The following is a 144,179-nucleotide window of genomic DNA, read 5'->3' on the forward strand; positions in this document are numbered from 1 at the left end:
TAAAGCACTCTCCTTTACCGATCACTGCCATCTCAACTCTAACGTCGTGGGTTCGAGTCTTGTGCTTGGCCAAAGTGGAAATCTGAGAGAGGTGATATTTAATATCGCTACCCGCACATGACGGTCGTGCATCGAAGGCGAGACTAAAGATATGAAAGAAAATAAAAAAGGAATGTTTTACTGTGAGTTTCCACGGCTCGACCCGCCCCCCCCCCCCCCCCCCATCATTTACCTTCAGACTGTTACTGATGTAACAGAGAATGCAAGTACGCAAAATGAGTCAGCTTTAAACGAATGAGTATGGTGTTTATATCAGTATATGTGATGGTTAAAATGTCATACGAAGTACTCATATCATTTTGCGTGGTAAATATAAGTAATTGTTACTTAGGAAGAGGGCAATATCATTGTGTTGGACTATCAGCAGGACCGTGCCTGGACATCCTGTTTGGTATTGCCCAAGCTGAAAGACGAGGGCCATATCAATCCGATGTATCCTCACTCGATGACAGTCCATGCTAACTGTGCCCTCTTCGTAAGTAATTATCTCTCGTATTTCACTGACCAAGCTCTTCCTCTATTCACTCTGTATGTACTTCAAATCTATGTGCGCGATGTGACGTAATTTGTTAATATGGACTAGTCCAAATCTTATATGGACCGGTCACAGTAATACAATTAGACTAATACATTACGTTAATACCATATAATCAACTTTCACTCCATAGGACAAAGTTTAGATTCGCGATACGCAATATATTCCATTTTGTGCGATAATGTTTCAATGATACATGGTGGTAAGTTGACTAAATGTATCAGTGCTTTCATTGTGTGTGTGTGTGTGTGTGTGTGTGTGATTTGGACTTTTTTTTTAACGTAGTTTAAACAATTTTAGTCATATTGCTACGATATCTGCAGCGTGGCAGTTTTTAGTGATGTCTAGCACTGGGGCATCATGACGCAGACATGTAGCATCATGTCCCACCCAGTCACATTATCCTGACACCAAGCCGACCAGTCCTAAAACTAACCTCTTAATGCTGAGCGCCTAGCGAGGCAGATGTTATTACCTATTTTATAAGTCTTTGGTATGACTCGGCCGGGGATCGAACCCACGACCTCCCGCATCAGATGCGGACGCTCTAACCACTAGGCCACCGGAGCGGTCATTATGTATGCGTTATTCTCATTATACGTGACACTATTTGTGTTAGCCATTTTATTATATGCCTTGGAATATTTATTATATGCAACAGAATTTTCATTCTTTGTGGTGATGGTTTGATAAAAGGTGGTGGTGCCTTCGTTCTCATAGTTACGGCTAATGTTGTCATCAGGATAATTTACCTGAAATTTGACCGAACAGGACAACACACTTATGATGATTGTGGACCAAATAAAGTTGAAGGTGAATATGACAAATATGAATTTAACATTCGAAACTAACACTCGTGCTGACTATGTTTTCCAAATTTGTTAAATTGCCAAACTCTTGTCATTGTTTGAAAGTGTCATATTCTGCAGAATGCGGCTGTATAGATTGCGTAAAACTTACCTTCCAAACATCGGTGATGTTAACTTCGATCTTCAGTTTAGCTTTTGTACTTAGAGAGCTTCCGTTTCGTGGGGAAAAATCAAACGTCTAAAGAACATTCATGCTGAGAAAAGTATTCAAATTCGGAAACGGCGTGTTAGAGGCAGTATTCAGGTATTCAGGTGCGTTTAGGAGAGAAGAAAAGGGAGGACTTACAGGAGATTGTATGATTTCACTTGCCCAATCATCTTTGGCTCATCGACGCAAATTACAAGTCTGTTAGCTGGGGAGTTGCCTTTGTAGGCGTGGGTGCGAGATGGGTTCATATATTTAGCTGAATGATAATGCTCTATATGTTGTCGAGTCAACAAGAAAGCATTTACACTGAAAGATGATTGGTTGTATGCCACAGCAAAATATGGCCCACTACAGAGGGTGATTTCTGAAATAGGATCAACGAGGGGTATAGGCAGTTTGATAACTGAGAAAAGCATATACAATCAATGCATCTAAAGACGGTGGTGTTACACGAATGGAAGAAACAATTATCTCCACATAATCTTTCATCATATGGACTTCAGAGAAATTTAGATTCATTAAGCCAAAGTCGCCTGTTTATCCATTTCATACTGTTATGAATATTTCCTTTGTATTTGTTAGCTTTTTCTCCATGATTATACGTTATATATAATTGTATTTTGAACTTGACCTTGTTCCGAATCAAGTTTCTGTAAATTTGACCAGTAAATTTTATTTTGATAACAAATAATATATAGCTTATATTTTAATAAAAGAGTGTGGGTTAAATAATAGGATCAATATCAATATCAAGGTCATTATTTTACCATGTTCATTATTATAAATTTAGTAACAGGTTTTATCTCGCAAAGAATTAAGAATGTTTATATAATGAACAAAATTCCATTAAGTAATGGTATTTCTAGAAAATGCTGATTGTGAACTGGATCAAGTAGAGGGCTATATATTCTTGTTTATCAAGAAATTACTCATTCTTGCTGTAACATCTTGAAGCAGAATCATTTGTATTGTTATGTTCAGCATTGATTTGGGTGAATAGTTTACTCAAATTATTATTCCATGGAAATACAGAGTGCTCTTAAACATATTCTCGGACAGAAACATTAACATGGAATTGTAGTGAATTCAGGCAAGGACATCTTGTACTATATTACTGTGATTATTTCAAAAGACTGTTAGCACATCACCACTCTTCAGACCATGGTTACATAAATATATTCAAAATTATAGGCACATCAACACCTTTAGCGCTGTATCTTATTTCGAAAACAACTGGAATTTAATTAGAACTTTATTCACTAGGACTGTTGATTAAACTTTTTGGACTATTGGGGATTTAATTTGCAATACAGTACATTTTTAAACTTTTCACTTTCAGTTCTGGTTGAATAAATGTTTTGCTGAATTTTACAAAATGTGTTTGTTTTTGCTCTTATATATTCCTTGATTTAAGACGATGAAGTCGTATAGAAAACTGGGGGTTCGTATACGGGATACGAATTTCTTTGAACTATTTTAGAAAACTTTGTTTTTGGAAGTTAAATTCACTCTGTTTCGGAAGTCCCAGGTATTGTTTTACATATTTGATAAATCTTTACTGAATCCAGCAAGTTTTCACAATGTCGTATAAAGTGGTGAACTTTATTTTAAATCCTACACAGGAAAGGTTAAAGTCATTGAAAAAGAACGTAGTACTCCAGCTTGCCAGACAATATGATCTTTCTGATGCAAAGTCTTCTTTAACGAAGCAAGATATAAAATTATTTTGGTCGAATATTTGGTAGTAAAGTAATTTCAGTTTGATTAGAAAGTCTTATCGGGTTGTAACATAAAATTAACAGCATTGCAATTAAAACAAAATATGGAAATAGAGTTAAGAAATCTTGGGTTGCAGAAGGAGGAAAGAGAGAAACAAATGCAATCGGGGAAAGAGGAAGGAGAGACAAATGCATACGGAGAAAGAGGAAAGATAGACAAATGTGGTCAGAGAAAGAGGAAAAGGAGTCAAATTCAGTCGGAGAAAGTGGAAAAGGAGAGACAAATGCAGCTATAAAAGAAGAAAAAGAATTGTAGCTACATAAAGAGGAAAGAAAGGGGCAGTTGTAGAAAGACGAAATAGAGTGATAGAGAAGAGATGCTGATGGAAAGAGAAATATAAAAAGAGAATTTCAATTTAGATTGAAAGACTTAGAGCTGGCAAGTGGAAACTTTCCACCGCCACTACCCCCTTTACATACCAGTTCAGTTTTTTGTTGTAACTAGAAACATTAGGTTAGTTCCGCCTTTTAAGGAAAAAGAAGTAAATAAATATTTTCCTCATCTTAAAAAAAATTTGCTGAAAATTTGAAACGCCCAAGAGAGCACAGTACGCTATGGTTATAAAGTGTACTTACTGGCAAAGCTCGTGAAGTCTACATGTCCCTATCCGAACAGCAAAGTGCTGATTACGATGTGGTTAACGAATCTATCGTGAAGGGTAATGAGCTGGTACCTGAGGCATATCAACAAAGATTTAGGAACTACAGATGAGAAACTGGAGAGATTAATGTCAAGTGTGCAAATGAAAAAAAGCAATTATTTGATAGGTTGTACTCAGCCAAGAAGGTTGTCCAAGATTACGATGATCTCAGACAACTCGTATTAGTTGAAGAGCTAAAGAAATGCGTCCACAGTAACATTATGAACTATTTTGACGAGCAAATAAAAGGGTCGAATATTTAGAAAATGCTGATCGTACAGCGTGCGATTATTCCTTGACCCTCAACGGTTTTTTTTTTTTTTTTTGTCAGTAAGTCTTCATCTCAGCAGTTTATAGGTTAAGAAAAAAGGTTTCAGTCTTTAACAAGCACTTCCAGATCTCAAACTGGCACAAGTTATAAGATTCATATTGCTGATAATACTGACAGGAAATACTTATCTCTCCCTAATTGTATTTATTGCAAGAAGAAAGGAAACATTATATCTGATTGCAACATATTGCAAAATAAGCAACAGAATCAAGACAGACCTATCAAAAATGCTCTTTTTTCTAAGAGGTCAAGGTCATGGTCATATATTGAAAGCAACACAAGTATTGTGTCAAACAAACCACAGTTTGACTATATTATGGAGAATTATGAACCATGTATATCGAAAGCTTCTATATTACTTATTAGTGATTCTGCCGCTCCCATCCGTGTTAATAAGTTAAGGGGCACATGAGATTACGAGAGTATTTTATGAGTCTTTGATGAGGCCACGTTTGCTCCTGGTATCGATTAGTTAAAAGGTATTAATCACAATGATCATATTTTTGCTACTAGCTGTCTTTATTACAATCAGGGTGACAAACGACAATCACTCATTGTCGAACAGGAACAAGATCCTGATATCTCCTGTTTGTTTCAGAGGGCTATTAGCCAAACTGAAGCCACATACATACTTGTTTGTTAGCATGTTAACAATGATGTGAGACCACCTGAGGTACCTGATTGCAACGAGTGGTCAGTGATCAATCTAAATGTTGTGCCTAAGTGGCGGGTCATTTATGGGTCAGTACGAGTTATCACCAGAACTGGAATCATTTTTATTGAACAAAAAATAATAATGATGTTAATAGCACTCATCTAGTCACACTTGTCAAATGGCAGGCAAACCCAGTCAGAAGATGCCTAATGCTCATTTGCAACTTATTCCTGCTTTTGACGAACCAGTTTGAAGAATAATGGTAGACTGTGTCGGACCCATTCCTAAGACCAATTCAGGTAACCAATACATATTTACCATAATGTGTGCGTCCAGGCAATTTCTTTGAGCTATATTAAAACTAAAATGACAGTTAAAGCTCTGATAAAGTTTTCTACCAATTTGTACTTCCCAAATCTGACCAGGGCTCACATTCTTTGTCAAGAAGTTTTTAGCAAGTTATTTATGAATTAGGCATCCGGCAATTTAAGTCTTCAGCCTATCATCCAGAAAAACAAGGGTCTTTAGAAAGATTTATTCAATCTTCGTTTGCAAAAATATGATTCGGTCATATTGATTTAATACTGGAAAAGATTGGGAAGAAAGTATTCATTTACTGTTGTGTGCTGTTAGGGAATCAGTTCAAGAATCTTTACGATTTAGCCCCTTCGAAACAGGTTTTGGACATAATGTCGTGGACCACTGAAATTATTAAAAGAGAAACTTTTTCAAATGAAGATACAGAAATTAATCTTCTGCGTTTCTAATTTTAAATATCATTAATGCTCCTGGGAGGCAAAAACAAAAACAAGGTTTCCATATAAATATGTGTCAAAAAGGTATGTTGATAGAGATAGCTGCGTTAATCATGCAGGCAGTTTAGTTGTATATGTCCCACACAGTGAGGATTTAATAGACGGAATGCAATCAGATTTTTGTGATATTGGAATAACCAATCATTGGAATTCAGATATTATGAATAATCTGGACCAGTAACTTTCACATCTGCAAGCACAAGAAAAGGGTGAACTAAAACAACTATTATTTTAATACGAGCACTTATTTTCAGATGTTCCAGCACAAGTAAATAAAATCTACCATGACGCTGAAATTGCAGATTCTACACCACTAAAACAGCATCCGTGCAATAATGAACCCTCTCAAACAGGAATGTTTGAAAAAACAAATTCAGTATTTGCTAGAGAATGATTTCATAGAACCGAGTAAAGGTGACTGGAGTTTGTCATGTGTTATTGTACAAACTAGATAATACCTTCTGCGTGTGCACCGATTATAGAAGACTGAACAGTGTTCCAATGTTTCTATAAGTGCTGAGCTGCTGACAATTTCATTAAGAAAACCAGCTTTCGTTGGACTGAAACCTGCCATGATGCATTTGCTAAGTTAAAGGCCATTTTGTAAGAGTGCACCAGTTGTTTCAGCTCCAAATTTCAGTCAATCATTTAAAATATCTTTTGATGCAGTTGATGTTGGGGTTGATGGAGTATTGATTCAAGAACAACAAAAATGGTGTAGATAATCCAGTGCGCTAATTTTTTTTAAAAATGTATTTTAAAAAAAGCCTAGAGAAATTATCCCAAAATCGAGAAGGAACGTTTGGCTTTGAAACTGGATTTACATGACTTTGAAGTGTATATTAGTTCAGCTTCTCCGATTCAGTGATCACAGCCCCCTTACTTCAGTTGACAAGATGAAAAGCAAACATCAGAGATTATTAAGGTAGAGCTTGATGTTGCAATAATACAATATTGACATCAGGTATATGCAGGGAAAAATACTGCAACAGCAGCTGCACCTTCACGTGCATAGAAGTATGTCATAGTTTCATGTATATTTCGTGTCGTTCTAAAACTTTAACTTATGAAAGTTTTAATTACATGCATATTTGACTGAAAGTTATAGCATAAATGTTTACATTTTTATGATCGGATGTGTTATGTATATTCAGTTTATGCTTGTTATGTTTATTTTCCATGATTATATATTATATATAATTGTGTTTTGGATTTAACCTTGTCCAAAATCAAGTTCATTTTCTACCTGACCAGTAAATTTTAATTTGATAAACAAACATTACATAGCTAATTTTTTTACAAGAGTGTGGGTTAAATATTATGATCATTATCTTGGTCCGAGTCTAGGACATTATGTTTACCACGGTCTTTATTATAATTTTAGTTTAGTAGCAGATCTTATCTTGTAAACAACTTGGAATGTTACACGAACAGCAACAATTACAACATCATAAAATTGATTGGGTGATGGACATACCACATACCACAACATATATTTAATATCAAACAATCACGACCCATTTTATGTCGAAGGTAGCAACATCTTATTCTAAGACTGCAAAGACCACCATGTTGAATAGCACATGTACCATCCATAACGAAAGAACCACCAGATAATCAGATTATTTGTATACGTAATGAAAATACCACTACATATAATGTCAATACCACTAAATATAAACAAATACCACTACACGTAATGCATCAACCTTAACATACAATGAAAATACCACCAAACACAAAGAAAATACTACACATATCACGCCATAAGCAACAAATATATTAAATGAATGTCAAATATAATGCAATCGCCACAACATATAATATCAGTATCACCAAACATAAAGTAAATACAACAACGTAATAATAATATAACCAACACATTTACTGCAAATACTGTCGATGATAGCTTTAAGACAGCGATAGCATTCCATAGAAAGAACAGGAAGATTACATATTATGTGATGAGCATTTGAACTTTCATTGCGACAAAAATATTTCGATAGTCGAAAGAGAAAAGGAATATTGAGGTTAATTTCTCATGTGTTTCTGCATCAATCAACAAAAATTATCTGGACTAACCTGACTCCTTTGAACGTAATATTAAAGACGACTGTTGCATTTTACGAATCTTTGATTCTTGATTGATGATTCCTTTACAATGAATTTGATAAAGAATTGCAATGGAAAGCAGTATCGAATGAAGTCGGACATTTCAGATGAAGTGGAAATAAGCAACAGTAACTTCACTTGGCAACCGTCGCCTGCCACAATAATACAATAACGTGTAAAAGGTGATTTCAGTAATTAAATCAAAAGAAAAAGATTTTTTTTAAAACTTATAATAAGACAAAAATTCACTTTCCCTTAGCAATGCAACAGTAATAACAACTCTATGTATGGCTTAATGTTTCACAAGCCATGATCCAGATTTACTGTTACAATTAATTGTTTTCTCAGTTAATGTGCTTCAAGTGTTAAATACATAAATCGCGTTTTGATCTGAAGTTTGTTGCATACTTTTTAGACAGAATTAACGTTACTGGCGCTTATTTGAAAGCTTTGTTTAACAATAGACCATTTATATTTTACCTTAATTGAATAATGAACCGACAAAAGTAAATCGTTGTTAAATTTGCACAACGTTTCTTTGTTTCAATCTTCATTAAACGTGTAAAACAACATAAACTGGACAATCCCACAATTAAAAATTACAATTATTTAAGACAAATAATTATAATTCTTATTAAAAGCGTGTATTCGACAGACTATAAAATGCGCCTTCTCACACAATAGTGGAAACGCGTGCCACAATTACAATAGTTTTCATACTTACAAGCAAATTAAATATATACCCCATGTAGACATACATATTATGTTTATTTTGGAAAAACAGCTAATGGCAAGTACATTTCATGATAATTAGATGGGTACTAAGAACGAAGGACTGATGATACCCGAGAATACAAACTTTGGCGGATTAATATTAAGAGAACTACATCCTGTGAAAGAAGAGATGAAAAGAAGTCAAATGTAAACAAGGGAAAAAGTTATTTTATAGTTTATATATTAGGAATTTTCCGGAATTCTCAAAGTTATTATTAGTACCGACCACAACTGAACTTTCAATATGGAAAGTTCCATAGCCATCGGATTACATATATTCGTGTAATATGCCTGTCAGTCAAGGGACAGAGCTGACTGGCAGCCCCCATCGCATGGCATCGTGGTGTTTGCCAAGTGCAGCGTAGGCCTACGCAAGGCCCGGTGTGTATGAAAAATATTGTGCTCATTGCATCTTGCTTAGTCTTTATGCACAAGATAAGAACCATTCAACAGGTAAATACTTAAATGTGTTGATCTATTGCGCGTATAATGCATATAAATACATTTTGTCCGTAAAACGAATTGTCCATGAACAATTAAACAACTGAGTCTAAAGTTAATAATGTTTTACATTTCTCTTATTACGTACTATACGTGATATTTGGTAATGCCACACACGCCCACCCAATTAGGCCTATTCGTATTACCAATAGCCCTTAATTACTTTTACCTTTGTCTCCCGATGTCCAACTTTAGGTGTAGTGCCGACTCCTCTTAGCTAGTGAAAACATTTATGATTAAAGAAAAGAGGTTTTAATTCCTTAGCTGTTGGAATATTGTTTATAGTTTCATGGATATTACAGATATGTTTAACATGATCTTTTTCACAGAGAGACAGACAGACAGAGAGAGAGAGAGACAGAGAAAGATCATGGGCCTCATTACAATATTTATTTTTGTTCGACAACAGTTACTGTAATATGCGTTCTGTTTGTTTGGAACCTCTCTTTGTGTGTGTGTGTGTGTGTGTGTGTGTGTGTGTGTTCAACTAATGTAATATGCGTTCTGTTTGTTTGGAACCTCTCTTTGTGTGTGTGTGTGTGTGTGTGTGTGTGTGTGTGTGTGTGTTCAACTAATGTAATATGCGTTCTGTTTGTATGGAACCTCTGTGTGTGTGTGTGTGTGTGTGTGTGTGTGTGTGTGTGTGTGTGTGTCCGTGTGTGTGTGTGTGTGAGAGAGAGAGAGAGAGAGAGAGAGACATAGAGAGAGAGAGAGAGAAAGAGAGAAAGAATGACTTCCTTTTTTCAAATATCTTTTTTAAAACGCATCAGTTCGATTCAACCACTTTATTTTTAAGTTGATTGTTGTGTCAGCGTTTATTCTTATAAGGTTCCTTCGAGAAACACGTTTACAACTTATATAAATTCCATCACTAGCTTTCGTTCAGCTGATCTCAACCCCGTCTACTCCCCCTCCCCAAGGAAATTTTTTTCCGATAGTCAAAGAAAACCCGTTTTCCTCGGTGAATATGCTGAGTCCTAACTATTAAAATCTACATGTTAATTATTTTATTTGGAATCACAGATGAAGTGAATGTTGAACCCATTCAGTTATTCTTCCAGTTTCCAATTTGATTCAAAGCATGAAAATAGGCCACGATCCAATGATTTCCGATTCGCGAGGCGAAATCAAGCATCAAGCTATTCAGTTCCGCCCGAATAATATACTATACTTGACTTACTGTATCCTGTAATGTTACAGATCTCTCTCTCTCTCTCTCTCTCTCTCTCTCTCTCCACGGATTATCTGCGTTTTGATCAATCCATCTGTCAGCTTTATAGTCTCAAGAGTATTATATATTTATGTATAGCCGAATGTTTTTCTCCATTCATATCATTTGTTTTTAATTATACACCATACACATGACATGACCACATGCAACATCAATGTAGCTTGTACATATTTTTTTAAATTATATGTGAATATCGGAGAAAGTAGTGCCAGTTTGCGCGTCTACATTATTATTATTAATTTCCTTCTGTTCATATAAGTATAAACACAAAAAGTTCAAAACGGCCTGGCCAATCATTTTGCTGGAAACCGAAATGAAGAAAGACAAATTTCATTATTCCAACTTTCTAGTAATTACTTTGTTTTAAAAATACAACCTAACTCGCACGGGAGACCATTCTGTGATATGAGGCATCGAAATGTACATGGTCGATATTCTAGTGTTAATAACAGAACGTGACTCCAACTGAGGTTGCGCAGAGGAAATCACCAAAATACGAATTAAAAACTGCATTAATCTGCGAGTTCATGTGAGACCCTATGATAAAAAATTAGAACACCGTCATCTTACTTTTATAACAAATTATATTTCATCTCTCTCTCTCTCTCTCTCTCTCTCTCTCTCTCACACTGATCTTGTGTTATTGGATAAATATCAATACACTCTAAACTGAATTTATAAACATGAAACGGACCAAATAAATACAACAGTTTGCTTTATATAACATGGCATTTTCGTTAGTAACTTAATATTTAGCATCTTTTCATAACAATAACTTGTGTCCACTCTCCCACAAAGATAACTCAGACTACCTGAAATCCAAATGCCAGAATAAATGTGTTTTTATGTATTTTGTTCACATTAACTGTTTATTAGTTTAATTATTTAATTTTTTTATTTTACATCATTTACGCCAATCTGTAGTTTAGATTAATTACGTCACTCTTTAATTTAGGTTAACTACATCATTCTGTATTTCAGATTAATTACTTCAGTTTATATTATTACGAGCCTATGCTCTTAAAATAAGTAACAGAAAAGAGTGAAGACAACAAGCTTTGTAAAATTTTACAAATCATTTTCCTTAAATACAAAGTGAAAAAGGAGAAAAAAGAACTTACGGTTTTACGAATTAAATCCAAAAACAATCCAAGAATGAAAAAATAGAAGTCCTAGTAATAAAAATTCCTGAATGATATCGAGTTTTAGTTCCAATACAACCCGAAATTGAAGGCGATGACGTCTTTAATATCCTACGAAGTGCAGATGTGTCAACAGTCTCTTGTTGAATCACAGAAAATATTATTCCTGTTTTGAATTCTGGATAAATTCCAATGAATGTCTTTATCCAAGAATTTCGTCAGGTCACTTTTGTATTTCCAGAGAAAAGAATCACACGAGTTCAATAATTTTAAAAAATTACAATTCAGCCTAAACTGGTCACAGTATAATACAACTTAACGTGTCAAGTGTTTTATGCCCAACTGACAAACCTTTCATCAAAACATCGGTTATAGGACTAATTAAGACGCAAAGCAGATTCCCGGATGAGGGTCAAATGTTCATTCTTCTGGGGGAAAATAGAAGTTTGTTACCAATTGGCATATGATAAAATATCGCGTAGTTTATGTATGGCCTTGAGTCAACCTAATGATTCTTACACTGAGAAAGATATAACAACATTTTAAAAATTGTTTACCAAATTGAAATAAAAAAATGTCAATCAATTCAAACAGAACTGAACTCAGTTCTGGACAAGGTCAAGTCAAGTTACATTACAATAGCATGTAATGGAATAAAAAAAGAAATTTTAAAACTAACAGACAAACAATTAAATTAAATATACATAACAGTATTATACATCAATTACATCAGTTTGCATTTTACATACATTATGTCAGTCTGTACTATACTTCAATTACGTCAATCTGAATGATACGTGAATTACATTTATCTAGTATACATCAGTTACGTCAGTCTGTAGTATACATCAATTACATTGATTTGCTTTATACATCAATTACGTCGTCTGTATTATATACAAGACTTATGTTAGTCTGTATTTTATATAAATTATGTCAGTCTGTAGACCACTTTTTGCTGTGCAGTGTGCTCGTTATCAGTAGGATAGTTTCTCTTTAACGACGCCAGTAAGAGTCTAAATAATTGGAGTTGTTAATAGCCATCATGTTTGCCATTATTGTACTGACGAGCCGTTAAACTACTTACATACATACGTACGTACGTACATACATACATGCATACATACATACATACATACATACATACAGATAGGTATGTTTAAATTAATTATTTGTTTGCTAGTTTTAAATATTTTCTCCATTACATGCTATTGTAATGTAACTTTATTTACTGGATTTGACATTGTCCAGAAATTCAATTCAGTTCTGTTGGACCTGATTGTTAATTTTGATAAACAACCAGTAATAGAAACACTGCATATATTTGCTGACCTTGATTCAGAACCAGTAAGTATTCTGATAAACAACTTTTTTTTATTATTCATTCCCAGAGTAAAAACCATTGATTACAGTTAAGGCCATACTGGGAGTACGTGATGTCCGTCATGTAAAAGCTTTATTTTGTTCTAGAAGGATGACAATGTGATCTTCATCCGGGAATCTGTTTTGCGTCTTAAATTAGTGTATAACTGTTGTTTTGATAGAAGATAGTTCAATAGGGCTCAGAACCATTGACACTTAAAGGTGTTTTGTTGTGACCAGCCTGAGTTGAAATTTTATTTTATGGAATACACGTGATTCTTTTCCCTGGAAATGTATAAGTGCTCATACATAATTCTTGGACAAAGACGTTCATTGAAACTTATTCGGATTTCAAAACTGGATTAATATGTTATGTAATTCCACAAGGAACTGTTGACACATTTACACTCTGAAGGTTGCGACAGACGTCATCACCTTCCGTTTTGGTTTCATCTGGATTCGAACTCAGATTAATTTAGGACTTTTTAATACTAGAACTTCTATTTTTTTAATTCTTGCATTATTTTTGGATTTGATTCGTAAAACCGTAAGTTTATTCATTTTTCATTTGGTATTCTAGGGAAAAAAACCTATTTGTTAAATGTTACCAAGCTTGTTGTCTTCGCTCTTTTCTGTTACGTTTTGTAACAGCCTAGACAACGTCATAATACATACATACATACATACATACATACATACATACATACATACATACATACATACATACATACATACATTATTTCAAAAGAGTAACACAGTTAGCTGAGTAACTAAGATACATTGAGGCATTCATACAAAGATAAGTAGGAACATATTTATATATATATATAAATAACAACAGAGAGAGAGAGAGAAAGCACATACACACTAAAATATTCACATTTTTTCCTTCGTACAAACTTTGTGTTTGATTCTGGATCGAATGGATAGCCAGTGTAGGGTACAGAGCAACGGGGAGGTGTGCTCTGATCGTGGTACTCTAAGTATGATCCGAGCAGCTGTATTTTGAACCTTTTGAAGTTTCTGGAGTAGATATTGAGATGAACTAGATATAATTGAGTTACAATAGTCCAGTCTCGAAAGTACTAATGAACACACAAGTGTTTTAGTGGCATCAACTGAAAGATATTTGCGAATTGAACTGATGCGTCTCAGCTCAAGATATGCAGCCTTGCATATGTTCATGACATGTTGGTGCAATGTGAAAGTACTGTCCAGAGTAACACCTAGGTTTTGTATTGATTGTATGAATGTAATGTTGGCGTTGCTGATATTTATTGTTTGAGGTAAAGGATGTGAATGAGAAAGTCTTTGTGTTGTGATCAGAATGGCCTCAGTTTTATCATCATTCATCTGCAGCTTGTTCCATGTCATCCATGATTTCACATCAGAAATGCACCTCTCTACACCTTGGATGGTAGCATCAACTTCAGTTGTGTGGCTAGATTTGTATATTTGGGTGTCATCAACGTACAATTGGTGAGACACTGGATGATGATCTATGACACGTGAGAGCGGCTGAGTGTACAGAATGAAGAGAGCAAGTCCAAGAACAGATCAATGTGGAACACCACAACATAGATCAACTGGGCTGGAGTGTATTCCATTTGCAGATACAATTTGTGTTCTAGTGACCAAATAGGACTTGAACCACAGTAAGGCTGTATCATGAATGCCAAATACATGCTGGAGACGGTGAAGTAATATATCATGGTCTATTGTGTCAAATGCTGCAGACAAATCAAGGAGGGTGAGGACTGTAGTATTTCCGCTATCCAACGCAGAGAGAATTTCATTAACTACTTTTATAAGAGTAGTTTCAGTACTGTGGCAAGGGTGATATGCAGATTGTACATTGCTAGAAAGACTGTTTGAATTTAGAGGAGATACAAGCTGGGATAGAACAACCTTTACTAAGATTTGTTATATGAATGGGAGATTAGAATCTGGGCGGTAGTTCTTTAAATCGTTATGGTCTAGTGTTGGTTTCTTCAGCAGACGCTTTACAATGGCAGTTTTGAAAAAATGTTGGGAATTCCCCGGTTGAGAGAGAGGTATTAATAACATCAGTTATTGAAGGCAATACTGGATCTAAGCACTCAAGCAGCAGTGATGTTGGAATTGGATCAAGTTCACATGACTTTGGTGCACTCTTCATCACGATTATACGTACAAAATCCATAGAGACAGGTTCAAATGCTGATAATGCTTGCCGCTCAAATTCTGTATCCCAACTGTATGGTGACGACGAGTCAATTAAAATTGTGTTGTCAAGCTTATCTCTGATGATTTGTACTTTGTCACGGAATAAATTTGCAAACATGTCCGGAAGGATGACTGGAGAGAAGGTAGTTGGAAGTGGTGTTGATTTGTTCCTTGACTTTAGCTTGTTAGTAATCCCGAAAAGCTCTTTGCAGCTGGAACTTTCCATGATCTTAGTAGTGTAGTGGGCTGATTTCGCTGCATGGACTATATTTGTGACATTCTTCTTAGCGAATTCATAGATTTGCTTATGAATAGTGAGTCTGGTGGAAAGCCAGAGCCACTCAGCTTTACAGCGGTCTCTTTTAGCAGTGCGAAGCTGGTCCATAGCACTGCTATACCATGGAGAACACTTATGAATTGATAATCTGCACTTGGTAGCTGGGGCATGTTTGTCAAGCAATGAAGGCCGACAGTTATCGAGTTGTTCTGCGGTAGGAGGTAAGCAAGTTGTTAGGTCAGCTTGAATGTCGTGCATTAGTTTGGTTCTATTTCTCATACGGACGTTTCTCTTTGTAGCAGATAAAGGTGGAGTGTTAGGGACTGATACGTCCAGATGGCATATAATGCAGAGGTGATCTGATGCAAGGTCATGGGATACCAGAGAGGACCGTATAATGTTATCATCAGGTCTATGAAGAATCCAGTCTAAAATGTGACCATGTTTATGGGTGGGTTGCTTAACTGACTGTTTGAGGTTGAAAACATTAATGGAATCTATGAGTTTTTATGTATTTGAGTTTCCGGGACAGTCAAAGTGAAAGTTGAAATTTCCAAGAATAATCAGGTTGCCACCTATCGAATTTCCATAGTCCAGGAGATTCGGAAACTGCTCCAAAAAGAGAGAGAGTCAGCCAGCATGTTTTTTCTACTAGGTGAAGGGCGGTATAGACAGAAAAAATGGACTGACCTTTGATCCAGTGTGAGTGTGGTTTGGACTCGTTCAAACGATGTGTGGTCGAAATTGAATGTTGTGGTGTAGTTAAGACGTTTTATCATGGAGTTGTTTGAGATGACAGCAATTCCACCTCCGAGAGAATTACGGGGGAACGACTTGATGGAGTAACCAGTGGGTGTTAGATCCGCACACTTGTGTTCATCGCCTGATGTTTTTAGCCATGTTTCTGTCAGGAGAAATATGTCAACATTTTGGTCGTTGATAAAATTAACTATTTCTTTGCGCTTTTCCGGTGGTCCTACTGACTGGGCATTGAATAATGCAATGCGTAGAGGTATTTCTTGGATAGTTGACACAACGGTTGACGAATTAATAGGGATTGTAATTAGGTTATTAAATTAACGGTCGAAATTTTCTTTTAAATTATTGAGCCGAAATAAGGAAGGTAACTGTGATTCTTCTTCCTGTTCTACTCCGGCCAGCTTTGAAACAACGTTTCTTTTTTTTTGCTTCTGTTTACATTTAGGTAATGATGAATGTAGTCCCTGTTCGTTTAGTCTAGAGCACAATGTAGAGTGGAGAGCCAAGGAGTGATCATTTAAAGCAATTAATGAGGGTCCATCGTAGCATAAACGGGTTGTCTGGCGAGTATCACGTGATGGCGGTTTGTTCAAAAACAGTGGAGCAAGACAGCTGAGAAAAAGTCTAATTGTTCTCGTTTCCAAAACAAGGAGATGAAGAAACACATACGAATTTAACATCCAATACATAATGAACACAATAACGAAGATGTAAACAGGCAACAAACACAAATATTATGAAAACAGTACTAAAAAACGGAACAGCTGCTTCAAGCCGGTTAAGCGATATTGGCCATCTTACCTATTAAAATGTTCTAAAAATCGATTAACAATAATTAAATATAATTAAAACAAATGTCCAAATCCTCGCCCCGCTCCACCCCACCCCCTCTCTATCCCTCTGTATCTGGACCGTAACTAGCTAGTTACGGTCGAAATTCCATGTAAATACGAGCATTGGGGATTTTCGCTTGAGTCTTACGACTATATCTCTGGACCTATGAATGATGGTGATGTTAAATGTTAGTCAAACTGGCCAAAGGAGAGAGAGAGAGAGAGAGAGAGAGAGAGAGAGAGAGAGAGAGAGATAGAGAGAGAGAGAGAGAATAATGACTTAGATGAACTGTCAATATATTAAAATGTTTTAATTACCTGTTTCTGGTTCGTCGTTTCACTTAGTTTCTATTCCACGCTAATTTCCATACGCCACTACGTGAATGTCTGACAGGTTCAGTGTACAAGAGGCTAACCGTGTTTGCAATGCAATACTTACTTATAAAAACCATTTATCATGTTTAAATCAGGAGTGTTTCTTATACTGATTTAATAAATTGGAAAAAAAATAAAAACTGAAAAAGAAAACAATCAACTTATCAATTTACATATGTGATTGTGAACAAGAAGAAAAGTCGTAGAACTACATTTTGTAAAGGATACACGCAGGGATGTGAGGAGTTCATTCACTCGGTCAATACAGTTACTAGGATCATATCGTAACTCCATTCAAAGTGCAAATATGTGCATTTGTATGTGATATAAATAAAATATATGTATAGTGTGTAATTTGCATCAATGATATACCACTCGTTGTATAATTGTTTCCTTAAAAAGGAATCTAGGGCAAGCCTCGTTTCCTTTTAACGAAAACTTTATACATCAAATATATATATATATATATATATATATATATATATATATATATATATATATATATATATATATATATATATATATATATATATATATATATAACTGGGCATGTGACTTAATGAAGCAGTAATAAAATTTACAACGGAAATATTCCTTGTCGTACAAAGTTGAAACGTCTGTGGTTTGGGATTTATATTCCCTATATTCCTCATTATCTACATATCATAACTGTGTATAAATCCCTTGGATTATACTACCATTTTTTATTTCCTTATACTCACCCCATCAATGTTCACTGTCATATGTCTATTAAATTTTCTCAGTCTTTCAAACGTACCATCGGAACAATCAAGGATTTTGCGTCTGTTTCTGGTTTACATTGAAATGCATATAAAGCTTTCTTGATAGGAGGAACAATTTTCCAGAAGAACAAATGTGTAAAGACACTGAAATAAGTTGGTGTGCTTTGTCCTTTCGACAGTTAGGAATATATTTTTCTATGGATAAGATGATTTGTTAGAGTTAAGTTATACAGTGAAGTTAACGGAAGCAAACTCTTATGGGTTTTGTGTAGGGAGATATATATCCCTTTTTACAGTGTATCCCCTAGGGGTACACTATTTGGGAGTCAGGTTGAGCAGAAAAACAAACATTAGTCTTGAAGCTGGGGTTCACATTAAAAATATGGAAATCTCTGATGCACAAATAAGGGTAAAGGGAAGCACTGCTTATTGGGAACAAAATAACTTTTATCAGATCATTGATTTTGCCACAATTTTATTCACTTATTTTCACTATTGCCTAATCATCCATTATACACAGAAAATAAATTGAACAAAATAGTTTAAACATATATTTGGCGTCTGAAACCTGAAAGGGTAACATGAGATACATTGTATAACCCCATCTACAGATGGCTGCATACGAATGATTGGTGTTAGCCTCATGTATATATTTCATGTGTGTGTGTGTGTGTGTGTGTGTGTGTGTGTGTGTGTGAGAGAGAGAGAGTTTGCACGTTTATATTTATTAATATAGACCGGGCATTCGATGAGTCAACACTGCTCAGTACATATGCATGACTCCATTAAGTGTCGGGTGTTTTGAATGGCATTTGTAGACTAAAGACAGCCAAGTTTGAAAAATTGCAGAAACATGTTACTAAGTATATGAAAATGTCATAAGTTCCGGTGCTTATTTATCAGCGATAGTTCAGAATGAAATATTAGTATCCTGAATCAAGTGCGCTTGTTCAGTATCTAACGGCAACAGCAGACGCATCATATGCGGAAGTTGTTAAGTGCGGTACTGTGAAAATATTGCATTCTGGGATTGAATTCCGTACACACAAAATGTGGCGTTTCGGTCTGACATAGTACGAAGCTGATTTATTTGATGTTTCCTTTGCTGTACAATTTAATTTGGCTTTGAACAAATTATAGACGGAGAAACCTCAAACATGGATCCCAAAATCGCTAAGAAAACCCAAGACACCTTGGGAAAAATAATTAAGAAACCACCGCTAACGGACAAACTACTTGCAAAACCACCGTTTCGGTTTCTTCACGATATTATGACTTCGGTGAGTTCAAGATGTTACAGAATTCTGTTAATGTTTATCTTGACTGTTTAAAATACATTCAGACTAGTTTCATTTATTCTTAGACGCAACAGTTAACTCATCGATGTCCATGTAGCTCATCCAGTTTTAGTTAAACGACATGTTTTGGAGGTCTTGACAAGTTCTGTGTCAGAAATCATGCAGATGATAACATTTAATTATTATAAAAAGTTATTTTTTAATTATTATCGCTCATTCTACAACATCTAGGGAAAATATTTTCAAATTCTTTTTATAAACTTATATTTTTTATATAACTGGCATGATTCTAAAAAGTATGCCAAGGCTCAGCACGGGTATTTTTTTTTGTTGTCTCCCTTAGGAACATAAAGTTATTTGATGCAATGAATGACTCTGTCTTTACCGGTACATGTACTCAGATTTTGACTAATGCTATATTTGCATCATAGCTTGTGACCCGTTAGCTGTGCTAAAAATAAATCCATTAGCCCGATGTCCAGGCCTCTAATTTCAGATTAAGCTTCTAAAGTATTGTAAGTGAAGCGCCTATCAGGCTTGGTGAAGAAAAAAAATTAATTTGCCTGAGAAAACGTTGATCATGCTGACAGAATGTGGAGTTTCCTTTATAAGTTGTTGAAGGACTAGAACATTTTATTAACATTTATCTCCATGTATGCCTCATACCAATATCAAAATCATCTACTTAGGGCTGGGTATGAAAAACTTGTCTGTTTACTCATACAGTGCTAAACAAATCTGATAGCCCGAAGCCCAGGGCCCCTCAAATTTAGATCGGGCCTGTCCTGTATTTTAAGTGATGTTCCCATTGGGCTTGTAAATAAAATGTATAATTTGCCTGATGAAACTTTGAAGATGTTGACATACCTGCCATAACATGGCACACTCTAACACAGTCCTACGTGAAACTGAGATACGATTTTATTCAAGTTAAAGCATGGCATATCATGCTAAAACTATGATTTTGTGCTCCCAAACCCCTGACGTGGTCGTGTTTCAAGAAAACACAATTTTCAGTAATATTTAAAAAAAGAAGAAAAACAGCAAAAAAATCCCCAATTCTTGCAGTATATGCTCGTGACATGTAGAATGTATAAATGGTAACAGTCTTAATTGGAGCTAGCGTAAAACTATCCCTTGGGCAGTTTAAATAGTGGCAATTAAAGCCTACAAGGTCAGGTATAAACCACCATTTCACATATTACTTAACTGGCTCACAACAGCTAGTGAGATATGTTTGATGGCTGCAGTGGGTGAGCCCATTGTGCTAATTTGAATATCTAGGATCAGGAAGTGGAACAACTCATTATAGATAAATCAAAGAGATTCTAAATGTGTTTACAGAAACAGACATTATTACTAAGCATTGCCTTGAGTGAGAATGTTTAACTCATTCACCCCTGGAGATTTTTGTCATTTTCACCTGAAATACTAGTAGGAAACACATCTTGGGGGCTGCTTCGGAATGCATCCAAGAGATTTCCATTTGGCCTGGTGCCCAGTTATGTTATAAACATTATTTTCATTGGCTGTTATGGTCACACATGTGCAGAAGGGTAAAAAATGGAGTTCTTTTTGTGTCCTGGCCACTTTTACTTGAAATCCCCAGCATATTCTACTTTTTGTTCACTTGTCTGTGTGCAGTTCAGATCTGTATGCCTTAGAACTGAGGCCAAAACGTCTAAAATCCAGAAAAAAGTCTGATTCCAATGGCGGGTGACATTTAGTTTTTTTTTTAAAAGTCGGGTCTCAAAAAGCATGTTTTTCTGTCCGTGTTTTTGTAGTGCAAGTAGAAAGTCCAGATTATTTTGTATACTTGTAGAGCTAGGTCTGTCTGCTTTTTTTGTAATACCACCCATTTAGGTATATCTTAAATGACCTTGACTCTTCGGAGCTCAGAGGTAGGGTAATACCTCCTGATGCATGGCACCATGGATTAATGAGTTAAGCCATATGTATTACATTTTTGACAAGTTTGTGAACAGTGGCAACATTTCTTTGAAGTTGGATTTTACTGCATATATAGAATGCAAAGCATGATAATTTCAGTTGTCTGAATAGTTTTCAGGTGTAATTCATTTTTTTGCTGATTTAGGAAGCAAATATAAGCCCAACAGCAAAAGCCCAAGAAAAATAAATTTCAGAAGTCTTGGTTGATGGAGTTTTACTTTGTGAAGCACAGCAGCAAAGAAAAAAGAAGATGATGGCTATTAATTCTTTACACATACTGCAGACAAAACGTTGACATACGTCAACTCGGTTATGAGCAGGATTCACTGAGAGAATCCTGCAGAGAAGTTTGAATACCAGGACCATTCAGTCCTAGTGAGTGTAGTGATGAACATTAATGACACTTGCATAACCTTCAACCTTTGAACCCTATTAAATTTATATCTGAATTGTAGTTATTCCAATGTTGTGTGAGAATATTAAAATAGGGGAAATTTTGGGCATGTGGAAATTGTAGTGCTGGCTTGTGGAATTGTGCTTGTGAGTTTATTTAAGTCAGCAGCCTTGGGCCTGTGTCTAAAAAACAAATTCTTTGAACACTGACATATGAGACAATAAGAATTGGTTTGTTTTTGCATGTATTATTCAGAATCAAAATTAAATGATTAAAATTTTACAAATGATTTATTACTGATATAACTTGGATGCAATCTATGAAACTAACAATACATAAATACTGGTTAGGGACTTATCATTTAATGTTCTGGCTGTTTTCTTTTAACTACCGATATCTTTCTTTCCATCTGATATAATGCATCAGCATTTGTACTTTCTTCATCAAATCTGAGCATGACTATTATATTCCAAGCTATTTCGTGGAAAGACACGCCTCCACCCCCCATAAGATAAATGGTCTTTCCCTAATGCTTCTACATCTTATCCAGAAATGCAATTGAATAACAGCTTATGTACATTAATATTGTTTTTCAAACATTTTCATAGATAAAAAATGAAATCCAGTACTACTGTCTTCTTCTTTGCAAAAAACTAAATGCTTTAGGGATGAAAAATGGAGCACGATGCATACCATTTTTTGTTTCCAATTTCATAAAAATTGCATGGTTGGAGTCATTAAAATAGTCTAGGTCAAACTACAGGAGCTACACACATTTTATTTATTTTGGCCTTGGTATCAAAAGCTATAAATTTTGTTTACAAAGTGAAATGGGGAAGAGATTGCTTGGTAGGACATAAATACAGTTTTTATTGTATTTTAAAAAGCATTGGGGAATGATAGTAATGCTATGCTTGCCTATGTGTCCATCCCTATGACAATCTGTCCACACTTCTATGTATGCCTCCTAAACCACTGAGTTGATATTCACCAAGTTTGGTACATAGAGGGGGCCCCGAGTGGCCGGGTGGTCTAAAGCTCTCTCCGTTACGGATCACTGCCATCTCACCTCTGTCTGCATGGGTTCGAGTCTCAGATTCGGCCAATGGGGGTATGTGAGAAAGCTTGCCAGTAGCTTCTCGAGGGTCGGTGGTTCTTTCCGGGGATTTCCTGGGTTCTTCCTCCACCATTAATACTGGCTGCCATGTATAGCCTATCATGTGCTGAAAAATGGCGTTAAACCCTACAACAACAACAACATTGGTACATAGATAGCCTTTATCATAGTTACCTAGCCACATCTTTATGTATTCCTCCTAAACTATTGTATGGATATTTACCAAGTCTGGTATAGCTTTTATGATAATCATCTTTCCTCATCTGTTTATCACATGCCTCATAAACTGCTGAGTGGAAATCCACTAAACCTGGTATACAGATAGCATTTGTGATAACCATCTGCAGATGGGGTATCATTTTTGGACCATTTGCAGATAAATGGTCAGAGGTAAAATAAAACCAAAACAAATGCTTTCACCTGACTGTAAACATGCATTTGTAGCAGGGGGACACACAAGATATGTAAGGCTACAATGTTAACACATGAAAACTGCTTTCTTTAGTTTACTGCCAGTATGTCCAGGCAGGACACTATCGATTTTTCATCATGTACATATAAGTAGGAGTTGGAAAAAAATATTCACAACAATCCTATGGCCATTTTACTGAAATTCACAGATAGTGTCAATAGCAATCTGAATCCTGTGATAAGGAGAGGCAGTCATAATGAGAGGTAAAAGACGAACAGCAAATGAAACAGTCACAAGTTGAGCGAGGTACAGCATGGACATTATAATAGCTGTCATCTGTTCAGAAAAGTCTAATGGGTACAGAGGGGAAATGAGTGAGTTTCTACTTGTTTGATTATACAGCATTGGTTGTTTATTGTAAACTATGTATGCATTCAGAAATCTTGGTGTATGTTGTAGCCTTAAATTTAAGCTACTGATTTCTGGTTATAATTATTGGGTCATAGTCATCAAATGGGAGTGCATTTAAGGTCCAATGTGAACATTTAAAAAAAAAAGCATAGAGATTTGCCATAGCAGACATGTGGAGCTTTAGTTATTATTATTTTGTCCATCATTTCTGTTTTAGGTCATAAAGACAACAGGGTTTATGAAAGGGCTATATGCAGAGTCAGAAATGAATTCAGAAAATGTCAAGGTAAGGCAGTAAAATATCGGTATATGTTGTTTTTTTTGGTTATTACTGTGCTGAGAAAGTAGTAAGTGTACCATATCTTTGAAAATTTCTGTAGAAAAGGTTTTCCCAATTCATGTTTGCAATGTAATACATACAAATAAATGTATTGTTTCCAGTGAATATGATTTATTATGCATGGCATGGTGTTTCCACAGATTGTGTTGCAAACTGTTTTGTTAAGGCAGGATTGATTGGGCAGACAGTGTATGTGTGTGTGTGATTTGGATTTTTAACGTAGCTTTAACAATTTTTCAGTCATATTGCCATGATGTCTGCAGTGTGACAGTTTATAGTGATGTCTAGCACTGGGGCATCATGCCGCAGACATGTAGCATGATGGCCCACCCAGTCACATTATCCTGACACCAGGCCAACCAGTCCTAACACTAACCTCTTAATGCTGAGCACCAAGCGAAGCAGCTGTGTTAGTACCACTTTTGTAAGTCTTTGGTATGACTCAGCTGAGGATTGAACCCATGACCTTTCGTTTCCAAGGCGGACGCTCTGACCACTAGGCCACCGGAGCAGTGGGCAGACAGTGATGTTATTACAGTAAAACCTGTCATGAGCGACCTGTGCTATGAGCGACCACCTGTCATTTCTGACCACAATCGTAATGCACGGATCGATTTTACTATATAAACGCTCTGTTATGAATGACCACCTGCTGAACGCGACCAGCGACCGCAATTTCTTGGCAAAATATGCATTTTGACACTGCTATGAATGACCGCATCGCCAAAAAAACAAAACAGATTGTGACCACTGACCTTAACTTAATTCTTTGTAAACACTAGAGCTCGGAATAAATGTAGTATGCAAACAAAGTGCACATTAAATAACACTACAGTTGAACAACCATATATTGAGATAAACACCTCTAACCATCATTTAATCCTTTGTAACAAAGACTGCATAAATAGTAAAGATTGCTCTAATAAAGGATTTTAAAAGAATTTGTCTTGCTACAGTACCAGTTTTGTGAAATTTACAACTCCAGCATATGGTGTCATTTGTAAACTGCAGTAAACCAGACTAAAGTACATGTCACTAACCGCCATTGTAGTGCCGAAGTCATGTGAATAGCCAGTAAGAGTAAGAGTAACATCAAAGGGAGTAATGATAGATATACGCAGTCAATTTAGAGGTTTGTATTTTTTCTTTATCTTTATGAAAACTCACAAAACGCAGGTAGTCCTTATGTCCCAGTGAGAAATCGTTTGAAAGGGCTTCAGTGTAGGTTTGAGTACATCATTTGTCTTTCCAGTTAATCAATAATGCCTGGAGGGTGAATGAGCTCATTGTCTTTAATACTAGTAAGTGAGAATCATTTCCAGATTTTTTTAAAATTATTTTTTATTTCTTTTGTTAGTGTTTCACCAAGCCACCATCTGTTTACCTGGGTGCAGATGGTCGCAACCTTTGTTTATCGAGCTATAACACTGTTGATTTAAACTTCGTCTCAGAATAAATGTATTGTTTCTTGATGAGTTAATTATGTCTTTTGGTTTCATTCATTGGTACATAATATATATTTATTCCACATTTCCCTAAAACCTGATCAAAACCGATAGTCTTTATAACGTCAACACTAATAACAATGGTAGAACCTCCGCTGAAAAAAAGAAAATTTTTAACACAGGAAGAAAGGATTAATGTCATTGAAAGAAATGAAAAAGGGGAGACCACTCGCAAATAGCAGTCAGCTTAAGCGTCAGTAAAATGCAAGTTCAAAATGTAATCAAAGACAACAAATTTTGCTTCTTTGCTCAGAAATGGAGATACGTGTTCAGACCAAACAGCTGAGTAAAACATGTCAACAAAGAAGTATAATGGATTTCTTAAAAAAAACAAGTGAATAAGTGTATAGAATAAGATATATACATCATATCTAACTGTTCATTTTTTGTACATGTTAATGTGATGTTGAAATATAAATTTTTTTCTCGCTGTTTGATAGATGTATATCTTTATTATGTAAAGATATTTTGAGAGGAATGCATGCAATATTTAACAAGATTTATGGATAAAGGATATGATACATGTACAGTGAGTATGGATATTATTTATTTTTCAACAATGCTAACTAGTGACCCTGAAAACCAGTCCATTTTCACACACCTTTTATGAGAGACCACCTGTCTTGAGTGACTGCTTTTGGTTGGCAGAATGGGCAGTCTCTCATAACAGGTTTTACTGTACCAGTGATGTTGATGATGATACATGTATGTTCCCTTACTATGCTGTGTGATGTGTTGCACTTACTTGGGTCTGGTAACAAGGAATTTGACTTCCTGGATTGTATTATTTCAGATAATGATATTATCACATCAGTGATACCAAGGTTTGAAGATATTGTTTGTAAACTTAGTAATTACTAGGAAGCAGATGATGTTTCTGCTACTGGAAGTGACAAAGCTGAGTCATTGATTCAGTTCCAGCCATTGTATCTGGAGCCAGCAAAGTTCTAGTTAGCATGTCGGACATTAGACTCAACCTAAAAGCTCTTTGTGACACACCTGATATTCTTTAAGAGCATTTGTTGTCATTAACATATCAACAACAATTCTCTTGTTAATTTCTCCTTTGAATATGTTCCCGAATCATATTATGTAGCCTGCTACCTTGCAAATCCAACCTTACTAGAAGAAGAAAATCTTTAAATGCTTATCTCATATAGACAAAGGGCAATAACCCTTTCCATTACCTTCACTTGCTGCTGCCAGGTGTTGCTAGGATTTAGCTTTGCTGCTGTACTGGTAAAATCATAGTTTATCCTCAAAAAATCTAGGCCAGTTTTGTAATTTAATTAAATCAGCCAATGTTCCTTTTGGATTTATTGTGTGGATTTATCATTCTGTTGCAGGTTGTATGCACTCTTTTTAGTTTCTGCCACTTTTATATACTTTGTCCCTTTAAAACCACATCACACTATGCTATTGTTGACCTCTGCAAGGTCATTACAAGTTAGAGTGACTTTGACTTTTCTTGCTTGCTCTGTTGTAAAGGAGTTGGTTCTAGTAAGTTAATTTGATGCTGCATACATACTTGTCTCTCGTTTTCCCTTCTATGTGTCGTTTTAGTAGAAAGGTCAACTAAATATTTTCAGTGCATAAGTTCAAAGTCTATAGGTTTAGAATGCAACACTGATTTTCTCAAACACTTCATTTGTGACTGGGAATATATTTATATTAGTGAGATAGTACCATGATAAATTACTAATTTATGCTGTGCTTTCTTTTCTTGTGTTGTTTCAGCAGAATGTCATATGAATGCATTAAATGCAGTTTCAAAGGATGGAAGTCTTCCATTGCTTTTGTTTTGTATATATTAAGTGTACATCGTCTATGGCATGCAGCATGTGTAACAAGTGGTCAGAGGAAGTATGGGCTAAAGTATTAGTTAATTAGTCACATACTGCTAAATGCGTGAAATATATGTTCAAAGCATTAAACAGAAGGACAAATGGAATAAGTCAATGAAGACAACCTACAGTTCATTGTTTGCAATGATTGGGTAATGTTCCCAAATTTTAGGTAGCCTAGTGGGCATAAGTCCCCCAGCATGGCCTTCAGGTCAGTAAGACAGGGCCCACGGGGTTCATACTGGATCCATTGGATCCGCCTCCTTATACAGCTGCACTGTTACCAGCCATCCAGCCATCACGACTGTCCATCACAGGAGATCTTTTGAGAAAATGTCCCAGCTACCTAATTCGATGTTTGCATTTCCAACTCATTGGGGAAGTGTTCGCCAATTTTAGGCACCCCAGTGGGCATAAATCTACCCACCCACCCCATCATGTCCACACATGGTATTCGGGTACATAAGTCAGGATGCATGGGGTTTGTACCGGATTCATTGAATTCAATACATATAATAAAAACACTGTTACGGGCCATCCAGATGTGGCTGGCCGGCTGTTCCAACATGGGTACCTTTTCATTGAATAGGTCAAGCCAACTAGGATTTACAGGGACATTAGTGACAGGTTTGTCACTCTAAATGTACCATTGGTGATATACCCCTACTATGGAGATTTCAGTGAGAAATCTGTCTGTCCAGCCAGGCCGTTGGATTGGTCATTATTGTTGATAGCTGGACCATTTTCTGTACTGCCAGCTTCCAGGCTGACCAATTGCAAGGCAAACCAGCAAGCAGTCCCAGCCATGCCAGACTTCCATATATCCACTGCTTGTCCACAAGAGAGAGCTGGTGACGTTTTCATAGGGAATGCTGTTAATGTTTATCTTGACTGTTTAGAATACATCCAGACTAGTTTCAATTATTCTTAGATGCAAAAGTTAACTCATGTTGATTTCCATATAGTTCACCCCCTACCTCTTCTCAGAACTATAATGCTAAAGAATCAGCAGATTGTGAAGAAGAGGGAGAGATGCCATCCTTCTGGGTCCTTCCTCTAACAGCTAGACTTAAGGTGACAGACACCTTAAGTACTGATCTCCCTGCACTTGTCAGGAATATCACAGCTGTTTATATGTCCACTTGTCTGTTATGTAAGGTGGACAAAATATGCTCCATGCCACATCAGAGCTGTTGGATTTGGCCACATTGGCACTTTTCAGTCTTGACAGCCACACAGTAATAGCCATGCTTTGGAGGCAACGGCTAGGATTGCCAGGATCATTGACCATGGCTGCTGACCATACCATGGTCAGTACATTGATGGCTTAAGATGACATGTCTGGGATCCACGTCACTCAAGCCTCATCATACCCTCCCTGTCCGGATGACTCTGGGTCACTGTTGCTTTTGGAGGAATAGTAGAGCTTTGGAATTGCCCCTCTCATTTGCCACTCAACCCACATGAATGCTTGGAACCACTGAGCCCTCGCCAGTGTGAAGGAATGTTAAGCTGCCTCGGGACAGGAGATCTGCAGTCACATGTGCACCAATATCAATCCCTAGGAAGCAATCATACAGTGGTGGTAAGAAACCGAATTTTGAGCGCATTGGATCTCTCGTTCATCACCAACCCCTCCCTTCTCCTGCTCTCCTCTCTTCATGGTTGCACCATCAGATCGGGAGAAGGATGCCTTGCTACCACAGGAGAGACAGTCACTCATCAAAAAATAAAAAAGGTGGTGGAGCTTGTCTGAAAAGCATAATCCCCCAGGTTTTATTCAAGGCTGTTTCTTATTCAGAAAGCCAATGGTAGGTTGAGACCCATCATTGACTCATGTCATCTCAATCAAATTATTGCACCTCCAGTATTCAAGATGGAGTCAGTGAGATGAAACTGCCTCTCCATTCAAATTGGACGATTATGCTCTCAGTCTCAGTCTGACAGAGGCATATTTCATGAACATATCCACCCTCTGTCTCGTGAAAATGTCTCTGTTCTTCTTGCTACAACACAGCTTATCACAAATTTTCTGCTCAGGCATAGACTGCCACCAGACCCAATTAGATCAATAAACACAGCCTGTTAGCTTCACTGGATGCGTCGGTGAGAAAATTTAAATATTCTTAATCGTATGTTAGGATCACAGGTCAGGTGACCCCAGGCTGTGTTGCTTATGTAAGTAGGAGAATGGATTATTATTGATATGGGTAGCCAACCATTATTCCCTAGAAAGATACCCGAAATAGAGGTCAGACGCTCAGCATCCCCTTCTTCTATTATTTATTTTCCTAAGTAATGGGATTCAAAAGAGAAAGCAAATTTTTAAGTAAATTATGTTTCTCTGAGAATACTTAACCCAATCACATTATTTAAAAACCCTCCCAATGACCCCACCGTGCAAGCATCCTTGTTAGTATATCACTCAGCTAAAAACTAGTGACACCTGGCAGTGGCAAGGGGAGGTAATGGGAAAGAGTCAATGCTCTTTGTCAATATGAGCTAGACAAGAAAAAAAAAATTTTTGTCTTCTAGTAGGGCTGACTTCATGAGGTAGCGGGCTAATATTCCTAATGTAATGTGATTGGGTAAGTATTTTCAGAGAAACACAATTTTTTGTTTTCTCCTGTTAATTAAAAAAACATGACAACTGACAATATCTTTCTATCCAAATAATTAAATAATCTATTAGCTGTGTCATGAATAAAGACATTTCACATAAATGGAATTTTTTATGATTCGCTGGCTGGAACATATATATGTATGTTGACATTTTCACTTACTGGTTTTTCATAGTTTTTGTTTTTTTCATGATAATATGTATTTATTCAACTATATGTTTCTTGAAAACTTTATTGCCATTACATTGAAGTTCTAACAGAAATTATACCAGTTTCATTGTTTACTACACGTATGACCAAACCTCATCAGTATGAACAAGGACACACACTTTTTGAAAACAAATAGAACTACTTCACCCCACCCCCATCCCAGATGAATTGGAATGTAATATTTCACTGTTATAATGTTCTAAAAATTCTAGACCCCTGTGAAATGTTTTCAACAAATTTTAGGTGGATATTATTTTGGTATGGAATAAACCTGATAACCATTGAAGCGTTTAAGACAAACAAATAACTTGCTTTGAAAACATGTTCAGTTCATTTACTCTGCAAATATTTGTCATTCATGTGCAGCATAGAAGCTGCTGATGCATTTTGGTGGAAATGACACTGAGTTGGCGCATTGTGATGCGCAGTGGCCATTTTGAAAATTATGTTAAGGCTCCTGCTGAAAGGATGGTCATCTTGAAAATATTGTTAATACTCATCCTAGATGGAGGGTCATATTGACATACATCATTGACATCAAAATCACTGCAGTATGTTTATATTAATTTGAAATAAATTAATATTTCTTAATTATATAGATGATAACAAAATGTTTTTAAAAAATCTATTAAATAGTGTTAAAATAGAAGCATGCAGTTTGTCAAGTGATAGAATAATAAGGGAAATAAGCAGTATTGAATTTTTTTTAACAATACACAAACTAAAATCGAACAATTAAATAATCAGCAAATAAGATGATGTATTGTGGTGTGGGCATAGCCCTGGGTGGAATATGACTGTAGGCCTACTTTATATTACAGTGTGTGTGTGTGTGTGTATATATATACATACATACATATAGATATATATATATATATATATATATATATATATATATATATATATATATATATATATATATATATATATATATATATATATATATATATATACATATATATATATATATATATATATATATATATATATATATATATATATATATATATATATATATATATATTATGCTAAGCAGTGAATTACTTGATTTTCTAATTAAATAATATTGATATTTCACTGTCGTGAAAAAATAATATTTTTTCACTACAGTACAGGAACTACTTTTGGGGTCAGAACATACATACCTCCCTTTGATTTTCTGTCAGTGAACTACTTTTTCCTTATGTACATGTTTTCTTATTAATAATCCCTGTCTGTTATCCTTGAAACTTGTAGTTTGTTACTCTGGAAATATCAGTTAATTTTTATCAATCTGATGTGGAACTAATTTTGTGCGTAGGTACACATAGCACATCAGAACATGTACGGTAAACAGCTGACATTACCGTAAGAAATCTGCTAATTCACAATGTCACAAACTTTAGGTAGCCAACGTATGTGAGCATAAAATAAAAAGAATATTTGCTTGAAACTAGTTTTTCATCCACTCGATGAAATATATCTGTTATTCACTCGTTTCAAGCAAATATCCTATATATATATATATATATATATATACATATATATATATATATATATATATATATATATATATATATATATATATATATATATATTTTTATATATGTAAAAGATTACAAACTGTAAATAAATTAAAGATTCATTTGTAAAGGAATTGAAGGCAGGAGGATGTAATTCCTGTACAAATATATGGCAAAAATATTGCTGACTGAGAGCTTCTGTTAAAACCACAGAATAATTTGCAAACTGCAAATTACAATAATTAAATATGCAGTTGTTAACAGATTTGATAATTACAACAACACCACATATATTGTATCTGATTTAGAGGTGGTCACACGGCCTTTTTATTAACACTGTACTACATGTATATAGAAGTTATTAGCGACAGTAAGATGAAAAAAATGTTACATAGTAAAATCTGACAAACCTTTTCCATATCTCTTATTTTTTTTCTTTTAGGACAAGGATAGCAAGGTTGCATTTCTACAGAAAGCAATAGATCTTGTTTGTAAGTATACGGTATATGGAATTTTGTCCAAGTAGATCTTGTTTGTAAGTATACGTGATACATATTTTTGTACAAGTAAATCTTGTTTGTAAGTATCCAAGATATGGATTTTTGTCCAAGTAGATATTATTGTAAGTACTGTATACAGGATATGGATTTTTGTCCAAGTAGATCTTGTAAGTATACAGGATACAGATTTTTATCCAAGTAGATCTTGTTTGTAAGTATACAGGATATGGATTTTTGCCCAGGTAGATATTATTGTAAGTACTGTATACAGGATATGGATTTTTGTCCAAGTAGATCTTGTAAGTATACAGGATACAGATTTTTATCCAAGTAGATCTTGTTTGTAAATATACAGGATACAGATTTTTGTCCAAGTAGATCTTATTTGTAAGTATACAGGATATGGATTTTTGTCCAAGTAGATCTTGTTTGTAAGTATACAGCTTATGGATTTTGGTCCAGGTAGATATTATTGTAAGTATACAGGATATGGATTTTGGTCCAGGTGGATATGTTTGTAAGTATACAGGATACAGATTTTTGTATAATTAGATCTTATTTGTAAGTATACTGCATCTGGATTTTTGTCAGCTCAGTTGAAGTAACATGGCTTATCGTGGTGCCTAGACTTTGAATGGAATTTGTTTGTACATTAGTTAATATTGTATGTTTTGATTTGCTAGCTGTGTTTTTTTTGGGGGGGGGCTTTGGTAATTGGAACCCATGTTTTGTAATGGGTGTTCTTGTGGTTCATGGATGTCACTTCCCCTTCAGGAGATAAACAGATGCACGATATGTTATCATAATTGTAAATGCAAACAGTTCCGGGACATGTTGTATCTCATGCAGTAAGTCGCAGACAGTTAGTTACCTGGTTACATGTCATATTATATGCTATGCATTAGGTCACAAACAGTTTCAGAACATGAAATATTTCTTCATTTAACTGGTTTGTATCAGAAACCCAAGAATGACAAAATAAAAGAACGTTAGTTCATGCATGTATGCAGAAAGTTTTCTTGATCATTTTTCATCTGTCCTTCATTAACAATTAGCAAGACTTTTCTGTTACCAGTGATGGTGATTTTGTCAGCATTAATAAAAGCACTGAAAGTTTTGTATTTTACAACTTTGTGAGTCAGATACGGGTATTTTATGAGTGGTGGTGCATGTCTGATAAAGCCTACTGACATAAGACTGCTTTATCACTGGTTCATCATTTACCGAAAAATCATGCAATTTAATTTACTATGATAACATTTTTGAACATTCTTTTTAAGGAAAATAAATTTGCAAATATATTAGTAACAGGGAAAATATAAAACAATGATGTATTGATTTAGCCCAGCTAGATAGATGAAATTTTGTCAATTATTTGGGTACTGGATATGCTGAAAAATCTAGATATGCCAAAATTGTATTACCTGCAATCTAAAAAATTAAAATGTGCACTTAATTCAATGGCTTATTATAATTTTCAGCCCTAGTCAATGGCAAGACTCTATCAGTAAAGCCACAGAAGGTTGTTGCAGGACATGAACCAGAGAAAACAAATGAATTTCTTCAAGCACTAGCGACAGCGATCAATAAAAAGGTGACTTATTTGCTATCCTGTTGGATAGTTATGGAGATCTCTATGTTTGACTGCCATTGTGCTTTTATCACTGTTGACAGCAGCAAATTTGTTGATACCAACATATTTTAACCTTTGATTTTCCCCACAGTATAAGAAAAATGTCACTGGGTGAAGACTAGTAAACTGTATTAGATATAATGGTATGTGACAGGGAGGCCACAGTCAGATGTATTGGAGTGTGATAGGGAATCCCTGCCCAAATGTATTGGAGTGTGATAGGGAAGATCTGCCCAAATATATTGGAGCGTGATATGGAATCCCTGTCCAGATGTATTGGAGTGTGATAGGGAAACCCTGCCCAAATGTATTGGAGTGTGATAGGGATATGCCACCTAAATGTGTTGGAGTGTGACAGGGAATTCCTGCCCAAATGTATTGGAGTGTGATAGGGAATCCCTGCCCAAATGTATTGGAGTGTGATAGGGAATCCCTGCCCAAATGTATTGGAGTGTGATAGGGAAACCCTGCCCAAATGTATTGGAGTGTGATAAGGAAGCTCTGCCCAAATATATTGGAGTGTGATATGGAATCCCTGTCCAGATGTATTGGAGTGTGATAAAGGAATACAACCCAAATATTTGGACTGTGATATTGTTTCATTACAGGAAATACTTATTAAAATAGTTATGAGATCTTTTTATTGTATAGCACAGAAATTGAGAGGAGAAACGAGTCCTTAATTTGAAAATATAAAGGAAAGAAAAGGATAATTGTTGGAATTTGGAGAGGAATCCCTTTACAGTCACTATTCAAAAAATAGATTCATTACTAGAATGACACCTGGATTCTTCAAACTCTGAACTTATTATCAACCAATCACTGAATAATATTATTCTGCAAACTATTATAGCAAAAGTAAAATTGATATACCAGTAATGACTTGGTGCATTATGCAGTGATTGTCCAGATGCTGGTGAAAGGTTGGTTTACTGACCTTGGGCTGGTATTATCTGTTTCGAAAGGTATCCATAACCATTTTTTTTATGGTTGCATTGGCAAGAAATGATCTATGTTGTTTTTTTAGTCTATTTGTCAATACATCTGGTGCCTATCCTTCATTCCATTACCAGTTTTGCACAGTCACTTATAATTACCAATCTATGTGGATGGCTTACTCTTGGTGAAAGGATGGACCTTACTGATATCATGGTTCAGAAAAGTTCTCAAAGGTCATTGTCACTGAGACTGAAAGAAGAAAATGACTTTTAACGCAATGACTAGAGTTGTCCACTGTCTGTAGTTACCAAACTTGTAACAAAGCTTGCACTTGGGATAAGGAAGCACCATATCAATTTCGGGGCTCCATAGGTCAAAGGTCATGGCTACTGTAAATTAAAGAAGAAAAAAGGTTTCTGCTCAATAAGTCAAATTCTCCACCATCTACACTTGGGTAAGGAAGAATCTTATCGGTTTCAGGGTCAGAGGTCATCAAAGTGACTGGTAGAATGAAAATGAATTCTGCACAGTAAAACGTGTCAGATCACTTTCTGGGTCTCTTTCACTTTTATAGAAAGGGCTGAGTGATGTTACAGTCAGTTGCAGTATGTCTTGTTTAGATAAACTGATGATTGAGATGAACAGAGTTTAGATATACTGAGTTTTTAACAGGAGATGTAAATACATCTAATGACTGCTATTTTATCAATATTAATAATGACATGCCATGTTTTTCAGTGTTAAACTAGAATTACATCCACAGCTTGCCATGGCAATTTCCTTGCTTTTTATTATATATTCCTAACCACACCACACACACACACACATATACACGCTGACCTTGATCCATGTGTCATATCCTGAGATCCATTATATACATTTGGCTTCCTGTGATGTGACTGTAAAATATAAAAAGTATCACAGTTATTGCAGTTTTGATACATTTAACTTTTGACAACAGCCAGGGAGCTTGAGGGAAAAGACCCATAAACTGTGGCCTTCTTTCAGAGGGATATAGCATGTACAAAGTGTGGTGAATTTCCATTCAACGGTTTTGTAGGAGATATTCACAAATAATCATGTCATAATATCTCATGACATCACAGATAATGTCATGATGCCATGTAAAAGCTAAGATATAATGTTTCAGGCACTGAAATCCATACCTAGAGTCCTTTCACTACACTGTGTATTGCCAGTTAATTGATTGTAATCAATCTTTGTACACTTTTTTCAGATGATATTAAACTTATGGTCTGGATACAACTTTAAACTTTTCCATGTCAAGATAAATACAAGATATAACTTATTTCATTATTTGCGTTTCAAATGAACATTACTGTAAAATCTTGTGTGTGCATAAACAAATGGTCAGCATATTTTTCAGGTGGATAATGATGAATATGTGGCAAAGGTATTAGGCAAGGGGAAAGTTGAACCATCTAAAGCAGAGGAAAAGAAGGACAGAGAGAAAGACAAAGACAAAGAGAAGACTAGAGAAAGAAGTGAAGACAGAAGAAAAAGAGATGATGTATGTCATTCTACTTCACCTATGACAATTTTTTTTTGTTGCATTTTCATGTTCAAGTGTTTCACGTGGACACCAGGAATGAAACTGATACCATTCAGTATGAAAAACTTATGTCCAGAAAGTCCTGATATAATTTTGTAATAAAAAGTCTCAGCATTTCTTGGCTTTGTTTGCACATGAATGTCATAGGAGAGTAATCAAAAAAGGATACTGTATATACTCAATTATAAGTTGGCCCACCACACACAACCTTTTTTTGGGACTGTCAGAGGTTAATTTCTCCTTTACCTTCCTATAAGTCGGGGTGTATCTTGCAACTCGGGTCTATTTGAAGGGCTGAATTTTTGTCGGTGAATCAGAGTTGCACTTTGCAAAAATAAACAAAGGCAAGCTGGATAGATAGATACATAGATGTATAGATAGGAGAAATGAAGTAGTGTATGATAGTTATATTATTGTGTAGAATAAGGCATAAATACCTTTTGTCCACCTTCATGTCATAAAATCCATAGAAATCCATAATGCCTGCCATTTTAAATCCATTTGTAGGGTAAATCCATGAATCATAGGTCACATACCAGGGTACAAATACTAGCCCGAATGGTCCGATTCACGGTATATGGACTCTTCTTAGGCCAAATGGTACAAGTCCAGACTTGGTGGATATAAATGAGTAGTGAAACCGACACTATTGTCATTACAAAAATGTGTAGCTGCTTTGTTGCGTCATTTAGTGCAAATTGTGCCGTGTTTGCTATTAAATAATACAAAAAAGGTACAAGTAAAAACAAAATGAAAACTCCCCCAGATTATTTAATCATCTTTAATGCAGACAAGAACCCCATGCAATGAAGTCATTGACTTTGGTAGGTATCAGTTTTTGTGATTTTGCAAAAGGAAAAGAAAATTATTTTGATATTTAAGTTCTTGGATTTGGGTAAGGGATACCTATGTGCCCATGAATGATTATTTATCATTGGTTCTATAAAACTTGTGTCCACGGATGATCATTAATCATTGGTTTTGTATAATTTGTGATGTGTTGTAACCATGAAATCCTTTAAAATTGGTCTCCAACAACTAAAGTAGTGTCACAGTATTGTTAAGCTAGAAGGAAAATAAATGCCTTGTAGCCTTGCAGATTTTTAGAAATTTCATTACTCTTTCATTTCATATACCGCTAAATTCATTAACGTGGTTAAATTGGAAGATTTTCTTATGTCCAGGTAATTTGAGGTTATTATTTCCTAGTAATCAAGTTGCTAAAAGAGATGGTAAAGATGTAGTCAAACCAGTAGTGGACATTTTATTGATAGTTAAATCATATTTTTGTGACTTCTTCCTCATTCTTATGTATTAAGAGTGCTTTTTTGTTCAGGGGAGATAATCCAGTCTGGGCAAAAACAAGTCATTTTTCCCAAAATTGTCCTCTCATCTATTACAGAGGATGTTTAAAGGTTTCAAATGACGTTGGGGTCAGAAGTTCAAAGGTAGTTAGGGCCATTAGATCAGAGTGCTACTGTGGTATGAGAGCCACAACCTTGTCTTACCAGTATGACATATTTTGAGCTGGAACATTATTTAGCTGTGGTTCATAGTTTAAAGCTTGTGTTATTTATTAATAGTACTAACAGTAAGATTGTACTGCCTGGACTTGTAGAATTTTGTTTAACATGCTTGCACAATATGAAGATCTTGTTATAGAGGACTTCTAGGACCTCCAGTTTCAAGACATTACATTCTGTGGTTGAAACTTACCTTACCCAAGTTAAAATGGCAGTGAAACTTTTAGGAAGTTGAATGGATATACAGAACACTTGCCTGATCAAGTGAGTGTAGTTTCAGGCTGACCAGTTATTATCTTTAATAATGTCCTTTTGTGAATATTTGTTACCTTGTTTATTTGAAAATTTATACTTTGTACTAGACCTTTGTTTTCCATGTTTTGATCAAGCACTTCACTCACACTAATATTAAACACCCTCCAGAGAGGGAGAAAGAGAGAGCAGACTGGTCTCATATTTACAATTACTTAAAGGACAGAATAGTTCTTTTGATAGCCATTTAAATGCTGAGAACACTGGGGTTATTACAAAGAAGAAAACAATGCAGTTTGCATCAAAGTTGTATGAGGTAAAGTTAAAGTAACTTACACATTTGACATGATTGATTTTATATCAGGAATAATGTCACTTATCTGTTTCAGTAGCAACTGGTTAAATAAGAGTCTATTCTGGGTGAGTTAAAGTTGTATTGCTTTCCTGATGATGCTGGGTGAATTTTTAGAGATTTTTTGACCCCTTCGATTGTCAAGGTTCAGGCAACAGATTTATATAAACAGACCTCCAGGACTCAGAGAAATCATATGCCATAGTTTCATTTTCAGCATTGTACAGAGAGCTTTGCAATGTATTTACTCAATATATATGATGTCTAACAAATTTCAGTACACAGCATGCTTTCATATTTTATGTTTTTAGTTCATTTCTTTTGAAACTATGCAGCAAGATTTACAATGCTTGTTTTCAAAATGTATGCATTTCAGGACAAACGAGATAAGGAGAAAGAACGTGGTCGGGATAGAGATTCTGGGTCTCGTGATAGAGAGCGTGATCGAAGTCGAGACAAAGATGACAGACACAGAGATAGAGATGCTGAAAGGAAATCGGGAAGAAAGGTAGGTTATTAGCATTGATCGCTAGCATCCATTATTTAGTGACAGCCACTGAATGTTGGCCAGTCAGACTTTAATGAATATGGTTTTACTTGAACATTTAAATATTCTGTGCAAAAAAATACAGTTACTTTTGTCTGATCTGAATACAGAATATTAAATATTGGATCTATAATTGGTTTTGCAAATGAGGTTCTTGCATGCACTTGAGATCATAACAGGAAATTGAGGACTGTATATATATCACATCATTTGTAACCATTATATAGCATAATTCACTAAATGTTAGCAAGTTAGACTTTAACAGATTTACTAACAAAACTAACATGGAGAAAGTGTGCAAAAGTACATGAAGGAAAAATAGTATATATAAAATACACATGATATCAGTAGAGTACTCTCTACAAAAAAAATGCATATATATCAGATCTGTCAAATTGGCACAAAATTGTATGATCCTAAAACACCATGATTGGCAGTAAAGGTTAGAAGCATTCTTTTGATAGACACTTGAATGCTGAAAACACTGAGGTTATTACAAAGAAGAATACAGTGCAGGTTGCATCAAAGTTTTTTAAGATAAAACTAAAGTCTCTGATATATTTTGCAAATGTTTGATTTGGATCTGGATTCCACATTTGATTTATTTATCTTAAATTATTCTAGTGATTTTCATTTCCTCAAATGTATATATATATATATATATATATATATATATATATATATATATATATATATATATATATATATATATATATCAGGAGTGGAACCATATCTAGTCAGTTCTTAATGTAAAAGGAATGATGCCATAGTGACCATCTTGCTGTCACTTCTTGCCTCCAATGGATGGCTGTAATGACATTGGGTGTTTGCAGTAAAACTTTATATGGTTGTTCCTTCATGAAGTTGATTTTGTGTGATATGTTCAGTGGTTTTCACCCCCACTGTATCGGGTACAAGGTGAAACGCCAAGACAAAGAGATGTGCTCACCACTTATGTGTATCTTGCAAACATGTTAACTTAAACACAAGAACATATTTTAAAAAATCATATTTGTATGTTGGAGTTTCTAAACTACACTTATATCATAGATGGTTTAAAGACTAAGCAGTTAATAAGAATTTAATACAGAATAAACAGACTTATTGTGGATTCCTAGAAATTGATTTCAGTGTAGACAGGTATAATGTCATTCCCTTGAAGGGACTCTTTTATTGCATATGCCATTTGGCCAAGTAAAGTTTAATTTATTTCACTTATTCTTTTTTTAGGATTTTTTAAAATAATAGTTTATTTGATAATGTTTAAGTTTCAAGAATATGAATCATACAAGATTTGCTATGTTCATAAATTCATCAGAACAATTAGGTTGCACTGAGACATAAGATATCACCTTGGGCCTAATTTGCATGCTACAGTCACACTGACAAAGAGTGATGTAGTGTGTAGTTCATTGAAATAAGCTGGTGTAGCATTCCAGTGCTATGTTACTCACAAAGTGGATTGACCATGCCACACTCATGCTGTTGAAGCGTCATGTAGAGTATAGTTCAGTGACATATACTGGTGTAGTTCAAACATTTCTAAGTACAAACTCAGTTTGGTCAATACACCTATTACACTTTGAAGTGATGTGTACTTAGGTGACAACTGCACCAGCACAAGTTAGAGATTGCCAATACACTCTGTGCACACAATAAACATAAATGTCAACATTTTCTGGTAAACAGATGGATCAGGCAGAATTTGGTATCGATGAATCGTTCAGTGATGATATGAATGATCTGAAAACATCTGACATCATCTCCGATGAATTGATGACTTCAGACTCTGAATTGGCATCTCTGCCAAATAATTCACCAGATATTCCTCTTAACATGACCTTTGATAAAAACTCAGAAGTTCAAGGCCTGGATGAGAAAGAAATTCAGGAATTAGAAGAGCAACGACGCCAGCAATGGTCCAGAGCACGAGCCAATAGACCCAAAGGTGCTCGACCAAGACGTGAGCGTAGTTCATTGACAAATCTTGATCAAACAGACTCTCAGGAACATTCAGAGTCCCAAAAGTCATCAGGTGATTCAAGGGAATCAAAAGAAAAAGAGGTGGCAGAAATTGCCATGGAGAACATAGGATTAGAAACTGATGCAGCAATTGTTATTGCTCAGAAAGAATCAAAAGAAGATGTGGCAATAACAAAATCAAAAGAGAAAGTGGGAAACAAAGAATCACAGAATGATTTGAGAAACAAGGATTCAAAAGAAAACATTGGGAAGAAAGCAGCAATCATTGTTGGAAAGAGACAACAAGGTGGCTCAAAAAGTCATGTTAAAACTAGACCAAAAGAAAACAAGTCTACAACACAGGCTGTTACGAAGACTCCCTCAAAGACAAAGCAGAGAAGAGACAGTGTTGGACCAAGAACAAGTACACCCATAGATTCACCTGATTCAGTAACAGTGATAGGTAAACCAAGACCAAAAGAAAGCTCTTCAAAGAAAATAGCTGAAGATAAAACAAAGGCAAATGTGAGGAAGTCAAGGGATCGAAGTATGGGTCAGGTTGAAAGTACAATTGCTCCTGTTGAACAGACATCAGAAATCAAAGTTAGACCGGGAAGTAAACAGACACCGTTATCAAAGGGCAAGTCAAAGGGCAAATTAACTGTTGAAACAATACCAATATCAAAAGGCAGATCTGAAGCTGAGAAAGATGTTATTCAGGTTAAGCCACCAGATGTTGACTTGACCTCAGAAACACAGACAAGTAGTTCAAAGAAAGAAGATGTTACATTTAATGTATACAAAAAGAAGAAAAGAAAGGTTGAAGACAAGAGAAGAAAAAGCAGCTTTTCTATGTTGGCGAACAAGGTTCAATAATATTTGTTTAAAACTTTTAAAAGTTTTTAAATTTCTTTGGTTAATTTTGCAAATTCTTTGTTTTTCATTTGTGTTTGGGCAGTTGGTGCCATTTTTAAGTTTATTTTTACCTTGATGGTTACCATTTCAAGTTCATTCTTTTTTCTCATTGCCTATTTGCTCTTGTTATATTTTTTATTATGTCTAACTTATAGTTTAAAGTTCCTTTCTTTCCAGTCATAGTGCGGACTAAATTAAAATTTCCATGAGAATTTTATTTTATTCTCAAGATTTTAAAGGACTTTTTTCCACTATTTTTTGTTCAACATCTGCCTAAAGATATTGTTTGATATACTTGTTTATTCCAGTATTTTAAAAGAAAAGAAGTAGTACATAAAAAGTGAAAAAATTGAGCCATGAAATTACTGTTTATCTGACAATTCATGTTTTATGCAGTTTATAATATTTTGCTAACCTTCTATTGATTTTCTGTAGAATGATAAATTGTTACTATAATTATTTTCTTAATTGACAGCTATGTAAAAACTCAAAAAATGACTTTATGGTATTCATATCTTTTTGAACATCAATTTACTTTTTGATATTTGTCTCTTTCAGTCTTCATTTTTACCACATAGTGAAGGCATTGGTGTCACTTTTACAGCATCAGTATCTTCAGTGTGATGATCCAAAGATCTAGTGTTAATTGTCTATTTAAGTTTCTTTATAAGATAAATACAATGGGGTGCATTATTGTTCAGCATGCAGGTGAGACACTCCATTCCATGCAACTGTTGCTTTATCCCTTCTCTCATACCAAGATACAATTCTTCTTTATTCTTCATGGAATCAGTAAAAAGTACATTTGTATAAGTGAGGTCGCCTTGTATGGGGTACATTATACAGTGATACCTCACTATAACACTGTCCCTTGGGAGCCATAAATGTGTGCTGTGTTCTATGTGAGGTTGCCTTATATTGTGGCACATACTGCAGAAGATAAGTCTTTATGACACTGTTCTTTGGGAGTTATAAATGTGTACTGTTTGATATGTGCACTATATTGTGGCACATAATACTGTGAAAACTCACTGTGACACTGTTCCTTGGGAGCCATAAATATATTGCCATGGTATATGTGAGGTTACCTTATAATGCCTGGGGTACATGATAAAGTGATGACTCAATATAAAACTGTTCATAGAATCTATAAATGAATACATTTTGTATTTTATTTACTTAAGTGTGAAATATAGAGACAATTGGCAAAATAATTTTCCTACTTTTTTCATTTTTTTTTTTCACATGTAAAAGATATATTCTTATATTTTCACATGTTAAAATATAAGATTTCCCATCATTCCATGTGATGTTTCATTGTGCCTACAAAAGTTGCACTAGCAGCAACAGAAACAAGTACTTTGTGTGCTTCAACAAATAGATAAAAATTGTCTTAACTTTCAGACATGGAAATTAATTTTTGATAATGAAATTTGATGAGATGCCAGTTTTTTCACGTTACTTCCTTGACAACAATGACAAACCTGGTTTGATGCATTGCTGAATCACACTGGAATTGTTTTCAGACAGGGTCAGATAGTTTACAGAATGACAAAAAAATGTAATTTACTTCAACTGATCAGGTCAACTCAATCCTATAGCTTGCTTGAGTCACATATGATTAGCCAATAAAAGTGAGGTAAATTTACAAAACGGTATATAATAAACAAAAAAATTCTTTTCATATGTTCATACTGGAGATATTTTGCTTTGTGGTACCAAACACAGTATATTTTAACTAGGGAAATCACAACTCATTAAATATCATGTTTTTGGTACCACATGATGAAATATATCTGGTATTAACTTAGGAAAAGAAAATATCCTATATATATATATATATATATATATATATATATATATATATATATATATATATATATATATATATATATATAAAGTGATATTTCACTATTACACTGTCCCTTGGGAGACATAAATGTGTGTACTGTTATATGTTAGGATACTTATATTGGGTACATTATACAGTAATAACTTTCCGTAACAGTGTTCATGGGAGCGATATATGTGTATGTGTTATATGTGAGATTGCCTTATATGGGGTACATTATACAGAGATAACTTACTGTAACAGTGTCCATGGGAGTCATAAATGTGTACTGTGTTATATATGAGGTTATATAGGGTACATTATACAGTGATAACTCATTGTAACAGTGTTCATGGGAGCCATAAATGTGTATTGTGTGACGTGAGGTTGGCTTATGTTGGAGTAAACTACACATAATATCGCATAATACCTTTTTGTTTTTAAAGGAATATAATTTTTTAGTTATGAAGATGTAAAATTTCATTATTTCAGAAAACAAGATGTTCAAATGATTTTATTTATCAGTGGAAGTTATAACCTCCATAGCAGGCAAGATTTTAATTAAACAGATTGGATGCTTATTTTTCATCGTAACTGTTACAACTAGTGCATTGTTAATAGTTATCTCCAAAACCAGTAGTGACAGCTTAGAGATTCACAATGCACACTGTAGATTAAACTCTAAGCCCAAAAAAGTCTTTTTTGTGAGTCAGTAAATGTGTTAAGTGTTTGTTTACCAGGTTGTGTAAACATTTTTGATGTTTTGAACCATACAGCTCAAGGTCTGTGGGGTTCATGATGGTCATAACATTCTGCACATCCCAGTAAATGACATGTAACTAATGTAATAGCTTCCTTGACCATTATTGCCTCATACATAGGACCTTGTTATACTGCAGTATATTATCATGAGATACAATTGTGTTGTAGCATAGCTGTCCACTTTAAAGAGTACTACACCATAAATGCTAAAATGTCATTTGATTCCCTTAGTCCAACAGGACAGGAATAAATATCATGATTGTCCAAAGGGGGATCATGCCTTGGTCTGAAGCCTTTCAAAACAAGCTTTCCTCCATAAACAAATACAGCATTCCCTTATTACAAGGTCTTTTAATACAACACAGTTCATGTGGTAATGTAGGTATATACATTATTCAGTAGTAGAACTATATACATAATGTATTTGATTATACAGGCAGTCTCACTATAAGGATATACACTATGACTGTCACAAACAACATTATAATGATGGAGTACTGCTGTATAATGTGCTTCATTATATAGGCAGTTTCACTATAAGTCTATATACCATGGCTGCCACAAACAACAGTATAATCAGTGTGTACTGTATAATATATTTCATTATACAGGCAGTCTCACTATAAGGCTGTTCTATATGGCTACCATGGAAACATAATGAGGGAGTATTGTATCATGTACTTCATTATAAGGCAGTCCCACTACAAGGTTGTATAGTGTATGGCTCTTATGGACAGTGTTATAATGAGGGAGTACTTTATCATGTACTTGATTATAAGGCAGTCTCACCATAATGCCATACAGTCTATGGCTGTCATGGACATCATTATAATGAAAGAGTACTGTATCATGTACTTCATTATAAGGCAGACTCACTATAAGGTTATATACTATGTATGTTGTGTACAGCATTATAATGAGTGATTACTTTTTCATTTTCATGGTAATAAGGCAGTCCCGCTTTAAGGCCATACAGTATTTGGCTGTTTGTAATGAAAGAGTATTGTATCATGTACTTCATTATAAGGCAGACTCACTATAAGGTTATATACTATGTATGTTGTGTACAGCATTATAATGAGTGAATACTTTATCATGTTAGTGATTATAAGGAAGTCCCACTTTAAGGTCATACAGTATGTGGATGTCATGGACAGCATTGTCATGAAAGAGTACTGTATCATGTACTTCATTATAAGGCAGACTCAATATAAGGTTGTCTGCTATGTCTGTTGAGTACAGCATTATAATGAGTGAGTACTTTTATCATGTTCATGATTATAAGGTAGTCCCACTTTAAGGCCATACAGTTTGTGGACGTTATTGACAGCATTGTAATGAAAGGGAATCTCACTATAAGGCTGTATACTCCATGGTTCTCATGGACAACATCATATTGAAGGAGTACTATATCAGAATAATAGAGGAAGAAGCTTCACAAGAAATAAGATATATCTTTCAGCATTAAATCTATCTTTTGTCCTTCGATGATCAATATTTGTAGTGATTGCAGTATGAGAAGGGCAGACAAGATAGTTATTTTTAAATCTTCTTGCTTTTTAATTTGGAACCTTATCATCCATGTTGACAGGATATTACATGTGATCTCTTACCATTTGAACGATGATTCATCACATACCGTTGTGTTTCAGAGGCGAGAAGATGATGAGGGGAAGGAAAATGAAACACCCGACATGGTCAATGGAGAAAAGGTAATAGGATATATTTGCATGCCTTACATTTAATCCAGTCAGTTTTGCAAATTTCAGTTTCAACATAGTGTATGCCTCAAACTGTATTATTCTTTAAATGTTTACAAATTTCACTTTTATATGCCTATCTAAAGTTGGATTTATTAAGTTTTTGTGTTGTCTGTCCATCCTTTAACATTTACTTGTCTGTCCATCCTTTAACATTTACTTGTGTGGACCTTAATTTAGTTACAGTGTTTACAGTGCCCACTGTATTCACAGTTGTACCCACTGCTTCAAAGTGAATGTCACAACACAGGTTATTTCAAGTCATTGGCTTGTTTCCTCATCCAGGCTGTACCTCTTTAACACCTACAGGTACATGTTAAAACTTGACCCTGGTCCATACCTGATTGTTCAATAGTCAAATCCCCAGGTCAGAGGTTAAGGTCATTAGTAAGAAAAAGGTAACAAGATGAGCAGACTCTTGTACACGAATTATAATAATTTTCACAATTTTATTATTTTATTCCATTCAAAATGAAGTCACTCTTACAAATCTGTGGTCATAAACTAAGTAGAAGAAAGAAGCAGAACCAAAATGTTTCATTAAATTCAACTTACAATTTAATTATCAATGTTATAAAATGAAAATTCAAGAGGGACTTAAGTATTATGAATTGAATTCAAAATAGCCCTAAAAAAGTATGTTAAAGTTCAAAAGAATGAAACGTTCATAAAAACACTTCAGATCCGGAAATGTACTGAACCACTAGGAATCATGATGTTTCACATTCCTAAAATGTATAACCTTCAATTCTAGCAAAGTCATTGAGATTGATTCTTCATCAATGTATGCGTTTCCATAGAAACGTTTGGAAATGTTTAAGTTTACTCAGGTTAAATTAGACTCTGCAGCATTGATTCCTATAGGGGATTGGCTGATAGTGGTTAAAGGTAGTAAACCAATATCACAGGCCAGTAACTATAACATCTGCTTTTTGGTTAGTCATTGACATTATTCACGTAACAAAAATGTCATTCCCAGCATTTTAAAAAAAATCAATAACTTCATGCCTGGAGCCCTGCTAAATTAAGATCAGGTCCCACCCATGATCTGAGTTGTCTCTTGGGCTTGTAAAGAAAATTATTATCTAGTTTGCTTAAAAGAAACCTTGGACATGCCAGTGAAATGTGGCATTTTCGTTTTGATGTTCTTGAAAGACATCGGTTAAGTTTTAGTATCCAGCCCCCAGCTGAGGCACCATTTGTAGGTTTCTCTACCTTGTGAAGATCATATACTTAACTGTATCAGAAGCTATATAGTTTGTGCACAAATGGAAGCACATGACAAATGAATGGGGAGGAGTTGTATTTCTGCTCTCCATATTTGATTGGCCATCTGTAATTAGTGTTCACTTGCCCTGCTTGAATAATAATGAGCTGTCCCATGCACTCCCTCACTTGATCATCCTTCACTGGTTAAGTACAGCTTCCAAGACAATGTTTTTCAGCCGAAATAAACTGAAATTAATTGTTTATTAATCCATTTAGTTCAAGAAGCTGGTAGCAGCTGATTCTGTTGATGTACATTGTGAGTGTTTTCTGTAATTGTGACACATCCACCGTACTATGCCACAAACTTATTACAAAACTTAAGCTATTGTTCTTACTGATTGGTATTAAAAAGCCCAGTGTCTCTAAGAATTAATTGATTGTAAAAACAAGCTAACATCTTAATGGCTCAGAAATAATTCATTTTAAACAAATTCAAATCTTAATGGGTCAGAATTAATTGAATTGAAAACAAGTTTAAACACATCTCTCTTGATGACTCAGAAATGTCACTGAAGACTAAGAAGACATTGGTAAACCAAGAGGAAAAAATGAATTTTGAATGAACCACTACTTTATTTTGTACATCTGGGAACTGAGGATCTTGAATGACCCACTACTTTATTTTGTACATCTGGGAACTGAGGATCTTGAATGACCCACTGCTTTATTTTGTACATCTGGGAACTGAGGATTTTGAATGAACCACTACTTTATTTTGTACATCTCAGAACTGATGATCTTGAATGACCCACTACTTTATTTGGTACATCTGGGAACTGAGGATTTTGAATGAACCACTACTTTATTTTGTACATCTCAGAACTGAGGATCTTGAATGACCCACTACTTTATTTTGTACATCTGGGAACGGAGGATCTTGAATGACCCACTACTTTATTTGGTACATCTGGGAACTGAGGATTTTGAATGAACCACTACTTTATTTTGTACATCTGGGAACTGAGGATCTTGAATGAACCACTACTTTATTTTGTACATCTGGGAACTGAGGATCTTGAATGACCCACTACTTTATTTTGTACATCTCAGAACTGAGGATCTTGAATGACCCACTACTTTATTTTGTACATCTCAGAACTGAGGATCTTGAATGACCCACTACTTTATTTTGTACATCTGGGAACAGGATTTTGAATGAACCACTACTTTATTTTGTACATCTGGGAACTGAGGATCTTGAATGAACCACTACTTTATTTTGTACATCTGGGAACTGAGGATCTTGAATGAACCACTACTTTATTTTGTACATCTGGGAACTGAGGATCTTGAATGAACCACTACTTTATTTTGTACATCTCAGAACTGAGGATCAAACCCAGGGTTGCTTAGGTGCATATCGAAAGCAATTTACCATTGTACTATCCAGTGCACTAACTGAATGTTTCCTCTGTATGTAAATTTGTCTGTTTCTTTGCAGGAACCCCCTCCAGCAAGGATGCAAAGACCATCCTCAGCAAAAGGATCTCGTAGACGACAAGAAGGTAAATCATCAGGATTGGACAGCGTTTGAATGTGTCACTCATTTTTCTCTTTAGTTTTAATTATTCAGCAGATAAGCCAGCTCACAGTTTGGAAAATGTAGGGAAAAATGCTTTCTCGGCCAACTCTGTTGTTTATTTTTTCCAACTGTAGCATGATCATGCACTAAAATCATGATATAAATATTTAGTTATTTAGTAATTTATTTATTTTATTCAAAGAGAACTGGACAGGAAATTTTAATTGTTTTATACTTTGTTGAATTGATTGGTACAGTGTTATTGGATATTAAGTGAGAAAGGAAGTACATTCAGATATAGTGCAATTATACCTTGAAATTTGCACATTTCCAAAGGTATAGTATTAATTCTAAGGTAATATGTTCAGTATGTTATCAAAACGTAGCATAATTGTGCATGTTCCATGCATGAATGTGCATATTTAACTTCAATCTATGAGATATTTAACCCAACCAAGTAATCTGGATGAAGTCTGTCCTGTGTTATGCCAAATGCTATATCTAAGAATTTTCACAGTTATAACAAACATTAGCTCAGAATAATGTTTTATACAAAGGAGCTATGCCTTTATGTGAATGTCAACCCTGTCAGTTAAAAAATATCTTGAAATGGCTGAACTTTCATTATTGCTCAAAATGTAGCCATGGAAAAACATTGTAATCGTTTCATTGTGTGTCTGTCTGTGTGAGGAAAATAATTTGTCAACCATTTGATGAGATCCAGACAGTTACTTATTACTGAGGATGATGCAAGTAACAAAAATGCTTGTCCATTAACTACCGCTTGAAGATGACCATAATAAATATTACTTGTACCGTGTCCTTCAAATATTATTAGCTTGGTAACATGACCTTCTTTAGTTTTTATTTGAAACTGGAAACTGCCTCTGGCAAGTTTAGACAAGTGAATGATTGGAAGAATGTTAGATTTACTTCTCCTTAGAAAATAAATAACTTCACTTCGTGGTGTACTTTATATAATATTACGAGTATTTCTGGCAAGTGACATGTAGGAGTGGTTAGAGATCTTGTGTCTACAGATGTGACATCTTGAAATAGATAGACTTGTCTGCTTTCAGTATGGTACAGATGCCCTCTAGTTATCAATGATTTTTGCTATAATTTGGTTGTATCATTTGCTACACAAGTTGCATTCTTTAGCAAGGTAGCACAAATGATTAATTTTCCAAATTGGCAATTACACTGACATGGAATACTTCCAGAGGGTCTTTAGAATTCCTTTATTTTTTCTTTATTACCAGAAGATTTTGCAAAATACGTGCAATAGCTAATGAATTTTGTATTAGTATAAGATGAGTTTTCAGATGATTGTTAATATCAGTTTATTTAGTCTGAGTCACAGAGATGTCTCAATGATCAGGGAGATATCATGTAATGCATCTACATGAAAAAGACTGTCCAGAGTCTAGAGAATAAGTAAAAAAGATGTGTTGTTTTCACTCTTTGAACTCATAATAGATCTCTTTCAGAAATACAAACTGAACAGTGTTACAGTCACAAAATGTTTTGAAGCTTGTTATGTTTAGTTACTTTTTTCTAGTGTTATTTAATTAATGTTGGAATCCAATGTTGGATTCAAATCAGGACAGGCTTTATCCAGACATTAATAAGCAAATCAGACCTTGGTATGTACGACCACAAGCATGATTTTTTGTAATATGATAACAGTGCTTGCATAGTAAAACTAAAGTGCATGTACATGACAAGAAAATATTGTCAGATGCAGTTAAAATTTAAGCATGATACCACAGTTACCTGCATATAACACACACTCTGCTGCAAACAACAGAGACCCAAATCTGCATTTCCATAGTGTACCAACAGATCATGTTTGATGCTGTTAGCTTGCAGTCATATCTTATTTGACTTAATACCCATAGATGCATTAATAAGAATGCACATACAAATTATTTTTATAGCACTGTCTCTATCTGAACAATGAGGTGGAGATATGCAGGAATCTTCATCCCATCCTGTTATCCAGCACACAATCATATTTGTGCAAACTGGTCACCCCAGTTTTTTAATGGATTGGCATAAAACTTGAGGAATATTTTGATCACCATGCAACCTCCTGCATGGTGTAAGAGGTGTCTAATAGAGGTAGGAACCACTGTGGCTTGTTGGTTAGCGTTGGACGCATTGAAAGGATGCAGGTTCAAAGCCTAGCACTGGGTCATCCTGAGTCAGCTACCTTGGTACGTTCCTGGGCAAGATACTTTACTATTATTGCATTGTCACTAAATAATGCATATGTGGCTGTACCATTAATGCCAAGAAGAAACCAGTCATCATTTGTGTCTTGCAACTGAATGCAGTGTTTGACAGAATCTTTTGAATGCAACTAGGCCTGCACTTTCAGATGGATCACTGTCAAACTTGGTACATATCATTGTATGTAATTGAGACCAGTGCTTGTGCTTTTGCAGTTTTTGTTAGTGTCATTGCTCTGTTTGACTTGGAACTGGATTTAGTTTAATAAAGAATCTTGTGAGCAAACTAGTATCACCATTTTTAGTGGATCACCATGAGACTTTGTATGGTCTTCATTTGACTAATGACTATACTCTTACAACTTCATTTAAAGTTTTTGCTGTGTATGTCCTGTGGCTAATGCAGTATAGGTGGCGCTCTATAGTTTCATATTTTGCATAGGGTTATGATTTAAAAGAAAAAGAATTTCCCCGGCTTTCTTCACTGGTTATACTTGCTATTTAAAAAATACCTTGTATATCTTAGGTATAATTCAAAGAACCTTTAATTCCCTTTATTTTGGTGTATGATTGATGGGTGTAATATGGGTTATAGAGTATACAGCTTGACCTTACTCCAGATGTGCACTTTCAAAAAAATGCTACCTCCACTTGGTCATTTTCACTTCCTGAACTTCAGAGGTAAATTGTATAAAAAAGAGCCAATAACTTTTTTACATTTCATATATTTGGTAATTCATTCATTGCACTTTCAGAAGCTGGTATTGTCTAGTCTGGAAATATTCATTTTCCCTGTTTTAATAGCTGCTATGGGTAGTGTACTTTAGACTAATTCAGGCTGATATTTTAGCACAAGGAAGCAGTCATTTTAGTTAGCAGTGTGTTTAAATCATGTACAGTTTCCAAAAGTACAATATCCAAATAAATATCATCCACATTACATTAATGTAGCATAGAGGTATGCTAACATTCTCTCCACTGTGCATGTTTTAAATGCAAATGACGTCACCTTACATATGTCACAATCTCAAAAGTACATAATAACTCGTGAGTGCCCCCATAACCATGTTGGGAAATAGAATATACCTCCTAAGTGGAGAGCTTCTAGAGGGTGATAACTGGTAGATTGAATGTTCTTGTGATAGGGCCATTGCAACAGCATCATTGTAAGCTGATTATCATGAGCTCTGTTCTCACAAAATGTACACAAATAATAGTTACTTTATTGTTAGGTGTGCAGCATGGGTATTATGTTTAATGCAGGAAGGCAAACAGCTTCATCTCAAACCTGCTGTTACATAATGCTACAGCAGGCCTGGGTGTATACTGTTTGTATCTTGGTGTATGTTATACACAGGTGTATGAGGTATACTTACCTTTCTTACAGTGCCTGCTGAATATGCAAAACATGCAGGTAATTAAACATATTAACCAAATTAACATAACTGATTACTGTGTGAACCTTCATCGTTGAAAACCTTGAAATTATGTTAACAAACTGTTACTGTTGTGTACTTGTTCTGTACTCTGATTTGAGTTTCAATAATGTTAAAGTGAAACTTGAAAAAAATATTTTCACATAGAATAAAGACAGAAAAATTGTACATATTTTGGCATTTTTTGATATACTTGAAATAATAAAAAAAGACATGTCTGTTTCATAGACACTCTTGAACATTTTTAAAAGTGTTAAAAACAACTTTTCAAAAAAGAAAAAATTTTGATCCAACTTTTAAGATAGTTTATAGGAAAACATTTTTGTCTGAAACTTCAGTCATCCAGATTTAACACTTTTAAATCACTGTCATGGATGGTGGATTTTATTGGACTGTCCATTTGAGATAAATATTATGAAACTGAATATAAAACCTTTGCTCATGTCATATGAAATCTATGAAACTTGTATATCATGGACAGAAGTTTGATGTCCAGGTTATCAAATGACTGCCAGTACTCAGTACCATACACTAACCCATGATGGAGGAATAATGGTGTTATATCACAGTGTGATATATGACATGATATGACATTTTAGTGCTCATACATGTGAATGTTATACAATGCAAAGTACTCTTGAATACATAGTTATTATAGTTGTATGTACTGTGTTCCAGCACCTGTTACTCTAACTCAAGGTAACCGAATTTCCTTGCTAAAATAAAAGTAACAAAACTGACCACAATTTTTCTTTTGATTGATGTGTTTTCGTTTGCACAGTGGAATAATTGAAACTGAATATCTTCCAGGCAGAGTGTGTTTCCAATTTGAAATCAATTGATTTTTGATTTGCCTATGTGTGTGCTTGAATTTCATACAGTAGCATTGGTATTACTACAAATTTTAGTATTAGCATAATATTATCCTTGCTACAATGTACCTTTCTGTCAGAAGGAGAGTTCTGCAAAACAGGTCAATATTATTTCTCCTTGGGCTAAAAATTTTCATGCTGTAGGTTTCAGAATAATTGGTTTTAAAAGGGGTTGATGTTTCTCCTTAGGAAAAAAAAAAAGAACGATAACATAGAAATACAAACATTGTTGTTTTCCAAACATTACAGAATTCACACTCTAAAGTGGAGTGGATATTCATTATTGTTTCACTTTCATTATCATATAATGAAACATAAGTATCACTTTTTTTATCATGTTGATCCTCCATGTCATCATAAGCAGCGTTTCATATTTTGTATTATTGGCGGGTGAGACACTGAGTTTCGCAAAGTTGTTGTTTTCATGTATTTTCATATGCTATGTTTGTACAGCTCCATGATATAAAGATTGTCATCTGTATCATTCGTAATACTTTATTCACATGTCCTTTGTCACTGAATAGACATGCAACTTAACATGATTAGAATGAAAATGAAGTGGCAGGTAAAAAAAATTACTCCCTACTTTTATATCCAGTAGCCAAGTGGCTTACTAAGTGGCAGAACTTATTATCTAAATCATATTTTATCTAAATCATCTAAATCCTCTGCCACTTTAGACATATTTCGATATAGACAATATTATTCATCATTCACTCATGAGAATGTTGCCTACAGTTTATTACCTTTGAATAAAAATGATACTGATTTTGCGTACACATTCCACTGATCTTTATCTTATGGATGCTTTTGAAACATTACTATATTTATTGATACACTCCAGTCTATATCATTATTATGAAGCTGCTTGCTAGAAGATTCCATGAATTACCAAAACATTGACGGAATTTTATTTGGATGAAGACAGTGGCAATTTTTAGCTTTATCCTCATCAAGAGAAAATATTTTGGAAGGCTCTGTTTTTTTTCCTCATAAATTTCAAACTTTGTATTACTGGAGTTCCCTCTATTCAAAGCTCGTGATAGGAAACATCAAACATTTTTTTCTTTTACCTCTTACTCTTTATTTCAAAACCATGATTACTGTCTTGAAATGGCTCTTTTCTGAAAAATCTGAAAAGAGAGAAAAATGTAAAGAAGATCTGATGCTTAAAGTACAGTGAAATATGCAAATGAAGAGGAGTCGTATAAGGATACTGTTAATCATGGAAAGATCAATACAACCACAGTCTTTGGATATTCACAAATATACAGTACTCCCTCATTATTAAACTATCCATAAGGGCCATAGAGTATACTGCCCTATAATGAGACTACCTTATGATGAAGTACTTGATACTTGTGATTTTACTGAAATGTAATGAATGGTAGCCATGGCCATATGAGTGGAAGTAATGAATTATATATGTAATACTTATGATATTTGAATCTTTCAAGTATCATATTCACCTGGCTACAGATATTGTTTTCACCAGCTATATTTGATGTGCAGCAAGCTATAAGCAGCATGGACTCAGAAAAGCCAGTGCATAATGTACCTGCATATCTCATTCCTCCGTCATATAACTTGACATGACTTTAATTTATGCTCAAAAATATTCAGTTCAATCAATGGGTTGCATTAATTTTGTATATTTAAAGTAATATTTTCCAGTCTAGAGTAGGAGATTATAGCTGAAATGTTGAGCACAGTTTTGTTGAGGGACCTACCCATTCCTAATTCTTTACATAGCTCTAAATCTTACTAAAACATATCTTAGCCAATCAAAAGAATGCATTTGCCAGTTTGGATTAAGTTCTCCAAGATTGGAATGAAGTTTATTACATAAACTGTTGAGAAAAATGTTATGATGGAGGGTTAAGTTTTACACTGTTTTGATGGATTATAAATATGCATCATAAACCTGGATCTCCTAGTACATTATTTGATGTCAGTTATAGGTCATTATGGTTGGCAGTTGGGTTATTGCTAATAAACTGTATTTCACCATGATCAGTGGTTTATGCCTCCCTATTTTCTGAAAAATAATACATACAAATTAGAATGATAACTTCACACCTTGACAGCATGGGAACTAAGTTATTTGAAGCAGTTAAATGAATGCCAGCTTCATTCAGAACTTCCGGTACACATTTGTCTACACAAAAGAAAGTTTTGTATAAATTTACTCCATCTTTATAAGTTATTGTGGTTAATTTTCTGCAAGGTATTTATGTGACTCGTTTTAGGTTTTCATTTACAAATTTTTGTAGAGATATTTAGGGTGAACTAATGAATGTGTATCACTGTATTATTTCCTCTCTCCACAAATTGGCTCAGTTCTAGCATATATTTGCAACCAGTGTGTAAATGGTTTGAACCCTCTCCAGGCCGTCGTACTATGCCTATGATGTTATATCTTTAAGCAGAGCTGATAACTTCCATTTTCTCGGTAATAATTTTCCAATTCAGTCGGAATATTGTTGGCTACTACAAATGTGCTGGTGAGAGGACGAGATTTGTGTACACGAGTAAAGACCTTGGTCATTTTATCAAAGGACTTAAAACTGTACATAAACATTACTTGTAAACTTTTTAGGAACAGGGTATGCCCATATCCATAGAATTGCCTTTGATATTTCTGGTGAAGTGTTTGAGCATCCTGAAAGCTTTATGTTCACGACTGTATGCAAAACCAGTACAAAAATATAAGATTATTAAATCATAAATAGTTTGAACATTCCTTTGACTTGTAGCAAATATGTGGAGGCAAAAGTCTCTACATATATTGCATAGTGCTTTAGCGCACTATACAGTTGGTGGACACATTATTCATTACTTCTCTTGAAAATAAATTATATGTAATTTTGATTGTTCTGTATTGCTAATTAATTATGATTTTTTGAGTTTTGTTTGTGAAATTTTGCCATGAATTTTTTTTGTTGTTGAGTTTTCAATTACGGGTATGTACATATTGTATCAAAATTTATATAGAAGTTTCCAGAGAAATAAGAAAATCAATGACAAGAAATTTTAATGTGTTGCAACAGGAGCTGGTCATTGATACAGTTTACACTGGCTTGGCATTTGTGATTTCTATTGTTTTACTAGTGTAGTTGTACAGATGCTCTCAATAAAAATGCAATTTATGGCCGCTATTTAGTTCAACATTTAATGATCTTGCAATCGCATCAGTCCCCCACCCTTTTTTTCACAGTATCATGCATACATTCAGACTAATCAAGCTTTTTCATGGATTGAATTAACGAAACCACATTTTGATTTTATAGTTTGATTTTGACAAAGGAAATCAAGAAAAATGGGGCTTGTGTCTTTCCCATGAAGAAAGAAGTGCAAGCAAACCTCAGTACATTGGTCCAAAGATTCACACTTAAGGATGCCATCCCTTAGATTAGACACCACAGCACACTATTAAGATGGTGTCTCATAATTATTAAAGGCTTTGCCTCAAAAATAGGAAGACCACTATAGATTACTCCCTCAATATAATACCATGGATGGGATCCATATGGATTCATCACTTATAAGTGAGGTAATGTCATATTGAGGTATTTTGTAAAATAATGAAATGGGATCCATGACCAGGATTGCCTTATAAAATGTACTGCCATAAAATGAGGTATTTTATATTGAGGGAGTACTGTCATAAGTCTCTGCCTGGGTTTTCACATTCTTTGGTCATAAATTATGATCTTGAAAGGTACTATATTTCATAAGAATTGAACTTATATCTTACAGGATTCATTAAGCTTGAAAATTGATCACATTGCATGGACAGCCTTAGTGAAGCAAAGACAGTTCATACATAGTGTGAAATTTTGCAATTTTTTGATCAGGAGGTGCAGTGCTTATAATTGCAAACAGTTAATAAAAACAATCATGAATCACATGAGTAAATAGCAGAAGTGTATTTTTTAATTGTTTACAGATATTGTTAGATCACACAGGAAGGGTGTATGAATACAAAAGTTGTTCCTTTCTGGTGTTATGAACTACTAACCTCTAGTTTTCTGCATCACATGATGCAGTTTTATGCAATCCAAATGCCTGTTACAAAAACTTGGTAATAATATATATTATAATACTTTAAATAACATGGGTTTAACAATCTCAGAATTGTAGTGAATTCAGTGAGGAAACGGGTATATTTGTCCTAAAAATTACGTGATGCAAGTATTGGTTGTCAGTTACTTATGATGATGTCATAAATTGATTCATTCCTAAGTATAACGTTGTTATGGGGAGCGATAAATGCGTTAGGTTCTATAAGTAATACTGCTTTATACTGGGGGTACAGTATATATAGACAAGTATAATTCAACCAGTATAATGGAATCCATGGCTTTACTTGTGTTATAACAGAAACCATGTTAATCTGAGGTACTTTTTAGGAAGGGAACACTGTGCAGCAAACCCCTGATTCATGCATATATTGCATGATACTATGTTAATCTGAGATACTTTATAGGAAGGGAACAAGAGTATGACTTGACTGACTTTATTCAAATGTTATTATGATGAATTGTTATTATTTACTGTAGAAAGTGACAACAAAATGTAACGTGGTTTCAGTAAAGATATTATATCACTTTACCAATATACAGAGTAATGCCCTATAAAAAGCAGTAAGTGAAAATGTTTTTGTTTTATTTCCTTTGTCAAAACTAATCTCCATGGTTTTTGTTCACCTTGCACATTCTAATTGCTTGTTCCCCAATTTTTCCCCCCATTTCTAGGCCAAGATTCGAGTGATGATGAAGGTAACATCAGTGTTGTAAACTAATAATCAGAATATTTTCTTTGTATAATATAAACGTAGATGCCTCATTTCTTTGTACGATCCACTCATTTCTTTGTACGTTCTACACATGTCTCATTTCATTGTGTATTCTGCACATGGATATCTCATTTCATTGTGTAATCCTAGCATAGATAACTCATTTAAATGTGTAGTCTACACATAGATGACTCATTTAATTGTGTAATCTTCATGTAGATTTCTTGTTTCACTGTATAATCCACACTTTGATATCTCTTGTCATTGTGTAATCTTCTGATTTCATGTACTGCTATCATTTCTGCCCTGGAGATTAATTACAAGAAAATCTTTTAGGTTGATTTGTTAAGTAATATTAGAAATAATTGTTTGATGTGTTTTTGCAAAACGTTTTAAGAGTAAACTTTGCTCAGATTAGCCAGCCAAGTTTCCGCTGTTGTGGGCATATGCACATGCATGCTATGTCCTAAATTGTACAAGAGTAAACTCCGCTCAAATTGTGACAGGCCAGCAGGTTTTACCAAGTAAGCAATTTGTTACATAATTTTGCTAACATAGCTCGATAAATTTCCTTTTCGTTGACATATTTATGGATGCAAAATCAAAAGTTTCAAAAGAGTAAACTTACATCAGCCAGACAATTTTGCTAAGTCATTTAATTACACAGTTTTAATAATATAGCCAATAAATTTCCATTGTCATAATTTTACACATGTACTCATGAATGCTGACTTTGCACAATTTTAAATATAGAGGACTCTTTTGAAAAATCTCTTGATGCTCTTTCCAGTGATAACTGAGATCATGAGGCAGTGTATATTGAACATTTGGCCTTAGATTGTATGTTGAAATTCTATTCTGAAACACTTCCCCACAAAGAGATAGTAGAAGCAACTGCTGTGTATATAAATGGACATGCCCATGGCAAAGCAGTTTGTTAGTCTGTAGCAAGATATTTCTCATGGAATCTAAAAGGACATTCTTTACACTGTATTTGATTTTCTTGTAAACACTCCCCTTTCACACCTTCATATCAGGCAAATCTTATTACTGCACTCTGATAAACTAGTCTTCCCAGCAAAATACAGTTAGACCTACATTCTTCATCCTATCAGTCAGATGGGTGAAAGTTCTCCTTGGAAACAGGTAGCACATAAAAGGGCTTGATGGTGACTGAGGCTCAAAAACATTGACTGTCCAAGATTGATTTTGAAAATAATTGAATTTTTTAGCATTAAAAACAATAATAATTTTAACCTAAATCTTAGTTTGCCAAATGTTGTAAGGCAGATGATGAATAACATGGCTGTCGTCATTTGTGCATAAGAAATTTGATAAAATGAACAAATTACATAACATTAATTTTAAGATTATCTTTCCATTGCATTAGACTGACTGACAACATGTAAAATGCCAGTAGCTTGCGGCTCCATAGAATATGAATCTGCTTAAACAAATGTGATATATAGCTGTTACAGTTTCCATCTTAGGCGAATGTGATATAGCTGTCACAGTTAATGACATAGTCCAGTTGGATATAGATGTCACTGTTACTATTTTAGTCCAATGTGATATAGCTATCAGTTACCATCTCAGTAAAATGTGATATAGCTGTCAGTTACCATTTAGTACAATGTGATATAGCTGTCACAGTTACTGTTTTAGTCCATTTTGATATAGCTGTCACATTTATGATCTTTGTCCAGTGTGATATAGCTGTCTCATTTACCATCTTGGTCACATGTGATATAGCTGTCACAGTTATGGTCCTAGTCAAAATGTGAAATAGCTGTCACTGTTACCAAATGTCAGTTTAGCAAATTGTTAATCTGGTGCTATGGGTTCATGGGTCCATAGTACCATGTAATGTTGTACTTATTGGACTTACACTTTGTCTTTATTCAAAAGATGTTTGATCTAGGTTGCCTCTTACAATCGTGTTTTGTTCACCATTCTGTCACTCTGACAATCTATTCTAAATAATAATTTTCCTTTCTAAATATACTTGTACTGCACTGAGCCTTTTTAACTTTCTTTAATAGCAAAAAACGATAATATTTTTTCATTATTGTCCAGTATTTATAGAAGAAAAAATATACATCCAATTTGTTATATTTAATCAGTTTTCAGTTTAATTTCAGATTAAAGTAGCCTTAATTTATGTTCTTCTAATTGTAATATTTGACGCTTGTAGTTACGTATGGACTACATAGATTACTTCATGAAATTTGGTCCAGCTGGTAAATAACAGAGCCCTCTCACTTTCCCAATGACTGAAGACAGTAAATATTTGCCACTGTATTATACATTTTGAATTCTTTAACATTGTTTTAATATCGTCATATTTTCTTATGGTTCTATGAAATGCTAATCAGAGTGTATGAGAAACACAGCAGTTGTTGGGACTATCCAAGCTCTTTTTTGTTGCAAGACCTGTTGGCTTTAAAATGTGTTATATAGCTGTATTTGTTTCTTAGCAACACTCTGTGCATAGACTATCATGCACCCATAACCATAGTCTCTGCACTTGTCACGCACGCTTCCATTACCAAACTAGTTCCTTAGTATTAGGAGACTTATATTTCCTCCCAATATTAGTTTCTGTACTTTTTCATAATCTATGATGTTTGACTGATAGAAATGGTAAAACATTTAAATATTCAAACAGTTAAAACAATATTCTTTATATACCAGCTTAATATATTCAGAATTTGGTGGGTCTTTAAATGTTTTGAATAAGCAACAAACATGCTATATCCTTTACATTTTGAAAGATAAGAAAGTTTAGTTCATTACATGACACTGTTAGGAGCTACTAATTCCAATTATCAATTTTTTCTCGTGAAATTTTAGAAGTGTTTGAATTTTGCAAGTTTTACCATTTTTCACATCAATATACACAGTAGTAATCTGCTAATAGATCATGGTTCCCATTAGACTGCTTTGATAAAAAACAGCAAGTATACTTAGACTTATCAGTGAATAGCTTGGTAGAATTGTTCTCAAAAATATATAGGGGTTAGGTTTTCTCAGGTAGAATTGGTGGAAATATAGTGAGTTTTGTTCTATATGTATGTACGGTCAGCGCCTAGTTAAATTTTAATTTCTGACAACCATGTTAGACTTTCATCTAAAGCAGGTGTATGCATTAACCAAATTACATGCCTAACCATACTGCTGGACTGGTAGCAGAAATCTTGTTCTAAACATGCAAGGCCATGTTACATGTGAATACATTATAATCAGGTTGACTGTATTAAAATGTACTGTGTGAAATCCCTTAATGACTAGTAGTGGAGGGCTTCCTTTTATCTTCCTGGAACACGCCAAACTAATGTGTTATTTAGAGTTTCAGTACACACAGTATTCTGCCATTAGTTACTGTAATATACTAAATTATATGTTTTTTTAACATCAAGAAATATATATGATATTGTTTTATGCATGACTGAGCTTTTCCTTGTGGGAACTCATTTGCTATAGATTATGCATTTAAGACGTTCATAAATAATCTTGAGTCATCCCGTATAATAAATTTTAAAAAATAAGGACATTACCATTACAACAAAGTTTTACACAGGTACTCATAAGACCTGTAAACTGTGACATAAGCTCGTAGATAGGTAATGAACCATAAACATGTGCACAGATTGTTGTTTGATCTCGGATCAAGTGCATCCACAGTATATGTTTCTATTTCTCCTGTTATGTAAATCATTTCATTACCATCTTAAGGATTTTTTTGTATTTTGTTCAGTTACCCTTCACCATCATGTCAAAGCCACATGTAGCCTAATAAAACTCAAACTTATATAAATACATAGAGGTCCAAGGAATGTAACCCATTTGTATCATGGGGAGTACCTGTACTGGAAAATATCCTTAACCTTTATTAAAAAAAATGTATACCTTTCAAATATCACACCAGCTGATTCTAGTTTAGCTTTAGTAATACATATTAACAAATAAATTAAATCATGTTTAATTGTGAAAGTGTAATACTGTTGACTTAAAAAGCATCAAAATAGAAATAAATATTTATAAAGGCTATTCAATTCTTCAAGCATTCATCAATGTCCAGGTGTTGTTTAGAATCAGTGGCAGCATTTTTTACATGAGCAAGTGTTTATTAGAAACATAATCAGTATTCATATATACCCGAATCTTTATCAGAAACAGTATCAGCATTCTTGCACAGGGGTATGCCCAAATCTTTATTAGAAACAGTATCATCATTCTTGCATAGGGGTATGCCCAAATCTATATTAGAAACATTATCATCATTTGTGTATGCCCACATGTTTAGTATCTATATTTGTTTTTGCCCAAATGTTAGTACATAGAACATGTAGAATTGGTGTCAGTGTTTATGTCTGTATATTGATGAGAAACATTGTCATTTGTGCATGCATGGACTTTTATTAGAATCTGCATAGTTTATGCCTCTCATCCTACTCTTTTATGTACATTTGTTGAAGCTAATATTTAACTGGTAATAAAGATGGTATTGTATTTCTTTAATTTTTGTGCTTGATAGTAACATGATGCTGTTAACATTGCTGATACATAATAATGCTAACATATGTTACATGATTAGGGTATAGTGCGCATGTGTTTTCATAGCAGCTTGAGATAAAATACCATATGTATTTGCTTACACGTCTGTCCAACTGCAATCTACACAGATCCTGATCTGCTATTGCATAATGCACAAGTAGATTTAAATCTACACAGCTTGTTTTGGGTAATTAAAAGAACAAACGTAGACCCTGATCTGCCAGCATGTTACGTGAGAGCACATCAGGGTCTGTGTTGTTTGTAGTTGGAATCAACTTATAAGTGAGTGTATATGGTAATGTTTTTATTTTACAGTAGCTGAATTCACTTTTTATGGGTAACCAATTTTTTTTATATGGTCCTCTCAGCCCTTGAATTTAAAGACCTAGTAACAGTTATCCTTCTGTGGATACAGTTAGGTCTGCATTGACTCATCAGTGTAAAGATGCTTTCATAATTTTGACATTTGATGCTATGGAGAATCAGCTCAGAACTCTGTTTCTCTGACATTGTTTGGTCAGTGTCAGTGACCCGTGTTACGTCAGACACATACATCAGTAGATGTCTGGCACATCTGCAGCTGCATATTATGTTGAAGAAGTTTATTTTGACTATCAATCAGCATTAGGTTTATTGGCTGGTTTAAAGAAACAAAAATTTGGAACTTTTATGCCAACAAAAATAAACTTTTGTGCAAAACCTCATATTTTACAATTCATACCCACAAAAATAAATGAATGAACAGTTATTAATTATGAGCGAAAATTTGTTCCATATTCAGTTCTTATTGATTGCTTCTGTATTCATATCAAGTATGTATTTCGTGATGCATATTTTGAGAGTGTTGCACTGGTTCAATTATATCCTCATAATTTCTCTTTCATCATCATAAACAATCCTTTTCATAACTGACAGTATTTTGGGTGTCAGCATTTGAATAAATATTCTCTGATATCACCTGAATATTATATATATTTTCCTATCATGCATAGCATTTTATTATTCATGAAACATGTTAATTGTATCTCAATCTTTGGGTTGCTCAGTGCTACAGAGTTGTCTGTCTCTTCTGCTTGTTTTTTATTTTTTAACTCTTGAAAACTTTTGATCATTTTCAAACAAATTACATTGGTCTATTTATCTATACATATTTCTAGCTGTCTGTTTATTTCAGATGGAGGTTCGCCAACAAGAAAACCTCAGGCTGCAGAATCAAGTGTTAAGGAAGATGATGTTCCACCACAGGTTACTGAAACGTGAGTTGTCTCCCTCTATCAATTGCACTTTAATACTGGATACTAGAATTTGTACATAGATTAATAATCAGGCATTGCAGGGAAACTTAATATGCTACTATTAATATTATTACTATTATTATTATTATTATTATTATTATTATTATTATTAATGCTGTTGTTATTGTTTTTGTTAGGTCATAAATAATTCGCATGCAAAAATTACTCAATTACAATATCTGAGTACATTATGAACTGTAGAGGAGAAAAATATCCCAACAAGTTTTGTAGATAACTTTAATATCCTATGATATCATGCTGTTTAAAGGGACTGAACCCTGAATGAAGTATTTACAAATACACGGGCTATTGATTGATATAATATTTGAATCATGAAAAATATACACCTATTAATAGGGAAATAAAACTGTCAAGCTGCTGTTTCCTAAAGGCACTGTTCAGAATGAAGGCTTTTCAAGTTTGTACAAATGATGCAAATCTGCCAACATATATGGTTGCCTTGATTAAGAACAGAAAATCCTTTAAATTGTTTCGTTTCAAAAGTTCAATAAACTTTAATAGAATGCAACCAGACCTTTCAGATTTGTGGTGCTTATATGTCATCAAATATGACTGAAATTACTAACAGTAAATAAGCCAACTTCTCACAAACCACTAAACAGAATTTTGCCAAATTTAACAAAAAGCATACTGGCATAGAAAGCCTTAGTAATTTGTAGAAAATGATGCCAGCTCATTATTAATTGTGGCTGCCATTGTTAAAAACAGGCCTTTAAACAACTTTTTAGGAACTATTCAAAAGAACTTGACCAAAGTTTTCAAAAAATATCCTTACAAGAATAACATGATAATAGTCATTAAATCTGGTCCACATTATTAAAAGTAAAAAACAAAACTTAAACTAATGTATTAAAACTTTTTGATTGGAATTAAAATTAAATGGCACACTGGCTTATGGACCTTTTAGTTATGCACAAACGATGGTACTCCATTTTTGAGTATGGCAATTTTCTAAAATAAGAAAAAAATAAACATGATTTAAATTCATCTCATTAATGAATGAATAGAAGTTGACATAATTTCATAAAAAGGATCCTGGCATGTGACCGCTCCAGTGGACTAGTGGTTAGAGCATCCGCCTTGGAGGTGGGAGGTCGCGGGTTTGACCCCGGCTGAGTCATACCAAAGACATAAAAAATGGTACTAACAGCTGCCTCGCTAGGTGCCTGGAGTTAAGAGACTAGTGTTAGGACTGGTCAACCTGGTGTAAGGATAACGTGACCGGGTGGGACATCATGTTACATGTCTGTGGCATGATGCCTCAGTGCTAGACATCACTATAAACTGCCACAATGCAGTCATCATTGCAATATTACTGAAAAAATTGTATAGCTACATTAAAAATCCAAATCACATGTACGCTAATTTTTTTTACTGTGGTTGAGATTAATTTGTCAAAATTATTCAATCTATGATATAGTTCTTGGGACTTTTTTCATCTAGAGTTTTTAAATTATTCAATCTATGATATAGTTCTTGGGACTTTTTTCATCTAGAGTTTTTAAATTATTCAATCTATGATATAGTTCTTGGGACTTTTTTCATCTAGAGTTTTTAAATTATTCAATCTATGAGATAGTTCTTGGGACTTTTTTCATTTAGAGTTTTTAAATTATTCAATCTATGATATAGTTCTTGGGACTTTTTTCATCTAGAGTTTTTAAATTATTCAATCTATGAGATAGTTCTTGGGACTTTTTTCATCTAGAGTTTTAAATTATTCAATCTATGATATAGTTCTTGGGACTTTTTTCATCTAGAGTGTTTAAATTATTCAATCTATGAGATAGTTCTTGGGACTTTTTTCATCTAGAGTTTTTAAATTATTCAATCTATGAGATAGTTCTTGGGACTTTTTTCATCTAGAGTGTTTAAATTATTAATCTATGAGATAGTTCTTGGGACTTTTTTCATCTAGAGTATTTAAATTATTCAATCTATGAGATAGTTCTTGGGACTTATTTCATCTAGAGTATTTAAAAATTTTGTCTTCATGGTACATGTCTCAGACTTTTGAATTGCTCAAAAATGATTGTCCCATAAAGAGAAGTTTCAGCTCAAAAATTTTTCATATTACTCATAAATAAAACAAGTTTGAATAGCTACTTATAAAATTATTTTAGATCTTATATTGATTATGAGAAGATTCGGACATAAACATGATTATGCTGATTGGTGAAGTTCAAATTTATGTTTTGCATAACCTTGAAAAATACTTCTTGCTTTGACAACTTTATTTAGAAGGAAATTGGTTTTCTGTCACTAACAACCTTGAATTTGCAAAGAAACAAGTGGACTTTAATTTTGCTATAATGTCCTTGAATTTATCTTTGGTAATAATAAATGCATGTTATAATAAATAATAGTGGCATTCTCAGTATCAAAGTAAATTATAAGCTTATTAGATTTTTTCCAAATGGTACTGGCCAGCTTTTCTTGTGGCAGCATTTAAGCCTGATGTAACATCACTCAGAAGGCCATTACTTGTAAAGTCTGTTACAGTATTACTTTTTTTTTAAAAAAACAACAAACAATTCAATTTAAGTTTGTGCATACTGTTCTCATTGTAGAAGAAAAATGTCACGTCCAGCAAGCGCAAGACCAGCCCCACCAAGACGAAAAGAAGATACTATACAGAGTGAGCCATCCATGAGGTGAACAATTCTCTTTAATACAGCACCACCATACTATAAGAACCATCATTATAAGACATTTCTGTTGTAATGTTGTTTGGTCATGAATTTCATTTTATTATATAGTAGTAAAATTATATAACAGTTTTACCATAAGATAGTATACTTATAGGCTGCCATTACATGACGTTAGAAGGAGTGATTGCTATATAATGTAGTTAATTACAAGGCAGTCTGACTGTAAGGCAGTATACTTTGACTCCCATGAACACCATTACAATGTGGGAGCAATGTATAATGTATTTTAATATAAGGTGGGCTTATGGTAAGATAGTATATTCCATGGCTCCCATCATGAGCATGATAATGAGGGAGTACTGTGCTTTTTATCTTTTCTCATGTTTTGAAGGAACACTTTTGCACAAAAAACATTCTGTTAGGACAACTGCTTAGTTTTAAAAAAATTAAAACAATGGTAGCCTAAGTGGTTAGAGCATCCACCTTATATGCATGAGGTTGCAGGTCTGAACTCTGGCCAGGTCATACCAAAGACTTATAAAAATGGTACTAGCAGCTGCCTTGCTTGCCACTCGTCATTAAGAGTATAGTGTTAGGATAATGTGACCGGGTGGAACATGTCTGCGGCATGATGCCCCATTGCTAGACATCACTATAAACTACCACAATGCAAACATGGTACCGATATGACTAAAATTGTTGAAGCTTTGTTAAAAATCTAAATCACTCTCACACACACATATTTTTCAGAGGTTTGGTCAAAAGAGAAGTTCCAATAAAAGTCTTTGAATTTTTAAAAACTTGTTGGGAATTTGTTTGCACCCAAAGAACTTGCATTTTATTATATAATGGAGAATTGTATTTTTCTGTGGTAAGCAGACATTAAAATATATATTTCACTCTTGTATGATGTACCAAATATTACTGGAAAGCTGAGGAATTAAAAAATAATGAAGATTTAATGAGGTGCTTTTGAGAAACAGAAAGCAAGCCTTTGAGGAAGATCAAACTTTGGCCTCAGAGGGAAGTGTATTAGAGGTAGATGGGAGGGGCACCCCCACAAAACATTTTAATCACTCTGTTTGAAGGAACACTGGTATTGAAATTGGGTTTTCCCTCAAACACCTTTTGCAGTTTGTAATTGGTACTGAAAATGGTATAGATCTGACCACCAACATGTCAGTGTGGTTGACCTTTGGGTCAAGTTAATTGTTGTTGTTTTTGTGGGGTTTAACTCCATTTTTCAGCACACGATAGGCTATGCATGGTGGCCAGTATTAAAGGTGGAGGAAGAACCTGAGAAAACCCGAGAAAGAACCACCGACCCACGAGAAACTACTGGCAAGCTTTCTCACATACCCACAGTGGCCGAATCCTAGACTCGAACCAACGCAGACAGAGGTGAGATGGCAATGATCCATAACAGATAGCTCTCTAGACCACTCGGCCACTCAGATCCCCGGTCAAGTTAATATTAATGCTTACAATTTTGTACTTCAGTTAGCATAAGAACAGTGACTAATGTGGATATACAAATGAATATTGACCAGACTTTATTTGCATTTAGTTACTTTTCATTAACTTAGCAAGATTGATAGATAGGACATAGATTTCAAGGTCAAAGGTCTTGACCCAGGGTTTTCATATGTGATGGTTTGTGAGCAGTGTAGCAAAAAGAACATGAATATCTGATGAATAACTTGAATAATGTCAGTTAAATAATATTGTTTTAGGGTTTGATTTTTTTTTAAAAATTTATTATGGTTTAAACTAATTTTGTGTGGGTGGGGGTGACTAATGGCTCTTTGTGTACTTTATTGGTTATATCATGTTGAGAAATGGGAGCTAACGACCTTTTCCAAGGACACTAAGGTAGCCGACCAGGACAGGTGTCAAACCTGCGATTCATATCTGATTCTTTACGTATGTCCACTTTGTTGGACATGGGGTTAGAGCGTCTTCCTTGGATGTGGTAGGTTGTGGGTTCGAACCCCAGCAAAGTCTAACCAGAGACTTTTAAAAATGGTACCTACAGATGCTTCACCAGGCACTCAGCATGAAGAGGTTAGTTTCAGGACTTGACGGTCTGGTGTCAGGATAATATGATTGGGTATCAAGCCTGCGATTCATGTCTGATTCTTTACTTATGTCCACATTGTTGGACATAGAGCTAGAGCGTCTGCCTTGGATGTGGTAGGTTGTGGGTTTGAACCCCGGCAAAGTCTAACCAGAGAGTTATAAAAATGGTACCTACAGATGCTTCACCAGGCACTCAGCATGAAGAGGTTAGTGTTAGGACTGGACGGTCCGGTGTCAGGATAAAGTGATTGGGTGGGACATGATGCTACATGTCTTCACCATGATGCGCCAGTGCTAGACATTGCTATAAACTGCCACTCTGCAGACATTGTAGTGATATGAGTGATTTTTTTTTCTCAAGCTATGACCAGATTTCAAATCACACACACACACACTTTACCAAATGAGCTACCATGGCTTCTGGGTTAGACCAAACTTAGCATGTGGGTGTGACTCAACAGGATATGAGATGCATAAAATGACCTTCTGTTCATGATATAAGATTCAGCATCAGCCGTGATAGCGATTTTTATTCAGCTTTTCAAAAAATCTTTCGTGTAGGAAAGTTGATACTAGGTAATACAAGGAAATGTATGTCTGACTCAGTAGTTGAAAATAGCTGATGAAAATAAAAAATATTCTACAAGAAGATGTTTCTTAACTTTATAAATATCTTGGATCTGTTGTATATTTTCATCTTTACTTTCACTTAAGTAATAGAAACATTCACTTGTAATAAAGGAGGTTTGTTTGATTAAAGCTTCTCTTTTTTTCAGACTTGGCAATGGGAAGCCCACAAATGTAATAGTAGATAATGCGCAAGGTTCAGATGAAGATGAAACATTTGTAGTGGAGGAATCTGTACCCCCACCCCCAGAACCAGAAAAGGTATTGTTTTTAAGTTGTTGTTGATGATGATGATGACGACAGTGCCAGTGCTGTTGCTAATGATGATGATAATAAAGAAACTTGCTTAACATATAATTTTTTATGAGCAGAAAGTATCTTGTTATGGTCCAGAATCAGAGGGATATAGTGTTGGGCCCATCCGTCCATATATTTGTCTCAAGGCTTGTGTGCATGACAGTACAGAAAGCAAGACATGTTGAAATTAGATATGTTTCTATTACATATGTAGCACATCTGATTAGATTTTCATGCCATTTAAGTGATTTCTTATTTGTTTGTTACAAGTTTTAGTTTTTGTTCAGTTTTTAACATGTTTTTATTTAAGAACTTGGACTTGTTTGGTGAAATCTTATTAGTACTGTTGCATAGCAGCTACTGAATCAAAGATGATGACGTGTGCAATGAATATTTATGTGCATATATAAATGATTTGATTAGTTTTGTATATCATTTATATGAGTTTTGTGAGCAATATCAGGTGGATTTTTATTTTTGGACTTAAGTTTTTAGTCTGCATGGGTCCACAGGTGTTTTTTCTAATAGATCTCAGAGCAAAGAAAAGTATAATTAATTAAGCAGCCACCTGTCTCATTGGACCACTTTGTCTCAGTTCCAGAGGTGGGCTTTAAAAAACAAGTTTGAACATATTTCAGTACCATGATATATGTCCACTTGGTTGGTTGCTTTTGTGGATTATCATCACTTTTAACACATTATTTACTATTTAATGCCATGGAAAAGGGAACTAAGGACCTTTCCCAATGACATGCATCAACCCAGCCTTGCCTTGGTGAATATTGAACCTTCAACCCATTGATTATGATATTTACTGACTGAGCTGGAAGTGCCATTCTTATAAATGTAACTTGTCTGTCTTTGGTAAGATAGTAGTGTTGATGCTATGTCATAGGCATGAATTTTTATATTTGTAGCTTTTGGTTCCATTATCTCTTTTAGGGGTGGACAGGATAAGAGCTTATAGAGAAAAGCTTTAAAGTGTAATGATTAGGAATTAAAATTTCTATTTTATACGTAGATAGCCATTGCGGATATCTTACCATAAATAAGCATGTTCTTTCTTATACACCCAACAAATTATCAAGTTTCAATTTTTAGAATAATATGCAGCTGAGGCAAACATATTGTGTATTACCTGATGCACAATGTGCATCCTTTATGTTGTGTATTCAGTACACCTTTTCTCAACAAGACAATGTTCAGTGAAGACATAATAACAGACCATAAAAGAGAGATATTTTGTTTAGCGATGCCCACACCCAACGTTAAATACACCTGCACGAAAATGAGACTGGACCAAACTGAGCATTTCTGAGTATATGCCCAAATTTGTCAGGTCATAAATGTGTTTATTTGATAATTTGTAGACGACAACAAAGATGGATGTAGATGAAGATGAAGATCATGGTGCTTTAGTGAAGAATATTATGAAGACCAAGAAGGAATATGAAGCACAGCAAACTAAAAAGACTGATATAGTGAGTAAGACAGTGTAAATTAAGTGCTAACAATGCTATTGTATGTTTTCATTTATTTGCACATACTTATTTTTAGATTTTAGACTGTTTCATATTTAGCACCATGAGAGTAGAATCTTTAAACTATAACTAATTGCAAAGTATGGCCTTGAATATATACATCAGCAGATGTGATTCATGGTACAGTTATCTTAATGTGTACTAATGTTTGGAAAATTGTCTCCTAAAATAGCTGAAAAAATAATTTTCTGTGACAACAAATTTTAGGGATAGTCAGTGTAACATCACAGCGGCTTCAAATTGTGATATTCAGCCAATCAGAAAGTAAGTTGCATCCCACATGTATGACCAAAATTGTGGTTAATTGACCTGCTTTTGAGGAATGGCAAACCAGATTGGTTGTTTTCCTCTTGCATTATGTCTCATTAATACTGATTTATGCAATAGTTATACCATTGCTTCAAATCCTAAATTATGAAATTGTTATGTAACCATTTGAGATTGTTAATGTATTGTTCTAACATTACTTTTGGAGACTTATCATAGGTGTTGTTCAAGATTTGTGTGTGGCTTCTTGTTAATGGAAGCATTCTGATGTTACAGTTGCAGAAACTAATTTTGGATTTTCCTGTGCAAATTTCACTGTTCATTTAATCAGATAAAATGCTAACTAATTAGATACAGTGGTGACAAATTGAATAATGTGATGACTAGTTAGATAAAATGCTGACTAGTCAAATAAAATGCTGACTAGTCTGATAAAATGGTAACTAGTAAGATAAATTATGCTGACTAATTAGATAATATGTTGACTAATCTGATAAAACACTAATTAGATAAAATGGTGACAAATCAAATAATTTGCTGAATAGTCAGATAAAATGGTGACTAATCAGATAAAATGGTGACAAAGCAGATAAAATGGTGACTATTCAGATAAATTAGCTGACTAATTAGACAAAATGGTGACTAGTCAGATAAAGTGGTGACTAATCAGATAAAATAGTGACTTAAATAAAATAGTGACTAATCAGATAAAATGGTGACTACTCAGACAATTTATGCTGACTAATTAGACAAAATGGTGACTAAGCAGATGCACTAGTGTTGCATTCAGCAGTACAAAAGTGTCAAGTATGTTTACAGCTTTAAATATGGGTTTAAGGAAGCTGTTGTCTACGTTTGTAAACCTTCAGAATATCTGTTTGTATCATAGAACATAGATGTTAAAACTTCCTTTGAGCATCCTTTGGTGGATTTTAAAAAGCGTTATTATTGACTGTTAGAAATAGATAGCTGTTGTTTTAGAAATGAACTCTGATAATATACACCAACTTGTGTAAAAGTCTGTGGATAATCTTTTACGAGTGCTTGTTTCAGATATTTTTTTTACAAGAAAAAATGAAATTATTTCTATCCTTTTTTAGTCTTGCAAACAAAGTCTGAAATTATTTGATCAGCTTGATAAATTTCATTTGGAATGAGTGTGAATGTCAAAGCATTTTCATCACATGACAATAAGTATTACATTATTTATTGTGGCTGCTGGAGAGTGTAGTGAAATGACTGGAGTACTGTATATTTGGATGTCTGGGCCATTCATTACACATTTGGCATACAAAATGTTACTACAGCATTTTTGACATCAGGAGTTGTTATTAAATGTGTTATTATATGTGTTATGTGTTATATGTAGAACAGTTATATGGACATATGAACCTAAATTATACAATAGTCATGTGGTAGATATTTGTATTTTTAACTTGAATATTAGAATATACTGAACATTATGATAACGTCCTTTGTTAAATTGGTCCCTGGTATAAGGTGGATATTGTCATGGATCAATTTCATTAAGTTGTAGTACAAGTATACCTATGATGTTTTTTAATAAGATGGTTTCACTATAAGACTGTATCAATGCCACACATAGACAGTGTTATAATGAGTGAGTGTTGTATCATATACTTCATTACAAGGCAGTCTCACTACAAAGCTGTATCTATGCCACCCATGGACAGTGTTATAATGAGTGAGTGTTGTATCATGTACTTCATTACAAGGCAGTCTCACTATAAAGCTGTATCTATGCCAGACATAGTGTTATAATGAGTGAGTGTTGTATCAGATACTTATTTACAAGGCAGTCTCACAATAAAGCTGTATACTCTGGCTGCCATGGATAGCATTATAATGAGAGAATACTGCATCATGTATATGCTAATTTGAAAACAAAATGATTTTTGATGATCAGGTGTTTATGCATACGATAGAAGTTTTAGACATAAAACTAGTCATAAAACTAGCTATACAAATGTCAGGTTTTAGATATTTTGTGAAAATTGCAGAAACTGTAAAATTTAAATTTGGTGAATAATGTCTGGCAACAGCATGGACATAAAACACTTAAGAATTTTTGTAAATGCACCATTCTGACGTCATGAAAATAATTTGACCAGGACAAATAATAGCTGTTTTTTCGTTGTTTTTAGGACAGGTCAACTATGTCAGATGCCCAAAGGAGAAAACAACGAGAACAGATTCAGAAAGAAATTGATAAACTTCGCGGAAGTATACAGACTTTGACGCGGAGTGCAAATCCTCTTGGTAAAATCATGGACTATGTGCAGGAAGATCTTGATTCTATGCAGAAGGAGCTGGAAAAATGGAAAACTGAAAACAAAGAGCATGCTCAGGCCTTGAAAAGAGAAACTGCGTAAGTTTGTTATTCTTCTTGAATGAAGCTGATGGTTCTTTACCTCTGTTTAATAATAATGCCCCTAATACAATAGTTCTTGCATCATAATAACTTCATAACTATCACAATGATTCAGTGACATGTCATTTTTAATAATGTTGTAAGCAGTAGGTTAAGGCTAATAAATGTTGTTGTTGTTGTTGTTATAGGGTTTAATGCCATTTTTTGCACATGATAGGCTATACATGGCGGCCAGTATTAATGGCGGAGGAAAAACCCAGGAAAACCACAGAAAGAACCACTGACCCACGAGAAGCTACTGGCAAGCTTTCTCACATACCCACATTTGGGCTAATACATGTTATTAACAGTAACTGACTTCCTTGATTTTTTCTTCTTCAGGAAATACTTCCAGGAATAACATTAAAAATTAAAAGCATAGATATTTCGTTCATGTTCATAGGATGGTTCAGTGTTATTTCCAACAGGATCTGTTCTTAACAGAAAGCTTAACAATTTAAGAAGTATTACCATGATTACATCCGAGTCGTTTGTAGAGAGTTGAAGTTATTTGGTACAAACTGATAGGAGAGGAGTATATTCTGATGGCATTTGCCATTTTAGTACTTGTCATTTTGCAATTCACGTACAGTTGGACTACATCATAGCACAGTGAACAACATTTTTGATTACCATCAGTCATAGGATCTTCTTGGTTTTCTTCTGATCTTTATGGTTTTCCTCTTTGACAGGATCACGGAGCGAGCAGTTGAACCACTTAAAGCACAGCTAACAGAAGTAGATCAACAAATTAAAGACCAGATGGATTTAATCGCTGCAGTGAAATCTAATATTTTGCGAAATGATCAGAAAATAGAAAAAATGCTGAGGACAATAGCAAAATCTTGATATCTGTAAATCTAGTTTCTAGAAGCATGACAAGTTTTTTGTCCATTATTTGTTAAATTTTAGAGCCTTTTTGAAATCTTGAGAGATTTATCACTCTTCAATATCAAATTTACTTGCGAGTTGCTTTTATATATTAACCATACAATTTATTATAGGACAATATCTCTGTGTTAGATTCAGAGATTTCTGCTTCATATAAATGTCAAGTTGTTTAAATAGTATACTGCAAGATTATCAATATAAATTTTTCCCTGTCCAGGAGAGCACAGGCATTCATCACAGAAACTGGATGCAGGGCAAGATATTTTCATTTCCATTAGAATTATCACCCCTACCCCCATTTGGTATAAAGTGGGTAAACCTGTTGAATTACTATCAACAAGGTTTGGAAAATGTATGGTATTTAATAAAATAGGCACAGGAGTACACTATTTCACATTTATTTTATCATACACTTTTAACTACTATATTATGTTTTAAAGACAAAGAGGTTTATGGAATCAAAAAACTTGTTATGGAATATACTTTTTCTCTGTGTTTTGTTAGAGAAGGATATAAGATGGCAGATTGGAATGTAGTGTTATAGAACCTTGTGCTGTTGTTGAAAAATATTCCATAAATTTGATTGATTGGCATTTGCCTGTAATGCAGATAAAAAACCATAAATTGTACATAAGTGTTCAGTTGTGAATGTAAAGTCCTATATTTCAGCATGTACATTTGAAAGAGCATAAAAAACCTTGCAAACTAATATAAAAAATTTGGGTTTTCTGTCCATTTTATGCATTTATTTGCTCATCATACGTTAACTGTTTTGTATCAGAAGCATGGGACATTTGGATATTCCTGATGTTACAGTAAATGCTTTAGAATCACTTACAATGATTACAAGATACGAAATAGAATTATCTATGAATTTGGAATATTCAACAATAACTATACAGATCCAACTTTTAAAAAAATAATTACTGTTTATTAACTTTCTATTAATCAATAGGTCTTCAAAAATAGAGCTTTGTGTGACTAAGTTCTTCCTTACTTTTTTCTTTTGTCAAAAGCTGAGGTATCTTCATTTGATGGCGTATTTATTTTTCATCTCTCTTATACACTGTTTTAAAAGAAAATGCAAGATGTAGAAAATTAGAAGAATCCTCTTTCAGGAAACTGCAGATCTCATTTTTACTGTAATAACAGCAAAATTCATGTTGGTGTTCCCAGGGTTTCTTAAGCTCTTTTGGTCATAATAATGAAAATGGTGCCAAACTTACTTTGAATATGGCCTGCTGCAGTGGATAATTTGAAAATCTTACCACTCAAAAATATCAGAAATGGTTTTAGCACTTGACAGTTAAAAAGAAGTGGTCTTATTTTAAATTTCAGGAAATTATTTTAAGCCAGTACATCACAAGTCCCCATTGAAGGACTTTTGTTTCACACATTTGCCTATTATATACACCAAACTTTGAACATAATTCTAATTAATTCTAGAATGATTTTTATCAGAAATATTAGATTTTTTTCTGGTGCAACTTTGCCAATCTTATCATAGAATTTTGTTTATGGGGTAATTATGTTTGTGCTACTTAGGACTTGAAGTAAACAGCAAGCCTCCTTTTCCTATTGCTGAATTGAATGCCCCTAATGTACAGGCATATTATGCAAACACAAGTCTAGGCCTCCATTGTACATTGTTTGGTCCATATAATACATAAGTAAATACATGACTTTTGACCCTGTAATGGCTTCTGTTGGAGATAAATAGGCTAAAACTCACATTTTTTAATGACAATTATGCATGTGAGCTTTTTTATTTAGTAATAAACACAACATACCTCAATAACATCAGCTGCACTATATATTTGCCAATTATTATATGCTCATTTTTTTCCCCGTTAACTTTACATTGACAGAATTGTTCAATATTCCCCGATACTGAACGCGCGTGACAATACACATATAGCATTCACGTGAATAAAGGAACTACTTTATTTTGTAAATAAACAATGGACTCAGATGCCAGCACTTTTGATCTGTAAACAAATCATGTACACTCGCGTAAGAGGCTCTTTACATTGTGGTTGTTTACTTGTTTCTGAATGAACTAAAACATGTTTCGTGGACTGCAAAAAAAAACAGCTGTCTTGACATTTTGCGTTGATACAGTGTTACGGATTTAGGCTAGCTACCTTGCATAAATGACCGATTAGGTCCTTACAAATAGCTTTTCAAGGACTACACCATGTTTCTTATAGTATTTAGAAAAACAGTGATGGCAGAATGCATCCAGTGTTTGAACTACAGAATGACCTTGTTCCGGTTACATTGAAACATATTCCAGTTAAAGTTTGCACAATTTTTTTTCGAATGAAAATTATGTTTTTTAATTTTTTTTAAAACAGAAAAATGCCACTACTAGCCGATTTGCACATATCACATTGATTTTATACTAAAACTTTCTATATTTGTTGTCAGGTCACATGTGAAATGTAAATATGAAATATGTTTTAGACTTTATTGAGAGTTATTTGTTATCTATGGTTTAATTGTTAATGATTTTGGTGTATTAGAATACCTCTTATGGTATGACTCCAATGAATTAAAAGATTTCATACCACATAATTAGGGAAAATCATTTGTGAAATGTAGTTTTTAACTTTAAATAATTTATATTTTTATGTTGCTTCGGGTCCATTGAACCCAAAACCAGTTAGACACATTTTGGTTGGTGTGATCTTATGCTATTCTTTATATATATATATATATATATATATATATATATATATATATATATATATATATATATCCCCATTTAAGGATCATTATATACAAAGCATGAGTAAAGGTATTAAAAATTCATCAAAATTTGCACCATTTGTGGTGAACTTATACTCCATATCAAATACACAAGGAAAAGGACATGTCAATTACAGAATCATTTTAGTATGAATTAGCTATTCATATCACATTAGTTTTTCACAACAGAAATCCAGCATCACCAATTGACAGCAGGTTGTAAATGGCATAAGATTCCCAAAGTCTCATATACTTTTCGTTTCATCAGTTATTATTTTTTACAGAACTTATTATAATTATTAAAAGTGTATTATAATTTTTTTGTTTTCATTATTTAATAAGACAGAAATCTCAAGGATGTTATTTTATCTCCAATCTTATCCAGAGTTCATAGTGCTGTGATGTGTAGTAAAATTTTACAAAAGCAGTCTACCATAAAGTAGGTTACTGCTAGTGTATTGTTAATAAACTATATTTCTCTCATTAGAAAAATATGTGCTGTTGCATGAAGAACTGATTCCCTTTAATCCTTGCATGACAAAATGGTTCCCTTATATGAAGAACTGATGCAATTATTGATCTGTTAAGTACAGTCATCTCTTGCTACAATAAAATTCCTTGCATCAGAAAATTCTGGTTCTGAAGAAAATGGGAACAAACATGTTCAATTTTTTAAATCTTATTTTTATATTTAAATATTAAGTTTTAACTGGTAACATGCATATTTGTCCTTTTATTTATTTATCTATTTATTTATTTATTAATTAATTAACTACTGGATTCTCCTAAGGGAATTGTTCTCCTATAGTTACTTTGTGGGGTAATAGTTCCCCAGTCAAAGGTGAAGGCACAATACTCCATCAGTTTAGAAGGAAAGTTACCAGGGGAGAAGACAGTAAAAGATTTGGTATATCGTATGAAGTCATGTGACATAATTTTGCACAAAACAGTAGTGTCCAGTGGAACCGAAATCCCGTTGTCAACTATAGCATCCCATCGTGAAAGGGAAATATAGATCTCTGTAGGCAGCAAGTCGGAACTTTAGAATTTATCGTCGTGAAAGGGAAATATAGATCTATGTAGGCAGCAAGTCGGAACTTTAGATTTTATCATCGTGAAAGGGAAATATAGATCTCTGTAGGCAGCAAGACAGAACTTTAGAATTTATCATGCAATGTACTAAACAAAACAGCTATTGTTCCTTGGATTTTACTTGACGGGGAATATGTCATAGAGTAATATGTGGACACTTAATATGAAAATGTACAAGATTAAATAACAAGTACAGGAATTATGAAGTAAACAATCATTGATACATGTTGTGAGAATCATAGGTCGAGGACTGGCTGGAAACAAAATTGATCATTATAGTGAGAGTTGACTGTATAAATACAACTTATGCACACCTAAATGCACAATGTAGATTGATTTACTTCACCTTTGATCTTGCCAATTTGTATTTGATCCAGTGGTTGATTTGGATTAAAGATATGATAATTAAGAAAAATTGATGTACATATAAGTTAAATTGCTCATGTCCATGTAAAAATTTGCTGTTCTCCAGATTTTGGTATTAAAAAAATCAACTCTTAAAAAGGTGTTTTTAATAGATCTTGTTACAAGCATGAAGACTTGCGTATTCTTTGCTTTAAATGCATTTCATACTGCTTTGAGACTAATGAAGTTTTACAACAATGGGAAATTTCTAAAATACCAATCGTACCATTTGCATGGTTTTAATAAAATCGACAATGCTTCATTAAAACTCTTAGTATTTAAACAACTGTGCATTCCATGATATGAACATGTTCAACTTAAGCTATATTTTTATATTGCAGAGATATATACACATACCTGACTGCAAATCCAGACCCCATATTTTCAAAAATGTTTGAGCGACAAACTCGAGGTCAGATAACTATATTTGTTTCTAAAATAAATTTAAAATCACAAAGCCTTTTAGTTTATCTTATCTTATAGTAGTCTGACATATTCCAATGATATAGTTGTTCCACAAGTATTGTATCTGATTTGGAGGGGATTTTTTTAGCTTTCACATGAGTGGTTTTGAAATGATAGGGCCAAGTTCTGTCGTAATATAAACATGTGTGATCATCCAAAGAAAGGGTCATCAGCTCTTCATGCTCATCCACAAGCATACTCCATATTCTGATGCTTATTCACATACTGATATGCACCCAGATTTAATCGCACTGGAGCCAGAGAAAGTACTACATTATTATACTCACTTTCATTTATTTATTTCAAGATTAGTTTTGTAATATTTTAGGATGAGTGACTTCCTTTTAACTTGATCTTTAGTTTACCCTGCTGTCCATTCTCTCATGAACAGAAGTATTTACTTGCTCGTACATAAAAACATTGAATTATCAGATCTGCATTAACCTATATATAAAATTGTATATGGCTTCAATATTTAAGTGACCAACTGTGTGTAAGGTTAATTTTATAACGAGCCCACATTAGTATGAATGAGAGACAAGTAGTCACTTTTCCTGTGGTGCTGGCAGTGTTATTGGTCTCAGAAGTTGAGGTTTTTGCTTCGAGTTCTTTAGACAATGCTTCGATTGTGGGCTCATTGTGCAGACCCAGGTCTCATTTTTGGAATTAAATGGGTGAATGTTTGTGCAAGGTGTGCTGAAATTTATATTGTTGCTGAATTCAATTTTGCGAGATGTTTTGTTTGGATATTTTGATTTGCAAACTCTGTGTGATACTTATTTTGAAGAACAGCATCTGTGTATTTTATTATTAGCAGATCCGTCCATGATATTTTTGTAGTATATAATTATGTTTACGCTGCATGCTTATTTTGGTTTTTTTTCTCAGTTTTAATCATTACAGAGAATGCACCAATATCAGTTATATAAAATATAAATTTCTATTGAATCTGAAGTCATACCATTGATTACTGTATGTCTAAGCTTTTACGTTCTTTCTTATGTGCTTTATGCTTCTAATTGGGTGATACAGCTTTATGGATGTGTCTGTTTTACGTTTGTTTTTATCAAAAATGACTTGATTTATGTTTATAGTATAAAAGATGGTGGCCAAACTATATAATCACCCTATAAAGCAGTGGATATTATTGGTTATTTTATTAATTATAACTCCATTGTTGTCTTAGCTGAGTTTGAGAATTATATTTTAAACTGTAATTTCAGTAGTTAGTCTTAAGACTACATTTACTTTCTGTTAGCACAAAATGCTTTGAAAAAAGAAAAAAGAAACAGCTTAATTTAAACTGAAATCTGTATTTAAAAAAAGATATTTTTACTAAAGCAGTTTCTAGTAGATATTTTGTGAATATTATTTGGGGGGTTGGGGGAGTCACACATTTACTGGGTTTCTCATTCCATAGCCTTTTCAATACCCAGTAAGAAAAGTTGCAGAGGAATGTGGTTGGCTGCTGTCCATCCAGGCAGATAGATGAGCTGGTTGGCTGGACTCTGTGTTGTTTGGTTTCTGCACATTAACTTTAGGATTTAATTGGCAGATTTCATTGGAATTAGGTATTTATGTTTCTCAACCAAAGAAGTAAGGCTCTTGATTTAAATATCAGTAATGCAGATATTAAGGTCATTGCTGCAACAACAATTTGTTTTTATTTATTTTGCATGATAAATTGTTAAAGATAGATATTAATGGAATTAAGTGTTTTTTTCTCAACTATAAAAAGACAGCTGCTTTTTGGGGAACAGGAGATTCGAGGTCAATGCTGCTAGGGAGCAGGAAAGTCAAGGTCACTGTTGCCTAGAAATTATGTAGCCACATTTCTAAAAATAAATTATAATTTCAAGTCTTACTTTGTCACACCAACACATTACAAAACAATGTATGTGTGTTCCTGTCAGTCTTTAATACATAGAAGTCGTTAACCCTGGGTAGGTATTGATCTAGGGTCATTTTTGGTAGAAGGTATTGATTTAGGGTAATTGCATCGAAAATATTGATTTGGGTTCATTGGGTAGTGTATTGATTTGGGGTCAAGAGGAAGAAAGTATTGATTTGGGGTCAGTAGGTTGAAGGTATTGATTATGGTCATTAGGTTGAGGTCAGAGAGCAGGGTTTCAGTACTTCAGAAAGGGATCCTTTTACACAACAATCCTTATGTTGGAAGGTGTCATGTGAGTTTGGTGTGTCTTGATAAAGGGATGTTCAAGGATTTTACAAATTGTTTGCAAGTGATATTAAGGTATAAAATAATTGAATGTCAGCACTCAGTATCATTCCTTACCTAAAATGTCAAAATATTATATGCAAAATGCAAACACTTGATTTTTATGAAGTTTGTAGAAGCTGTTTATTGTTCTTCTAATAGTATATTGTAATCTGGCAATTTTTGCAAATAAAAATGAAAGTTGGAAGTGAATTTGTAACATTTTTGTTCTGTCTTTCTGAAGCATAGTCAAGTGGATATATAGAAAGCATACATGCATCCATCATTCTGTCTCTCTCAAGCTTTTGAATACACAAGCATGCTTCCTTTCCATTGCTCACTTCCATAATCATGGTCATATATAAGATGATACTTTTTGGTACTGGTGGCGGTGTTATTGTCATCAGCTTTACATTTGTATGTTCATATGTGTGTGGGGTGGATATACAACTGTACAGATACAGTTGAGATGCAGAGTTCTATACACACTTGAATTTTTTTTATTTCAGGAAAATCTCAGAGGGGTTAAGTGATGATTCAGTGAGGCTAATATTTGTAAGAGTTATGGCTCTTTTGTCAAGTGAAAATAGTCATCCCATGGTGTTTGTATTCACAATTTTTGTTTATTTTCAATTATTTGCTGTGAACTTCATCCCAACAAGAGTTCAGATAAGTTGATGATGAGTGAATGTTAAACATATATTTATAGAATTATGGTTCCTGACAATTTAAAATAGGTATCTGATATTTGTCATCTGATATCAACCATACTTTGATCAATTTTTACAGAGTTATGGCCCATGATTGACTTAGAATAGGCATCCCACTGACTGGCCTGTGAACACTAGCAGTCATGTTATTTGTTTGATTTTATCCAGATTTTCCTTAAAGGTTCTTTGCAGCAAGATGTTACTTAATTTTGATGATGATCATATTTCAGCTGTATTTTACAGATTTAGGGGCCTTTGACTTGGTGGTCGCACCACTAGCACTTTAACTTTTGTTTTGCTTCATTTCAGTCACATTTGCTGTGGATCATCCTAGTTGTGGCAATGATCAGGAAATTTTGTACATGATTTAAATAACTGTATTAGTTAATTAGTATTCTGATAGCAGTCATTGAAGCTTGATATTAGTGAGATATTATATGCTATCAGTCATAAGGTGTGACTGTGTTTCAGAGTCAGTGTAATTTATTGATTTATAAAACTTTGATTATGCACACGCTCAAGTTTATTTGAGTTGGTACAGTGGCCACGCTAGTACGAACTTTTTTTTTCTTCCTATCTTTAGTTCCAATATCATGCACTAATATTTTAGGTCTTCATAGTTGTGACTAGGTTTCAGTAAACTTTCAAAAGAACAAACTCAAGATTGTGACTTAAAAACTGTGATTTTAAACTCATTTGATCTCTAATTGATTCAGAATGACGGTATACACGGCTGCATTTATCCATCTGACCCAGTGTTGCTGAAAGTCTAGTCCTGCCTTTCATGCATCTATTTATGAATTTTCCAGTGCAAAAGCAAATGCTCTATCTTTCTGAAAAATAAGTTCTAAAGATTTTGTATCAAATGTGAATTTCAAACTTCTTTATATATCAAACCTTTTCCATTCTTTCATAGGTATTTCCCTATATATGTATATGCCAAAATAAGCTTTCACCTAAAGCTGGACCCACTTATTTATGAAAAATTACATTCATAATAACCGTGTAATTCAAAAAGCCTAGACTGACTAGGATTATGTCGATGGCTGTAAGATAGTTTTAAGATGTAAGATAGTAGACACTATTTTTTCAAAAGTTTTCCAATGCAGATTAGTAGTAAATGTTTTAGTTAATTTGAAACAACATTTTGTCCCCCTTTTTATGAATAGTAGCAAAATTAGCCTCTGTGCATGCTCCTGGAAAATAAGAAGATTGTATCAAATTGTGTGTGTGTGTGTGTGTGTGTGTGTGTGTGTGTATGTGTGTGTGTTTGATTTAGATTTTTAACGTAGCTTTAACAATTTTCCAGTCATATCGATACGATGTCTGCAGTGCGGCAGTTTATAGTAATGTCTAGCACTGGGGCATCATGCCGCAGACATATAGGTTCATGTCCCACCCATTCACATTATCCTGACACCAGGCCGACCAGTCCTAACACTAACCTCTAAATCTGAGCTCCTAGCAAGGCATCTGTTAATACCATTTTTAGAAATCTTTGGTATGACTCGGTATGAGTTTTAATCCGCGACCTCCCATATCCGAGGCGGACGCTCTAACCATTAGGCCACCGGAGCGGTACTATCGAATTGTTGAAATTGTCTAGTAAAGATTTGAGTGCCTTCTTTAAATGATCTAGGGTGTTCTTATCAGGACTCTGTTGACAACTGGTCGAAGTGTTTGAAAAAACTCTGAGTCACTCAGACAGGAAAACCAGCTGCTATAAATATCAGCTACGTTTGCTCCATGGTGCGCTGCACTGTTTTCACTAAATAAGATGTAATAAACTTACCTCTAATTAAATGTGATTTTGAAGATGATGGCATCTGAACTAGTATATATTTATCTGGGCTTGTGTTCATGTCTGTTTTGATCAAGTGCTTCGAGCAACTGATGCGAATTAATAGACGTATAAAATCATTACCAAAAGTGTCGAGGGTCATGGCGTGGAGGGACTGGATATGACGGTGGCGGGCTTGCTAAAATTATTTGCACATTCAAAATATCTCAGTATATTTTTTTTATTCTTCTGATACTGAAGGTAGGGAGCGCGTAGACGTCCCATGCTAAGGTAAGATATTCTGTGTAATGGTTTTAGCAGAGCGAAGACGTATGCTGAGGTGAGATATGCTGTGTAACGGTTTTAGCAGAGCGTAGACGTCCCATGCTAAGGTAAGATATTCTGTGTAACGGTTTTAGCAGAGCGTAGACGTCCCATGCTAAGGTAAGATATTCTGTGTAACGGTTTTAGCAGAGCGTAGACGTCCCATGCTAAGGTAAGATATTCTGTGTAACGGTTTTAGCAGAGCGTAGACGTCCCATGCTAAGGTAAGATATTCTGTGTAACGGTTTTAGCAGAGCGTAGACGTCCCATGTTAAGGTAAGATATGCTGTGTAACGGTTTTAGCAGAGCGTAGACGTCCCATGCTAAGGTAAGATATGCTGTGTAACGGTTTTTAGCAGAGCGTAGACGTCCCATGCTAAGGTAAGATATTCTGTGTAACGGTTTTAGCAGATGGATTCGAATGTCTATGTAGTAGGGTTTACTACACTAACCAACTCTAGACCTTGATTGCTTTTTCCTATCCGTAAATTTGGTAAAAACTCCATGAGTGCTTCTCTGTAGCGATTTACATCAAATCAATGTAATATATTTGCAGAGGGTAAGCGTGACTTCTGGAAAAGGAGTGTCCCTATTTGTTCACAATAGTAGCAAGCACAATAGAGCTATATTCCTAGAAATTGTACTGTATAAGAAACGTGCACTGTCCAGGGTTAATGTTGGGCCCGACCGAAACAGCCGAGAGGTATTCCGATTCTTTCCCCGATCCCGTCCCCCACCTCAGCCCCATTTCAGTAACCACGGAATGTACAACACTATTGCTTGTCCCGAAATGAGAAATCTGAACATGTTCTTAATTATTGCGCAGACGGCTCAGTAGTTACATTGATTCAGCTTGAAAGAAAAGACATGTAACTGGTACGAAATTCGTTGAAAAGTAAGACGAAGAGTCTTTCTGTTATCGTGCTGAAATGAAACGACCCTTTTTTGTTCCTTTCTCGAAATAATGTATAAAGCTGGCGGTGATAGACATCGACCGTTTTGCAATTATGGACTCTATCTTAAAATCAAAGTAGATGTAGTTTGGGTTTGGCGTCATTTTTCATTACATGATAAGACATACATGACAGCCAGTATAACTAGTTGAGCATGAAAACCCGGGTAAGAACCACAGACCAACGGGAAGCTCCTGGCAAGCTTTCTCACATACCCACATTAGCCGAGTCGGAGACTTGAACCCACACGAATAGAGGTGCGATGGCAGAGATCGGTAATGACGAGCGCTTTGGACTACTCGCTTGGGCTCTCAAAACTGAAGTAAAGAAATCTTAAACTTCTTGACATGAATATATATATATATATATATATATATATATATATATATATATATATATATATATATATATATATATAATGAGACAAGAACAATACGTGATTTAAACAAACATTTTACTTTAAACTTTACAAGATACTTTATGAGATATTTTAGGAGACAACAGATCCTCAGATTCAAAGTTGTCCGATATATGGCTAAAATGAAAAACACAAAGCTTTCATATTTTCCGAATTAAGTGATGATTTTTTTTGGGGGGGGGCGCAGATTGTCTCTTTAATACACCATTTCCGTATCGATCCACATGTTTTCAGCACTGACTATTTGTATTCATCAAATAAAAAATTGTTATCCAGACGGACTGATCCCAAACCCAATGGCAACACAAATGCTGACATGGATAATAAAATTTAAATTTCGCACAGGTTCATTCAAACATATAATGGCATCCAAGAAAACGTGATTTCTACTATTTAATAAAGCTTTTCAGTATTTCTATTTCACATATATTACTGCGCCATTTTCTTTATAATATGCATGGTGAATTTAATTTTAGTGTATAAATTTTTTATTAAGAGGCGGTCAAACTTAACGCTACATCCTACAACATCGCGCTGGAAACACACTATTGCTATATGTACATACTGACAAAGAAAAATGAATCAGTTAGAATTCGGTGTATGTTCTGACAAAGAAATCATTCTACGAGAAACTGCTAATGCCCTAAAAGAAATATTAACCATTATTTAAGCCATATGCTGCATCAGTAAGTGTGTGTGTGTGTGTGTGTGATTTGGATGTTTAACGTATCTTTAACAATTTTTCAGTCATAACGCTACAATGACTGCAGTGTGGCAGTTTAAAGTGATGTCTAGCACTGGGAGCATCATGCTGCAGACATGTAGCATGATGTCCCGCCCAGTCACATTTTCCTGACACCAGGCCGACCAGTCCTAACACTAATCTCTTAATGCCGAGCGCCTAGCAGGGCATAAGTCTTTGGTATGACTCTGCCGGGGTTCGAACCCGCATCCGAGGCGGACACTCTAACCAATAGGCAACCAGAGCGGTACCTTTTTGGAAATAACTACTTGTTTTAACTGTGATCGTTTGCATCCTAGGAATAATTTTTGTTATATGTATGTATTTTTTAATTATTATTTATATTTTCAAACAAGGAAACACACAACGGAAATGTTTATGCTTTAAAAGAAAATTCGGATATATTTATGAAGCTCCTTAATTGTTCACATATTTTTATCAAGTATTATTCATTAATTAATTAATTAATTAGACCCAATGTTTATGAATTGTTCTAAACACATAAGACTCAAAGAAACTGGCACGCATAGCTGGAAATGGGTGGTATTTGTGAGCGGCTAATGTGTTACTTTTTATGGCAATGACTAAAATAATACTATGTCGCAATCACATAAGGGTTTGACCTCAATCTATTTTATTACATTGGGTCTTTGATAATGAGCTATCGGTTCTAAGTAATTTCATGGAGTTGTACCGAGATATTTTAAATAAATTCGAGAAATAACTTTGAAAAATTTCCATATTTTATTGCTAGTCAGCCTGATCATAATTGACCGTCATTTCTGCTTTCATAGAATCTCGCTCTAATTCATTTTACAGGGGGAAAAAATTCATTTCATTTCCTGATGTTAGCGTTAAGGAAATGACGGTCTAGGCATAACTATGTATTGAACGAGTGCAAATGAAACACATCGAGCAATTATATTCCTTTGACGTTTCATGGGACGGAGCCCCCATGTGGATAGGACTTACCGTCATTCTGCCAAGAATGTCAATATCCAATAAAGTGATGTCAAACTGTTAGGAACACTGAGCTCTAAACACCATGATATGGATACATTTTCTATCTGATTGGACACGGAAGAAAAGAAACCTCGCCTGAAGAATTATCTTGCTCTGACACGGACTCGCATCAACTTTTTGATTGACTACTATTATGCATTGACCAATTAAATATCAGAAATTTCAAATGAGTGTGGATTTCATGAGCAGTGGAGTCTTCTGATGACGTCGCAGTGGAAAAGCACGCACTACTCTTCCCTACTGACCTGGGTTCGATCCCCGGTTCTAGTACGTGCAGCATAACTGGCTGCTAATTTAAGGTCGATGGTTTCTGTATTCTGGCTCCAGCCATTTCCAAGAATATCTAATAACAAGATCTTGCCTGTGTTAATCATGTTGTAAAATATATAGAATTGTGTACGATTGGCGCAAACTATAGTATTTATTAAGTTGTTTTTATATTCATTTAAATTATGAAGTTGAAATTGACACGTACAGTCATCTTCTCTAGCGAAGGTGACGATAACCCTATCTACTCCTTGGCGTATCGAGCGGATATTGCTGTGCTTCGGGTCTGTGAATTTCATTAGATGCAGCGTAAAGCCACCGCATCCAATCAAAATTAAGTTGCTCAAATGTCAACACTGTTCCCACATGATCGAAACAAAAGGAGCAAACAACTTGAATGGAGTGATAAATAAACAATTGTCCACTGCCGGTCCGTGTTTGCATAAATACCTTTCAGTCAAATAGACTCGTAATGGCTTCCCTCTGGAATATAGTCATTCTATGTTACACTTACAAAGTATCCTTTCTAGGTCAATTGCCACCACCATCTTCAGCCGATGTATAATGCACCATGTTATTGGTTAGTTGGCATTGCATACTAAAAGAGGCAACACCTGAAATCCAATAGATGTAGCTAGGACAATGCACCAATATTAGCAACAGGGGATGATTTTTTCATAATTATAGAATATATAAAAATGGAACGTTTTCTGCATAATTTGAGTGTGCAGATTTCAAAAATGAACCATCTTTATGATATCTTTTCAAATAAATTCACAGGAAGCATTCAAACACATGTACCGTTCAACATTTTTAATACTGGTCTTTGGCAGTTTTTGAAAATTCTTGACCTCATGTTATTTCAAGCTGAAATTTGCATATTTCTTACATATATTTTATATAGAAATGTTTTGTGAATATTCAGCTTTAAGGATAAATTGACTTTTTATATGTTCCAGGTAATTCAGAAGCCCCCATATGCCTTTTTATCCCCCCCCCAACTTTTTGGCATGAAATACTATATTTTTAAGTCATACACAAGTTGAAATTATATGTTGCTTTTAAAATGAAATGTTTTCTGCTTAATTTGAGTGTGCAGATTTCAAAAATGAACCCATCTTTATGATATCTTTTCAAATAAATTCACAGGAAGCATTCAAACACATGTACCGTCCACCATTTTTAATATTGGTCTTTGGTCACTTTTTGAAAATTCTTTACCTCATGTTACTTCATGCAGAAAGTTGCATATTTTTTACATGCGGTTATATATAAATGTGTTGTGAACATTCAGCTTCAAGAATAAATTTACTTTTTATATGTTCCAGGTACTTCTGAAGACTTTCTGTGCCTTTTTATCACACGCCCCCTATCATTTTTGCATGAAATAGCATAATCATGAGTCATACCAAGTTGAAATTGTATGTTACTCTTAAAACCAATAGTGCATATTCATTACAGTGTTCTTGTACATATATACATTTATCTGAAATCACAATTTAGTAAATAACAATTGCTATTTTAAAATTTAGTTATCATAAGATATGTTTGGTCAGTTTTCATATCTTTACAATAAAATCAATGACAAAAGGTTTTCCACTAAGTTTTTATTACAGTAAGTCAGGATTTCTTTAGTGTCAGCTTAGGATGGTGCAACATTAAATTTTGGATGTCCTAAATTTGCGATATTTTCATAATAATTCTGACCATTGTTTTGAGCAATGTCACCATAGTTCATGAAGTAAAGACAATTATGGTATCAGAGATAGAGAAGAAACTGGCACATAGTTGGTTCTCAAGAAATATTTATGATTATGTATTTGTTTAAATGGAGAAATACTACAGATCGATTCTCTATTCCTTGGCTTATGATGACAATATTCATATAGATATTCACCAAAAATGGCATGACAATTTTAAATGAATTTGTTTTCATTCTTCAAAATTCTGAAAAATAGTTGAACATTTACCGTCCCTACTAACCATGAACATTTTAATTTTAATACCAGTGTCTCTAGATAATATCGTACGTAGAACAGGTGACCTGACATTGATAATATCTCAGTGATCACAATCATATACATATTATCAATACGTCTAGTATCATTGAGTCGGTGAGTGATACTCCCGTCGAGTCTCTAACCTCGAAAATATATTACACAACAAAAGTTGTACAAATATTTTGTAATAAGTTTGGTATAATGAATGACAGTACGTGTGTATAATCCGATTCCGTGCTACAAACGTCTGCCTTTTCATACAGTCAAGTTTTCGTGTGTTTTTGAACCCAAATTATGTCGTATTGTTGTCATTGTTTACATTTTGTACGTACCCATGTGCCGGGAAGAGTTACCGTTCTTGCTGGCATGGGTTTTCCGCAAATATTCGCACACATTTTACCATTATTCTTGTAAAAAGAACTCCAAAGTATTTAAAAGGTAGACGTAGGTGAGCGTATATGTTCGTTTATTTAGTTTTTCAGCGTTTTGAAAAATTTGGTTTTCGTTTTTTTTTCCGCTGAATAAGTTGTAGAAATGGCCCAGTGTCATATACGCTAAATATAGACATTTGACCTTTCAATCATGAATACATTCGGATGTAATAATGTCGGCTTTTTACATATCAAAGCGGATAAAGTACCGTGTGTAATGAGGTTGACATTTTGAGAAAACGTTAATCTTGATCGCCAGAGCCCTCTAGCGGCTTCCCCTGTTGCTACCACTATAGCTGTTCGATCCGCCAAGATGTAGATAGGGTTATCGGAACCTTGGCTTGCGAAGATGACGTACAGTTTGCAGACACTATGAAAAAGTAAAATCACTGAATATGTATTGGTACAAAAAAGAAATTGAGTTTGTTAGCGGGGTCCAGGTTTCACTGCATAAAGTTATCACTGTGTATTTTGACAAACGCTCATGATTGTTCATGTCCTGAACACATACATGTAAATATATTTTTCCTATACACAAATTTATGTACGTCATAATGTCAAATTTAATGTCAGACGAAAATTTATTCCAATTTGTCAATGTTGTCTTCCAATAGCTAATACAGTCTAACTACATATTGCATAGTATATTCCAATCTGTCAATGTTGTCTTCCAATAGCTAATACAGTCTAACAACATATTGCATAGTATATTCCAATGTGTCAATGCTGTCTTCCAATAACTAATACAGTCTAACTACATATTGCATAGTATATTCCAATTTGTCAATGCTGTCGTCCAATAGCTAATACATTCTAACTACTTATTGCATAGTATATTCCAATCTGTCAATGTTGTTTTCAAAGAGATAATGCAATTTAAATACGTATGACATAGTATATTCCAGTTTGTCAATGTTGTTTTCGAAGTAACAATGCAATCAAATAGCTAATTAAGTTATAATCGTCACATTATTTACCTGTACTAATTTAAAGGCTGCGCAGGTAATTTTACCTTTAAGGTAGCATTAATAGGTTCGATCGATATACTTGTCCGTCAGTTATACCTAAAGGGCTGAATCGGGTCCTGTAAGTAATATTTGTTTTAAAAAATTAAAACATAAGAAAAAAAAAATTCGGGAAAGGGATAGAGTGATGGTGGCTTTATTACTTCGATAATGTTAAAACTGTTCCCTTAAGTGCAACTGTGGAAATGTTGATGCAATTAATAATTATTAAGCAAACAAGAGGGCACATTGAAGTGAATTTGTTCTTATTAATCCAATTCATTAACTTAAGCGCCGGCAAGATTGTTCTTGACAGTTGAAAGTAATTGTACAAAACTTAACCAATACCAGGGTATTATTTTAATAGAGAGTCAATCTGCAATTTAACCTTGAATGAGAGCTTTCAGATTAGTCAAGGAAGCTTTCGCAAAGTGATATTGCTTCGGATTTAATTCATTGACAACCCCTCTGTTGTAGAACGTGAGAGTATTGCTACTTGCAAACGACTTTCTGAATTCCTAGTAGTAACCTTAAAGTGGTAGTTAGAATAATCTGAAATGAGCATCAGCCAGTGTAGATTGGATTCAGTATTATATTACTCTACCTGAGTTCGGCTGTTTAATTCAGAATTTTTATGATGTTGAGCGCGACAGATGCTAGAAGAAAAATAAATAACAGCAAAATATCCTCAGAAATTCTTAAAAGTCTCCAAGTTATATTAAACTAATTTTGTTTCTATCACCTATTCGATGATCAATGAAACTCTTTGTTTACTTAAAACTATTGGACGATTGGAGATAAATACGATTTTGAAACGAGAAGAACGAAAACAATTGCAATCGTATTTAAAATGTTATTTTCCCAATGTTTCATGTTTATATTTAAGATTCAGTTCTTTTAGAATTTTTATTTCTTTTTATTTACTTTTTCGAACTTAACTTTTAATATGCACCATGTAGTCAGAATTATGCTGAGGTGTCGTAAATAAACATTTCAGATGAATTTTTTAAACTTATACTATATATTTGAAACAAAATATTAACCCAAGCTCTATATTTCAGAGAAATTATTAACCGACACTATATAATTCACACAATGTATTAACCCATATTATATAGTTTAGGAAATTTAACCCTGCACTTGAATCTTCAAGCCCTTAACGATATGCCAGTCTTCAAAAGAGATTAACTTGGAAGCCTACCAGCACCTTTCACAAGATTCACGTGCTGTCACATGGGGATGTATTGTGAAATATGTCACGTGGGGATGAATTGCTGCTGCTGATGTGATTTATAAATTCATATGGTGGCGTAGGCTGATACATCAGCCCCTCACCCATTATGATATTGATTGGCGGTTTATGGGGTGATATAAACTATTCCTTAAAACATGCAAAAATCTGCAGCCGATCTTGTGTACATTTTATACACTTACTGGTATAACTCGCAGCTGTGGAGCTACCGTCGGCTGAAGGGTTCATTTTGATGGCATGTACGTTATATTTCCAGAGGAAATCCAATGTTTGGTGACTTGTAAGTTCACGTGGAATAACACAACCATATGTCTTGTGGCCATTTTGAATTTCGCGCTTGATATGGCTCTTACCAATTATCGGTATGTATCTAATTGAAGGCAGGTTTGTTCCGGTAAGATTTGCATGCAGCACAATTGCCCATTTTGATGAACAGGTGACACCAAATCCACATATCATCAATCAGTATCAACTCAGGTTTGGGAGGTTGATTCATCGGACTAATGATGACGATACACATACATGGTGATTATAATTTTTAGCTCTATAAATGATAGGTTTACTATATATTTATAAGAATTCCGACAAATAAGTGGCGCATGCAGTTTGTATATTTAAAATATCGATGAGCTATGTAATCCGTGGAAAGGGAGTAAGAATGCTTGTGGATTATTCTCTTAATTGCACAGTCGTCTACTCCGTAACTGAATCTTCAGATAAAACTTTTAACGTGCGAGGTAAAGTTTGTTTGGTCTTCAACGGCCAAAGGTAATCCATATTTTATAACATAAATAAATCAATTTGAATACATTTCGATAAGACAGTGATATAATGTGTGCAAAGATAAAGAATGCGATAACAAATACTTAGCTTTGATTCTATGGCACACAAAGTTTATAGTATTAAGCCATTCCTGACATTAAGAACCCTCTTCTAGTTCAGTCAGGTACAACTGATCCATGTGACAACCGAACGATACCAAAAATAAGTACATCACAGACAGACGGAAGAGGGATGAATGAGTTTTGTCTCATATATGAGCGTTTATGTAATCTTTTGGTGAAATTGCACAGATTTTATTTGACATAATTGATATAATAAAGTATAAAAGAACGGAAACAATTTTCTGGTCGTAGATATAAAAGAGGAGAAGACGATACTTGGTCCGTTAGAACTAATGTAGTCTTATTGCACAATTTTAATTTTTTTTAATGATTTTTATTGTTGAAGAATTACTTATACTAGAGGTGAAAGACTCGTCAGTGATTTTCGCACTGCTATTTCAAAAGACTGAAAACAAATACGGATAGCTTTATGTGTTTGAGCGGCAAATGTTCTGTGTTTGAAGTACAATGATACACTGAAACATAATTTAAGAGTAATTATCCGGATTTAAAAAATTTTTTTTTTTGGAACAACAATCAATTCGTAAGTATTCTTATCTGGAACCAGGCAATATTGCAAGCATTTAGTACATTACTGCCTTGTGAATAGCCGGATGTGAGAAATAATATGCTCCTCATATGAATAACTATATATATATATATATATATATATATATATATATATATATATATATATATATATATATATATATATATATATATAAACTGAAATAGGTTAAAATAAATTTTGAATCTATTACATCGTTTTTAATTAATGTAATCATTTTCATTAATTCCTTAGAATGCTAAAAATTTATAGGCATGAAGGATTAAATAATTCATTAATCAATAAATTTATAAAATAAATAAATAAATAAATAAATAAATAAATAAATAAATAAATAAAATTGATTATAGCATAATATAAATGTGAATTTCTAAAACATAATCCATTTGCGAACATGTGGGAGTTAAATTAAGAAACGTTGTCAAGTTTTTGAACTACTTTCAAAGTGATAAATAATGTATATCTAGGTTTTAATTCTTTACTCTTCGCTTTCACCTCTCTCACTCTATCTCTCATATAAAATCAGCAACTAGTTATCATTAGCAGTCCATTTTTAATATTTATAACTCATAATTATATTTTTCTCCTTGCAATTTCAGTATTTATGTGTATACTCATTTTCTTTATTTAGTTTGAATATTAGATAGTTTCCTTGTGAGTGAGAAGAAGATGAAACGATTTCCCAGTTTTCATAATATGTAGACAAGGTGATACTCACTAACCGTCTCTGATGGCCATCAAATTTATGATGGGGTCAGCGTTTTACGTTTCCATCGGAACGTATTTACCATTTACAAAAGATGTCAATATTTTTTACTGAACTTCAGATGCAAAATTGATTGACGGGTAGATACATTAGTTTGTCACACAATAAAATATCTAATTGTTGTAAAGAAAATGCGCACGTCATGATACAAACCTAAGTTAACGAGGTCGTATTTTGATTACGTTCAGAAATGTTAACTACATAAATGCTTCTTCATCTAGCAAGGTGTTATATGTGGATATGTACGGTAATGAAGTGATGATACTGAGGAGGTTATAACCCCATTTTGTTTTATAGAATTAGGAGTTTGTTAACGAACTATCAATTCTTGATGATCACAGAATCAATTACATAGCTATTAACCATGTATCCAAGAAATAAGTCTCAAATTTCAATACACAATTTATGGATAGTGTTATTATTGACTGCTATTTCCAATTTATTATAATCCCGTCAAAGCCCTTCTTCGCTGGATGAAGTGTTAATTGAAGGATTGATTCTAGCATCAGGGAAATCAGTGAAAGCACAATTACTGATGTGTATCAATGACTGCAAACGAATTACAACGAGAGATTAGAATGAACTAGCTTTTGTTCTGGAACAGACTCCCAAGTGAGTAGGACTCGCAGCAGTTATTCCAAAGATACCAGCTGGGACTATAATGACACAACATCGATTATTCCAAAGATACCATCTGGGACTATAATGACACAACATTTTGTGAAATGATAACAGTATGGATATTTTTCTATTTTTTCTATTTGTATTTTAAAGAATTGGACGACGAGTAGAATTGAAACTTTGAATATAAAATCAAGAAAAAACACAACAACACAAAAGACAAACAAACCGAAACCAAAACAAAGAATATGGTTTCATATTACAGATGCTAATTTTGCTAAAGCAGTAAGATGCCCTTTTGTAGTTATTATAAGGTTTACGCAACTGAATCATGCATTGAAGCATGGCTACCGAAATCAAAGCTTACAGTGAATCACGCATTGACATATGGCTACCGAAATCAGAGTTTATAGTGAATCATGCATTGAAACATGGTTACCGAAATCAGAGCTTGTAGAGAATCACACATTGACCCATGACCACCGAAATCAGAGCTATCACACACTGAAGTATGGTTACCGATATCAGAGCTTGCAGTGAATCACATATTAAAGTATGGATATCGAAATAAAAGTTCAAATTAAATCACACTTTGAAGTATGGCTACCAAAATAAGAGTTCAAATTCAATCACATATTGAAGTATGGGTACCGAGTTTCGATCACACATTGAAATATGGCTCCCAAAATAATATTTCATAGGTGAGACGGAGTCTTGGGCTCATCAAAACGCTTGAATTCAATAATTAGTGTACAGGTCCTAAAATATATTTAACAAAAATTAAATTAAAACGGTGATTTAGAAATGTATACAATATTTATAAAGGGGTATATTAATGAAACAAACTTCTCTTGATTTGTGTTAGCGAATCGCCAGTTTCGATGCCCGGTGGTCTTATGTGCAAGTTTTGATGCTAACTATGCATCGATAATTTTCAAAATGTAAATGAATATGACTTCTTTTCCTGCATACATAGCTTTTAATTCACCTTTGGAGAATATGATTTGAGAAAGGTTAATTCACCTTTGGAGAATATGACTTGAGAAAGGTTAATTCACCTTTGGAGAATATGATTTGAGAAAGGTTAATTCGCCTTTGGAGAATATGATTTGAGAAAGGTTCTCTCAACTCTGGCATGTATTGAAATTAAACAGGCAAGATATACAGCATAAAGCCAAATGCAACATATATCACCAAGATTTGAATCGGAGTTTAAGTCAGACTTTTGCCTGGGATGAAAGGGACATGTATATATGTCTTACTGGGAGTTCCTTTTCATAAATCTCGCAAATCTGTTTGAACTGCTCTTCCTTGCATAAACTTACTAACTGCAACTCAAAACGAACATTTTCCGATCCAGACCAACAAGAAAAACACTTTTGGTGGTAATTAACAGATGGTAAGTATTTTTCAGATCTAGGTAGTATTTCCAGGTAGTATTTCCAGATCGGCTCATTTGCTAATCTATCACTTGCCATTAATTAATTAAATTTGAAGATATATTGCACAGAAACTTACTGAAGAAGAGCACATTACTATCTACACAATGTCCATTTTAGATATTTCTGAAATAGATACATTTCTTATATTAATAGTTAGAGAATCGAAAAGAGAGGTGCAGTTAAAGATATGTAGATTTAATATTTATCATATTAACTATCTCATATCGGGATGATCTTCCTGTCTTTACTTGTATTAAATTTATTTGCTCAGTTTAAAGTAGAGACTGTTACCAAACAAACTTTGCTATCGATTTATTTATTCTTTGCTGCAATAACTGTGTCCACAAAAGCGATGAAATCGTACAGTATGCATATAACATGGGTACAGTTAAAAGTAGCATTTGAGTGTTATGCTATTCCTTTAAAGCGCAATGAAAAGGCTGCAAGAAAACGACGCTATTCTAAGAGTAACACATCAAGATTAAAGCTCGAAAGCTGTTGATAATGTGCAATACAGTTAAGTAGCTTATTGAATGCGGAGCTGGAAAATTTTGTCTTCGCTAGAATCAACACGCGGGCACATTGCCGTAGCATTACCAATGAATAATTGAGGTAAATTGATTGACAGTGAAGAGAGGTCCGGTGTAATTGATATGACAATTTGCTATATTATTGACATCGACACAAATTATTTCATTCAATACAGATAGGAGAAAAGTGGTGCAAATAATGTTTCAACGCTAGCTCAGATTAAGAAAAAACTGCTTGGAATATGATAAAGTCACTCACGCAAAAAAGACAACAAAAAGAAGAATTATTACCCAAGTTTTAGCAAAGTTTAAAGAAAAGACCATAAAATAATTTGTTGTTTTAAAATTTAATTACAAAAATGATTGACGAACGTGTCTGAGATCAGTAACGTTTTGAAGGTTAGTAATGTGAAAATGTAGTATATATAAGGAAAAGACAGGTTACAATCCTCCCGAAACAATAAATGATCTCCACAATACACCCCGCATTCCAAATAGATGAGTGACATGCCCGGGGGAAATCCGCTGTATCATTTAGCGTTAAATAACAACAAGGGAGAATTAAAAAATAGAGCCTACTAGAAACGTTGAAGTCTCTACGGTAAATTGTATTCTCTGCCATTTGGTGTTGTTAATGTTGACACAAAATTATCCAACATGCTTCTTCCGGCGTTAGGAAGATGTGGTAGTTCAGCTGGGAGAGCAACAGACTCGATACCCTTCCAGGCCTGCCTGGATCCCTTGATTCAATGTGTCCTTGGGAAAAGCACTTACCTCCAATTTCCATGGCATGATATAACCAATAATGTCTTAAAATGCTGTTAGAACCAACCATCCACGCTGGAAGATGTTTGGTTAGCATTCAAAGCAATGTATTATTTTGGGCAAAGTTTATCAAGGATTCCATGGCGTGAAGGGAATGACAGTGCCAGTCAATCACATGTTAACTCCCAGTAAATCATGGTTATCCTTAAGCATATAAATAAACTAAGGTATCAATTATCATCTATTGCTTAACAAATGTATTCCAGATTAATGCTTTAAATTAAGTTTAGAATTTTAATTTAAGTCTTTAACCTGATAAAGGCGTCCCTTTTCACCCGCACTGATAATACCAAAATTTACATTGCACACAACTTTGTTTTCTAATGAGAATCTGGGTTTGATTCAGAAGTTATCAAGCCTGCTTTGTTTTCTTATATGAAACTTAAAGTTCCGTTTGTCAGTCTGTTTGCATCTTGTTGACTGATATCATTTATATACGGATCATGGTAATACAAATATCTAAGTGTCACCGAATGAAAGTTAATGTTGTAACATCTCTCTCTCTCCCTCCCTCCCTCCCTCCCTCTCCCCCCCCCCCCCGTAAAATAAAATATTGAAAGGTTGAGCCCTCGTTCTGTTTGTTTATATGATAAACAAACATACTCATCCCAAATTAACACACAGTGCAATTTTAATGTTAGTAAGTGAAGCGTAACTCACATATATCGCCAACACAATGGCATGATATTATAAACATAAATATTTTGACACAGGTATTAACTCTTGATTCCTTTCCAAAAGAGAATTATCAAGGTGTAAACAAAATATACTACCCATCCCCATACCCCCTCCCCCGCAAAAGAGAAAAATGAAATCCCCTAGCGTATTAAAATACTGGGGTCATATTGGTAAAATTTATAAAATCCTCTTAAATTTCAAAAATGGTCTTGTTTTTAATTACAGTAATTACCAGAACAAATATAAGCCCTAATTTCGCTTAATTTACGCACTATTGTTTAATTGCGAATACTTTATTACGTTACTTTTACTTCAGAACATCTAGTGCAAATTAAAAAGTACGTCATTACTTTGTCCTTGGTATTAACGACTAAATCCTTTGATGGTAAATGCAGGGTGGAGAATGAAGATACCTATCCGTGCATTATAGACATTAAATAGACCCGTAGGCTTTTAAAAAAAAGGAAATTATTTATGGAACGATTGGCAGTGAGCGGTTAGAATATGTTCTTAGGTTTAGGAAGGGACAAAATGAAATAAGTTCGAAATCGTTTTCAACTGACAAATAACAGCCACAATTAGTCATCAGTTTTATGCGTACTTACAAGCCATCAAGTTTACGTCAAGAAATGTACTGATCATTTATGCGGTATATCTATTAATAGCATTGATTATTAAACCTGATCCGGGACGTCCTCATGTACAATTTTTATATTTTTTATATCACCGGTCTTTCTTTCAGATTTGCAAACCGTTTTTCTCACTTATATAATTCAAAGAAACATTTAAAAAAAATTGAAAATAGCATTTTGTTTAACCTATAAATTTAAATACCTGCATTTTGATCCCGTGTTTGAATTTCAAATTTGAAATGTGTGTACAAGATTTTATGAGCATTGCTATCCTTGGTTGAATGAATTGAAGTTTAAATAACAGGGGAAAATTTATGTACCACGAACATAAACTAACACAACCTAATTTTATTTGCATGTAGGCAATTTAATCTCAGCAAAAACCATATATACTCGTGATGCATAAATTATCTCATAATGGTTCTTTGACGGGAGCACGTGCTATTGTTAGTGATGGGCTGCAAGAATAAGAGCATTAACATATTTATTTAATCAATTTTCGCAAGTGCTTACTTGGGTACGTTTTTAATGTCTCCCCCACTTCTTTATCATAGTGAGAAGAATCGAATATCAAGTACACATGACCTAATGCAATACAAACACACATATGTGTAATATCTATATGTTGTTATTACCATTCATATACGTCTCGTACGGTTCCACTGGCAAAGAGCAATTGTCAATTCAACATTATCGAGGTCACAGGTCGTTTCTTTCTAACCTAATGGATATATTTTATCTCCATATCTAGATAAATCTATCACAACCAAGAGTGAATAAATTGATTATGTTCTTCCTTTGTGACGTTATTCACTGGTTCACTGGTTGCCCGTGTTGTAAATCGGAAATGGTACAAAAATATTCATAGCACGCAATGTTTTCGCTGAAAAAGGATGCACGTGGTAGCACTTGGTAATTAAGAAAAAAAAAACTTTCCATGAACATAGCTACGAAAAGGCGACCTAACCCATACCTCTTACAAATGGTACACCTCTGGTTAAACGTCGAACCCACAAACATGGGGACGAGCTTATTAAACACAAACGGTACTTGAATGAGTATTTGAATTATTCAATGCACAATGCATATGCATATTTACAGACACAAGCAGATTCTGACACAATCATCCTGGTGCTGGGAGGATAAGGACGGTTAGCAAAGCCGACACTCTGTGTAGCACCTACAACCCCATTAATAATACATATTTGACTCCCACTGAGAGGATAATATCCATAGTTGATGTGTGATGTGATTTGGATTCTTAACGTAGGTTTAACAATTTTTCAGTCATATCGCTACAATGTCTGCAGTGTGAAAGCTTATAGTGATGTCTAGCACTTAGGCATCGCGCCGCAGACATGCATCATGATGTCCCACCGAATCACATTATCCTGACACCAGACCGACCAGTCCTAACACTAACCTTTTAATGCTGAGCGTCTAACAAGGGAGCTGGTAGTACTATTTTTATACGTTTTGATATGACTTGGCCGGAGTTCGAACCCGCGAGCTCCCACATCCGAGGCGGACGCTCTAACCACTTGGTCACAAGAGCGGTCATGTGTTGATGTGATTGGAGCAATACACAAATGGTATCCTCAATAAAAAGTAATATAAACATGTACGTGTCTCTGTCCACTTCATGGTAATTATAATAACATTATCTGTCCATTGAATGTGGATCATTCTGATGGCACTGGCTTTCAAGTTGCCAATATTGCTATCGATATTACGACAGAAACTGGGCAAACAATATTAGCCACGCAACTGTAACATGGAATGCAAATGACAAGAAACATCTGATGGTCATTCTGCATATGTTAGCGGAAGAGAAATGAAGTACATGTACGTGATGGCGAAACGTTTGATGAACTCTTGAGAGATCTCAGGTTAGATGAACAGAAGAACAGAGCTATGACGTACGTTACTGCCCATAAATTAATTGTGATTGTCTTTATATATATATATATATATATATATATATATATATATATATATATATATATATATATATATATATATATATATATATTTATAGGGCTTTCTTTTTTACACACGTTGGACCTACATTTTATGTCAGGTAAAACTTAATTTCAGATATGTTATTTGTTCTTTATAGAGATGAGAATGATGGTCAAATAATTATTGTTAATCGATCAGAGATTTTTAATTGACAAATTAATAACGTGCATGCTTTTAGGAAGTCTAGTACACACTTGCAAGTTGCTTAAACCATTGACTAGAATGAGCGGATTAAATCCGGCTTTTAATAGTATAAAATATTTAAGGATGCACTTGTCATTGCTGCATTAATAGTTTGCATGTTGTATTCTGATGTAAAAATGGGGAAATGTTGCTGAAATGCGTACTTCTAGATCGAGCAAAAGGGGAATAATTATTAACCGTTCTTTGGCAGGTTACAAAAGTAGCCTTTTTGCTCGTATTATATTAATATCGATCTATTTCATAGCGGTCAATTTTCAGATTGATTTACGATTAAGAAGTTACATTAGAAATAAACGATGTTATTAAGAAGACATTGATGTCAATCTGCTTGAGTGGTGTTATTAATACGGTAAAGATTGGGTTGAAGGGGAACAAATTATTGATATATGCAAACCGCTTTTTAAAGTACAGAGAGGTTTGGTCAGTACATCGTGTATTTTTGCCATATGACTTTTAAAAAATTCGTACAGCTGAAACAATACATTGTAATTCGTTTTAAGTGGCAGAAGAACCTGCGTTACCGTACTGTAATTACAAAAAGATATAACTGTCTAATCAACTGCAACCTAAACAATAATTAAAGTTTTAAGTTTCTTAGACTTAACCAGAGAATGACCACGTCGCAAACTTTTTAAAACTAGTTTTAAACGACACTCAATGTACATGAGAACACATGCACCTGTGTCTTCACACCATACATTCGCAACTTAGAGGTCAGTCCGGAGGATCACAATGAGGCATATATTTATCTCGCAGTAATAGCCGAGGTGTTCTGAATTCACATCACAAGTTCAGCGATTCAAATCACAGTGGTCAGTGCTGTTACGGACGAGTGACCGCATTTTCACAACCACGTGTTTCGGGAGTTAATTCAGATATTAACTTTTTGGACTTAGTGATATGTGGTGAAGTTTTAAAGAAATATAAATAAATAGCTTGTCATATTGGCAGTTGATTAACTAGTTAAGCCTATATATAATTGCAATAATGGGCACATTACATTAGGGCATGCTTGAGATCGTGAAAGTTAGTCATTAATGCCAGTCCATACAATGATCTGCACCTTCTCATGAGCCACCCCACCGCTTAAATCTTTTTTTCTCACTCAATTTAATTATTTGAATGCTCACCTTGTTTACATAATACGTATTTGTCGCATTATTTTTAAAACCTGATGTATATTTTATGAAAAAAGATATACAACGTCTGGAGACATCACTCTAAATTCGGATTATATTGCAAAAATTTATACATACTATGTGGTTAAAATATTTATTCTTTCATGCGCATTTGCTAACATTTTCTTGTATTGACGAGCCCTATCAACCCTATATAGAGGTTAATTATGACGATAAAAAAGAAATGGTAGCTATATATAGTTGCAAAAATATATGGTATACGGTGTTCGCGTTTACAGATCACTAACCTTTCACTTCCGTCCTCGTTGTTCGAGTTTCAGACTGGGCCAACGTGGGCATGTGTGAAAGCTTGGGAGTAGCTTCCTTTCTGTCGATCGTTATTCCCATGTTTTTTCCCTTTTTCTTCCACCAAATTAAGGTTTAGAAAGGAAAGGTAACAATGAAGTGTATGTGAATGTGAGAAGAAAGTAAACTGCTCAACGTATTTCTACAAAAGCCCATTTCACTCTAAATAGTTCTTGATTTAAATAATGAACTTCGGATTCAAAAACAAGTGTAAAGTGAAGAACATTACTAAGCATATACAAACTAAATATAATACGTTAGCATCAAAAATTCAAAACTGTGTTTTTCCAAAACGATTAAAGAATTGCCAAGTTCTCCAACGTATATCGTATGCAACGGTAGACTAGAGAAAATGTACCTCTTGTACTCTTTCATACTTTCACCGTTTGCATAATTTCACATGACAAAAGGACATTGCAAATGATGTGGCCTGGGAGATCGAAAACTTTACGTGGTGTTAGAAAGAAATACAAAATTGCGTATACAGTACAGAACTGCGATGAAAAGCGTCGGAAACCGTGCTGGAAAGTAAGTGCCTGTATGCGTCCGGGAAACGTTTATCTGAAATAGCTGAAGTTATATTTGCTCATGTGGCTGATTCAAAGTCATATGATCCTATTGTAGCTAAAGCTATCAAGGAAGTATTAATTTACAATAATGTATTGGATTACGAATCAATTACATATTCTACAAGCGCGTTTAGTAGCAAGTTATACCGTACTCATTATTTCCTATCCGGCTTTTTCATTGATAAGAAAATGAATCGCTTAAATTTATTTCGGTTATTAACGAATACGGAAGATCAAAAGAATGGAGAATTTTTTAATTTAAAAAAAAAAACAACACTTTTCAAGGAGAGGAACAAAGTGAAAGGGAACGAGGCACTATAGAAACTTGCAAGGAAGGATATAAGTTGAAAATCAAACCTTTAAGTAAAGGATCTTTACATATAAGATATCTACAACTTATTTTCTTTGTAAACATCACAGGGGAATTAAAATATGATTCAATGTAGGCCTATTTACACAAATTAACAATTTTGTTTTCCCCAGAAAGATTATTTAAACCTTGTTTTACGTATATCGATTAACATGCTGTCATTTCATTCGAGAGAAACATACCATAAGCTTTCAAAGTTATCGTCAATTCAGCGACATCGTGCGTTTTTTATAATTTATTTTCTGCACTTGATATCTAAAAAGAAGCATGTTCACTTACAATTTATCAGGAAGGCAGTTGCAGAAGATGCATTATCATTCTTTCTTTCTTTGAAGATGACTACATTGTTATTGACCTGTATTTATTTATGTTTTATTAGTGTGCGAAAAGTCGTGATTTTGTTATAGTCCGTTTTATTTCGTTCAATCTCTAAATTTAATGCTGATCGATAGACAAAAAGTGGTCTATTACTTTGTGAAAAATCCGCCACCACGTGCAGATATATGCGTGTCACGTAAAACAGGTATATTGCAGTAATGTAAAAATGTCAAAGAAAAGAAAGAGACATGTTTCTGCTACTGAGCAACGAGCATACTGTAAAATCCGGTCACCCGTAAGATACTCACTGAAATATATGATTCAGATCACAATTATTAATTGCGGTTCAGTAACCATGAATGTAGTTCACACATTCCTCGCTCATTTTGGTGGAGATACAAAAGTTAGTGTTAAGCATTCTTGCATTGTTTTAAAGATAATTGTTCATTCTTTAGAATCTGAGGATTATGTTGTAAATGTGTGTGTGGGGGGAGGGCGAGGTGCATATTGAGTAACGAGGCACCGTGGCCGATTCGGAAATGGAGTTTGCGACCCATTGCGCATTGCTTTTTTTACAGTCCATCCTCTCGAAACAATGCCGGACAACCCTTTGACTAGAACTTCACCGCGAAATCATCTTTGAAAGTATTTTAGATTAACATACGATTTATTTTGATTTGAACACAGTGTAAAGTTCAATACAAATAAACAGATGTAGAGTCTATGTAGGAAAAATAATTGTGATCAGAGTCTGAATATAAATTTCGATTTGGATAACGTTTACATGAGTAATTCTTTGTCATATCTTCCAATGTTGAGGTCGTCTTAAGATTTGAACGACGGATGCATATCTATCGATTCTTACCCACGTTCTGGAACACCGTTGAGCAGGGAAGTGGCTGTTGTGAAGGAAGCCAGAAAGACAGTGAGGTAGATTTATATTATGATGGATATTAATTCAACAGTTGTAAGCTTCGAAAGGTTAAAGCTAGATGGGTCCCCCATTTGTTGACATCTGAACCAAAGCAGACTCGAGTTGAAATCACCAGGCATTTGAATTTGGTTGTCATGGGTGATGAAACATGGAATTACTTTTATGAACCTGACTCAGAGAAAATAATAAAGTTTGCATCTAATTAAAAGAGAAGAGACAACATATTTATCGATAAGTTAAGACTGTCAAGACGAGAATTTTATAGGAATCCTTTTCCAATGTAAGAGGGTTAGCCTGTCCGGCAACTTTGCCTGATTCAACCGTTTATGCGACCTTATTCCTAATTGTGTATAAGGTGCAAATAATTCAAATGTACAAGGTATCTTTGATTACATAATATATACTATAATATAATGTAATGTAATGTAATGTGGTGTGGTGTGGTGTGGTGTGGTGCGATGCAGTGCAGTCCAGTACAATGCAATGCAATACAATACAATACAATACAATACAATACAATACAATACAATACAATATAAAGAATGATATCCAAACATTTATTTTCGACCAGTCAGCAAGTATTTTTCTTGCCAAGTGAGGAGGCTTTATGTCTACTTAACATCTAGTAAGCACTTGAAAGTGTGCTCATTTATTTTGCCAAGCAATTGTTATCGACGGAATGAAATTGGTCGTTAGGGTTTTAGAAATGTAATGAATAAATATCCATTAATGCCGTGATAATATGCGTCTTATATACTGAAGCGAAAGTGCGGAAATATTGATCAAATTAATACTTCACGATCATACGAGGTGAGGCGAATTAGCTAAATTAGATTTAACATTAGTCTAATCAGTTGTCTTTTGTGATCGACGTAACGTTCTTGACATTTTTACAGGCTTTTCAAAACATTAACAACTTGAACGATATTATTTTAATGCGGATCTGCTGCTTGTAAGTAGAGGGTCAATTTTCAAATTAAATTTGTAATAACGTGTCAGATTAAAACAAAATAAAACCAATATAATAAAAGAATATTGATATCATCTAAATTGGCAATAATTATATGGTAAAAAATTTCAAGAAACTAAATAAAGTTGCATTGTATAAAGAAAAGTTAATTAAAAGCTATCGAATTCTTTTCGTGCTCTTTAAAACATTGCTGAAGATTTCGGAAAGTATTTGCTTTAAATAATTTAGACAATTAGTTGTACATTTTCCAGTTTCCCTCACCTATATAAGCCTTAGTACATGTTGTGATATTGTCATACGCACGTTCGTGTATGTGTGTGTTTAATGTCCTTAAATTTTCCCTTTGCACTTACTAATAGACACATGAAGCTTGTTTCAATAAACAATAAATGTGTTTAAATTGCTGCAAACAAAGCTTTTATTCCAAGTTTGCCCATAGTTCGAGAATATTTTTTACCATGTCCGTTTCGTTAAGTTGACATATAAGGTTGCAACTTTAATGGCGCCGCAATTAAATTTACTCATGTTCAATACGCAGTGATGTTTGTTGGTTTCAGCACTTCTTTGGTCTGTATCATTTCCAAGAAACTGGAGTCAAATTCCTTCCCCAAAGGAACACTGAGGCAACTGAGCGAGCACAGAACCTTGTATTTGTATATTACGAGACCGACGCATTGTGCCAGCTGCATTAGAATCAGAAATGGTGGTGTTTACTTATGTGTATGCGCGTGTGTGCGTGTGCGTGTTTGTGCGCGTGTGTGTATGTGTGTGTGTGTGTGTGTGTGTGTGTGTGTGTGTGTGAGAGAGAGAGAGAGAGAGAGAGAGAGAGAGAGAGAGAGAGAAGATGCTGATTTAATATATATTGAATAAATCACTGATTCCGATTTATTAATAACAGCTTTTTGTGCACCTGTTCGGTAACATCAGTACAAATCAAATACGCCAATTTGTAACTGAAATCCCTAAAGTTGGACATTATTATAGACTATACGCAAAATCGTTACTCTTATGCACGTGTTAGGCCCTTATCTGAATTATTTATTTCGATCTTTACCTTGATATGCACTCGATTATTCTGGTACATTGTAAACGTCTTCGGGTCAAACATCGGAAAATGTGACTTGTGAAATATTTGATAGATTTCGAGTCTTATTTTCATTCACTGTAATTATCTGATTAACATAATTCTGGTAGAGTCTTTTTCATGTAGTAATGTGTCAATTATTGGTTTGGATTTCGCAGAAAGGAAAAGAGTTTAATGTATTGAATGAAATGGTTGCAGCTGAATGACCATCAGTTAGTGTAAACTATTTCTTGCTTACTCATAATGTACAACCCCAAAATTGATTTTATTAATGTTTTCCGTCTAAAAATTAAAAAACTATTCAAAGAAGAACTGAGCGACCAGGAAGTATTTTTGACTTGTCAAGTTTAAAGACTGAAGATGTATTTAATGTATGTTGTATACGTATGCTCTCTTCGTTAGCATAGCAAGTACCTTGAACAGATTGATAAAAATATACAATTTACTGAAGTAATATAAACTTTAACGAAGTAATATGCATTACTGCATAGATAATTGTCATCTTATATTATAAATAGAACGTATGGACGTATTGGTGAAATGGGATGAATGAACAAACTAGCCCTAACAAAGATCTTACAACAGAGAATTGAGTTATCACAGACACTGGCGTGACCGTTCGGGCTACTTTTAAAGAGTTTATCAAATCACTGCATAAAAATCGTTTTAATAGTAATCTAAATTTATATACATATGATCAGTTTTGAAATCAATTTCAAACCAGTGCGCCATATTAAGAGGTTAAAATTTTCAAGCAAGTAAGCAAATTATTTCCGCGTGGTAAGAGCTTTAAAACTGAATACACATATAAGAGCCTTGACTTGCCTCAAATGAAACAATAAACCGAACCATCTCATGGACCTATCAAGTGCTCAATGGATTTGCTTGTTTGCCTGTTTTTATATTTGCTTTAAAACCACATTTGACCTTGTTATTACACTCATTGCATACAGAAGCTTTCCGGGTATTGTCTGGTACAATATTTCATTTTTATTTCATTTTATTTATATTGCACTGTGATAGCAAACGTAAGCCTCCTGGACATAGAGACCACGAACAAACAACAAGTATTGTTATTGTTGTTGTCGGCGTCGTTGTCGTATAAATAGTAACAGTAGTAGCTGTTGTTTCTGTTCCTGCTAATAAACAATACTTTACTTCTGATTTTAGCGTTGATAGTTTGGCTTGACAAAACACTTACAAGCAACTACCAAACCGACACGATTTCATCGCGCTGACATAACATCCTACTGATGTCACTTCCGTTGTGACGGGGAAGGGGGTGGGGTGGTGCAGAAATTAGCTGATTGAACAAAAGTGCACAAGTTGTAATATTGGACAAAAGAGGATAAGATGAATTATCTTACATTTAAAAATGCAATTTCCCGCTCGGTTAAAATGTCCAAATCACACATCTTGCTACGTCTGTTGCACTGTATGTGTTATTTTCATTTAGTTGTGACAAGCTATTAGACTTTTTCGAATGGATTCCGTTTCGTTGTATAGTACTTGTAGCCCATCTGTATAAAATAAAACAACATAAAAACAAAGCTAATTATAAACTTTGTAGTATTTGTATGGTTATCACTGTGCTATAAATGAAGATGTATAATTTCATTTAATTCAAATCTTGTGCACGTTCAAAGAATGTTCAATATATAATGTCAGAGCACTGACAAATACAAGTAGCTTTCTAAAGCGTTTCTAAAGGGATAAAATAACAAAAAGAAACCAAAGCACAAATTATATTTTTGAACCAAAGTTTCATGTCATATTTATTTATAACGTTCTTTTTGCGAGAGATTTTGTTTTATACGGTGTCACGTGATTTGCTATGCAACACCTTATCAACTAGTTGGTACACTTTACATGTACTGTGTGCAATTTAATATTTTTGATATATCAACATCTTAACAAATCACTTTATGCGTTCATTGTTTGTTTACAATATAAAGTAGTTCCTTTATGCACGTGAATGCAATATGAAGGTGTGCAATATCGTAAAATACTAAACGATTCTGACAGTGTAATGTTAACGGAGAAAACAATGATCATATAATAATGAAAAATGCTGTCACTGGGTCATGTGACGCAGAATGTCCGAGCTTTCACCTTTGTTAAAAGTGATGGAATACCATGCAGTCCCCCTCACAAACAATAACATATTGATATTAAGAACAAAATAATCGGAGATATCATTATGGAAAGATGAGCCAGGTAAATAACGTCAAAGGTTATCGTCATTATTTTCTAAACGCAGTTGTCATGGTTGCGGGTAAACTTGAAAGTCTAGTGTGCGTTATGATTGTTGTCAGGGTAATGTGGTCCATCGGGCTCGGATAACACCTCCAGTCAATAATGTTGATTTATTTTGGAAGCGCCTGTGTTGTGTTTGTTTTTTCCAAAGACATTGTAACATTAGTGACTCCTATTCGCTATTTAATTACGCATTATTGTTGGCTGAAATTGACAAAGAAACGGATGTATTCATTTCTTAAAAGTGAAAAGATGTAGGCTACATAATTCCCAAATCAAACATAGAACATGGTTAAGCAATAAAATGTATTCATAATTTATTGTATTATCCATTCCAAAAAGAAATTGCATAATATCTCATTATGTAAGTGAGGATTAAGTTCTAATTAAATGTCCTTAATCTGAGAAAGTCCGTAGTATGCTTACTAATCTGAAATAGATGCTAATTATCTCAAGGAATTGACAACCAATTTAGGGTTATACTAATTTGTAAATATTCATTATGATATAATACCAGTTTAGGCTCGTGCTAATGTGTAAATGTTCATTATGATATAATACCAATTTAGGCTCATGCTAATGTATAAATGTTCAGCTAATGTGTAAATGTTCATTATGATATGATACCAATTTAGGCTAGTGCTAATGTGTAAATGTTCAGTATGATATGATACCAATTTAGGTTCGTGATAATGTGTAAATGTTCATTATGATATAATATCAAATTAGGCTTGTGATAATGTGTAAATGTTCAGCTAATGTGTAAATGTTCAGTATGATATGATACCAATTTAGGCTCATGCTAATGTGTAAATGTTCATTATGATATAATACCAATTTAGGCTCATGCTAATGTATCAGTGTTCAGCTAATGTGTAAATGTTCAGTATGATATAATACCCATTTAGGCTCGTGCTAATGTGTAAATGTTCAGCTAATGTGTAAATGTTCAGTATGATATAATACCAATTTAGGCTCGTGCTAATGTGTAAATGTTCATTATGATACAATACCAATTTAGGCTTGTGCAAATGTGTAAATGTTCGTTATGATATAATACCAATTTAGGCTCATGCTAATGTGTAAATATTCATTATGATATAATACTAATTTAGGCTCATGCTAATGTGTAAATGTTCATTATGATATGATACCAATTTAGGCTCGTGCTAATGTGTGAATGTTCAGTATGATATAATACCAATTTAGGCTCGTGCTAATGTGTATGTTCATTATGATATAATGCCAACTTAGGCTTGTGCTAATGTGTAAATATTCATTATGATATAATACTAATTTAGGCTCATGCTAATGTGTAAATGTTCATTATGATATGATACCAATTTAGGCTCGTGCTAATGTGTGAATGTTCAGTATGATATAATACCAATTTAGGCTCGTGCTAATGTGTATGTTCATTATGATATAATGCCAACTTAGGCTTGTGCTAATGTGTAAATATTCATTATGATATAATACTAATTTAGGCTCATGCTAATGTGTAAATGTGCATTATGATATAATACTAATTTAGGCTCGTGCTAATGTGTAAATGTTCATTATAATATAATACTAATTTAGGCTCATGCTAATGTGTAAATGTTCATTATGATATAATACCAATTTAGGCTCGTGCTAATGTGCAAATGTTCATTATAATACCAACGTTTTTTAAAAAACACTACCATACAGATTAGAAAAATTTTATATTTAATTCCTACTCTACGAAGATTGGAACTCGGGTTCAAATGTCCGTAGAGTACAACTGAAATTCTCTAATCTGTATGTAATGCTGTTCATTTATTTATAAGTAATTGAAAATTATGTTAATGTTATCAAGTTCTCTGCTATAGGATCCATGATAGGTTGATATTAATGTTAATATCCTGTATGATATATATATCTATATCTATCTATCTATCTATCTATCTATATATATATATATATATATATATATATATATATATATATATATATATATATATATATATATATATATATATATATATATATATATATATATATATATATATATATATATATATATATATATAGATATATATATAGATATATATATAGATATATATATCTATCTATCTATATATATATATCTATCTATCTATATCTATCTATCTAACTATCTATCTATCTATCTATCTATCTATCTATCTATCTATATATATATATATATATATATATATATATATATATATATATATATATATATATATATATATATATATATATATATATATGGCTATACCGAATAGGTGATTATCACTATTCGGCCGAATACGAATAATTGGACCAATAGCATATATTATGTTAATAAGAGAGTTACTTCAGTCCATTCGCTGTAGCAGCCGCATATGCAGGAACAGATGTCACGTGACCACTATTCGTATTCGGTTTGACCGCTACTATTCGGCCCAATACCGAATAGCTATTTGGCCCCGAAGCGAATATTCGGTACAGCCCTAATTAATATATATATATATATATATATATATATATATATATATATATATATATATATATATATATATATATATATATATATATATATATATATATATATATATATATATATATCCACATACATACATACATATATGACTATGGTCTGTGTTTAAAGTCGATTAAGATGTGGCTTGGTTAAGAAATTGGTTTGGCAGATTCAAGATATGGAAGTGCTTGCTCAAATTCAGGCAATGTAATTATTGCGTTCCTTTTCAGAAAGCATTAAACATTGATTGCTCCAGTTGCCAGTGGTAAATGTTTAGTGGGATTGGATGCAAGTTGACTCGCGGTAGGCTAGCATCCGTCCGGTGGAATTTTATGTAATCCCAATTGACCCAAGGCATGGAAACCGTGCTCTACGTCTACCTTGTAAGCTGTCTTTTTATGTTCAGAAATAGTTTGAATATTTGCATCTTTTGCATCTAATACATGACTCATCAATATTTGCCAAAATGTATCGATCCCTAATTAGGAAGGAATTAATGACTCAGTTACTGCTTATTCAGGGTTTTGTCCATATTTGACATAGTCAAAATAGCACATCAGAAACTGTATTTTCGTTTAAAATCTGCGGTCTTTTGATGATCTCAATTACGAATTAAATGACGACTGTTCGTGTGTGATTTAGAATGTACTGGCATGGTTACTAATTTGAATAATACCCTGTGGAATAGAGTAATTATGAAGTGTCTGTGCTAAATGTGACCCTCTGTTGAATGAACATGTGTCATAATTTAATCTTTTAATTCCAACGATTTATTGTATTTTGATGGATTTATTTCTCGTTGCATGTTATTCTCCGTTTTGTATTCGCACATATCAGAATAAGTGTTCCTTCTTGTTCATGAATCAGTGGAATGGATATTTAGTGTGTGCATGCAAAATTCACACCAGCGTCTCCACAATTATCATTGTAAACATAACCTATTACCCAGATACTGGGAAAAGCCAATTCTAATTTAAATCGTATAATAGGGATATATACGGTAATGAAATCTGACAAAAGCCGCGCATCCCGTAATTTTCCTACTATATGTGTTATTTCTATAGGCCTTGCTTAATCAGCGCTCTCTTCCGCATGATCATCAAAAATAATTACCGGGACATTACGAAAGTATTTCTAATTATGACTTGGAAAATTTGATTTTCTTAATATTTTATGGCATGTTAGCTCGATTATTAAAGTTCGTCGTTACCAATGTTACGGAATTCCGTCAGTTCTATTTTGTTGAAAGGAGATCAGGTGTCAATTAAATGCTTAGATTTGATATTATGGAAATATGTAATTATTAAAATGAACTAACCTTTTATGGAATTAATTATATGATTGGTAGGATGGATTGGTTGGATGTTTGGTTGGTTGGTTGTCTGTTTGGATGGGCTTTAATGACAATTAAAATACAGTACTGGCTATATCATGCCGAGGATATGGGAGCCAAGTGCCTTGCGCAAGAACACATCTAGTCAGCAGACCAGACGTGGCCTTGGCAGGTATCGAACCCACAAATATTGGAATACAAGTCAAGCGCTCAACCTACACAGAGGGCCCGGGCCATTATTTCGGTCCACAATCATATACAAAAATAAAACATTTTTGTTTAAATTTGAAAAAAAAAGTCTTAACCAAAATGTCGGCAAAGTCGCTGTTGCATGAGGACAAATTCACTAACTTGAGTTCGGAAAACAGGAGGAGCAAGATAGCCTCGTGACAACACGCTCTCTTCACAACCCTGTGATACAGATTTTCATCCTAGATTTTAGCACTTTGAAATTTAGAGACCATAACCCAATGTTAAAAGGTCAGGAAGACCATGAGGGCCACTACCTTAAGCTAATTAGACCGTCAAAAGAGTAGCTTACATTGAAGGCGCCTGTATCATTTTGTATATGAAAAGTTCCGATTTCAATGTATTGCTTTCAACTGTTAATATCAGCAATACGACACATCGCTTATACATATAAACAGTATTCTCTTGCATTCTACTGCTTTTTTTACGATTACTACTACTACTACTACTATTACTAATACTGTTACTACTACTACTACTGCTACTACTACTAATAATAAAAAACTTTCTTTAACGAGGATAACACATTTGGGCATGACCAACCCATCTGCCATGTGGTCCTCAATTTTTGCTATTGGTTATGTTAATTTATACCAACAAAAAATAATACAAGACCATGCACATAATCAGGTATCGTCGTATACTCATCCATACATATTTAATATGATTTACTATGTGTGACTATTCTGTGAAACATATACAGATATGAACAATATTCCATACACAGGTACGTACTTTTCAGCATAAGTCTTAGGTATTATATATATATATATATATATATATATATATATATATATATATATATATATATATATATATATATATATATATATATATATATATATGGACATATTATTTATGGATATAATGATGCACTTTTCAATCCAGAGCTTTCAATACTTCAATATGTCATTCCAACTGGGTCAGGAAAGAATTTCTTTAATGATATTTTAAATCAAGCAAGGGAATTTGAATTACGTATACTCAGTGGTAAGGAATTCCATATAGTAGGTGCTGATACAGTAAATGAGCTTTGGTAATGTTTGGTTTTCGACCACGGAATCTGGAGATCGTTGTTTGTCGTCGATCGGAGATTACGCTCAGTATTCGATGATCTTAGTTCAATTATGTTAGAGATATAATCTGGAGAAAGACCGTTTAAAGACTTGTATGTCATGCTTCCTTTAAAATAAAGAATACGTTCTTGTATAGGTAGCCATTGCAGACGTGAAAACAAAACATTCGAGGGAGTCATAACAGGAAGTTTTAGTATTATTTGGGCTGCCCTTTTCTGGACTTTATCAATTCTGGACAGATTATAACTAGATGCGATTCCCCATATGGCACATCCGTAATCTATCAGTGGTAGTATATAACCCAAAAAATAAAGTTGAAGTGATTAGGGAGGTAGAAATTTGGAAAGCAATTTTAACAGAGTTTTTCTTTTGACTAACATTGCACATAGGTGATCGATATGTGCATTCCAGCTGAGATGTTGATCAATGTACATAACAAGAAGTTTTTGGATTTTAACAATAGATACGTCTAAGCCATTATGAGCTAGAAGTAAATCCCTGTTAGTAAATAGACGCTGCCTTGTTCGTATTGTAATATATTTCGATTGAGAGATATTAATATGCATTTTGTTTTGATGAGACCAAACTGATATATTGTTCAGGTCGATTTGAAACTTATTTTAAATGGAGTCTAGAGATTTCCCAGATAAATGCAATGTAGAATCGTCAGCAAAAAGATCTGTGTTAGAGTGCGTTGGATACAAGACTAAGTCATTGATAAATTGTGGAAAAATAGAGGCTCTAATATAGATCATTGAGGAACACCACTTACGATATGTCTTGGTTCGGAAGTATATTTACCTGTGCAAACAACATGATGTCTGTTAGTGAGATACGACGTGAACCAAGCAACTGAGTTTGGAGAAAACTTGTAAACTGAATGTTTTTTTTTTTTTTTTTTTTTTTTTTTTGTGAGCACCGAATGGTCAACCAAATCGAATGTTTGTTTTTTGTAAATCAGTGAAGAGTGTGCCAGTAGGTTCGCCTGAGTCTTTTGCAAGTAGCCATTGGTCTATAAGTTTTGTCAATGCAGTTTGACATGTTGATTCTGTGGAAAACCTTATTGTGATTTATGGAGGAGTTGGTACTTGTCAACATATCTGAAAATGTGCTTGCTGACATGTTTTTCGACAATTTTTGAAAGTATTGATAGAACAAATATGAGTCAATAGTTGGATGGGTAATTATTTTCATTTCCCTTATAAATTGCCAATACTTTTGCTAATTTCAATGACTGGGTGAATTTACAGGAAGTGATACTACTGTTAATTATTTCTTTCAACGACTCTGAGATTTACAAAGCCGACATTTTCAGAATTTTTGGGGTGAATGCCATCTAAACCAGCTGATTTGTTTGTGTCAAGTTTATTGAGATTATCAAATGTGTCATTTATTGTTAGTAATAAAATGTGTAAACTGACATGATCCGGTACCCTTTTATTCACGAATTTAGTAAGTTTGTCTAAAATAGGCTCTGTAAGATTAGACATGTCAAGGGTTTGGGATGTATTAGTAAAAATGAGGTTCAGTTGTTATGCATTATCGAGCTCCTAAGTATAACTAGTGCCATCAATTACAATTTCACATGGAGCAAGAGGTGCAGGTTTTGTTGAAGTTAGATTTCGCATGTGATTCCAGATGGATCTGTTATCGGGGTTTGAGTGATGGCTTCCTTGAAAAAGGAGCGCTTGGGTTTTACAATGAGTGATTTGACTTTGTTCCGCCACAAACGATAATTTGTAAAGTCTTTATATTTATGATAGAAGTTCCGCTTGCGTTGTGCCTCTGCGATTTCATTGATATGCCATTCTGGTTGTTTTGATCGTTTAATTCTTTTGAAGCGTATGGGGGCGTGTTTATTTAGGATAATAAGAAAACAGTGGTGCCAGATAGACAAGTCTTAATATGGGTCTATGCTAGAGAAAGTTACTGAACTGATGTTTTGTGATCGTCCGGTGAGAAATTTATTTTTAGAAAAGTTTTTAAAAAATTTGTATTGCATAGAGGAGTGTAAGTTGTTTTTCTTTGCGCTCTGTTGCTTATAAGTTGCGAATATAGGATAGTCATCACTAATAGGGAAACATGGTACGTTTATCTCGTAGAGATTGGTAGGATGGATAAGTATAGATGTGGTCGAGCAGAGTAGAAGTACAGACTGTTACTCTTATTAGATCATATATTACCTGTGTAAGGCCGTGTAGTTAAATTATATGAGACATTTAGTGTTAGTGTCAGAGAGAAATCAATATTAAAGTCTCTCATGATAATTACTTCATTGTTGGAAGATAAAGCAGCCTCTAGCTCATGTTCCAATTGGTCAGTCCATGAGGAGAGGGAGTTTGGAGTTCGATAAGCTAAGAAGATATAGATTGACTACTGAGGGAACTTAACTCGGCCCATATTGATTCCATAGTAGAAATTTCAAAATATGTTCTTCTCTTGTATGTTATTTGAAACGTACTTGACTATCCCTCCTCGTATGCCTTTTGGTCGATCTCGTCTTTTCAAAACATGATGCTAATAGAGATAGCACAGTCGGGTACATTACAGTCAAGAAACGTTTCTCATAGTCCAATTAATGCAAGGGTGGGTTCATTATGTATTGTAAGTCTTAGTTCATCAATCTTTGGTAATATGTGTCTTTCAATGAGGTTGATATGTAGCAAACCTTTCATTTTCATACCGAAATATGTTCACTTTACATTTTTCCCAGTCGTTGTAGGAGTGAAGACAAATTTATTAGTTATTCCCGAGTCTGAGGAAGAGACCCTGTAACCTTGACATGTACAATTGGGATGAGTAATTTGGAAAAAAAAGACAATCCGAACAAATATCTGCAAAAACATGATACTTATTATTGACTGAGGTATATGTATAATAATCATTGTATCTAGATGGACATACCTAATGGTTATAATTATAGTTAGGTACGCCACGTCTGTCATTTGCGTACTGTTGTACGATCGAAGGGTCCTTTTTCCAAGGCCTTGTGTTACGTCCGAGTCTGCCTCGATAACCATGCCATGTACTATGTCTATTAAGTTGGTGTTTCTGTTCCCACTCATTACGGGCTTGCATTGCAAGTCTGAGGCTTTTATGTTGCCTATGCTTGTATTGCGCAGTTGGGTAGTTCTTAGGTTGGTAGGTGTTGTTCTGAGTACAGGAGTAACACTATGTATACTTTTCAATAGGTTTGTTGTATCCGCATCTTTCAGGTGGATCAGGTCAGAGTGAAAGAAAGTAGATGGTAGCTGACCTGACGCTAGCAAAACGCTGTCGTAGTTTGATACGTATGGTAGGTTGAAGGATCTGCAAATATGTATCAGTATGTCATCATACCCATTTGTAATATATGCTACCTTTATATGCTCCTCACTGGAATCTGGTATCCGTTTTATACGAACTTACAGGATGTAATTTTCTTAATATTTGTAATCCAGTCAAATTGACCTTTCTGTTTTGGGGTCATGCTCCGCCCATTACTTAGCATATCATTTTTAACATGTGCGTTTGGCTTTTATCTATTTTACTAAGTGACATACAGCATTTAATTAAGCTGTGAAATTTTCTAAGAAAATTAAAAAAAGCATTCATACAAATTTAAAATTGTAAAAGTAATATAGTGCAACCCATTATATGCGTTTCATCCGGGCTCCTTACAGATTGCTTTATAAACCCGTATGTACAGCAAAAAATTTTAAGTAACCACCAAGTTCTGTGAGTGTATTGGTCTAAGGGAAATTGGAATTTCTGCTATACTCTAGCTGATTGATAATTGCCGCGCTTGGTCCAGGAGTCAAATTGAAAACGTGATAATTATGCAATAAAGACATAAAATCAACGGAAATTTTATGTCGCCATGCGGCTTTAGGTTTTGAACAATACAAAATAATGACGTATGGGAAGCTAAGACTGTAACTCGAAAATGCTGACAATCATTTTAAATTTATCGAATTTTGCCATAAAAGCAAGAGTATGTTATCAAAAATGTTACAGCCAAGGAAACATTTAGTCTTTCATTTGCGGAAATTAATATGTTCCGGATATTATAGTGCCTGATTTGCACTTAACATTTTTTTTTCTGTTACTTTTGCTACCATTATCATTACAGCCTTGGTAATCTCCGATGCACATTCTGAGAAGAGAGTTTGGATTTAACGATGTGATAAAAAGTTATTGAGGGAACAAAAATCTGAAAATTGATTAAATTATTTTTCTATTCGTCCATTTAATTATCGTGACCATTGCGGAGGCCGTTCTTTAATTACAAATGTTGCAAATATGGCTATTTCCACGGTATTAAGTTCACACAGATCTGTATACTTCCATGCTAATTTTCAAGTTCGCACTTCTAGATGTGTTTATTCCCCACTCCATGAATTAGAAAGAACGGATTGAATATTTGTCTTTCAGGAGAAAGAACGTTAAAGAATTAATACACATTACAGAATCCACGATCTCCATTGATGATACGAATAATAGGTGATCGAATTAGATGGGGTCATTCTTAGCTAAATTAGATCGTATATCAGTCCAATTAATTATCCGAAGCGTCGGCAAGACCGTTATCGGCATTTAAAAGCCATTTAACAATCTTTACGACTGCACATGCATTATTTAATATCGATCTGTTTCTATGGGTCTATTTTCAAATTAAATTTGGGCGTGTCAGCCCACGATGAGAAGACTATTGCAGAATAATAATGCTGCATATTTAGTTGATTGGCATGACTACAATGACTATTTCAACGTATGGAACCGACTATTACATTTTCCTATGGTTTGCAGGAGGGGAAGCCTTTAATGTTTGTGAAACATTACAACTCTAAAATAGCTTAAAAAGTATTCTTCTGATTTATAGAAATGAAATAAAAACCTTGAATATGAATTAAATGTGATGTAAAGAGAGAGAGAGAGAGAGAGAGAATATTATGAATATTATTGCTCCTAGAAAAGTATATAGTCTGTCCCTGTGTGAAAGTGTTCCTTGTGTACTTGCTACTTTTTAAAATGTGTAAAACGTTTATAGAGAATTGTACTCACACGTATAATAATAATAATAATAATAATAATAATAATAATAATAAACTATCTTTAACGATGATAACACATTTGGTTATGGCTGACCCATCTGCCAAAGTTGGAACATTATTTTGCATGTTTCCGCTAGATAAATGAAAACAATGTGATTATGTAAAGAAAATGTCAATTAGGTCGAAATAAATTTACGTTGCAAAATTCATGTATATGCTGCTGACATTTGTAATGTCTAGCTAAGACATCCGTCATAGTATATGATACATAGAATATTTATGAGCTTCTATCGAGTACTACCTAAAATAATTTTGAATTCAGCTGCTAACAAAGATAGCTGCTCATACTTGTAACTGGTTGACTGGTATTGGTAATCTCGTGACACAGCGTGAAGCTTGACAGCTAATTGATCACCTGTCAAAGTTAGTTCGCAGCCGAGGTAGGCTAATTAGTCTTTAACTCCTGCACTACCTAATCTACCAACTGGAGTATGGTTTTTCACACCCTGTTGAAATCGTTCGCTACAGGCACAGAACAAAAATGTAACCTACTTGACCAATCAAAACTCATTAGTAATATATGCTACCTTGATCATAGCTGACTGGTTTTAAAATTCTACCTGTAGTAATTTGATAGCTAGCTGCACAAAAAAGGCAATATGTTGGCATCAGAATGCATAATTAAATGAACTCATCACACACACAACACACACACACACACACACACACACACACACACACACACACACACACACACATATATATATATATATATATATATATATATATATATATATATATATATATATATATATATATATATATATATATATATATATATATATATATATATATATATATATATATATATATATATATATATATATATATATATATATATATATATATATATATATATATATATATATATATATATATATATGTGGCTGATAATGGTGGATTCACCTAAAAGAGACCAAAGTGCGTTCGGTCTTATTTTGTCGATGACATACATACATACATACATACATACATACATACATACATACATACATACATATCACATCGTAGATTATTTCTAACTCGGCCTCATTTCAGTGACACTTGATAGTGGAGTGCTTCCAACTCGAGCTCATCATTTGAATCACACTGTAAGCTGGAGTACTTAAGACGTATTCGTTATAATCACACGGTGCATTGGAGTACACGTACCATGTATTTATTTCATTCACACTCGATATTGTAGTACTTCTAACTAGTATTCATTTGAATATATATATATATATATATATATATATATATATATATATATATATATATATATATATATATATATATATATATATATATATATATATATATATATATATATATAAGGCATAACTTCCAGGAAAAAGACAAGTAACGATTTAACATGAACACAATAATAATTTTGATACTGAATCAAGGTCGTTAATTACTCTCTAAACTTTCATAATTCTAAAATACAGCTTTTCAGATTGATATAATTTGATTAAATTACGGTTTTAATTTACAAACGTAATTTAGTATCCCCTAACAAATTCATATAATATGAAACCATTGCTTAAAATAAATCAATTATTTTTATGATTCAGACGCACTGAAGCTTTACAATGCGTTTAAAATTCCTACCGTATTTATAAGTGTACTGCCCACAGCCAAATACAAACAGCCTTGCCGCCAATGCTTGGAAAAGCACATCGGAAATAATACAGTAGTCAGATTGGTACATCGCTCAACCATTTCCATTAGGTCGTGAATAACATCGGAATTAGTTGTAAGACTACACATCGAACTGTTGTGTTTGGTGATTGTCCTCGATCGGAGTATACTACATATGTTACGACAGCAAATGATATGTTCCGATTGTGACTTTGTCTCCTTCTGACGCCATATTGTTTCTTGTGAACAAAAGTAGTTCAGAAAACAGTTTTCAACAGCGACGAATTACGTCCTAGGTTTCTTTCTCATCTTGACGGAAAAGGTAGAGGATGTTCCGCCTGAAAGTAGACATTACTGCATAATTCATACTCCTAACAGCGGGTTAGTTCTCTTTGTTAAGATAGTACTATTGCCACAACGATGTAAGTTTGGTGGTAACAATGCCAACTGCAGAAAAACTATGCTATTTAGTTACTGGATCACAAGCAAATTAGACTCCATTTGTTGCAATCCTTTATCTAATGCGGTTTTAGTGCAGAATAGGAAAATGTTTCCATAACGTTGAAGGAAAGTGAGAAATTCTTTGCTTGCTGAGATGGAATACGAAAATGATGATGTGATAAGGTAGAACGAGGCAGGCGTCAGTATATATATATGACATTATAATGGAGGGCATATGAGCCTGCAAATACATTCTGGTTCTTTCTGCGTTGGTTGTATTTTGATTTCAGTCTGTCATAACTGGCAATAGGTAGAATCCAGTCATGAAGCTGGCGTGTTAATGCAAAACGTCGGTGTACTAATGATGTAAAAAGCAGTGCACACGCTTCTCACACTCAAACACAATACATAGACAATAAAAACAATAATAACTGAAGAGCTGAAATTACAAACGCATGCATGACTCTATCTAATGGAGTCCAGTCTTGAAAATGTTTGATATTTCTTATATTTGGCTTGAACATGAGATGATGTAAACTAGATACTATTCATTTAGAAAGGAGGAGGTCTAGAACCATTCTGGTTCATAATGTACAGTTGCGTAATTTTAAACTACATAGTTCCAGACGTTAAATAGGAAATGAGTGGGCGGATTGTCCACATATTTTGATTCCATTACTATCTTACACGCATGCATCCCTTAACCGTGCTGTATTTGTTATATAGAGATGGGTTGTCTAAGGAAACAAACATTGCATCTAATAATGGGGTTCGCTAACTTTACCTTTTTTGAGGTAATCTGTCGTGTCTTCAAGATTGGATTGTAACTTGTTGACATGTGGTCTCAGGAAATGATCCAGATAGTCTGATATGCTTTATGTGGGACACCCGTTACCAGATATTATATACCTGCCGTTATTTGCGGATATTACGTAAAAGATAAAAGGTGTCCTGCTCTATGTTTGTCTTGGCTTAGGTTGCCTTTGTTTTGCCGGTCTATGTGTCCGATTTCGTACGCTTCAGCAATAATATTTGTAATGGTTTTTGCCTTGTTCAGTGTTGGTTCTTGGAGTTGTTTTTGGTAGAACCCGTTGTCGATCAATTATCCATTTGTTTCATTATATAATCATGTTTATTCCTAACAAGACAGCAGAGCCCGCATCTGTAGGCATGATTATGATGTCTGTTATGTTTTTATCGGTGAATGTAGTGCATATTTCTCTTCTTCGCTCAATTAGTAATGCATGGTTGCTGTGTTTGAAGTGTAGTTTTTAACTGAGTTGATGACGGTTTTCTAGATTTTCAATTGAGGTATTTGTTGGGGTCAAAACTACTTTTATTTCGTCAGATATTTCCCTCTGAATCAAATTTTGTCTGCCAAACAAACTTGGCCTTGAGTCTCTATCCGCGCCTGAAGCCTTCATTATCCTTTTTCAGCTTAACTCTGTTTTGTATCTTAGGGCGGGGATAGAAACTTAAACCTTTCGATAACAGTTTTATCTCTGTCTCTGTAAGAACTTTTGAACGATTAACTACTGCATTAGCAACAACGGAAGAAATTTTACTTGTGAATTGTTTGCGTTACTGTCTTTTACGACGATTATTGTTCTTATTTGAATTTTTAAGAGAAGTTTCGTTAGTTGAAGGTTATTGAAAACTGATATGGTTGCAGGTGGAGACCTTTTGCCTTTCCTTTTCTGACTTTGTTTACCTTTGCAGAGAATCTATGTTGATCCTTTTTTAATTTAGAGTTAAACGTTTTTCCTCTGTGGAAACGGACGTTAACTCGAGTTGACGTTCTTCAGTGGTTGATGATTGTACAGCCATTGATGGTTTGAGTTTCCAGTAAGTGTGCTATTTTACTCCATTGTTTATTGAAATTTTGGAGATCTTGCCAATAATTTGGGGCGTGACAGGATATAGATGCCTTTAGTGACTGCCTTTTTTGCAATTGATTTAACAGAGTGAAGTGGCAATTTAGACGATGGAAATAGTTAGTTTTCTGGGGTATATATATATATACAATCCAGGTTAGGAAGGGTATGAGATCACACCAAAGACAGATTAAACCATACGTGGTTGATAATATAAATAATACAAGTCACATGGCCTGCAGACCTATGTGGTCATCCGAAACGCGATTGACACAATATCGCCCCATCTCTTCGATTTGTTGTATGTGAGTGGTGCATTTCTATTATAAAGTGTTTCATGCTCGAACGTTTGTTTGCGGACTTATCGTTCTTCGTATTTTTCCAGGTACGAAGAACATGCTGATTTGTATAAAATACGTTCAGCAAAATATTATCTGTTTTATCTGCACTTTCATTTTCTTTATTACCAATGTCACTAGGAAGCGAATTTGATAGAGAAATGTCTTCTTAGACTTGTGTACATTTAAAGATGATTTTAAAGACTGCTGGGGTTTACGAACCGATAGTTAATAGTACGATAAGGTACACCACAAAAATTAAAAGTGGAAAATGCAGTTCATTGCTAGTCTTCTTAGATGTTCAAACTACAACACAAACTGTTGCGGACGTTATTTAACCATCAATGTCAATTTCTTGTGTCCTGATATCAAGATGACTGTCAGGAAGCGGTTCAAGCTTCTGCTTATATCAGCACGGCCGATACATTGATCGAAACATTTTACAAAGCAATCTGAATCCTGTAAAAACAAAGAAAAAGTGATATTGATGCAATTTCAACACTCAATAAAGAGAATTTCAGGCGAAAACTGTATTGTCAATTCCTGCAAACGTTCGGAACAAAGTATATTGTATCAATTCCATGATTGCGAAAATGCTTGTTTTTGTATTGTCGAAATCAATAAAAGACAAGGCTTGATTCATTTACCTTTAGTTGATAAGAGCCGAGTAACTAAGCGAATAGGTATGCCCACATGAAAGAGTGATCAGGTATTTCGACAACTTGAGTTCGAACTATCACAATAATGGTTGATGCACTGGCATATCAGTCGAGCGAAGAAAAGTAACAGAAAATTATAGACAAATTGATTTTACAGGACTGATGAACCATGACAAGCAAAGAACATACGCTCATATGACATACACTGAACCGAATAATTTCCTCATAAAATAAACCGACGCAACCGTTACGTACAACCTATTACACACACACACACACACACACACACACACACACACACACACAGTGAAGCAGCTATGGGAGGCATACATACTTCACTTCAGATTTCAAGAGCAGAACAAGCACGAAACACCAAATTCATAAATATATCAATATGTTTAATTATTAAATAATACAATACGAGAACGTCACATCATTGCTTTTATTTAAGAAACTTGATAAGGGCCACTTTACGAAACTATCCCTGCAACCTTAATATATTCATTGGGAAGGGGTGATCCATTGATAGGACAAAAACAACAACGTTTCTATCAATATCAAACGAACAATACTGAAGCTGACTGCACACGAAACATAAGTTGTATTGCTCATTAACATTTTATACTGAAAAGAAGTTATAGAACGTAAAGTGTTGTCGACTTCAATATATATGTTACCTATTTTCGTGGCGAAACAACAATTACAAAAGTATTCTTATATATATATATATATATATATATATATATATATATATATATATATATATATATATATATATATATATATGAGTTTGCATGCATCAAATGGTTACACTAAATATCTTTTTCTGCATAATATGTGACATAATATTTGACATTTTTGACATTGTTCTCCCTCTTTCCTTTACTCTACCCAATAACGAAGCGAATATTAAATAATATATTGAGCTTAAAATTATAATAAAATAGTATATACCAGTGTTAACCAATATTCCCTGTGAAGTAAGTTACAATTATTATAAATTGTGAGGTATTTATTGGGATGTAACGGGCATAATTGTTACGTATATCTGATTTAATATATATTTATTATAATTTAATTGTTTGTTTGTCAGTTTTAAATATTTTGTTTATATTTTTCTTACATGCTATTGTAATGTAAATTTATTCACTAGAGATGATACTTTTTCAGAAAATTGACTGTTAGTTTATAAACACCAGTTATTGATCTAAATTCTGACTTTGATTCAAAATTAGTAAACAAAGTTCTATTTTATTTTAAAATGATTGGTTGTTTCCAATGTCATGATGGCCTACATGGTTTAAGATGGAAACAACTTTTATTATTTTTTCTTTTGAGAAAATTATTGGTCTGATCAAGGCCATATTCTGTGTACGTGATATAAACATGGTCATGTGACTCCCCCCACCCTTTGATTTTGCAATTCTGGTGTTTCCATAACTAAGCATTTGTTAGTTTTAATAGTGATGCGTAGAGAGAGATTTCTCAGTTTTCGGGCTTTTACACGTGGTATCAAATCGTTTTCTTTGTTGTAGCCAGATTTTGAGTTAACTATCTTCAGATCATTTGGATTTCAAAAGGATTAATTCTTTATTCTCTGGAAATATTTGAAGGGTGCTCACACTGATTTTGGTAAGACATTGTTTACAAGTTTAATTTGGATTTCCAATACCGCAGTGCCATTATTTGTATTCCTACAAGGAACAGTAGACAAGCACAGTACTGACTGTAGCATACGTCATCGTCATCCGTCTTGGATTCCATCATGAATCGGTTCACAATTAATACTTCCAGTTCAGTACCCACGAATGTAGTTCTAGTCTATTTCTAGAACATTTTTTCCTCTCTCATTTTGGTGGTGATAGAAGAGTTTTATTTATTCATTTTTGGTATGGATTTAAAGGTAACTATTTATTCTTGATAATATGAGCTCAAGGTGTTGTTGTCTGTGTGTATTTTGGCGACAGTGCACAGTGAGTAATAAGGCCTTGGTGATGATCCGGAAGTGAAATCTGTGTTCTGTTTACATGCTGCTATGTTGACAGTCCAGCATCTAAAAAAGAGCAGGTCAACCTGTGACGAGAACTTCACCGTGAAGTCATCTTTTAAGGTATTTTAGATTAACATATGATTTGTATTGATTGTCACACAGTGGAAAGGTCAGTACTGAGAAACAAATGTAAAGAACATATAGTAAAATTAATTGTGTCCTATGTCCTGTCAGGGCAGCATTGATTCTCATTTAAATTGCTATAAAAATTTTATTATTAAAGATAGATACATGAGATTTTCACACCATGTGCATATTGACTGTAGCAATCAGAAAATATAATTAAAATCTAAAAAATTAAATTGATGTTTTTTAAAAATTAATTTTAAAAAAATAAACATTTAAACATTATTTTTTTCTATAAATTCACTGAAATGGTATCTGTTGGAGATCACACTCATTATTATTAGCAGCAATGTATTTCTACACCTTATAGAAGTTGCAATGGAGGATTTTGTTCAAAGCCTGTCAGCAAAAATTTCATTGAATTCTGTAATAGCACATAATAGTGTTTGTAAAATATGGACAGGAAATGTAACAGCCAATTGATTATATGGCCTATTGTCATATAAGGATCCCGTGACATACACATGGAAGAAAAAACATGTTCACAGACTGGCACTGATGGTGAAGTTGAGAAGTCTGACTATACCAAAGGACCTAGATGCATCCTATTTATGCCATAACAGTTTGTGTGTGAATGTGGATCATCTGGTTCTAGATCGTCATTCCGTTAACAATAATAGGCAGTATTGCAAAGGTTATGGTCATTGCATTGGCCATGGTGACTATCCAGACTGCATGATAAAGTTGAAATTGTAAAAGGGAATAAATTCAGGTATCATGATATATCCTTTACACCCACCCACATCCGTATCAATTTATGTCTGGCATGGAAGGAAGGATGGATGGATGTGTTGAGTAACAACGAAAAAGGAAAGAGCGTGGTCTTTATTTAGTAGACCATGCTGGTATGACAGTGCTTTCTTAAATACATTCCTCCCTACCTTCCTTCATTCCTTCCTTCATTTCATTCATTCATTCATTCATTCATTCATTCATTCATTCATTCATTCATTCATTCAGCTAGTCTAGTAAGTCATGTCTTGTCATGTCATGTTATTTTAATTTTGATTTTTTTAATCTTTATTTATTTTGCTTTTTAATTTCTTTATTTGTGTCTTCATATTCAGAGAAAACTGTTTCGACTTCTCCGTAGGTCTCATCAGGTGGTAGTAAGTAACACAACTGCATATAACATGCGGTGTGTTACCTACGGATTTCCCCACTACAGTTTTCCCTTCTGTACAATGTGTTCTTCATGGTGTCTTTGAGCACTTTCATTTTGCACATGGAATTAAGATAACTTTTTCTGTCTGCAGTGTCCATTGGCTCCTGCTAAACCTTTGCATAGGAGTGATCGCCCTAGGTATCTAGCAGTCCTTTGCATTAGTCAGACTTCCTATTGCCTTGCTGTGTCCTGTACCTCAGATGGGCCTGTATCATATTTCCTCGTCTTGCTAGAATACGTTTCCTGGTTTGGGGATGCTTTTGATACAACTGATGGCAAGTGCAGTCTTTATCCATTGTCTCCAGTGATCTCAGAGTTCTTGCTGAAAGTTTACCTCCCAAGTGTGTCACTTTTATTTTCAGTGATGATCCCAGGCTGTTATTGAGTCTGTGTATTGTTGAATGCATTCTTGCCTCAAAATTTCTGGAATAGTTCACAGTTTTAGGTAATGAAACACTGATTGATCTGTTCACTGCCTCACATTTCAATGTATTTGTGTTCAGTAGCAGTCTTTCTACAACATCACAGGAGAGTTTCATTTTCAGAACCTCTAGCGGGATGTTCTTATCATTTTATGTGATGTTGAGATGCGTCATTTGATGAGGGCCCAGGTATGCTGATCGCATCCACCAGCTGTTAGTACTTCTTCCCCCACAGACCTTTGAATAATGCTGGCATTTGGAGCAGTCCCCTGAATAGCAGTGCAGATTGGCATGCAATACTTGGGGAAGTTGACATTTAATTTTTGTAACATCACCACTATTGTCCTTCATCATTTGCTTAAAGATTAAACCGCAACGTGCTTTAAGGTTTTGCTGACAATTTTCTGTTTGAGCCTTTTTACTTCTCTTGTTTTTATTCCTGGAAATATGTTTTCACTAAATATTGCAGAATTACACCGTTGGAACTGTAAACGACCCAAATGGATGGGATCTGACAGTCTTTCTACTTTCCACATTGGATGCAGAATGATGTAAGCATTTTGGAAGCCAGCAGCAGCCTGTGTATCTCCATTTGTTGTTGCATGTCTAATGAGAACCTCTTGCAGCACAAACTTGTTTCCCATTTCTCTTGCCATTTCATACTCTGAATGTGGTGCAACCGGTGACAGATTTGCTCTGCAGTCAACATGGCCTCCTGGACATTTCACATCAAAACCTTTCCCCTTCAGCCATGCTCCAGTCCAACACAGCTTGTTTTCTATTGTAGTTCCCACAATGTATTGCTTCTTTGTAACAGTTTCGCAGGCAATTCCAACAGCATGTGATGAACTTTGACCAGGTTTCTTTTCATGTCCAAAGCTAATGGCATTGTATCTTGCATCAAAAGCAACATTTATTTGCTCAGGATGCTGAACACCACGCATAACATTAACTTGTCTGACTAGTTTCAGCTTGTCTGTCGTGTCCATTTCATTGAGCTCCACAGTTGCTTTGCCTACAAGGTTGGAGGCCCTTTGCATAGATGTTCTGCTAGGTGGCGGAATGTCAGTGGCTGCAATCAAGTATCTAGCCCTGGTGTTGCCCATTGGTATATCTTGTAGTCCAGCTTTAAACATCATATTTACAGCAGCAGGATTTGGCCCAGGTTTATTTGTTTTTATCTCATAATACAACTTATACTCTGGTGACTTAAAGCTGCAGTTTTTACACATCATAGTATGCTTCCAAGAAAGTCCCCATTATATTTCATTAGCTAAGTGGAACTCTGGTCTGCCACATATATTGACTTGATTGCCATGGCGATGAATGATATCATTCCACATTTCAAGATTATTTTTTTTCGTACAGATCATACGTGTCTCATCGTGCTCATTCAAATTTGTCTCTTTCAGGTCCAGTTTTGCTTTGGATGATGGTCGTAGAATGTTTGCAGACCCAGGTGTGCCATTACAGTCTGGTGCCTGAACTGACTTGAGACCCCCATTTGTCGGCTTTGTCACTGCTATGAGAGAGAACTTGTCTGCATCAATTCTTATGGTCACTGGAACAGATGCAGCACTGGAACTTGGTAGAGTATCATCAGTCAGATATGTGACTCCTTTCTTATGTGGAATATATCCAGGTTTAAAAAAAGTTGTCTTCCTCTTCTTGTACCCTTTCATGGTTTCAGTTACAATAACTTCATGTAAAATACAAGAATTTTCCTCTCTCTCTCACTTATATAACTAGGAGAAGGCATGCTAGCATGGTTTCAGAGAACTTCACCAACTCTTCAATACTACTGGAAGCCTAACATCTGAAGACTCCTCCCCTTCATGGGTGGAAATGATATCATGTACTTGGTTAGGCCTAGCTTGCGTATTTAGATGCTACCAGATTTCAGGTGTTACCTTTCATTGACAAGCTCTGGTTTAATTGCTTCACACCTGATAAGGAAAACCATTGATGTTTATGACAAAGGAATGGAGAGACTTTGCCATATAACAAAATTTGTCAACTTCAGGTTTTAAATTTTCATTAAAATTTAAGTTAAATTTAAATTTTCATATCAAAATATGTATCATTTTTTAAAATTGAATTTTCTAAGAAAGTTAAACAGTCAAGTTTAATTTCTAGTAATTTCCAGATTGGTGTTAAAATTAAAAACTAATTACAGTCTATTTGAAGTGTTTATCTTGATTAGCAAAATCACAATTAAACTTTAAGTTTTGTGCATTTTTGAAATTCGGCCATTTGGAATTGGCTTGTGCTTGTGTTACGGTGGTATTAGCTAAAAGCCTGTAACTGTCCTCTTCATGGATGAAATTCCTTAAAACTTTGCAGCAGTATTTAAGATACATTGATTTAATCACGGTTGGAAGTTTTGTCCATGGAGGTGAAATTGTCTAATCCTGTCAGGAATAGGTTCACAATTAATACTTCCAGTTTAGTACCCACGAATGTAGTTCTAGTCTATTTTTTGAACATTTTTTCCTCTCTCATTTTGGTGGTGATAGAAGAATTTTATTTATGCATTTTTGGTAGGGATTTAAAGGTAACTGTTTATTCTTGATAATATGAGCTCAGGGTGTTGTTGTCTGTGTGTATTTTGGCGACAGTGCACAGTGAGTAATAAGGCCTTGGCGATGATCCGGAAGTGAAATCTGTGTTCTGTTTACATGCTGCTATGTTGACAGTCCAGCATCTAAAGAAAGAGCAGGTCAACCTTTGACGAGAACTTCACCGTGAAGTCATCTTTCAAGGTATTTTAGATTAACATATGATTTGTATTGATTGTCACACAGTGGAAAGGTCAATACTGAGAAGCAAATGTAGAGAACATATAGTAAAATTAATTGTGTCCTATGTACATCAGGATTCGAACTTGAAATTATTAGAACATTTATTTCTAGGACTTTCGCAATTTAATTCGTGGATTATTCTTAGATTATATTTAGATTTGATTCTTGAATCCGTAAGTTCTTCTCCTTTTTTCATTTTTACAGAATTTTTTAGGAAAATAAATTAGTTGTTAAATTTTCAAAAGCTTGTTGTTTTCACTCTTTCTGTATTACTGTTTATTCGAGCCTAAACACGTAACATAGTACACAAACATATAAAGTAAGAAAAAGAAACATAGTTCTGAGCATTGATCAGTCTAACTTTTATTTAAATCTTCTGAAGCATTAATTGCTATATTACAGTGCAAATTAACGAGTTGTATCATATTTGTGCGGCGGTCAAAATGAATGTATTTAATGCTTTTTCTTCTGTTGTATGTAGGCGTATCGTTTAACTATAAAGATTGATTTTTCGGGTATTTTTAAATTTGCTTAAGCATGAACAGATTTAATGCTGTACAAACGTTCGTAGGATCCACTTCGCAGATTTATTTATGTTCATAATTATAAAATATGAAATAATAAGAAACAAAGATTCATTAATTGACTGACACAAAATCTCAAACTCAAGCAAAGACTTACAAGTTTTATGATTTCCAAACCTGACGTTCTGCCATTTGCGTTATTTGTAATAGCATTCTAATTCGCTTACATTTATAAATGGCAGATATGAAGAAATGTAAAGTTTGCAACAATTTAACTACATATGTACGCCAGCATATACGAAAACATAGTTAACTGATTTATATATGTCACGGAATGCTGTAAATGTTAATTAAATACATGTACTCGGGTTTCGTTTCTTTTCGCTGTACAACGATACCCGAGGGTGATTATAATATGGTCTATGTATTTCGAAATCGTGAGTACGATTCGTCCTATGCCACACGTGCAAGGTGCTTTCGATACAGCAAAACGAAAATTCTAAAGGTATAAATACGTTACTGCATGTAAAGGACCTTTACAATACTAATGGTTTTGTCAGCAAGCGGCCTGCTTAAAGGATTTGCACAACTCCAGCTGCAGGGTTGTGTTTTTGATGGTAGGAATATCCGGGGTGTCCGGTGTTGTCTGAGAGTAGGAATATCCGGGGTGTCCGGTGTTGTCAGAGTGTAGAAACGTCCGTGTGTCCGGAGCGTTTAAGGTGCCGGAGCGTCTAAATGTCTAGCGTCCGGAGTGTCCAGAGTGACTAAGGTGACCCAGCTGTAGAGCCGTCAAAGGACCAGGGTGTCCGGAGGGTGTAATATTTCAAGTGTCCGGAGGGTCTAATGTTCAAGTGATCATAGTATTCCGAGGGTCCGGAGTCTATATCAGTTGTGAAATTGATTCGGAGGAGCTGTGGAGCGGATATGGTGCACCGGTGACGGAGTGCATCTCCACACGTATTTTATTAGCTGTATGCTAATTTTGAGTTAGTAAGACCCAGAGTATTATTCAGGACTGGAAGGATAGATTGTATATCCGTCCTTGTGTTTAGTGACATAATTTCGCTACCTGAGCGAATACATTTTTTACTATGTGTAAAGACTTACATCGTTTACTATTTGAGTGAACTATATTCATCTTTCCATTATTGAATCATTTGTGAAATCATTTATCCTGTGTTTTAGGGTTACTGAACTAATTTATTTGTATATTTTTTTCCATCTTTGAAACTGTGCGTTTTTATGTTAAATAGATCCAATATTTGGATTATAAATACGCACACATCTTCATAATCTACTGCTCATATCAATCACCACATTAAACCATATGCATATGTGTCGTCAAAACGTGTTCTGTTGTTAATCCGAAATCTCCCACCCGGTTATCTTGTTACAATATAGTAACGAAGATTGTCAAATTTGTAGAGCTATTGCCACAAATGAACATCGATTCATGATGATGGCAACCAAGTTTCAGACTGTACACTTTTTTCTTGCCGATGTCTTTAAATATAACTTCTCAGCCTACTTTAAAATGGATACAGATGTCTCCATAATGTTGAAAACTTTGACGCGTGATAAATTTCTTTATGGATTTCATTTCAGTTTACTCAATGGATGTATACGTTAATTTCAATCTGGAAGAACGGGATAGGTGCATTATGTTCTTTCAAGTGTAATTAACGCGACAAACAGTAATTGCAACACGTGGCTAGAACAAAACATTTAGTTCAGTTTAGTTTGGGTAACAAGAGACAACACGGTATAGTATGTAAATGCTTAGACAAAGATCATCCTTTATTATATGAATCCAGTGTAATATGGATGGTTTAGTATACCATATACTACCAACAGAGGGTTTCGAGACATATTGCCATACATTAGGAACCGAATGATTTCCGCTATTTAAATTCAGCTCAGATTCTTTCTCTGGACTGGCGTGGGAAGTCCAAGCATGAAAGGGCGAAGTTGATCATTAGCTATGGTTCACAGGATGAACGATTTTCCAATTTCCAATTTAGCCATTTAGTTGTTAATTATCAGGTAGTTCATAGATTCCTTAATGCGTTCTTTTCGTTTGATATAAACGATTTGAAAACGTCGGCGTTGTACTGAATTTATTATCCTATACGTAGCTGAACATACTGTATAGTTTACTAAAGCCTCGTATCGTGTATATTCAAACGTTAGTCTTCCTCAGCTTTTGAGAAAAACCTTAATATTGAATCGAAATGTTTAGGGTTCTGCGCTTTCCTGAATCGCACGATAATTATTATGTTAAAAGTGAATAAAGGATCAAGAAAATGACTGCTAATGGAAGGTACGTACTGTACTAGCAACTCATTGACCAGATGAAATTAATTGCCCATTAATAATTCGATATATAATCAATCATGTCAATGGACATAAACCTAAAACAGCTGGCTCTGACAGAAAGCGTAAATAGTATAGACTGAATATGATCTTTAATTGGTAGATTGGGTGAACTTTATGTATCTACTTATATCAAACAATGTGTGGTAAACGTTCTATGCGTACTGTCTCGTTTCCTCCTGCAGGGAATGTAATAGTTAAGAATTTCCTCTCATCTCACTTTAAAGCCATTTTGCATTGATAGGCGATCACTCAGTTCTCAAGCTTCACCTGTCAATCACTCTATTAGGAAGTCCCAAAGCCAACCAGACAATCAACTGTCGATAAGAAGTGAAAGTTCTTAATCTCATCTATATCACACCGATACCATAAAATCTACTCCAACTTATGGTTAAGTCTCATCCTTTAGGCGCATTGATTCATGATTTGCTCGTAGAGAGCATCTGTGCAATATACGATTGATAGCTATCAATTAAAACTATACTTAGGAAACATTCCTATTTGCCAATTGTCCCAAACAGTTTGCTCAGTCTGTCAATTTTAAAACTTTTGTTTTATAGGCATGTAACAGTTATTGTGCGAATGTGTCGTTAAACGCTATTACAGACACATGCATACCGTTACCTTGCCTCTATGGAGATATACTATAAGTTTATTATTCACCGTCCATATAAGCTAATGTTATTAATATCAAAGACAATAAATCGACAATATTGTTTTCTAAAATTCGCTAACATTTTCTTCTGCCTGAGGCAGCTTTGCTCTTTATGAATTATTAAACACATTTTTATAAGGTTTTGATTGGATAGTTTTAAACTCGATAGTCTATATTGGAGAGTTTTAAAGTATATAGTGTTTATTCTAGAGTTGAGGGATAATGTAATTGATACACTTGGACAAAGTGTTCCATCTTTATAAATAAAAGCAACTATTATAAGTAATAACTTAAACATGTTTATTTAATGGTAATATAAATAAATATTTAAACAATATTAAAACATACAATCAATTAGTTGTTGTTTGTCCTCAGCAAAGTAAGCAAACATCATCTTGATCAAAAAATTACTAAGGTGCGGAAATTTTAAAAGATATCTCTTTAAACGGTAAATCGTCAAAAATTGCCCATGTTTTAAAGGTTGACTTAAGTGGACCCTAGCCACTTGAACATTGTAATCACCTTAATCTATGTCAATCCGACATGAGCTTCGTAACACTCAATTTTATATCAAGGGATTATATCTGTCACGTATTTTCTCTGCATTTTCAGATCTCCGCGTGAAGCCATCTTAAAACCATGTCATAAGATAGCTGCATTTACCAATCGTTTGTGATATGGGGGCGTTGTTGGTAATGGCAAAACACGAAAACAGCTTAATGCGTCATATTCACACCACTGTAAAGGGATTCATAAAAGTGACACTGACAATGAATATTCTTGAAGATCGAAGTAGTTAACTTTGATTGGTTGCTTCTGATTTGAAAAAGATTGCTTTTAATGAGAATTAATTTAAAACAACAATCTTTGTTAATAATACTACGTAAATTCCCCCCCCCCCCCGCATGAATATATATATATATATATATATATATATATATATATATATATATATATATATATATATATATATATATCCAAGAATATTTTAAAGCTTGAAAAACGAACCAGGTTTAAAAGTCCTAACATCTAACATACATACGGCATAATTATTAGTACAGTATCCAAGAGATGGGGTGGGTGGGGTGGAAGTGTGAGAGGGTGGATGGGGTAGATAGCTTCCTAATTCACATTTTAGTGGTTCAGAGAGCATTTGTTATCTTCCTTTTCCCTGCTTCGTCTGCCTTACATGTATGTATGTATGTATGTATGTATGATTTTGTGTGTGTGTGCGTGCGTGCTCGCGTGCGTGCCTACAGATAGGCAGGTTGGCTTACTGGCTGGCTGGCTGGCAGGCAGGCAGGCAGGCAAGGAGATAGGTAGGTCTGTATGTAGGTAGGTATTTAGGTATAATAAGAACGTCATTGTCAAGATTTCATAAAAGATACACTAAATTAAATCCACGATGTTTAGCTAATCACGAAATAGCATCGTTACTTTATATGTATCTGAAATTAGCAGGAAAACACTGCATCTTATGATGTGATGCAAAGATTGGTACATTATACACTTTGTGATCGCCAAAACGAATAATTCTCAAACGTAATAGTGCTTCAGTCGCTGCGCCTTTTGCTTTATATCTCACGCATGTTGTTTAGAAATAAAATCAGGCAACTGTAACGGTGATTGTCTTCATGCATGTCGTATTTTGTCGTTTTCTTAATACATAAATTTATAAAGTACAACTAATTTTCATTAGAGATTTGTTATGAAACTGCCTAATAATTCCATAAATAATATACCTCATCCTTTAAGATTGAACTGTTAGCAATTTATCTCTGCATGTTTGATTTGACTATCAAGGTTATTATTTCTTTGTATTATTTGGTCATGCATTTTTCATTCCGTACTGTCTGATCTATGGCGTAGTTATGTGGATTATGAAGTTCCGTTCTAGCACCAGATTACAATCTATCTTTCATCGAAAGCCCAATCATAATTAACCTAGACCCTTGATTGATCAAAGTCTTCAAGAACATATCTGCTAATTATGACTAGACAACTTTGTATCCAGATCATTTAGACGATTTGTTTTCCAGATCATTTAGACGAGTTGGAATCCAGATCATTTAGACAATTTGGTATCCAAAATCATTTATACGATTTGGTATCCAAATCATTTAGACGATTTGGTATTCAGATCATTTAGACGATTTGGTATCCAAATCATTTAGACGATTTGGTATCCAGATCATTTAGACGATTTGTATCCAGATCATTTAGTCATTTTTGTGGTCATTCAATGAAAATGTATTATACTGAGTAAATATAATGAGTTCCTATCTCATTTTTAATGAGATTATTTGTTTCTTTACATCCTTTTTATTAGAGATGATTTATAGAAAAACATAAATTTTGTCTCCTTAATTGGCGTGAAGGTGAGGTGTTTTCGGAAAGTTTAGCAAATAATCGACTACTTCATATCGCCAATGTTTCACATGAAACATGCAAAACTTCTTGAATTGTGCAGTAATTAAAGGTGTTACTGTGTAAATCATTCATCCCAAATTTACTTTTCCATGCAATTTTCACAATCTCTATTGTCATATTAATAGCAATAAAGCAGACTCTCTAACTCTAGAGTTTTCGCTTTGTTGTTATGGTGTGTTAAACGGATCACCTGCATTACATTTCATCCTGTAATTTTAAGACTCATCCATGTCGACATAGTATCTGTAATTGCTTTCAAACACGGAATTCTATTACACAAGGAAGGGATTATAATACTGCTGGAATGAACACGGAGTTAATAATAATTCAAGCATGCGCAATAGTCTTGTTCAAAAGCAAGTACTAGGATGATAAAAGCAACCATTTTAAGTTCGAGTCTGGCTTTATTGCGCGTGGCGCTGGAAAGGGGGGGGGGGTGCGCGTCTTGAAACACTATAAAATAACAATTACTATATAATTTTATTATTTGCTTTATCTGTTTTGCAGATGAATATTTGCAGTATCAACTTTAAGCTCTTATTATATATAACAATAAAATGAATAACATTTCGCAGTCTTTTAGGATTGAACATATCCTTTGATATTTTTTTCGAACACTGCATATGGGACAACTTACAAGACTGACGGACACAAGGATTAATTAATATAACTCAATATATTGGTATATAAACCATTGTCGTCACACCCTGTGAGCGCAATACTCCGTTTTCGCGGGGACTTCAGAATGAGAAATCATGACTACTAACAAAGAATTAGGCATATAAAGTCAACTCAGTCAATGTGAGGTGAGACATGAAAGCGCGGTAGGTGATCAATTAACACTCTTGGATGGGCTGAATGACTTTTAATATCTGAACCTAAGTTGTCAGTGTGTTAATTAACTGGCGTCGAAGGGGTCCTGTCACAGTACTGGATCGATTGATGGAAACGATTTGGAACAATTCTACCATGCAATGTGATTCAAATCCTTAGCGATAAAGTGAAATCTCGCATCATTTGTGTAAATCTCCTATGTTCATTTACATATAAAGATTTTTTTTATTGTTGTTGCTATTTACAGTGTGATGTGGGTGTCTTTTAGGTAAGAATTAATAACATAGTTCGTAGAGCATTTCATTGCTTATAATGTATGCGTACCTAGGAATATCAATATATCTGCCATTTATGCTTAATTATCCATTTAAAATTTTGAAAAATAGTTGAAAACCTAGACGAGGCTTAAATTTATTCAGCACATTACCATGATTAGGACAGAAATGTATTCTATTCATCTGTATAACTCTTCTATTGATTCCTTCTATAATGGACTTGTTCTAGTAAACCATAGAATATAACCATTCATAAGTCTACCGTGCAAGTTTATATTACATTATATTATATTATATTATATTATATTATATTATATTATATTATATTATATTATATTCTGCCATGTCCTGTTCCGTTCTGTTTTATTCTCCTCTACTCTATTATATTATATTCTATTCCATTAGTTTAGTTTAGTTTAGTTTAGTTTAGTTTAGCTTAGTTTAGTTTAGTCTAGTCTATTCTAGTCTAGTCTAATCTAGTCTCGTTTAGTTTAGTTTGGTTTAGTTTAGTTTAGTCTAGTGTTTAGTTTAGTTTAGTTAATTGAACTTGTTAGAAACTTGGTAAATTTGATATGTGCTGGAAGGACTTGTACGTAACAAATTTGGTCAAAATGTTTCAATACTTGAAGCAATTACATGTAAGATATACATCTATCTATGAATTACTTCTGCTTTTTATGAAATGTGAAAAACGACATTTTTAAAAGTTTGCTTTTTCATAAAAATTGCAAGAATGGAAGTAAAGGACAAATATATCATGTTCAGACATGAAGCTTTTTTCTCTTTTGTCTTTCTTCCAAAGATCCTTCTGTTCTCAAGGATTTAACTTCATCAAATTACATAACGTAACATATTTCAGTATTTCATTGACGTATTATAGTTATTCGTTTTGACAGTTAACACACATTTTTAATGTATGTAAAGATTAACACACATTTTTAATTTATGTAAAGGTTGAAGTTAAAGCCATTCATCTATGTACGTTTGCTTGGTCTTTCTCAAATAAATATAAATACAATTTCTGAAACAATGGTAGAAATAGGGCTAGCACATTTAATCCGATTATTTGTTTTTATCATCCGCTGAATTTATCTGTCATGTCTATTCTGATTGATCAGTGTATCACGTTCGTACTCTATTCCACACCAGAGAAAGCAACAACAACAAGAAAAGACGTGTATAAAGTCAGACAGAAAATATTATAAATTTGAATATTACGTTTTGGAAATTTTCAGCTCTTTGAAGTTTCCTTAATTTTCTCTATTTCTTTGGCCATTTCCCACTACATGCAAGTAAAATTGTTAGAAGACATACCAATATGTTCCAAAAACACATTTTGTTGTATACATACACCTCCTTTGTGCAGTCTTTATTACATTTTAATGGAAATAAAATTATTCTCGGTCGAACAGATCATAAAGATGCGATTGTTAGGTATGAAATAAGCGAATTCCACACTTAATCCATTAGCTACGGCTTAAATCATGTACGACAGTAATTTCAGTAATTGCATTTCACGTGTCTGTCTATTTATGTATCTATGTATATATATATATATATATATATATATATATATATATATATATATATATATATATATATATATATATATATATATATGTGTGTGTGTGTGTGTGTGTGTGTGTGTGTGTACATCCCTCTATGTGCATATCTATCTATCTATCTATCTATCTATCTATCTATCTATCTATCTATCTATCTATCTATCTATCTATGTGTCTATCTATCTATGTATCTATCTATCTACCTACCTATCTATTTATCTATCTAACTATATATCTATCTATTTATCTATGTATCTATCTATCTATCTATCTATCTCTCTATCCTTCCATCCATCCATCCATCCATCCATCCATCTACCTATCTATCTATCCGTCCGTCCGTCCATCCATCTATCTATATATCTATCTGTCTTTCTGTCCGTCTGTCTCTCTGTTTGTATGTCTGTCTGTCTGTCTATCTATCTATCTATTCGTCTATCTATATATTTATATATCTATCTATCTATTTATATATATCTATATATGTGTATATCTATCTGTCTATAATAATAATAATAATAATAATAATAAACTATTTTTAACGAGGATAACACATTTGGTCATGGCTGACCCATCTGCCATGTGGTCCTCAGTTTTTGTAATCGGCTATGTTAAAAAAAATATTTAAAACAAAATAAGAAAGAAAAAAAAAATACACAAAATTGGAATAGGAGACCATGCACATAATCAGGTATCTATCTATATATCTATCTAAATATGTATGTATGTATGTATGTATGCATGTATCTGTCTGTCTGTCTGTCTATCTATCTATCTATCTATCTACATAAATGGGTTCGTGTTACACCAATGTCCATATTGTCAAAATGATTGTGATGACAACGTATTCCTTTAAGATTGAAATTCTTCTTATCTTGGTATCTTCAGTATAATGATCTCTTGATGTAAACAATATTGAGAGATTTTTACGTTAAGGACAAACGAGATGTTTTGCCGTTTCTTCTCCTGTACGCACTTGACCTTTTCCTTTCTTTCTCCCCATTAGGTTTATCAAAGTCAGAAAACTAGCTAGTGTGATTGTTGATTGAGGACGAAGAAAATAAAATAAGGTATTAAGTATAATGGATTTGGAACGGTAATAAAACCTTTATGTTATTATTATTTAAGTTCAGCGGTAATATAGGGTGGCAATATGGTGCAACGTCGCTCTATGGCCTCAGTAGGAACTGATATTGCCATTATATCTCAAGGGGAGTTTAACAATGAGGCTATAATTTGTGTTTCCAAAATTGCACATGGTCTCAAGGGTAGTACAAGGTGAAATTCTGAGGTAAATAACAACATGCTCTGTTCAATTGGAAAGAACACACATGGGCGTCTATGGGAATGCTTTAAAATGTTCATAGGTGTTACATTGGGTGACATTGTCATAACAATAATTGAAATTTCATGTTAAAACGCATGTAAGAATAACACGATTGGGATGTCTGGGACAAACGGTACGTATCGTAAAACAATGCTTATCAAGAACACGCCGTTTGATCTGATCAGCTTAAAATCATCTCTAAATGTCATTTTGACTGACCAAAAAATTCCAATACGTAGTAACCATCGAAAAGGGCCTTAATACGCACACAACACACAAGTAAATTTCTTATGTTACGTGTTTAGGCTCGAATAAACAGTAACACAAGAAAGAGTGAAAACAACAAGCTTTGAAAAATAAAACAATTTATTTCCCTGGAAAAATTCTGTAAAATTAAAGGAAAGATATAAAGTTACGGTTATAAGAATCAAATCCAAAAATAATCCAAGAATAAGATTTTTGGAAGTCTTAAAGGTCACCGGCCATCCTCCAACATTTTCCTATTTATATCAAATTTTCATTACATGATTAAAAATAGTTATACTCGCACAAAAAGAAATAAAAAAATATCAAGGGTAAAGAAGAAATAATAATTTAATTACTCGAAATATGAGTATACAACGCTGTTACTTCCCCTTAGTTACGATTTCCCACCTATAGAGGACGCAACCGGAAATGACGTACATTTATCCCTACAATACGAAGTACATGCTTCTTGTTGTTGAAAAATAAAACACTATAAACTACGGATAGGGAATATTTTAGATGAAACTTATGAAAACCAATTTACTGTTCAGCCTTATATTGGTATGCGTGCAAGACGCACTAGACTGTGTCGCTTTCAAAAATGTTCCATGTTTCAATTTATTTCGAAAATTCCTGTTAATACAGGTAAAAAGAATCAATCCTGGCTTCCCTGTGTCGGCAGACTTTATAAATAAAAAAGATGAAAGAAATGGGCACACTTAAAGAATCCAAAGGAACCAAATTTGACTTCCTTTTGTCGGCCAACTTCAGAAGAAAACATCGGCACACTTAAATATACCAAAGTGAATTTTCCGGGGTTGGTTTGCATTGTAATAAAATAACCTATGTATTTGATATCCTGTCGGTAAGTTCAAACAATGAGTTTATTGCTCCATGCCAGCTGTTGTATCACCCGGGCTTCTATCTGTTTGCCATATGTAATCATAATTCATGTTTTGCAGGGCAAATATTATACACAATAATAACTTGCTTTAATAATACTTTATCATTTGCACTCACATTGAATGTATTTTAAAATAATGATTCTTTTTTGGTGGTTTGTTTGCGAGATACGGACTTACAGTTAACCTGGATAGAATACAATCTGGGTCAGTTTGCAATAAGTAACTTGTCATGCGTAAATGGCAGGTGCCTTCAAGCAATCGGGTGATACGTTCGTCTCATTTCCGATTTTGTTTTTTGACATAAGCGATACACACTACACTAAGGATGCCATCGCAAGCCGGCACCCGCTACAAATACGGAGTTCGTGGACATATATTTTTAAAAAATAATTTTCGCATAATGAAAACAGAAGGAATATATGATAACAATGCAATGTTAATTTCTTTCATTTTATTTTCAAACAAGTGTATGTTTATCAATTTATTTTGTACCGTGAGTGTGTATGTATGTGTGTGTGTGTGGGGGGGGGGGGCACAAATTAAACACAAAATTGTTTCCTTTCTAATTTGTACAGAATAATGGAGGAAATATGATTGACAATATTGGCAAGTAATGACAAGCTTTCAATTTACACGCGCAAACACTAAGACACCTTGAAAAATAAAAACAATAAAATTAACTGGTAAGAGCTTTATATTGCCGCAACTAAATACTGACAAAACGCTCAACATTATTCTTCCCCCACCCCCTTCTCTCTCTCTCTCATGTATAATCTAGTATGTATTGTATGCAGCTGTGTTACAACGTGAAGCCTAAATTTAAGTATATTTATTATAATATCTCTTGTACAATACACTTTGCAAAATCTATACGCATTATGTAGAATATTATCTGTTGCGTATTTTTGTTTTATAAAAGATTATTGATAATTTGACAGGAAGACTTAAACTGAGAACGTCTTTGTGAAGATGCATATATTTGTTAGCATAAAAAATGTATATAAATATTTTAATTAGAACAAGCAAGGTATGTCAGTTTGTGTTTTCTCTCATAAATATGTACGTTACGAAGTATGATTATTTTCTTTCAAAATAGTTTGTTTAAATTTAGTTTTTTCCCCCCTAAAACCTATCTTACATTGAATCTACTCTTTTGTTGAAGAAAATGAACGTACAAACTATTGTTAAGTTTGGCCAAATTATATTTCGA

At 34.1% G+C, this 144,179-nt stretch overlaps 1 protein-coding gene across 5 annotated transcripts; it reads left to right on the forward strand.

Moving 5' to 3' along the window:
• Window positions 1–19,176: 19,176 nt before the first annotated feature.
• LOC149791467 (intraflagellar transport protein 54-like) lies at window positions 19,177–82,231 on the forward strand. 5 transcript variants are annotated; one of them, XM_089970010.1, is made up of 17 exons: window positions 19,177–19,426; window positions 23,946–24,014; window positions 32,193–32,241; window positions 33,732–33,844; window positions 36,210–36,353; window positions 38,899–39,030; window positions 40,759–41,898; window positions 46,192–46,251; window positions 49,010–49,073; window positions 52,712–52,738; window positions 58,390–58,413; window positions 64,162–64,243; window positions 66,874–66,957; window positions 69,810–69,921; window positions 71,328–71,438; window positions 73,931–74,154; window positions 74,889–82,231. In XM_089970010.1, exons 1-17 carry the CDS (start codon window positions 19,304–19,306, stop codon window positions 75,043–75,045), a joined length of 2,715 nt encoding a protein of 904 aa, XP_089826136.1. In that variant the 5' UTR covers window positions 19,177–19,303; the 3' UTR covers window positions 75,046–82,231. The 5 variants fall into 5 exon arrangements, with proteins under 5 accessions (XP_089826136.1, XP_089826137.1, XP_089826139.1 ...); XM_089970011.1 differs by lacking the exon at window positions 58,390–58,413; XM_089970013.1 differs by lacking the exons at window positions 52,712–52,738; window positions 58,390–58,413 and adding an exon at window positions 53,439–53,459.
• Window positions 82,232–144,179: the final 61,948 nt, after the last annotated feature.

This window comes from Sinohyriopsis cumingii, chromosome 9 (assembly GCF_028554795.1).
Source record: "Sinohyriopsis cumingii isolate HCF-2022 chromosome 9, ASM2855479v2, whole genome shotgun sequence".
Taxonomy (NCBI): Eukaryota; Metazoa; Mollusca; class Bivalvia; order Unionida; family Unionidae; genus Sinohyriopsis; species Sinohyriopsis cumingii.

Excerpts from the sequence above, each read along its gene's own strand:
- LOC149791467 (XM_089970010.1), top strand. The coding sequence starts at position 19,304 with ATGGATCCCAAAATCGCTAAGAAAACCCAAGACACCTTGGGAAAAATA. Across the intron at positions 49,074-52,711 it reads ATCTCGTAGACGACAAGAAG|TGCCTGCTGAATATGCAAAA; the intron begins GTAAATCATCAG and ends CCTTTCTTACAG. Across the intron at positions 71,439-73,930 it reads AAACTAAAAAGACTGATATA|GACAGGTCAACTATGTCAGA; the intron begins GTGAGTAAGACA and ends CGTTGTTTTTAG.